This window comes from Thamnophis sirtalis, unplaced genomic scaffold (genome assembly GCF_051295495.1).
Source record: "Thamnophis sirtalis isolate CommonGarterSnake01/CBP01778 unplaced genomic scaffold, rThaSir2_p1.2 scaffold_11, whole genome shotgun sequence".
Taxonomy (NCBI): Eukaryota; Metazoa; Chordata; class Lepidosauria; order Squamata; family Natricidae; genus Thamnophis; species Thamnophis sirtalis.
The window spans coordinates 18,128,492-18,250,326 of NW_028261391.1; the positions used below are offsets into that span (position 1 = coordinate 18,128,492).

Genomic DNA, 121,835 nt, shown 5'->3' on the forward strand with positions numbered 1-121,835 from the left:
ACTAGTCCCAGTGTCCCAACAAGGAGGCCTCTTCTAATATGCCAGATGTATTCATTCATTACATCAACCCACCCCTCTCACCGAAGTGACTCTGGTGGGTTTTCAACACAACAAACATACCATAACATTTAAAACATAAAGAAGAACACAGTTAAAAACAGAATTTAAAAGATTTAGATTAAAAGTTGAAAAGGAAGAGAAAAAAAGCACCCTCACGACCCCAAACAATCTTGCGCTTTCCTAACCTAAGACTCTTCCACCCTATGCCAATTGGCAGAGCCAGGTCTTCACTCTCTCTCTCTGAAGAGTGGAAAAGAATCTAACTCACCTCTAGCGTAAAGGGTGCCCAAAGGGAAGAGAAGGCTCTCTCTATCTGGGTCCCACCAGGCGAAATTATTTAACCTAGGGGATGCACAACATACCCTGCCCAGATGTTTGTGTGGATACAGGTAATATTGGTTAGTCTTTTGACTTTTCTAACTAGGTGCTTCCCTAATAGCCAGATTACAATTCCCGTTTTCAAAAAAAAAAAAAAAAAAACCTTTTGATGTGGGGGAGTTTTCACACCAACAGACACAGAGAGAGGGGGGGAGAAGGAGGAGAAAGAGAGGGGGGTAAGAAAGAGAGAGGGGGGAAGAGAGGGGGAGAGTGAGAGAGAGAGAAGGAGGGGGAGAGAAAGAAAGAGGGGGTAAGAAAGAGAGGGGAGAGCATGTGAGAGAGGAGGGGAAGGAAAGAGAGAGGGAGCGAGAGAAAGAGAGGGAGGGGAGAAAAAGAGGGAGGGGGAGAGAAAGAGAGGGAGGGGAGAGAAAGAGAGAGGGAGGAAGGGAGGAGAGAGAGAAGTGGAGAGAAAGAGAGGGAGGGAGGGGGAGAGGAAGAAAGAGGAAGGAGGGGGGAGAGAAAGAGAGGGAGGGGGAGAGGGAGGGAAGGGGAGAGAAAGAAAGAGGGAGGGAGGGGAGAGAAAGAGAGGGGGAGAGAAAGAGAGGGAGGGAGGGGAGAGAAAGAGAGGGGGGAGAGAATGAGAAGGAGGGAGGGGGAGAGGAAGAGAGAGGGAGGAAGGGGGAGAGGAAGAGTGGGAGGGGAAGGAGGGAGGGGAGAGAAAGAGAGGAGAAGAGAGGGGAGAGAGGGGGAGAGAAAGAGAGGAAGGGGAGAGAAAGAGAGAGGGAGGAAGGGGGTGAGAAAGAGAGGGAAGGGGAGGGAGGGGGAGAGAAAGAAAGAGGGAGAAGGGGGAGTGGGAGGAAGCTACCCAGGGATGGAATGAGAATGCAAGACGCACATTTTTGCAAGCTTTCCAAAGAGGATTTCAGGCAAACTAGCTGAAATGTTTAAAAGATTCCCCGCGGAAGCGGCCGCCCCTTTTCCCCGACCTCCGTTCCCACAGTCTCTTTCTCCCCCACATCCCCGACATACTTACAGGTCGCGCCGAAGTTGCGCCGATTCTCTGGTAGCCCCACGACCACCAAAGGTACAGGCTGGGCTCGGGCTCGCCACCTCCGCGGAAGAGAAGAGCTGAAACTTGACAGGCGACCATGGCAGGCAGGCAGGTGTGGCGGGAGGACAGCCGGGCAGGAGCCGGCTGGCCTCGGAGAACCGCCGCCCATCCCAAGCGCTTGGACGGCAAAGGCTCACCGAGCGCTGCCGAGGGAGCAGCCCCTGGACAAAGCGACCGCTCGCGGCAGTTTTCGCCCGCTTTCTCTCGTCCGCCCGGCGGAGACTTAACGGGAGCAACAGGCTCCCGGCAAGCGCCACCTTCCCGCTTACCGCCGCCAGAGCCTTCCAAATCACTTAAGCTCCCGCAGAACCAATCAGAAGCTTCGGGATTTTCGAGCGCCCGCCCACCGCTTAGAACGGGGTGGCTGATCGGACTCCCCGATGGGCTCGGTAAAAGAAGTTGCTGGCCCGGTCGTTACGACGACGCCCGGCTGGCTCAACGTTGGACGTTGAATGTTATCGGTTCCAAAGGTGCCTTTGCAACTGGAGGCAACTGGACTTTCTTGGGTTTTTCTTTGTGTGTTTGTTTCGAAGGCTTTTCGCTTCTCACCCAAAAAGCTTCTTCAACTTCAAGATTGTGGGGCATGGAACCTATCCTGTCAGAGCTGAAGAAGCATATTGGATGAGAAACGAAACATCTTGAAAAGAAAAGAAAAAGCAAGAAAGTCCAGTTGCCTCCTGAAAAAGCACCTTTGGGACCACCATGACCTGGATGACTGAGAATCTCTCCAGACTTTTAGCTATACAATTTGAGATGAACCCCCCTTTGAATGGTGTGGGCAGTAGGGTTGGGTTTCCAGAGGAAAAATTGCAGACTACAGGAACCAGGAACACTACTCAGGTGATCCTGAGGACACAGATAAACCTCCAGGTGCTTCATTGACCCTCTAAAAGGATGCAGATTACCAGCTGTCTGCAAGGAATATAAATCCTTCCATTCCCAACTATCCTGTCAAGAGCTGAAGAAGTGAAATGTCTTCAAAAGAAAAAAGCAAGAAACCACAGTTGCCCCCTGAAAAAACACCTTTTTCCTGGATGCCTGAGAATCTCTACAGACTGTTAGTCCCTTCTGTTTTGAGAAGGTATCATGTAACCATCCTTTGCTGTAGGAAACAGTTGGCTGCATCCTCAAAACACTTACATACCCCAGTAAACAAAGCCCCTTTGAGCTTATAAAAGTTGGTGAACTCAACCCAACCGAGGTTTCCAAGGCTGTGTTGTTCCAGCAGAACCTGGGGGAGAGCATCTCAGAGGCTCTGCTCTATCAAAGTAACTCTTCCTTTAACTTCTAAGGACCAAGAGGGGAGTTGCATAAATGTTTCTCAGTATTTATAAATCCATCGTTGAGATATTAGGGGGCTGAAGACTAAATCATATGAGGACCCATTGCAGAAATTGAGTATGTCTACTTGAATGACTAGGGGTGACATGATAGCAGTGTTCTAATATCTAAGGGGCTGACAACAAATAAGATGTGGGTCAATATTGTCCAAAGCACTTAAAGAAGCAATGGATGGAAACAAATCAAGGAGAGAAGCAACTTAGAACTACGGAGAAAGTTCCTGGCAGTTAGAACAATTAATCAGTGGAACAACTTGCCTCTGGAAGTTGTGAACACTCCAACACTGGAGGTTTTTCAGAAGAGATTGGACAATCATTTTTCTGAAATGGTATAGGGTTTCCTACCTGAGCAAGGGTTGGACTAGAAGACCTCCAAGGTCCCCTCCAACTCTGTTATTGTGTTATGTGACTGACATCAAGATGGCCTTGGACTTGATAGCCTTTTGCCAGTTTTTGAAAAAAAAAAGAAAGAACCAACCCTCAGTGGTGTTGGTTGCCCTAGTTGCTATAAATTGTCTTTCCATTTTTTAAGTATTTAATGTAAGTTTGAAAAGCACCGATTTAGGCCAATATGGTTAGTGTTGGTTTCAACTCTGACTTCCAACTGAGTCTTTCTTAATCTTAGCTAGTGATATCACAGATGTCTGCAAAACAAGATATTTTGCAGTGAAAACGTAGGCACAATCACTGCATCTCTTCCAATCAATAGCAATTAGTCTAATTAGGTCTCCAATAGCTTTTGAGTTCCCTTTTTAAAGCAAACAACTAAGAAGACCAACACTCCTGTTATTCTGTTACTCATTGAAGATGATCAGGGGCTAAATATTAAGTTATGTAAAAAGATTTAATGAGTTGGATCTTGAAAAAAATGACCCAGATGTTGGAATAGATTATTATAATACTCTTCAAATATCCAAAATGGTGTTATATTAAAGAAGGTCAGGATTTATTGTCTCTCATTCCAGAGATCGGAAGACTGGATTTAAATTTCAGGAAGAAGATTCCATATGAATTATTATTTTTTTAAAGATACTTAACCATTAAAAGCAGTTTGACAGTAACACCAATTACTGTAGTAGGCTTCCTTCATTGGATTAGATACTGACATCTATGACATGTTTTAATTTGAATTTCTGCTCTGAGCTGGGAAGATGATGATGATGATGATGAATTATGCAGTACAGTGTGTGTGTGTGTGTGTGTGTGTATTTGTGTGTGTGTGTGTGTGTGTTTTCATAGATTTTCATGGATACAGGTATGCAGGTCTTGGCGTATTCGGGTCTTTTCCCGTGTAAGGTTGAGAGTATCTTGGCGACGTTTCGACAAGGTCCCACTCGCCATCTTAAGGCTGGTTCCTTCAGCTTCGTGGTTGTGCACAAAGACAGATGGCAGCTCCGATCACGCTTTGCTCACACAAGCACACACAAACACATACACACACACTTTATTGCCAAAAGTATTCATTCACCTGCCTTTACTTGCATATGAACTTACTGTAAGTGACCTCCCATTCCTAATCCATAGGGTTCAATATGACGTTGGTCTACCCTTTGCAGCTATAACAGCTTCAACTCTTCTGGGAAGGCTGTCTACAAGGTTCAGGAATTTTTGACCATTCTTCCAGAATGGCATTTGTGAGGTCACACTGATGTTGGACGAGTTTACATGGCCTACCACTTTATGGCTGAGTTGCTGTCATTCCCAAACACTTCCACGTTCTTATAATACAGCTGACAGTTGACTGTGGAATATTTAGGAGCGAGAAAATTTCACGACTGGATTTGTTGCACAGGTGTTGTCCTATCACAGTTCCATGCTGGAATTCACTGAGCTCCTGAGAACGACCCATTCTTTCACCAATGTTTGTAAAAACAGTCTGCATGCCTAGGTACTTGATTTTATACACCTGTGGCCATGGAAGTGATTGGAACACCTGATTCTGATTATTTGGATGAGTGAGCGAATACTTTTGGCAATATAGTGTGTCTGTGTGTGAGCATAACTCTGGAACACCTCAAGAAATTTCAACCAAACTTGATACACAGATGACTTACTCTCTGGAAACAAATACTGGGGGGTAAGACACCTCTAACACCCCTCAGCCTGTTGTGCCTTAAAATGGCTTCTACTGTACTACCATAAAATGACTTCTACTGTACAGCGCAGTGGAGTTGCCATGTTAACAGCTTCACAGTACTTGACAAGGGGGCTCCCTCTGGTAAGGGGGAAAATCCAACATTAGAAATTATATTTGGTCAGGACATTTTCCCCTATAAATAAATACTCAGGCAACACTAGGTTATCAGCTAGTTCGGAATAAAACAAAATGAACACAATTACAAATCAATGTAATATTAGCTCAGAATTCTTAATGCAAGAACAATACATTTAAAGCAGTGCCTGGGTTAAGATCAATTCTATTTATATCCATAATAATTTAAAACAGATGATAACAATAGAACTGCTAACGAAACAGGAATAGGGTAAAATACCAAAACTTTAGGGTAACCCATTTATCAAATAAAACAGTCTTTAAAACCCTATCACAGTATAGCAACTGCATTTTTGCTACAACTATATCACTTGATACTTTGCTGCAGAATAGCCATAGTAACTTTATGTAATCACAAGTAAATTCAAATGTAAATGAGATTCCAGGCAGTTAATTTTAGCAAGCCCAGGTCACGACTTTGGGGAATATGGCCTCTAGTAGATCAGTGAAAGTGTATTCTGTATTAACCTAATGTTTCCTTTTACTGGTTTGGTATTTACTTTTGAATAAACGGGTAGGGTTAGATTGTGCTAACCTGACATAGCCAAAAAGATGTTCAGTGAACATCATGATGGCTATCTATTTTTTTTTTACCAGCCAGCTATTGGTAAAGAATGAGTCACATAGTTACTTTCCAAAGGATATTTAAAAGAACATTCATAACATAATTTTCCGAAGTGCTTTTAACCTCACCATTTTTCAGGGTGACCATTTTTCACACTTACAACGGTTGCAGCCTTCCCATGGTCATGTGATCAAAATTCAGATACTTAGCAACTAACTCATATTTATGACGGTTGCCATGTCCCAGATCACCTTTTTGCAACTTTCTGACCAGCAAGGTCAAAGGCAAACCAGATTCACTTAACCCTACTGCTAATGAACGGCTGTAGCAAGAAAGGTCATAAAATGGGACAAGACTCAACTTAACAAATGTTTTGCTTAGCAATAGAAATTGTGGGCTCAATTGTGGTCATAAGTCGAGGACTACCTGTACTTTTTATGCTACATGTACCATTTTATTCTGTTCTGACCCCCCACTCCTCTTCATACACCAAAGCACGTCGAGACAAAGATACTTCAAGGATTTATTAACCCACAGACTAGACCTTGGCAGCAATCCAGCACAGACCAGTCCTTGGCAGCAATCCAGCACAGACTGACCTTGGCAGCAATCCAGCCTGCTTCTCCAGCTCTAGTAAATATGTTGATTCCTGTGACGAGCGTGTGGAAAGTCATTTCTTTTATAGTCTTGAGAGGACCCTAATTACCACCAGCTGAGTTCCATTATCTCCTGTAACTGCGTAACTGTTCTTTATGCCTATTAGCCCTCCGTTGCCGGGCATCCGGGACCAACTCCCTTGTCTCCTCCCCACTGCTCCGGTGCATGACGTCAGGATCACACTCCCTTGTCTCCTCCCCACTGCTCCAAGGCTTGACTTCGGGAGCAAGCTCCCTTTGGCTCTCTCTTTGGCTCTCCAGGCCTCAGGCGCCTCCTGGTGGCCAACCAGCCTCTCTGTGCCCTGCTCGGAGTCGGAACCCTGTCCAGGGTCTTCCACATCTTCCAGAGCTGACTCACAGGGCCCCTCGCTGTCAGAGTCTGGTGGCAGCTCCAATGGCTCCTGCTGGGCCACAACATTATGCTATATTCACATGTCAGATGTCATGTCTCTGACATGGAAGTAAGTTGCACTATTAATTGACTCTTAGTACAACAGTAGCTATTTGCAGCTAAATAAATCATGTTTTTAAAGCAACAAGAACCATTCATGGTAATAGATTTTTCTCAGAACGTAATACTAGGCTGATAGGAAAAGACCACATTATTTAGTTATGATAGTTATGACTTCTAGTTAGAAGTCCAAAACATTTTAAAGCTCCATATTTTTAAAAGAACAAACTGGTTGAACATTGCTGTGCCAGAAACAACTGCTTTCAGATTTCAGGGGAAGATTCTGCTGCTTTATTTCTGTTTCTCCTGTTCTTGCCCTATTCGGTGGTGCTGGAATCACCTTGTGATAAAAACCGAAGCAATATATATTAGGGAGTGAAACAGACAAACGTTGGCCACATCTTAGGGGATTTGTTTCAGGGAAGTAGGAATGTGTTCAAACCACTCTTGCCTCAAATCTTTCATACTTTTATTTGTTTATTAAATTTAGAACTCCATGACACTCTGGAGAGCCGACATTAAAAATAGTAAGAACAATAAAAATGAAAGCAGAGTCAGACCTGTCCAGTACAATTTCAGTATATAAAGACTGTATTCACACAGTAGTTTTAAGGTGGTCTTTAAACATCTAGCAATTGTATTCAGACAACCTGTTTAGCTTAGTATGAACTTTGATTTATTTTTCCTGTGACTTAGCATATTTGGTCCCCCAAATTTGGTCCTGTTGCATTTGTTGATAGAAATAGAAAAATATATCTTTAAAGCAAAGCAATGGAAATAGAAATGACTCTAAACAAGCTACTGCAAATATCCTGAGACAGCCTTGATTTCAGTCCAACTTTCAGTCCAAATTACCAACTATAAATTTGAAAGGGTGGAAGTTAGACATTCCACATAATATTATTTTTCTAATACCTTCTTTTTTGTGCAAGTACCATTCTACAAACCCAGAGAAATAAGTTGATTTAGTAGAAATAGTGTGTGAACTATAGTATTCCATCTATTTTCACTTTTCGAAAATTCTCTTCAACAACTAGACAAGATGCAGAATGTGAACAGTGATGGTGTCAAACATTGGTACAGTGGTGGTTTGCTAACCAGTTTACTAACTTTTGACTAAGATAATTGACTGGATCAATGAAACATTTTGCAAATTGTCAATGCTTCCGTTCAGTGGTGGGATTAAAAATATTTTGCTACCAGTTCTGGGGGTGTGGCTTGTTGGACATGGTGTGGCTTGTTGGGCATGGTGTGGCTTGGTGGGTGTGGCTTGATGGGCATGATGTGGCTTGGTGGGCGTGGTGTGGCTTGGTGGATGTGGCTTGATGGGCGTGGTGTGGCTTGGTGGGTATGGCTTGATGGGCATGGTGTGGCTTGATGGGTGTGGCTTGTTGGGCATGGTGTGGCTTGGTGGGCGTGGTGTGGCTTGGTGGATGTGGCTTGATGGGCATGGCAGGGGAAGGATATTGCAAAATCCCCATTTCCACCCCATTCCTGGGGAAGGTTGCTGCATTATCCCCATTACCTCCCCACCCTACTAACCAGCTTTCCAGCTCCATTCTCCTGTGCAGGGCAGACCCAGCTGGGACTTGGGAGGCAGCAAATAGATGGGGATAAAGCCAGCCAGAGGTGATATTTGCTGATTCTCTGAACTACTAAAAATTTCTGCTACCAGTTAGCTAGAACTGTTCAGAACTGACTGAATACCACATCTGCTTCCGTTCGAAAAAAGTTAACATGATGTAGAACCTCAGCTTGCTTGTGACAGTCCACTTGGAGAAGCTGGGGCTGGTCCCTTAAATCTCATATCTTGCTATTACATAACACTAAATAGCATAGAAAGAAGAGATACAGTATGAATAAGATTTGGTATTAGGACTGGGGGAACCCAGATTCAAATGTTCTCTCTATGGGTGACTTTGGCCCAGTCCCTTACTATTAGCCTAACCAACCTTACATGATTGCAGTTGTGATGAGATTCCCAGGAAACCTCGCTTGATCCTTTAGATAAAAAGCAGGATATACATTTATTTATTCACCCAGCTGGCTTTCATGGTTGAGGTGGGACTAGAACTCATGGTCTCCCAGTTTCTAGCCAGGTGCCTTAACCTCTAGACCGAACTGAACATATATTCAAAATTGCAATGTTTTTTTCTAGGATTTGTCCATATAGATTGACAACATCACTATCATTATGTTTCTTTCTTGGAATTTCCTTGTGCAAAAGGTTTAATACAAATTGCAAGAATTACCCTTTTTCAGAATGCAGCTCTCCTAAGTAATCCAGATAAGTAAATAGATGCACATCATAATTCCTGGTTCAAATGTTTATTATTGAATATTAATAAATATTTCTAATTCCTGAAATTTAATACAGATGCCCACTCTGGTGCATTCTCAGCAGCTTATAAAATATTAGACTAAAACAATTAAAAACAAAAGGAAAACAACCCAGAATAAAAACAAACATTAAAACAAAGCATAATCACCCCCCAAAAAACCAATTATGTTAATTCTAGAACTGAGAACAAAGCCAGGTTTTTATGGTTTTGGGGGATCCCAGGGAAGAGGACACCATGTGTATCTCTGGGATGCTGTTCTAAAATGTGGGGGGTTGTGACATAGAAGACACGCCCTAGGTCTTTTAAAATGACAGCTCTTGTTTAATAGACGAGAGCTGGAAAGTACTCCTCTACTTGAATGTACCGGGCTGGCAGAAACAATGAGAGAAAATGGTACTTTGGGTCTGACTAGGTCCTATGCCAATGATGGAATCAAGTGCCAAAAAGGGAGCATTTTGTCCTTGGGTTCATCTGGGCCGCGATCAGGAAGAGGAGTTGCCCAGGGGGCACCTGTGTGCTAAAAAATGAACTTCCAGCAAGTCTTCTGGTTATTGCCGTGCACACACACACACACACACACCAATTATCTGGCTGGCACGTATGCTGATGCCAGAAAACGGAAGACCGGCTTTCTTCCAGTTTCCGGCAATGCTGCACGTGCAAAGGCCATTGTCAAGTGTGCATACGTGTCAGATCATCGCATGCACATGTGTGCCAGAAACCCAGAAGAGGAACGGGCGATTCTGCATGTTCCAGGTGGCATGGCTCCGCGTGTCACTTCGGGCACACGTGCCAGAGGTTCGCCATCATGGTCCTAAGCCATGAATGATGTTAAACATCCAGCTTTTTAAATTGTACCTGGAAGCCAACTAGGAAAATAAAGACAGTATCATGCAAATACAGCGAAATCAGAAAATCCTGTTCCATATTTATTTTGTTATTTCACGGGGGGGGGGGGGGGAATACTAGCAAGTACTATAGCACATAGAGGAGAAAAACATATTGTTTTGCAGTTTTGCAAACAGTTTTATAGACAATGAGAGTGCTTCTTTTCACATGATATGTCATGAGTAACATAAAGCAGAGTCAGGACACCTTAATCTCCAAAACAGTGGTGGATTGCAGGTGGTACGCCCCAGTATGGGCATACCGGGGCCTGCCGGGAGCACCGGGTACTGTTCTGGTATGGTGCTGCAGAGGGCCCAGCTGCCTGCCCTCGTTCCTTACCTGTATTTGAAGGAAACGGGCCATCTGCGCAGGCACAAGCAGCGTATGGTTCCTGCGCGATGCTCCGCCGAGCAGCTGAAGCATCGTGGAGGAGTCACAAGAAGTAAGGACGCATGCAAGTGCTGCGCACATTCATGTGGGGGCTGCCGGGCCATGGTGCGCCAGGATACAGAACCCACCACTGCTCCAAAGAGAAGGAGAAAGAAAGAAAGAAAGAAAGAAAGAAAGAAAGAAAGAAAGATAGAGATAGATAGATAGATAGATAGATAGATAGATAGATAGATAGATAGATAGATAGATAGATAGATAGATAGATAGACCAGCCTTAATTCAATGGTCTCAAACAGGGGCAGATATTTTAATCTCCAGTCATTGCTGGAAAATGTAAATGAAGTAATTGGAAATTGGACAGGTTTGGTGATCATGCATCCTAACACCAGCAAATTGTTGGGGCAAGAAATGACAGCTATGTCATATTTATTTATCTGGAGGCTTAGAAGATCTAACAGTTACAGTGCCCAACAACAGCAAAAATGGTAATGCTACAGGTTAGAAACACTGCTGATTTTCAAGGCAATATGCATCCCTGTAGTTATGCAAATCACATTAATGTGCAAATGAGATTAACAGTTCAAGGCTACATATAAGCTCCAAGATAAGTCCAGTTATGTTAGAGGGTTCCAAAATTCAGAGCTGCACACATCTTTAAAGGATAACATTGGCAAAATTCCTAACCTATCTTTCCATTTTCTTTTCTTCCCTGGGAGCCCTCAGGAGAAGATAAGTTGCTAAAACTCGCAAAAGTTTAAGCTTTGCTCTGGATGCACACATACATTGCTTCAAAATTAAAAAGAGAAAGAAAAGTGCTCGGTGTTCATTCCTAGCCCCATGAATCAGAAATGATCAAGCGTTGTAACATCACGACAGAAACTCTAATCTTTTCTGTTACTCGCAAGTACACAAGGGGAAAAGTTGTTGTGGCCATATCACAATGCAAGTTTTATGGCGTGCCTCCCCCACTTTCACCTCCCTGCCCCACTGCAGATCCCTATGCCAGTGAAGAAAGTACAAGCCATGAAAGTACATGACATGATAGCAGTGTTCCAATATCTCAGGGGTTGCCACAAAGAAGGAGGAGTCAAACTATTCTCCAAGGCCCCTGAGTGTAGGACACGAAGCAATGCATGGAAACTAATGAAGGAGAGAAGCAACTTAGAACTGAGGAGAAATTTCCTGACAGAACAATTAATCAGTGGACCAACTTGCCTCCAGAAGTTGTGAATGCTCCAACACTGGAAGTTTTTAAGATGATGTTGGATAGCCATTTGTCTGAAGTGGTGTAGGGTTTTCTGCCTAAGCATGGGGTTTGACTAGAAGACCTTGAAGGACCCTTCAAAAGCTTTTATTCTATTCTATCTATTTTCCCTTTTGTGCCATACAAACTTTCACTTGTAAACTTTTTACATCTTATAGATTAATGAAGCTGGAACTTTGGAGGCTTCCCAATAGCATAGCTCAATAATTCTTCCCACTTTAAGGCATCCGGATATCACTATTCCAGAATATTGACCAAACAAAACCACATTATCAAATCAAAATCACGATCACATTATCAATGAGATACAACCCAGGCTCTTCCAATTATCTTATACCTGAAAAAGATGTTGTCAAGGTCAACTATAAAAATAGTCTCTCATTTGGAGATTTTAATACCGAATTACTTCCTTGGATCTGCTCTCTGCCCTTGTCAGTGTGAAGTGAAACTTTGCTGAGATGACATAGTAAAATAGATAATCTTTGTGCTTACAATTAGGTTATCTCTCTGAACAGGCTAGAGTTCCAGACCATGTTACCTCATTGTTTTTCACTTCGGGTTTCTTTCCTTAAGATAACCTAAGGATAGAGTCACCTGTGCATCAACACTTGACTTTTGTTTTTGCTCGGTTGAGAAGGTAAAGCTAATCTATATATTACCAGAAAAGTTCAATGCTTCTCTGGGTCAAAAGACTAACCTCTGGTTGGAAAAAAAAATAATTCCCTATTTAGATATCGTCACAGTCATTATGTTCCAGGCAATTTTCAGAGACTCACCTTTTCTACTTTAGTGCTTGCATCTGAAACATGAAGATAACAAACAAAAGTGTTGCATTTGCATATTTAAATGTTCCTGGTGCTGTAATTATTAGTCAGCTTTGGCAAATTGAAAGGTATTGTGATGATGGTCCAGCAGTAAGGAATTATAAAAAAAAATGCTTAAGACCTTAATCAGAGCTAAAACAAAACAGTTCAGGTAAATTCTCCACTTACAACAGTTCACTTAATAAGCATTCAAAGTTACACTGAAGGCACTGAAAAAAGTGATCATTTTTCACACTTACGACCGTTGTAGCATCTCCATGGTCACGTGCTTCATATTGACAACTGATTCACATTTATGATGGTTGCAGTGTCCTGGGCTCATGTGATCACATTTTATGGCCTTCTGACAAAGAAAGTCAAGGCAGATTCACTTAACAACCATGTTACTAACTTAAGAACTGCAATGATTTGCTTAACAAATGTGGCAAGAAAAATTGTAAAAAGGGGCAAAACTCACTGAACAAATCTCTCTATTAGAAACATACATTTTGGGCTCAATTTGGTTGTATGTTGAAGATTACCTGTATTAAACAATGGAATGCAATGCAATGTATTAAAGCAAGACAAAAGATCAAAGAAAACAATAGGTTATTAAAATAAACCAGCTAAGCTAAAACAACGTTCATAATCACATGATTTGAAAAGTTTTCTGTAACATTTTTAAATGATCATCAAAATAACATTTTAAGCAAGGCATTGAGCAGACATCTCTGGGGTGGTCAATTCATAGCTCGAATGGCACTGGACAAACCTTTAATTTGTACCCACCAGGGGTGGGTTCCGGGTGGCACTACTGGTGGTTTGTTCGTGGGCGCGCTGTGCACGCACATCCGCAGTGCAATAACAATTATTCTGTACATGCGCAGAAGCAAAAAACAAGATGGCGCCACCGTAGGTCCTGCCTGGATAACTGGTTCAGGGGTGTGGCCTGTTCCAGCGACCCAGGCTGCCAAACTACTACCGGGTCAGCTGAACCGATCTGAACCGATAGGAACTCACCACTGGTACCCACCCATTGTAGTCTGTCTTGGTGAAAAAAATATACTCCACATAGGTAGAATCAGCACTTCAAGTCCCAAGAAGTAAATGATTTTAGACCCAAGCTAGTTATTTGGACAGATACCTACAGCAAACTAGAATGAATGAAGATGACAAAGCACTAGTATAATTCATCCTGACATTTGGGGGGACTTCTTATCAGACAAGTCAATTGTTTACAGGCTGGATTACTGCAGTGCACACTATTTGGGCTACACTTGAAAGCCCTTGTCTTTGCTTTCTGCACATAGTGCAGAAATGTAACTGCAAGGCTGTTAAGTAAGACAGATAAATAAGATCAAGTAGCAGTAATCTTGAAAACACTTGGACTGATTGGAATTGGAATTGGAATTGATTTTATTTGTAGGCCGCCCTTTTCCCTGAGGGGACTCAGGGCGGCTCACAGAAACCAGGGAGAGGGGAATACAATACAATACAATACTAAGACAACAACACATAATAAAATAATACGCAACATGCATACAACATTCGGGCGGGGTAATGGTCCTTATCCCCAGGCCTGACGGGCGAGCCAGTTCTTCAAGGCTGTGCGGAAGGCCTGGACGGTGGTGAGGGTACGGATCTCTACGGGGAGCTCGTTCCAAAGGGTCGGGGCCGCTACTGAGAAGGCCCTCCTCCTTGTGGTTGCCAGCCGGCATTGGCTGGCCGATGGAATGCGGAGGAGGCCTAATCTATGAGATCTTATAGGCCGTAGGGAGGTAATTGGCAGAAGGCGGTCTCTCAAGTATCCAGATCCACTGCCATGTAGGGCTTTATGGGTGGTCAATAGCACCTTGAAGCGCATCCGGAGATCGACAGGTAGCCAGCGCAGCTCGCGGAGGATAGGTGTAATGCGGGTGAATCGGGGTGCACCCGCGATCACTCGCGCGGCTGCGTTCTGTACTAGCTGAAGTCGCCGGATGTTCCTCAAGGGCAGCCCCATGTAGAGCACATTGCAGTATTCCAGCCTAGAGATCACGAGGGCCCGAGTGACTGTTGTGAGAGCCTCCCGGTTCAGGTAGGGTCGCAACTGGCGCACCAGGCGTACCTGGGCGAATGCCCCCCTGGTCACAGCCGCTAGATTGCTTCTGAGCAGCCTGGATTAATCCTTGTACTTGTGCAGAATGCCTTACATGAATCTGAGCTCCTGAAAGACAGCCTCTCTGAAACCAGCCAATCTATGTTGAAACCAGTGAGGTATCAGAATTCCAAGAAACACCCCCAACGAAAGAAAACTCCAAGGCTTGTGTTTCCTCAAAGTTCCACTTTGTTAGAGATGTCATGTTGGAACATCAGGGAAAACTCGAATCTGAAAGCTTCCAGGTTTTCCCACCCAGTTGAAAGTTCAAGACCCTGCTCCAACTCCCACAAGTCTACCACATGGTCCAATCCTTCATTGCCATGGAGACAGATTTCGCCCGTCCACATCTGTTCAGGTGCAGGGACAAAAGTGACCTTGACTTTTTGAGAAAGAATGTTATTATGGCTACACATCACCCAACTCTGTATAATCCCTCCTCCCATTTTCCCACAGTAGAAAATGTGGCAGGCCTGAAATCCAAAAAGGAAAAGATGGCTTCCAGGTCTGACATGAGGGAGTTTCTGTTCTCCATCCTGTAGAAAGTTAGCACCCACCCCTCTATTAGAAAAATGAAATATTTTAGAAAATATTAAAAAGGCAGAATATTATACCTCCCTGGATGAGAAAGGGAGAAACATGCTCTTGGAAAGCAACCCCCACCTTTGTTAATAACCTCCAGAAAGACTGGTGCCAACCTAGCTACAAGACAAAAGGCTGGGCCAGTTTATCTACAAAGCAAAAGACCTTCACCTTCAGGACATGATAGGACTAGCCCTCTCTAATTTTGAGGACAAAGCCATTAAGCCATAATAGGAATTGCCCAAAGCCCCTTCATTACATCACCCAGCAAGACTCAACCAAGCCTGAGACTCAAGACAAAGTTACCACTGCATGGTCTGGTCTGACAACCAATCAGAATATATTTCTTTCACAGGAACAGGAAACAAGTTCAAAGCCCAAGGCAGGGTATCAATCAATCAATCAATCCCCCGTCTCTCTCTTGTGTTCGATTGCCCAGGACCTCAGACTATGTGGTCCTGTGCACCATTAAAACCATCCTTCCAAGCAATCTCCATGTTTTCAGTGTCTTTCTCCCCACTTGGAACTGAACCCAAATGGACATTTCTTCCAACAATCCCAAGCAATAGATTTTGTCAAACTTACTTTGTTCTTTTTTTTTGAACATATATTTATTATGTTTTATCAATGGAAATAAAATACAAAAAAAAAAAAAAACCCAGAAAAAAGCATACAACAGTAACAACAACAAAATGGTGGGGGGAAAAATGACCCAAACATTCAACATTCAACATTAAAAAAAAAAATTCACCCTGGCTGGATGCTGAAAATAAATAAATAAATAAAGCTGATAAATTCTCCTCCCCTTATATAAAAGCAAGTAGTAATCAACTTTCTCATCCTTATTTAACAAGAAAAATATATTGTCTAGACAAATTTTTCAGATGAAATATTCAATTTATTTAATAATCAAAATGACCCATAATCTAATACTGTGTATATAAAAAGTGAAAGAAAGAAAAAGAGAAAAGCAACAGTCAACAGTTAGTCCAAATATTACACTAGTCTTCAAAATCCTCTGTTAGCCTTCTATTATTGTATTTAACACATAATGTATCCCACTGGGTTCCAGTCTCTTATTAAGCTGCCTAGTCTATTATCTCTAATCATCATTGGCATCCTTCAGTCTCAAAGGACTATGGTATCATGCGCTGGAAAGAGGTCAAAGCTGGAGTGTCCTCTCCAGCACGAGGCCTGGGTAGATAATATGGAGGATAGATTGTTACCCAAGCAGCAGATCCCCCCTCTCCATGTAGTCCCCCTCTCCCAAATAGCCCAATGGAATGGCAAAGCCAATATGATTGGTTCCAGCTGCGTCGTGGGAGTTACCAGAAAGTGGTTGTAAACAGTCACAAACTGCTTCCGGGAGTCCGGCTCCGGATTTTGTCTTGAGGTTGACTCCTGAAGCCATTTCCAGTATGGATATAGCCACAAGGCAGTGGAGGTTTGCAATCAGAGTTTCTCTTCTCCTAGAAGACGGCTTTATCTGCCGTTGAGGCATAGAGCCCTCTTCCGCCTTCAAAACTGTTGATCTCTAATCAAGGCTGTTTTCACCATCTCTGAGGTGAAGTTAACTTTTCTTTTGTTCTTGAAATTGGCTTTTTCAAACCTCTTTACTAACTCAGGCCTCTTTTCTAACTCAGTACCCTCAGTTGCTTGTGGACTTCACTTGTATAAATGATTTTAACACACCTTTCAATCCCTTTATCTGGTTGAAAGAAGAAAAAGAGTTTTCTTTTATTCTGGTTTCTAGCTCTCATAATAACTTGTTATTTTCCTTTCTCCTTTCAATGTTAGGCAAGCTGCTTGAACTCTGCCTGATCTTGTTAAGCACCTGAGAAGAACATCTAAGCAGAAGGCAAAAAATCCAGTCGAGCAAGTAAACAAGGACAAAAATATAGTATTAGTTTCTTCCTTTCATTCTGGATAACAAGGCAGTGTTTGAAATTGCATTAAACCATAATATGAATAAATTTGGTTTTGGTTTCATATATCATCTAACTTGCCAATTGTAGTTTATCAGTAAGGCATGGTTTATTAAATCACGGCTTAGCAATATGTATAACTTTACACAAAATTCATGAGTTAATATACTAAGGAACAACGTAGTTTGTTTTATGCTTGAATAAGGACAACAGGGTTTTTCAACAAATGTTGTTTTATAAAGACCTGGTTTTAGCATAAGATATGCATACAACCTCAATGATACAACTTCAAGATGCTCTCAAGTCCCCAACATTTACATGGAAAATGTTTAGAGGAGGCATAACTGTAGTAAATGCATATAGTAAAATCTGGCAATTAATGAGAAACCAGGATCAAGACTTGCGAGCAAAGAAATTGTCAAGTGCTAGGAAAATCAGGAGATTCAAGCAGTTTAAATGAATATAAAGATTTATTGCAAGCTTAAACTCTCTACAAGAATCTGAAATACAAAAGGTCAAAGGAAACTAGCATGAGTTAAGAAAGGAATTCACAGACTTAGATCTCTTGTGGATATGCAGGGACTAATGACTGATGAAGTGTTTGATCCCTCCCTTGGGCTCAACCTGGTCATCTCCTACAGAAATATATAATGTTTCAGTCTAAATACCATCATCTCACTTCTTCCCATGTATTCAAGTTAAGACATTTGGATTTATATTCTGTTTGTTCCTAATCCCTGCCTTACTTCAGGACATCTATTATTTAAAATTTAAGCAAACTTGGAGTGTGTTTGTCTTATGAACACAATTGTTACACTGCTAGTTTTTGTTATCATCTATCCATCCATCCATCCATCCATCCATCCATCCATCCATCCATCCATCCATCCATCCATCCATCCATCCAAATTTACAATGAGATTGAAGAACTAGGCAGGTGAGAATTTACCAACTAGATTGCTTGGTATTTTCTTGCTGATCTTAATCTGTTGACATTTTAATAAGTTCAAAACTGAATCTTCAGGATAACCATAACTTTATTAATATTTAATTTAGAAATGCAGAGTCCCATACATCAAAGACAATACTGTTGACTATTCATGGCGATAAAAGGATTCCATTTCATTTCTCAAGAATCTGTCTTGCAGAAACAAACATATCAGAATACAATGAGCAATCCATCCGTAGACTGAAATCAGATATATAAAATGGATTTGGATTATTTTGTAATCTAAGGCAGCCTATTAAAAAATGAAATAAGTATTGGGATGTGCAAAGTGACTGCAATTTTTCTTGACAAGATATTTCATACCATGAAACAAACATTATTTATCATATTGTATATCATTACACGGAAGTCTTATCCCTCTGTTCCATAAACCAGAAGCTATTGCCTTTACCGATTCAACTGTTGGAAAAGATTTAAATATGATACAAAGCAGTGCTGTCACATCACTTTTCATCAAGAAGTTTTGGAGGGCTTTGTTGAAGGGATGGGCAGGTTAAGTACAGATTCAATCATTAGCTGGGTTCTCAGAAGGTATAGTGTGGCATATTGTACTCTAACTCAATACAATGTGTGAACTCAGACATTGCGCTTTGTAAACAATTTGAATTTGGCATAAGAGCCCAGGTGGTGCAGTGGTTGAAGTACAGTACTGCAGGCTACTTCAGCTGACTGCTAGCTGCAGTTCGGCAGTTCAAATCTCACCAGGCTCAAGGTTGACTCAGCCTTCCATCCTTCCGAGGTGGATAAAGTGAGGACCCAGATTGTTGGGGGCAATAGGCTGACTCTGTAAACTGCTTAGAGAGGGCTATAAAGCACTATGAAGCGGTATATAGAAGTCTAAGTGCTATTGCTATGATGAACGGATTAGAATAATAGATGAACTCTGCTAAGTAGACCATGACCTATTACTTATGTATCATTGCACCGAAAATTAGATGGAGGTGCCCATGGTTTTACTAGAAGTTGTCTCAGAGACTTGAGTTGTTTTTTATCCATACTTTAAAACAGAGGTCCCGAACCCCTGGGCTGTGGCCCATTATCGGGTCTTGATCCTTTCGGAACTGGGCCATGGAAATGGTGGGCAACTGCACATGCATGCATCCCCATTTGTGTGAGCAGAAAGCAACCACATGCTCACGAGCTCCATTTGTGTGAGGGGCCAGTGCGTATGTCCGTAGCTCACATAAATGGAGTTGCTTGCATTCACACTTCCTTGCTGCGCATGCAGGATGATCCCCTTTCCCCTCCGCCCCGCCAGTCTGCAAAGCCAAAAAGATTGGGGAAACCTGCATTAAGAAACCAGAAGCATTGAAATATTCTCTATGTCAGTGATGGTGAATCTTTTTCTTATGGAGTGCCAAAATTGCGCGCACATGCGCTATTGCACGCACATGTGGGCCCACTCACCTTGCCACGCCCAGCTGTGCATGCGTGTGCAACCCCCTCACACATGCACGCACAACACCTCCCAAGTTCCGGAGGCTTTCCTGAAGCCTGGGGAGGGTGAAAACCGCATCCCCTGCCCCCCCCCCCCGAGGCTCTCTGGAAGCCAGAAATGGATAGTTTCCAAACTTCCAGTTGGCCTGTTGGGGTCGTTTTTCACCCTCCCCAGCCTCTGGAGGTTTCCTGAAGCCTGGGAGGGTAAACATGATTTCCCCTGGCCCTCCGGAAGGGCAAAAAATCAGCTGGCCAGCGCACATTTGCACCGTGGAGTTGATGGCTGGCGTGCCATCAAATATGGCTCCGCCATCACGGCTCTATGTACTACCTTTGGTCAGCTCAAAAATGGTCAAAAAAAAGTCTTGAATCGTGTTTGCATTGAAAGCTTTGAAAGGTCTATGGGAATTCCATAAAGAATTATGAAGCCAAATGACATTGAACCAGTTTGAGGAGATTGCATCCAAAGATCATTTGCTCTCTCTGTGGAGGTTATTCAGATCTGTGTATTTTACAGATGCATTTCTCTCTCCTGTATCTTTCTTCTTTAAGCAGCAACATTGACAACTTAAAAGACAAAATCAATAGCAAGCTACTAAGAATTATTTATCTAGGGTTGTTTTGTTTTTTTACTATAATGCTTTGTACAGTATAAAAAGAACCTTAGACTCAAATTAATAGCATTCCAGTATTTTAGGCAGCACTAATCATTAGAATGAATTCATAATATGGCTATAACTGTGTTACGGTTTTATAACTAGTTATACCAATTTATTTGTACACAAGTCTTTCCCAAGAGTATACATTTTTTCTTTCAAAATCAGCTGCTGCCATCTGGTGTGCATAAGTTGGAGTTACACAATAACCTATTAAAGTCCTTTCAGTAATAAGTAAGAATGTCCTATGTGGAAGTTCTGGATATATACTTCTTTCACAAACAGCAAAAAAGTTTAGAGATAACAGAGCTATTGGATTCAAGACCATTGAATCTGGTGGATTATAACCCAGGGTTCTCTCTTGTGATCCTAATTATTAAACCACACTTGTAATATCTGAAAAGCCCTAGTAAAGTGGTTCCCAAACTTGGAAACTTTAAGACTTGTGGACTTCAACTTCCGCTGCTGGAGAATTCTGGGAGTTGAAGTCCACAAGTCTTAAAGTTGCCAAGCTTGGGAACCACTGCCCTAGTAGGATGGAGGAAAGAAGTTGAAAAGGGGATAGATTGGCCAATTTGTGGTTACTGTCTTATCCACATCCAGTCAGTACTACTTTAAAAATCATTTTAATTTGATAATTTGGGCAATAGAGTTAAGTAAGTCATAGCTATGCTATGAAATAAATGTTGTGCAAATGTTGTAAAGTTTCCTTTCTGTCTGGGTTCTCTCTTTCTCCACACACTTAACAAAGAATTTTGATACCTGCATGTAAATATGTACACAAATGGTTATTAAATCATTCTTTATCACCTGGGATTTCCAGGACAAGCCAATGATGTCTAGTGGTTAAAGCACTAGGCTAGAAAGTAGGAAACTTTGAGTTCAAGTCCCACTTTAGGCACGAAAGCCAGTGTGGGTGAGTTTGGGCCAGTCCCTCTCTCTCAGCGCAACTCACCTAACTGGGCTGCCGTTGTGGGGAAAATAGGAGGATGAAGATGTGTTGGATATGTTCGCCATCTTGAATTATTTATAAAAATAATAAAGGCGGAATATAAAGAAATAAAAATAAATAATTAGCTAGGGAAGATGGACACTACAATTACAGTCCACGCATATTGAGAAGACATCTATTTGAGGAATGGTGTTTTATAGTGTTATAGCCTGTCCCCACTCCCATTAAGGTACCTAAACAAATGGAAAACTTATGCCATGTATGTTGTGGCCCAGCAGGAGCCGTTGGAGCTGCCACCAGACTCCGACAGCGAGGGGCCCTATGAGTCAGCTCTGGAGGATGTGGAGGACCCTGGACAGGGTTCCGACTCCGAGCAGGGCGCAGAGAGGCTGGTTGGCCACCAGGAGACGTCTGAGCCTTGGACCAGTGGGGAGGAGACAAGGGAGAGTGAGCCTGAGATCAGCAGTGAGTTGTTCCTGGATACCCAGCACCAAAGAGCTAATAGGCGTCAGGAACAGTTGGGCAAGTACAGGAGGTAATTGCACTCAGCTGGTGGTCATTAGGCTCCTCTCCAGACTATAAAAAGACTACTTGTGCACACGCCCCTCTTGCAGAAGTCAACGCAGGAATTAATGTCGGAGAACATTATTGTGAGCCTGGCAGGCTGGATTGCTGCCAAGCCTTATCTGTGCTGGATTGCTGCCCAAGCTTGTCTGTGCCAGTTTGCTGCCAAGGACCTGTCTGTCTGTTAATAAATTGCCTAAAGTATCTTTGGCTCTGAGTGTGTGTTGGTGTGGGACGAGGGGGGTCAGAACACATGTATATGTGAAGAATGCAAACACATATCCAATATAAGAATGGTCAAAAGGGCCATCTCTTTTATGTCTTGTGAGTCACATCATTTATGTGAATGATGCTCACTGTTACTCAGGCTTTAGTTACTTCCTGACAGGATTAGTACAATATGCTTTATGTGAGATTGTGCTTGAAAAACACTCAGAAACTTCAACCGGTATAAAATGTATCAGCACAGGCAGTTTTGAACACACTAAGTTTTCCTTGCCTTACATCTCTGGCTACACAGACTCACATGTATTTTTATTTATTTATTAAATGTATATGCCATCCATCTCACTACCCAAAGCGACTCTTTGGCGTTTGTATGTTTTGGATGCAATTCAAGGTGCTGGTAATTACTCTGAAAGCCAGCATGGGACAGTTTACTAACTATTCTTGCACAAAAAAGAAAAATGTTCTCTCAGAGAATCATTAATTGTGCTGCAACCCATCATCTTTTCTCTGCATTTTATGATCTCCATGTTAGAATGAGAACTAAACCTCCCTCAATGCTTCCCTCAATACCTGTGACTGCTGGGCATCAGTTTTCCATGTCCAGTTAAAGTCCTCTCTCTCTCTCTCTCTCCCACCCTCCCTCCCTCTCTCCCTCCTTCTCTCCCTCTGCGGACCTCCAAGGTCCCTTCTATGATTCTAGTCTATTTTTGAATATTTCCATTAGGGGGCTTTTAAGTTTCCTTCTGGGATCATCTGATGGACTGATGCTCCTAGAACTGTCAGGAATTTAGATCTGCCCTTTGTTTATGAGAAGAGATTAAGTACATAGCAGAAGTGGGTTGCTGCCGGTTCGGACTGGATTGGCCGAACCGGTAGTAGCAGCATGCACAGAAGTGTCGTGCACACATGGGAGCGATCATGGGAGCGAACCTGAACCAGTAGTAAAATAATTAGCAACCCACCTCTGGTATATACATAGGTCTTAATTTTTTGCAGCTGCCTGCATTGGGTAATAGAGAAAGGAGTATTGAATGTCTTGATTGAATGTGAAATGCAATTGCAATAGGTTGGGTCATTTTCTGGAGCAAGGTGCCTTCTGTTCCCAATGGGGGCAGTAGGTAGAAATACAAGTAGTTCTCGACTTACCACAAGTGAGCCCACAATCTTTGTTGTTAAGCTAGTTTTGCCCCACTTTACAACCTTTCTTGCCACAGCTGTTAAGTGAATCACTACAGTTCTTAAGTGAATCTGGCTTCCCCACTGATTTTGTCGGAAAGTTGCAAAAGAGGACCACCTGACCTTGGCCCATGGTTCTAAGCAATGGTTCTACATATGACCTAGCTGCCAAGCATCTCAATTTTGATCACATGATCATGGGGAGACTAAAAAAAGTCGTAAACGTGAAAAATGATCAAAGTCAAGTTGTAAGTCAAGGATTACCTGTAGTGTGTGTGGTGAGGTGATTAGCAGCCGACAGTTGGGGTGGGATGTATGGTTGATTGTTGAATATTTGACTGGTGCTCAGATACAGAAAAGGGGTGGTGGTGGAATATGGGAATGAAGACTGACAGTGGATGGAAGTCATCCACTATTTTCAGTGCTGTTGTAACTTTGAACAGTCACTAAATGAATGGTCGTAAGACGAGGACTTCCTGCATTGGAAATCTGGCGATAGGCTGTTCTTGGGGAATGAAGAGCCAGTGCTTGAAACCGATGCCACATTCCAGGCCCAAGTGTTCAGTCCCTGGTGTCAAATGTCTGTACCCTTGCTGGAGGCTGTGAGATTGGTTAGTTAATTAATTCATGATGGGATTTCCATTCATTTTGAGATAAAACAGCAAAACCTTGCAGTTTAACACTGCTAAGAAAACTGCACTGAAGCACAGATATCGAGGTGGGGAGGGGAGTGACAAAATGTGTGACATGTCCAGAGATGGTATTCAGCCAGTTCTGTCCAGTTTGGGTGAATTGGTAGCGGCGGCTCCGCCCCGCCATAATGCACGAGCACTGTGCATGGGCAGAAGGTGGTGTGCATGCACAGATGAAGCACATGCGTTGTGAACCGGTAGGGAAGAAAAGTGAATCCCACTCTGGTCATGTCGTGTAAACTTTATTAACTTGTAAACTTACAGGTGGTTTTAAGATGCAAAAATGTATTTATTTATTTTTTAATTATTGTTTATTTATTAAATTTATTAAATTTATATGCTGGCCACCTCCCCCTATAAGGCAACGCTGGGAGGTGAATTTATGCCATTAGATTATCAAATGCGTGTAACGATTTTTTCACCATCATAGTTATTCGTGAATTTCTTCCTTGCAATCAAGCAAGGAATCGAACTTACAGACTTCTTTACTTTTCTAAGCCTACTCCCCCCCAAATCAATATTCCCCACTTCAGAGAAATTTCAACTTTTTCATTTTGTTTCACCATAGGACTAAGCATTAAAAAAAAGATGGCAGATGCACTGTTTGCCCTAAATAGTTATTTAATTCCTAAGCCATTGATTTAGGTTCCATTATGTCTAACTACCTCCACCCTGCTGCTCCCATTTTAACAAAAGGAGCCAAGGACATTAAAATTCTGCTCTCAACATTGCACGTATTCTGACTCTGGCTACCATTAATTATCTCCATGTAACTCTTATGTCCTAATTTAATCTTGCATTTCAAAAAAACCCAAGCCTATCCTTTTTCAAAATTCTCCAGGCATGTAGACATTTGCACAGATAGATATTTCAGATCTGAAAATAGGACACAAAAAATTCAGGGGCTGCAAATAAAACTGAAACTGTAGAGATGTTTGCATAGCTTTGTTTGCTCACAATAGCCTGCGGATCCACTGTAGCTCTGAAGCCAAGCCACGTGTGTACAGATTTTGACATGTATCTGTAAATCATTTCTTAAAATCCAGCGACTTCTCAAAAGGTGAATAGTTCAAGCCAAATGTGTAAGATGGGATATTTCAATTTGCCATTCATAAAAGGAGCCCTTCTCCTCCTGCTCTAGCATGTTTCTAGAGAATATTTCTTCTAGCATATTTACAACTGAAACATATCCAAGAATTCAACAAGCCTCTCTTGTTCTACATCTTAAATAAATGATATTTAGGAGTAAATTTTTAAACCTTGAGACATTATTTAGCAACTGTTATTACAAGATAGTTCAAGCCGCGATTTGTCATAATTGTGATGATTATGACTTGCAGCTCATGAAAACCCCAAATCCACAATCTCAGAAAATTAGAAAATTGTGAAAAAGTGCAATATTCTAGGCTCAAAGTGTCCCACTCTAATCAGCTAATTAAGCCATAACACCTGCAAAGGGTTCCTGAGCCTTTAAATGGTTCAGTAGGAATCACAATCATGGGAAAGACTGCTGACCTGATAGTTGTGCAGAAACCATCATTGACACCCTCTATAAGGAAAGAAAGCCTCAAAAGGTAATTGCAAAAGAAGTTGGATGTTCCCAAACTGCTGTATCAAACCACATTAATAGAAAGTTATGTATGCATGCATGCATGCTGGTCTTGTTGTATTTGGGTATTTTCCCATGTAAGATTGAGATTGTCTTGGCAACGTTTCGGCGAGGTCCCACTCACCATCTTCAGGCTGGTGTTTTCGGCTTCGTGCTTGTGCGAGTAAGGCTTGGTCGAAGCTGTCGTCTTTCTATAAATCTTGGTGTGTGGGGGTGGAGTGCTGGATTTGTTGCTGTAAGTGGGTTGATTAGCTGTGTAGTTGCATCCTGATTGGTATATGGAGTTGATGTTTTTAGATTGGTCGGCTGTTTCGTATCATCCTGTGTGGCTGAAGTGCTGGCTGTGTGTCCATTGTTCTTTTGTGTTGTAATGACCTGGGTGGTGGGTGTGGTTCGTTTGTTGACTAGGGCTGGTTTCCAGATGTCTGGTAGGCGGAAGGTATCATCATGTTTATTCATGTTATTGGATGTTTCTCTATTCGATAGTTTCCATAATTATTCTCTTGTTGAAATGTTCTGTTTTGGAGATTAAGTTGGTTCCTTCAAAATCAATTTCATGTCCTGTTGCTTTAAGGTGCTGGAAAAGGGAGGAAGTTTTTTCTTTTTTTCTGACTGCATTCTTGTGTTCTGGATGCGTGCATTTATTCACCTATTAGTTTGTCCTATGTATGTTGCAGGGCAGATTTTACATGGTATTTCTTAGACTCCTTGGTTTTCTAGCTGGATTTTGTCTTTGGGGTTTAAGATGTTGGCTATTTTTTGGGCAGTGCTGGAGGCTGTCTTGATATTGTGCTTGTGGAGAATTTTGCTGATTTTATCTGTGGTGCTTTTGATGTAAGGGAGGAGGGCGATATAATTATATATACAATTATATATATTATATTACCTTCCAGTATTTGTCCATTCCGTCTGCAGACACTTGGGAGGGCCATATTAACACTTTATCTTACCTAGCATCCTCCAGAAGTTCAGATCATCCATTTAAACTATCCAGAGAGTGTCAGATGAGTGTCATCTGTCTTACAATGGGGTACTCTATAAGCAGAGTCAGTATCATTGTAACTACATTTCCCTCCTTCCTTTCCTTCTTTCCTCCCTCTCTTCTCTATTGCCAGCCAGTTTTAAGAACCAGACTTATGACCAGTGAGTAAAACTCTCTTCACTTTCTCTAAACTGTTGGCTTAATTGTAGAATACGAATGCTTAATATGGAATATAAACAGAGCAAATCCTCCTCAAAAGAGAAATAATACTTCATTCTTTGAGAAAAATTAAAACAAGTTATGATTTCTTGCCCACAATTGACACATACTAGAAAAAAGGACATTGTGTATATACAGGTGAAACTCGAAAAATTAGAATATCGTGCAAAAGTTCATTTATTTCAGTAATGCAACTTAAAAGGTGAAACAAATATATGAAATAGACTCATTACATGCAAAGCAAGATAGTTCAAGGCGCGATTTGTCATAATTGTGATGATTATGACTTGCAGCTCATGAAAACCCCAAATCCACAATCTTAGAAAATTAGAAAATTGTGAAAAAGTGCAATATTCTAGGCTCAAAGTGTCCCACTCTAATCAGCTAATCAAGCCATAACACCTGCAAAGGGTTCCTGAGCCTTTAAATGGTTCAGTAGGAATCACAATCATGGGAAAGACTGCTGACCTGACAGTTGTGCAGAAACTATCATTGACACCCTCCATAAGGAGGGAAAGTCTCAAAAGGTAATTGCAAAAGAAGTTGGATGTTCCCAAACAGCTGTATCAAACCACATTATAGAAAGTTATGTGGAAGGGAAAAGTGTGGAAGAAAAAGGTGCACAAGCAGCAGGGATGACCACAGCCTGGAGTGGATTGTCAGGAAAAGGCCACTCAAAAGTATTGGGGACTTTCACAAGGAGTGGACTGAGGCTGGAGTCAGTGCATCAAGAGCCACCACACACAGACGGATCCTGGACATGGGCTTCAAATGTTGTATTCCTCTTGTCAAGCCACTCCTGAACAACAAACGTCAGAAGCGTTTTACCTGGGCTAAAGAAAAACAGACCTGATCTGTTGCTCAGTGGTCCAAAGTCCTCTTTTCTGATGAGAGCAACTTTTGCATCTCATTTGGAAACCAAGGACCAAGTATGGAGTATGGAGGAAGAATGGAGAGGCACACACTGCAAGATGCTTGAAGTCCAGTGTGAAGTTTCCAGAGTCTGTGTTGATTTGGGGAGCCATGTCATCTGCTGGTGTTGGTCCACTGTGTTTCATTAAGTCCAGGGTCAACACAGCCGTCTACCAGGAGATTTTGGAGCACTTCATGCTTCCTTCCCCAGACAAGCTTTATGGGGATGCTGACTTCATTTTCCAGCAGGACTTGACACCTGACCATACTGCCAAAAGCACCAAAACCTGGTTCAATGACCATGGGATTACTGTGCTTGATTGGCCAGCAAACTTGCCTGACCTGAACCCCATAGAGAATCTATGGAGCATTGCCAAGAGAAAGATGAGAGACATGAGACCGAACAATGCAGAAGAGCTGAAGGCTGCTATTGAAGCATGCATAACACCTCGGCAGTGCCACAGACTGATAGCTTCCATATCACGCCGCATTGAGGCAGTAATTCCTGCAAAAGGGGCCCAAACATATGTACTGAGTACATATGCAGAGGTCTGATATTGTTCTATGTACAATCCTTGTTTTATTGATTGCATGTAATATTCTAATTTTCTGAGATTCAGCCCCAAATTTATGTTGAGAAATTTATTAGGTGAATTTGTCCCATTTTACAACTTTTCTTTCCACAATTATTAAGCAAATAATTGCAGTTGTTAAATTAGTAACATGGTTGTTAAGTGAATCTGGGTTCTCCATTGACTTTGTCAGGTCGCAAAATGATTCCTGAATACTGCAACCATCATGTGTTAGTTGCCAAGAATCTGAATTTTGATCACCTGACCACGGAGAGGCTGCAATGGCCCTAAGTGGGAAAAATGTTCATAAATCATTATTTTCAATATTGTTGTAACTTTGAAAGGTCACTAAATGAACTGATGTAAGTCGAGGACTACCCATATGTGCAAAATTAGCCATTAATGGAGTTTATTTGCCGCTCATTTTGCCACACCTCTGGGAGGCTTACAACATTAAAAGCAATAAAACCATGAAAAGTAGGTATTTCTAATAACAATAAAAACAGAAATGATAATTAAAGATGGGGCAAGGAGGAGGAAGGTACATGGAGTGGCAGAGGGTTGGTTGTGTTATGATTATAGTTGTACCATTATGGTTGGTGTGCCACGGTTACAGTATAGTAGAATATATTTGAAGCAAGTCTGTGTCATTGACTGTTCATTATTAAGAGTTTAATCTTAATGAGACTGACATTTCACAGCCCAGCAGGTTTTAATAGATGCAGCAGAGAATGGATCAAGACTTAGTGATTAACGTTGTAGACTTAACTGGGGAGCAGAGTTGGGAGGAGTTGTAGTTAAGAGCACCTGGACTTTGAAATGTACTGCAACACCACTGAGCAGGAGTTCCTTCTGCAAATATTTTACTCAGGTTCAGCAGTGCATTTTAGATTTGTCCTATCGCACAGAAAGAGATGAAAAGCCACTAAAAATTATAGGTTGCTGTACGTTACTTTTTTTAAAAAAATTGTTTATAAAATACAAAAAATATGAAAACAAATAGTAGGAAAAATAGAGGAAAATGAAAGATTGCAGAAAAGAAGGGAAAAAGAAAGAAAAGGCATTGACTTCCGACATCCTTTGGTGCTGTAGGACAATAACACCCAACCTCAACTTTTTATTTTTACATAGTAGTATAAACCAGCCATTTCTATATCAACACATCTATTTAATCGGTAAAACCCAAAATCAGTTTCATTTTTTTTCCACCTCAAGCACAAAGTCCAGAAGTGGTTTCCAAGTAGAAACAAAAGTACTTATGTTTCTTTTATCAAAGCGGTCAATTTAGCCACTCTGCTAACTCCATCAACTTTTGCAGCCATTCTTCCATTGTGGGAATTGGAAAATGGTTGAATTGTGACTTCACCAAGTACAGATTGTGGATGATATGCTATTGATGTCTTCCCTCAGTACCTGGAGAATAGGCTTCAGCTAAACATTGGCAAGATTGAGCTGATTTGGGATTTGGAGCCTCCTCTATCTGGTGATTTATTATTTTTGAAAAGGATTGCACAGCTGGAAACAGATCCAGTACACAATCTAGGGGTTCTTCCGGACTCCTGCTCAGAACATATGGCATGGCCAGCAAAGGATAGACACAAATTACAGGTAGTTGGAAAGTTCTTCAACAAAAAGGAAACCAAGTGCTTTATGAAAACTTTCCATAAAAAGATTGGAACTATTTAGCCAGTTAAAATAAATCTGCAGAAGAATTAAAAGACCAACCAATCAGCAATTGTTTTATTTTAAATATGAGTATTGACAAAAGCAAGTTAGTGGTCCTCTCAAAGAAAGGATATTGTCACTGCAAATTTGCAAAAGGGAAGTGGAGTCATTGATTGCAATAGGTGGGCATAGGAATTGAGTAAATAAGTAAACTATGCTCACCATAATTTATATCCCATCTTCAAGCCAAAATAACCTAGAGATAAAGACTCCCTTGAATCAAATTTCACATTTCATAGCAATATACAATGCCACGGTCATTTTTAGTGGTTTTTTCAACTTTCTTATAGCTCTGGATGTTCAGATGCTTTTTTTTATCCCAATACTATTCAAACATGATGTCTATGGAGATTCTCAGTCATCCAGGTCATGGTTGTCCCAAAGGTATTTTTTCAAGAGGCATCTGCACTTTTTGGATTTTCTTTGGAGAGGACTGCTAATTTAAAAGAAGGGTCAAAGAGGCCAAAGTTGAACAGTCCTCTCTCAACAGATGGGAGTGATATGATATCATCTATCTCCAATCTACAACACAGTCCTTTCAACAGTTCCAAGAAGGCTCCACATCCATTTGCACCACATCATCTATCTCCAATCTACAACACAGTCCTTTCAACAGTTCCAAGAAGGCTCCACATCCATTTGCACCACTCAGGTGACCCTGAGGACACAGCTAAACCTCCAGGTGACCTTAATGACCTGCTAAAAGAATGCAAATGACCATCTGTCTGCAAGGAGTATACAACAGGGATGAATTTCAGCAGGTGCTCACAACTTCTGGAGAACCCGTAGCGGTAATTTTGAATAGTTCAGAGAACCAGCAAATACCACCCTTTGGCTGGCCCCAGAGTGGGGTGGGAATGGAGATTTTGTAGTATCCTTCCCCTGCCACGCTCACCAAGTGACACCCACAGAACCTGTAGTAAAAAAAAAATTGAATTTCACCATTGGTATAAATCCTTCAATTCCCCACTATCCAGACAGAGCTGCAGAAGCTTCTTGGATGAGAAGCAAAATATCTTCAAGAAAAAAACCAGAAAGTCCAGTTGTCTCTTGAAAAAGCATCTTTGGGACAAACATGATCTACTTATCTTTTTTAGATTGATGCTTTGAAGATAAATAGATTTATTACCTTATAAGGCATTAACTGAGGATGACAAGTATCATACAAAACTTCTCAGGGCAGAAAGTTAAACTTTTACTACACTAGTATATATATAAATTCTTAAACCCGTGACTTTTATGGCAATTACACAACGGTGCAGCAAAGCCAAGCTTCTGGAAACTATTCCAGTTCAAAGGCTATCTTTGCTCAATCGGTGAACTATGAACCGGCCACTTATATTTTTAACTCATCTCTTATTCCACTCTTAAGCAGTAGTAGCAGCCCACTACTAAAACGAGGCTTTGCTGCACTGTCACAATGCGTTACTCGAGAATGATTTACAATTACGGAGTAACGCATTGTGACCGTGCAGCAAAACCTCCTTTTTATTAAGGTTTTATATATATATATATATATATATATATATATATATATATATATATATATATATATATATATATATATATATATATATATATATATATATGTATGTAACTATTATATATATATATATGTATGTAACTATTATATATATATATATGTATGTAACTATTATATATATATATGTTTTTTTATTTGTGCTGATAAATAAATAAAGGGAGACTAGTATAGATCTATCTATAGATCTATCTATCTATCTATCTATCTATCTATCTATCTATCTATCTATCTATCTATCTATCTATATATATATATATATATAAAATACAAAGAAAAAAATTGGAAAATTAAGGGAAGGGAGTGGGGGAGAAAGAGGCTGTGGAATAAAAGGGGGAATAGAAAAAGAAAGAAAAGGGGGCGTTGACGTCCAACTCTTCTGAGCACAAGATAAACGCACTCCAATCTCAACTTTTTGCGTTTACCCATTAATATAGAACAACAAACCCTCCCTTTTAATCCATGCGCTTATGTACGTCTGCCGGTTCAATCCGAAGCTGCCTAAATAATATTTTAAATCCATGGTATGTTAAAAAAAAAAAAAAAGAGTCCAAGACTATTGGGAGATCGTCATCTATAAATGCTGGAAAGCACGCATTTGGGTTCCCTCCCAAGTCGGCAACCCAGAGATTGCCAAAAAAAAAAAGAGAGAGAGAGCCAACACTTGGCTGCAATAATATCGGCCGTCCTCCTTAGTTCGCAATACCCGTACAAAAGTACACCGCCCTCCGCCCAACCGGCAGCCGCTCTCGTTATTCTGCTTGCAACCAGAGAAGAGACCCACCAACCGCCGAACCCGATCGCGCTCCCTCGCCCCGCCCCTGCATACATTATCCTCCGGGCGCGCGACGGCTCCGCTCTTCCCACCAAGCAGCCCCACCCACCCGCACTTCCCCATCTCTCTCCTTCCCTCCTCTCCCCAAAGCCGGGTGGGAGGGTTCGGGAGGAGGAGGGAAGGAGGGAGGGAGGGGTTGGACTCTCCGCGAGAGCGAGACAGACGCGCCGAGCGCCCAATGCGCGCGCGCGCTGCCTTCTCCGAGAGGAGGGGAGTATCCAGAGGCTGCGCCCAATGAGGCGGCGGCCGGAGCGGGACTTCCTTCAGGGATCCCGCTAGAAGGGGGAGAAAAAAAAGGGGGAGGCAGCCCGGCAGCGGAGGTGACACGTAAGTACGGGGTTTGAATGGTGTCCGAAAAAAATATAAAGCGAAGGCGGAGAACCGGCGGAGAAAAGCTACCTTTGGGGTAGTTTGGCACCAACACACACAGAGAAAAGTAACTTTAACGGGGGAAAGGCGCTATTCGAAGATCCCCTCGCCTTCCACCCATCCCTGCCAAAAGCGAGAACCTCTCCAGTCCCGAAGGGGGGGAACCGTCTCCAGCAGAAACGCTGGTTGATGGTTCACCTTGAAACCCCGCAGAGGAATTGATGAAGCAAGGACGAGCCTGCCTGGAGACGTCCCGCTCCTTCTGAACTTGCATCTCCAGTCCGAGCCCTGCTGGGGACGTCTCCCTTTCGGATGCCCGGTTGAACCTGCCCCCCCCCCCCCCACTTCGCCTGATCTCCTGGGGAACCCGCAGCCCTCTTTGCAAAGCTGGCTTGCTATGACCTTGAATTCCTGGCAGGGGTTGTAATAAGCTGGTCAAAGTTTGCACCAGGGCCTATGGCAGCAGCCGTGCTGGAACCAACTAGTCCCTGAGGTTATTTCCCTGGTTCATGTTGTGTCCTGATGCTGCTGAAGTCCTAGGTGGACATCGACTTGGGTCCCCACCTCCAAGGTAGGGACTATGGGAAACGGGATGTGTTCCCGAAAACAGAAGCGGATCCTGCAGTCCCTCTTGCTCCTCATCGTGGTGTTTGGCTTCATCTACGGGGCGATGCTCTACTACGAGTTGCAGAACCAGCTGAGGAAGGCGGAAGCTGTGGCCCTCAAGTACCAGCAGCATCAAGAGTCCCTCTCGGCACAGTTGCAAGGTAAAGTTTGCTCCTACCTTGGAGAGCTCCTTCAGAAGCTCCACCTGCTTCCCACCTGGTTGACTTGGGCTGTGTGCTCCCCATTGCACCAAGCAGAGGCTTCGCCATAGTTTGCTGACGTGCCTCAATTGGTTTAACCCAAAGCCAAATGACTTAGTGTGCTGTGAGAACTTACTCCTTTGAGTTTTTGGGGTCCCGGCAGGTGGGTTAGTCTTGTGAGGTTGCTGACGCCAGTGTTGAAATTAACAAACAAACAAAAAACATGTGGACAAGCAACTCTTTGTTGGTGTGCACAAAGCCTGTTGTTTTACAAATTAGTTCTTTTCTGTCAAGTTCTAATTTGTTGCTCTTTTACATTAGTAGAGTTGAGGGCGTAGTGAAATTCCATGTAGCAAATTGTATCTCATAGCCTTTGATAGACATAATTCAGAAGTCAGGTCAATCTTTTGAAGTGTTCACCTTGTTCTTAGTTCCACTTGAAAATGGCAATGGAATCAGTAGCATCTAGAAATTTAGATTCTCTTTTAGAATCATCTTGAGATCTGTCATATCTTACAATAGACAAGTCCTTAAATTATCTCTGTATTGTGTAAGAATTGCTATTGTTTAGCACTAATTAGCTAACGTAGTTTCTTTAATAGGTATAAGACACTTTCAAGTTGAGTTTGACTTCTTGAGACTGTATTCATGCTCTGGACACATAATAGGAATAATTTGCAACTGCTTTCTTATTTTTACTTTTTAGTCTAGCTATCTCCTATTCAAGTGCCTGGTAGCGCCAAGCAGAGTTGAAAAAGCATATTTTCTGATCAGCCAAGGCAGACTAGGTGCTGCCATCTGCTGAAGAATTGTTAGAATTAAATGATGCCAAAATGCCTAATTGACAGAGGACAATGGCTGAATATTCCCTTCTTATGAAATGTTCATCTATGTATTGCAGTCTCTGGTGCTCTCTGAGCTTGGTTGTTTGCTTGCAAGTGTTTCATTATCCAAGTAGATACCATTACCAGTGTTCAGGTAGTCCTCGAGTTATGACCACAACTTAGCCCAACATTTATGTTACTAAGTGAAAAATGTGTAAAATGAGTTGGCCCCATTTTATGACTTTTATTGCCACAGTTGTTGAGTGAATCATTGCATTTGTTAAGTTACTAACAAGGTTGTTAAGTGAATCTGGATTCCCCATTGACTTTTCTTGTTGGAAGGTCCCAAAAGCTGATCACATGACCCCAGGACACTGCAGCCACCATAAATATGAACCAATTGCCAAGCATCTGAATTTTGATGATTTGACCATAGGGATGCTGCAACAGTTGTAAGTGTGAAAAATGGTCATAAGTCACTTTTTTCAGAGCTGTTGTAACTTTGAACATGAACTGTTTTAAGTCAAAGACTACCTATATTCTCTCTCTCTCTCTCTCTCCCTCCTTCTGCTCTCCCTGTACTTTCTGGATAATACAGATTTCTCAGGAACACAAAAATTAGTGATCTTGAAAGTAGCCTGCCGTAAAAAAAATGTAGAAGCTAAAATTTGCAGAAAAATGTTTAAGAGGATCCTCAGCAAAATTGAATATATCAGATTTTATTTGGCCAAAATCAACAGTCAAATAATGTGGGAAACAGATCAGTTTGTTTCTCAAGTCGTCTATTCTGTTAAATGTAACTTTATTTTTTTAACTTTATTTGATCTTTACTATTGTGGTTTCTGAATAATGAATTGTGATTTGATATGTTGTAGAAATCTACCAGTTGTAATCCATTCAATAAAAAGGTAAAATAGGGCCTGTGGATTTTACTCCGCTAGTCATTGTTGACTATAGGGGGCTGTACTCATTTCAAGGCCATTTAGCCAGTGCTATCCGAACACATTTCCGTGGTCATGTGGTCAGCATGACATCACGGAGCGCTGTTACCTTCCCACTGAAGTGGTATCTATTTATCTACTCGCATTTAAGTGCTTTTAAACTGCTAGGTTGGCAAATTCATTCAATAAGTGCATTTAAAACCCAAACCTGGGTTTATCATGTTTTCTGAATTCAGTCTGTGTAAATGCCCTAGAGGCTGCCTTCCAAATATTGAAGAGAAGTAGTATTTTGATAAGAATTGGATTGTTTCAAACTAAAGAATCTCGTTTCTTTGTAACCAGATGTGCCAAAATTAGGGGCTTTTAAATACCTTCAGAGATGGGGGGTGGTGTTAATAACCATCCCTTTCTCCTTTGTTTTATTGTTATGATGATCCTGGATATGCATTAGATATGGGAGTTTAGCAACTAGCTGCTGAATGGCTTTATGAACAATCTTAGTATCTATCTATCATCTATCTATCTATCTATCTATCTATCTATCTATCTATCTATCTATCTATCTATCTATCTATCTATCTATCATCTAATCTATTTAGTTTGGAGGCTGGCAACTTCAGAATTACATAGAGTAGCCTGTAATTCAAATTTACAGCTCTATTTCTTGATAGTACTTGTAATCTGCCCCAACTGCAAGAAATTCTGGGTACCATACCATAGCAAAAAGGAATTAAAAAATAAAACCTTAACAATAATACTCCAATCAAAAACATAAGGAAATGTTTTTAATCAGCTAGGGCTCATTGAAATAAATTGATTAAATTGTTTTGTACAGTCAACATGGAGGTGACACATACTTTTGGGGGCTACAATGGAAAAAGCATGTCATATTGTTTACACTCTATGCACCTCACGAGGAGAAGAGACTCCCTATAGGCCTTCCCTAGATGATTGAACCAGACCAGTAATCTTAACAAGAGTATACCTGATACTTCCCAGTGCTGCACTACAAAAGACTTTAAAAATAGTGAGCCATTGATTTGGTCCTGGAAATGTACAAGCAACTAATGAAGCAACTTCAATATAAGTGTTATTTTACCCTCACAAGGATTAGTCTAGCAATAATCTGTTACATTTTGTATCAACTGCAGCTTCCAGGTAATCTCCAAAGGTAGGTCCAAGTAGAATCTATTGCAGTAGAGTTGTAAATTACTGACATTCGTATAATATTTTGCACTCAGGATTAGTAATATGTTCAGATTTTGCCAGTCTCCAATTTCCCTCTATCCTGGCTCACGTGTTTAAAAGCAAGGGTTATTGGGGGTTGCTCCAAATATTTGCAGACTCGGATCCATTATACATAGCTGCCTGAAAATAAGGCTTGTTAAACTGAATCAGATAACTGAATAAACATGCATATATTTTTAGATGTGTAATACATCATTGTATCATTACTTTAGAATTTATGAGATTACGAGTTCAAATTAATGGAATAAATACATATTTGATAATTGTGAATCATCAGATATTTGGCCATTTAAAAAGAGGCATATTGAAATAAGATTTCATCCAGATTTCCTGAAGTATTTAAGCCAAGTCAATCTGCTGGGAAAAATATGGTTCTAGTGATCAATTTTGCTTGCTGGCTAATGACATGATGTTATAATGAAAGATTGTTAATCTCTAATGCGTTTGTGAAAATTAATGTTCCATAAAGCAATGTTGAGAAGTGGAATCTAAAAGCATAATTACATTGGAATTTTGGAATTGGGATATTGGAATTTCCATTTAGTACTGACATAAAGCATATAAACATTGATATCGCATCTTGTGAAAATCAATTGTGTTGGAGATGAATATTGGAAATGCATTTTTGGAGGTCATAACATACAGTAATTAATATAGTTAAAGCATTAATTATTAGAGCCATACTAGTAATTATAGTAATTTTCAGCCTTTATATATATATGGCATAGAGCTGTTTTTCCAAAAACATTGCATACAGAATCTCAATTAATTTAGTTACGGTACTAGTAGATCTGACAATTATTGCATCAGGTTCTATTGCAATCCAGTTAGAAAGTCAATCCCATGAGTTTTCAATTTTTTAATGTAACCATCCATAGACATACATGCTTGATAAGAATGATGTTTTCTGTCTTAGTTCTGACAACCTGAGTGTGTAGATTGGCAGTAGGGCAAGGGTAACATTCCTATGTCACATCAGCAAGAATTAAATAAACATAATTTAAAAATTACTAGAATTCCATGAGATAATCACGTGAGAATATTTTGGCTTTCTTAGACAAGCTCTTGTTTAAAACAAGTATGGTAAAATAATTTTGTATGCTACTGCAGATGATCAACATCTTAAAGATTTTGGGTGAATTATTTTGGAGAGTCGACGTTATCATAAAAAGGACACAAGTAAAGTCCACAGAGTAGGAGCACGCTCACAGGACGCCGTCCAGGTCTTCCAAGTCTGGTCTATCCGGCTAAGCGAGTCCACAAAGCAGAGTCCAGGCACACAACAAATGGCAGTCCTCAGGGCACAGACAGAGCAAAGAGAAGAGGAAGTTCTAAGGGCAAAGCAGTCAAGGCTAGGCAAAGCAAAAGGCGAAAAACAGTCTTCAAAGCAGTGGTGGGTTTCAAAAATTGCTCAAACCTACTTTGTGGGTGTGGCCTCCTTTGTGGGAGTGGCTTGCCACCCATGTGACCGGATGGGAGTGGCTTGCCACCCATGTGACCGGATATGAAGATGCCGACGACACTTGTCAGAACCACCTTAAATTACCTCACACACAGCGCTGGCATGCATAAGAATATGATGTAAACTTGTTTTTTAAAAGGCATCTTTGGTTTGTGTTAAAACAACTTCAACACACCCAATGTTCTGATTGCACCACAAACGCAGTAGTCATCCTTATCTTTCACAGAGGCACTGAGTTTTATAAATATGAGCATGATAGTGTAGAATAATCATATCCAAGGACCAGTGGTGGGTTTCATAAATTTTTGGAACCTCTTCTGTAGGTGTGGCCTGCTTTCCGGGTCCACTGGTGGAACCTCTTCTAACCGGTTCGGTAGATTTGACGAACCGGTTCTACCGAATAGGTACAAACTGGTAGGAACTCACCTCTGCTTCAAAACAAGGAAAGGCAAAAAAGCACGAGTCAAAAGCTGGGGTTGTGTAAGTCAAAACAAACAATTGTTCCCGGCAAAGACTAACTCTCCATGGCTTTTCCTTAAGTCACTCCCCTCCAGGTGTTCCTTGTGAGGAGGAATGGGGCAAATAGACTTGCAGCCATTCTCTGAGCTTGCCTACACTCCGCTCTCTGTACCCTTGGATGGAGTGGATGAGGCAGCTGTTCCTCATTAGAGGAGATCTGTTTTCTATTAGCGCTTCCTGTCATCAGACGATCCTCCCCTGGGTCTGCAGGCAGACAACTCTTCCTCAGGTCAACTACCTCCCCCACAAAGCCTGAGTGGCCTGGGACAGCATTGTCCTCAGCCATTGGCCTCTCCAAACATGCCAAGGGAGACGTACCATGCCTGTTGGATGGTCCCATTTCCAACCCTTCCTCTGAACCAGGCTCTGATGGGGCCATTAGAAAAGATGCTGAAATTATATCTGGGAGTGTAGAAGATACATGCCCATTCTTTGAGCTGTTGTTCTTTGTTCAAGCATATGTCTAAGAATGTGTGCAAGATATTATTAATAAATAATTACTATATAATTTATATAGGTGTGCACCATATTCTAGAATAGAATATACCGTATTCAACACCCCAGGTTGAAACATGCTGGTATTATTGAAAACGGACAGACCTGTACAATCCAACTACTGCGCCCCAAGTGATAAAACAGATATTTTGGCTAGAAACCGACAATGTGGCAGATGGACCACTCTGGCAGCTTGGCATGTTTGTTGAACGTATTTGGAGAGCAGTTGCTGAGTACGAACGTCCTGTCCCCATACAAGGTTAAAATTCAACGTGTCAGCTTGCTTCTACCAATTTGTTCTCGGCAGTCTGGAAAACTACCAGTCCTTTGTCCGGATTTTTTTTTTCCTAGTTACAGGAAACTTTGGCAAGTTGCTATTTTTTGGAGTCAACGGTGGTATTTTCATAGCAAAATAAGCTCACAGGGCCATTGTACCATAGTGGTTGGTCAAGAGAGAAAAAGATCATAGATCACAGAGCAGTTTATTTGACTAGGCATTCATGAAATAATCTGTTAATACATTAGGTAAAGTCTCATCGAAGCTCTGTTGAACCTTCTGTTTAGACAAATACGAGGCAAAAATTCTGGAAAGGGAGGTGGGGGATGGTCCCTTTTCCAACTATGTTTCAATGTGTTTATGGTAGTGAAAAGACAAGAGCCGAGGTGGCGCAGTGGGTAGAGTGCAGTACTGCAGGCCACTTCAGCTGATTGCTAGTTCTGCAGTTCAGCGGTTCTAATCTCACCGGCTCAAGGTTGACTCAGCCTTCCATCCTTCCGAGGTGGGTAAAATGAGGACCCGGATTGTTGTTGGGGGCAATATGCTGACTCTGTAAACCGCTTAGAGAGGGCTGAAAGCCCTATGAAGCGGTATATAAGTCTAACTGCTATTGCTATTGCTATACACATTTATATTTTTTGTTACATTTCTTCTTTGGAATGGGTGAAGTTTTGATTCACCCACCAACACCCACCATTTCAGATTATTCAATGACTTGTGCTCCAATTCAGGAATTTTGTCTTTGGCTTTCTGTTGACCAAACAGTCGTACAAATGTCTTTCATTTGCAAATTATCAAAGAATGTCGCAGTCATCAGGTGATGAATAATGAGTTTTGTACAGTCCTCTTGCAATTTTCTGTGTTTCCTCCTGGGTTGGTTATTGCTCTTTGTCTCTTTTGTTCACATTAATAATTTGAGGATAATGAGGATTGTGGAGCAGGCAGAGAAGGCAGCAGGAATGTTTTAAGCACAAACATCTGTTCTGGATGACAGCACAAAAACCAAGGGTATATTCTGCTATGCCCGTGGAAAGCTCAGTAGGAGAGGAATGCTATCTACCATTGAGAAAACTTGGGTTACAATGAATTAGATCCTTTTTTTTTCAGTTTGGCATCAAACTAAAATAATAACCGGTTGTGTGTGTACCAACATGTAGGTTTATTTTTAGAAGCATCGGGGATGATTGTTAATGGTTGGCTGATGTGTATTTGTACAGCTGCTTCCTAGTTAACATTTCTGGGGCTTAGTTCATTCATAGTGCTAAATCATGAATGGTTTTGACCCTGGCTTGTTAAAATGACCACACCATTCAGTTCACAATACAGCTAGTTTTCAACTTACAGACACAATTGGACACAGATTTTCCATTGCTAGGCAAGAAAGTTGTTTAGTGAATCATTTCCAGTTTTCCCTACTGACTTTGCTTTTTAAAAGTCACCTGGGAAGGTTACCAATGGTGATCACATCACCCCAGGACACTGCAAACATTGTAAATACATGCCAGGTGCCCAGGACCCCAAATTTTAATTACATGACTGTGATGTGTGTGTGTGTGTGTGTGTGTGTGTGTGTTGCATTTGTGCTGATAAATAAATAAAGGGAGACTAGTATAGATCTATTTCAAGCTATTTAGCTCTCATCAGCTAGCCATACCCTTACTGGGATTCGAACCTGGGCTGTATTACATATTAGGCAGTTGTATTAGCCACTAGGCCACAGGCTCTCCTCCTTTATCAGCTAGATATAGATATAGATATAGATATAGATATAGATATAGATATAGATATAGATATAGATATACATATACATATACATATACATATACATATACATATACATATACATATACATATACATCATATATATACATATATACATACATACATACATACATACGCATATGCATATACATATACATATACATATATACATATATACATATATACATATATACATATATACATATATACATATATACATATATACATATATACATATATACATATATACATATATACATATATACATATATACATATATACATATATACATATATACATATATACATATATACATATATACATATATACATATATACATATATACATATATACATATATACATATATACATATATACATATATACATATATACATATATACATATATACATATATACATATATACATATATACATATATACATATATACATATATACATATATACATATATACATATATATATATATATATATATATATATATATATATATATATATATGCTGGTCTTGTTGTATTCGGGTCTTTTCCCATGTAAGATTGAGATTGTTGGCAACGTTTCAGCGAGGTCTCACTTGCCATCTTCAGGCTGGGGAGTGAGACCTCTCTGAAACGTCGCCAAGACAATCTCAATCTTACATGGGAAAAGTCCCAAATACAACAAGACCAGCATACCTACACCCGTGAAAATCTACGAAAACACACACACAAAAACACACACACACACTAATTAACATGGCTCTGGAAGTAGAGACAGGAGGCATATTTGTTATTCCCATAATCACTGGCCAATGTGTTTTGTATACATAGACATCTTCCATTCCACAGTTTCTAAAGTATGTATAGCTATTCATAAGAGCTTGACTCGGGATTGTTTTTAATGGCATTCTCGCCTCTCAAAAATGTATATACTTTGTCTAACTATAGAGCATGTCTTGCCTGCAGAAGTGTAAATAGTATTTCTTCTTGTTTATGTTTTACTAAGACATGAGTACATTATTAGAGAAGAACTGAAAAGGTATGATGCCATGCCATATTTTTGCAGACTTCAGTGGAATTAAAATAACAGTTGTTAAGCATATATATAATTCCATGCAAGATTGTGATTAAAAAAGGTCCCTCTATAAATAGTTACCTATGTTTCCCCCCCCCCCCAGTCTGGCTTTACCACTTGTTCTTTTGTGAAATGGATACTGATGTAATTTTGGAGCACTGGAATGAGCATGCTACACAGCTTTAAATAGGAAACACTCCTATTTAAGTCCTTGGTCTTGAGGAAGAATTTAAAAAATGCCTGCCCAGACTAGCTAAAATAAATATGATAGCATATAAGGTCTAGACAATTACCACACCATGTTTCTAATAAAATCAGTCAGCTAGTATTAGACTGGAGTTAACGTCTACCTAAAAACAAGTCTGAAGGAAAGTTGGAGGTTGTGTTTAAGTCTCAATCTCTGTAAACAGAAACATTTATAAATAAAGTTTTTGTTTTGTAAATCAGCATCCTAAAATTATACTTTGATAGCACTTAGACTTAGCACTTAGACTTATATACTGCTTCATAGTGTTTAACAGCACCTTTTAAGCAGTTTACACAGTCAGCATATATTGCCCCCCAAAATCTGGGTCCTCATTTTACCCACCTTGGAAGGATGGAAGGCTGAATCAACTTTGAGCCTGGTAAGATTCAAACTGCCAAATTGCAGGCAGCCAGCAGTCAGCAGAAGTGGCCTGCACTCTAACCACTGAGCCACCGTGGCTCATGTTCCTTAATGTTTTTCAATTTCTGTTTGTTACATCTGAAAGTCTCCAACACTAAAATAATATTTTGCATTGTATTAGACAAATTCTTTAGTCTAATGTATTTGTGCAACTAATGTATAAATAGTCTATTTGCAGTAGACTTGATCGTGGAAGGCTGACTTAAAGTTTGAAATGTACAGTGCCAACAGTACATCCAAAAAATAGTTTAGCATCATAAATAAATTTTAAAAAGCTACGTGTACTTAACAATACACAAACTTAACAGGAGTAACTTGTTTATTTTATTCAATTTACATCTTATGTTTTTGATTAAGCAAGTACTAGTTGAGTTAAGAAGAGTTAAAACATATATTAACATTAATCCAGTCTGGCTGTATAATCATCTCTATGATTCTATCTGAGCAGGATGGAATGAAACTGCTGACAAGGCCTGACATGAAGAGATGTACAATGCAGAGAAGGTTGTGCAGTTGATATGGAAAGTCCAACTCCCACTGTTTCTTGCCTTTGGGATCAAGACACCCTGCAGAAAAGAACATATTTTGGAATTAGGACTAGAAGTAACAGGCATAAGATCAACTGATACCTGGCAACATAAATATAATGAGAAAGCTCTTGGCAGCCAGAACTGTACAACAGTGGAACAGTCTACTTAGCAATAGCAGTTAGACTTATATACCGCTTCATAGGGCTTTCAGCCCTCTCTAAGCAGTTTACAGAGTCAGCATATTGCCCCCAACAACAATCCGGGTCCTCATTTTACCCACCTCGGAAGGATGGAAGGCTGAGTCAACCCTGAGCCGGTGAGATTTCAACAGCCGAACTGCAGAACTGCAGTCAGCTGAAGTAGCTTGCAGTGCTGCATTTAACCACTGCACCACCTCGGCACATGGAAAGTGTACTCTAAAAATGTTTAAGAAGATGCTGGACGAGGTTGCTGCTGGCATTACTGCTGGTTTGGCGGGCAAAATGTTTTGCGTGCATGTACTCACTCCGCTTGTGCACATTTGCACCTAAAAGGGTCTGAGCACGTGCACAATGTTAGAAAAGGGAAAAAAATACATTTTGTAATGAAGATTGTTCTGCGCATGTGTGGAACCAAAAATCAAGATGACGCCGCCAAGGATAGAACTGGTTTGGGGGCATAGCAGGACGAGTTACTACCTACTCGGCCAAACCGGTCCGAACCGGTAGGAATCCAACTCTGTATTGGACTAAGGTGATCTTTTTTTTTTTTTCTGATTCTACAATCAGTGGGAAGTTATCACTCACAGAAGACACAAACCCTACAGAAGAGACAAGTAGTTATTTATTGACTGTGTAATAAGCACTAACTGCCACCACAAGCATGACTAATTACAAAACATTCAATTCCAACAGAGCAAATTGTTGAGATTACTCCCTGATGTGTCTTATAGCGCAGGAATGACATTTTCATTTGCTTTATTGTTTACAAGAATATGTGAAGTCAGACATCAAAAGCAATGTGCCTGCTCTATGGACTATGGAATAAAGAAAGGCAGATGCTATACACTTGAATTGGTTTCAAATGATTTCACAGAAAATTGGGAAAATAGAGAAGAAGCGGAGGGATACCAATACTTTTTTTGGATGCATCTCTATATTGTGCAGATGTAGAAAGATGGCAGAAATAACCCATCTTTTAAAGCCAGGGAATTTCCATTTTTTTCCCATTTTCCCTTTATTTGTATGCCGCCCTTTTCCCTGGGGGGACTCAGGGCGGCTCACAGTTCAAAAAAAGGGGGGGGGGACAAACAATGTTCCAACATGAAGACAATACAACATATTAAAAGAAAACACAACAGTCACACAATTCGAGTGGGGTTAGAATCTTAACCCCAGGCCAGCCGGGACAGCCAGATCTTTAAAGCGGCGCGGAAGGATTGGAGGGTGGTGAGGGTCCGAATCTCCACGGGGAGTTCGTTCCAGAGGGTCGGAGCAGCCACCGAGAAGGCTCTCCTCCGGGTAGTTGCCAGTGATGATGGAATTCGGAGGAGGCCTAATCTATGCGATCGTATTGGTCTAGTGGAGGTAATTGGCAGTAGGCGGTCTGTAATGAGTATTGCTACCAGATTTGGGGTGCAACAATCTACACCACTATGAAGTGGCAGCACAAGATTTCAGAGAAATCTGAATCTATAGTTGCCTGGATATTTGCAGCTCATGTTTAGTAACCCTGATCTTGGAAGTTGACATGAAACAGCTGCTATAAATAGGATTTTCCTGTTTCCGGATGACTGCTAAAAGGAATGCAACTAGGAGTAAAACTTCAACAACATGTTGGAAGAAATGTCCATCTGGGTTCAGTTGCAAGTGGGTAGAAACATGGTGGCTGTTTGGAAAGATGGTTTAATGATGAACAGCATCACATGGCTGGGGATGCTGGGCAAAAAGGGAAGTGATGCTGAGAATGCCTAGGTTTCATGCCCTCTCTGGGCTTTTGAATTTGAGCTTGTATTCTGATTGGTTGCCAGACTCCCATGGGGTCATGCAGGGGTAACCTTGTAGGTTGTGTTTGTGTCCCAGGCTTGGTTGAACCTTGCTGGGTGATATAATGAAGGGGCTTTCGGCAATTCCTCCTATGGCTGTGTCTGAAGGAGGTAGATCTTTGTTATGTAGAATAGACCTGCTCAGGCCTTAATGGCTCATTGACAGAAGCTAGGTGGGCTGAGTTTCTGCCTCCCTTTTAGGGGAAATATTCTGGCCTTTTAAAATTTCCTAAAATATTTCATTTTTCTAAGAGAGGGGTGGATGCTAACTTCCTACAGACACGAACTGAAGAGTTGATTCTTGTAGCCCTAACCTCTGTTAGTGATTCTTATAAAAGATCCTGGGAATACCAGAGGACTGGAAAAGTGTTGTAGTGGTTCCAATTTTCCAAAAATCAGGAAAAAAAGGAAACCAGGAACTACAGACAAATCAGCTTGACATCAATACATGGGAAAATCCTAGAAAAGATAATTTCTTGAAATCTCCTGATGTGCAGGTAACTAAAATGAACACAATTACATAGAATGTTCTCCCAAGAGAAGATGAAATTTGACCATATACCTCCCAACGGCCGATAAGAACTCACAGGCTGGGCCTCCTCCGGGTACTGTCGTCCGGACAATGCCGGCTGGCGACCCCTCGGGGGAGAGCCTTTTCTGTAGCTGCTCCGGCCCTGTGGAACGATCTACCCGCAGAGATCCAGACCCTTCCCACTCTCTCAGCCTTCCAAAAAGCCACCAAAACCTGGCTGTTCCGGCAGGCCTGGGGCTGTTGACCCATGAATGAGGTCCAGCCCCCAGCTAAGTCGAGTGTATGGTGTGTTCTTTTTAAATTCGTTCTCGTCTTTCCCCTATTTTTTTTATTTTTGTTTTATCATTGTATTTGTAAGCCGCCTGGAGTCCTACGGGATTGGGCGGCATATAAATTTATTAAATTACGAATTACAATAGTTTTTAAGATGAGGCTTATACTGATAGTCTTTTCATAGTCTAATCCCACATATCTCCATTGAAATGAACTGGGAAGTTATAGTTATCTTTGGCGTTTTTGCTTTATTCTTTTCTTCACAGGAGATCAGAGCAAAGTGGGAATAAATATGTGGTAATGTCTTGAGCTTACTGTGCTGCTTATTTTTAAAAGCCAGAAATGTAATGAACTTAGGCAGTCAGAACTGACATTTAAGCCTTCAGTAGGATTCTATTTTAATAGTGCTCCTTTAAAAAAAAAGAATCTATGAGTTTTCTTAATTAAAGAGAATCTCTTTTTGACATTTGTTTTAAAGAGAAAAAAACTTTGCTAAAATTCTTCTAGAAGGAATGTGGTGTTCTTATGTTTGGTTTAATGAAAAAGTAGCCATGGTGCCAAATATGAATCCCCTATCTATCTCTTCAGAAACATATAGCCACACTAACTTTCCATGCTTCGGTTAAATGTGGGGAAGTAGTGGTGAACAATTCTTGTTCTTTGGGAAGTGCAGGTTGTTAGTGTAACGCTTTGGAGTAATGGCAAACAGAAAAATAACAAACAAGTCTTTAAGTATCTTCCCATTTCCGTTAAAAAAACAACCACTAATATAATTTTATATAAACTCTCAGTTGTGTGGGACAAAAAACTTTTTCCATTTGAGAAGACTTTTGAACAATTCTCCACAATCTACCCTGTAATGGGAAAAGTACCGCACTCCAGGGCGTTTTAAACTTGCATTCAGGGCCTTAGAAGACCAAGTAAATGTGTGCTTTTCAGCTCTTTATAATTTTAAACATTTAACTTAAATTGAAAAATGGATGTTTTAACATGCCTTTTGTATTGTGATTAATTTTGCAGAAGCACTTAAGATGAGGATTTGAATCGTAGACGACAGAGAGAGAGGGAGAGAGACAGAGGTAAATAGAAAGAGGGCTAGGTAGGTAGATAGATAGGTGGATAGGAGATTAGATAGATAGATAGATAGATAGATAGATAGATAGATAGATAGATAGATAGATAGATAGATAGATAGAGATAGATAGATAGATAGATAGATAGATGATAGATAGATGATAGATTTATTTATTTATTTTGTGGAGAGAAGTATTTGGTCTGCCAATCAAGCTGCTTGATTTTCTTCGCTTTTATCTGTTCCAAAATAGGAACAGATGGGAACCAATGTTTGTCCTGAATGTCATTAACTTTCATCACCAAGGGAACAAATTGATAGCTCTAACCAGTTGTGGTCTTAAGGACTGGGTTTGGGTTGTTGTTGTTTTTTGCCTCCCCCTTTATCTTGCAATAGGACCTGCATTAAGGAAGTGGCTGTAACCGTTTTTAGATAGCAAGAACCACATCTTTCTTGAGGTTTTGTCTTTGTCACCAATCCTTTGCAAAGAAGGCCTGAGCCAAGAAACAATAGCAGCAGTAGAGGTTAGTTCATTATTATATCATACGAGAAAGTAGCTTATCAACATTTTGGTGCTTCTAGTAGTCTGACCCATCAGATCTTGCAGAGATCTTGCTACAGGAACCATTGGTCAGCGATCTACATTTGGTGAGGTCTACTTTATGGAACATCCTTCCCCCTGAAATTAGATTGGCCACAATCCCTTTTGACATTTGGTAAGATCCTCAAGACCAGGCTAGGTGACCAGGCTAAGGAATTGGAGACACTGTTAAGGAGGGCATTTCTTATTCTTCCTCCATTTTCATTGGATTTTGTTTTTATTTATATATAAATATAATTAATATAATATAATATAATATATTACCAGGGTTTTTATATATATTTGTATTCACTGTTCTTATATTTTTCAGCTATTGTACGCTCTTCAGAGTCACGATGGTAAATAAATAAAACATTAAAAAAAGTTTTGTGCCTCACCAGAAAAGATGTATTTCAGAACTGACTGTCAACCTACCATATATACCATTTTCCTGAAAATAAGACCTCCCCGGATAATCTAATATTGCAACGAATCAGGCTTTTGAGCGCATGCGGTAAAATAAGCCCTCCCTGAAAATATTGCAACACAGCAGCAGCCATGAGGTGACCACGCTCACTGCCTCCTGCAACTCAAAAATAATAAGACCTCCCCGAAAATAAGGCCAAGTGTTTGTTTTGGGGATCAAAAGAAAATAAGACCTTGTCTTACTTTTGGGGAAACTTGGTTTGATCTAGACATACTCCTAAAATACACTTGCTAAGGTACAGTCAACCAATCAATCCTACTTTATTGGTCTAAAGATGTTCTTTCAATGCTACAAACTCCTAAAAACCTTGTACTTTGGAATAAGTCAACAAAATCTACTTGAACTCCATTTTCTAGAAAGCAGTGGTTGAGGGCTTAATCAGAGCTAAATTAAAACCTGTTCACTTCAGGGTTATTTATAATGATAAATGTAAGTGATAAAGTGATATAAGTGATAAATCTTATTACATCATATTTGTGTCCAGTGTTTGCCAGACTGTTTTCAACCTGTTCACTTCAGGGTCAGTAGGTAATGGTAAATCTTATTAGATCATATTTATGTTCTATGTTTGCCAGCTTGTTTTCCTTGGAAAGGTGACAAACAGGGTAAGAGTTTTTACACAAACACACACGCACAAAACCCACCCATACTTCATACATTGAATTATTAAGCTGTGAATTTCATTAGCACAAGACATGCTGATGGTCAGTAAGTAGGATTGTTTTAAAGAGAGATTAACTAATTTCATGGAGGACAGACTTTAGTCTTAAAAGTTTATGTATCTCTAAACTATATGACTCAAAATTCCAGTTGTCGGGAGCAATGATGAAAAGGAGATATATATCTATGTCTCCGTCTTCAGGTATAACAGAAAGGGAAAAAAATGCTGTGTTGAGATGGTCATTGCTCTAATCCTACTCTAGCAGGACTGCTCTTATGAGGCAGATAATTGGTTCAGTATTAGGTCTGCTTTCAGAAAAGAGTTTTCGATCACTATCTGGAGATGTTGTGGACTTAGTCTGAGATTTTCTGTCTCTAAGACATGTGCTTCACTAAAAAGCATATTGCCTCCTTTTAAAGACACCCTCTTGTTTGTTACCCCATAGGATCTCAATCAGGCCTTCCTAGCCAATAGACCCGTGAAGGCAAACCTATGGCACGCAGAGCCATCTCTCCGGGCACGCAAGCCGTTGCCCGTTGCTCTTCCAGGTTCCGACACACTGGCCAGCTGGTCTTCATGTGTGCGGGAGTGCTGGGAACTGGAAGAGCGGCCACCTGGTGTGCATGCACCCACTGGGAAGCTGATCTTCTGGTTTCTGGCACGTGCACGTTCTTCTGGTTTCTGGCGGGCATGCACCTGCGAAGACCAATTGGCTGGTGCGTATGCACATGCCGGAAACTGGAAGACCATTTTCCCAACGTGTGCATGCGCACTGGGCGGCTGCTCTTCCAGTTTCCGGCACGCCTGCGCGCTTCTGTTTCGGCTCAAAAAGGTTCGGCAACACTGCAATAGACCTAGCCTTCTTGCATTTTCCTTATTTTTATTTATTTTCTTCTAAAACCCATATCATTTTGAATGAATGTCATTTCATGAAATTTATATGAAATAGTAAATTAAATCTTATCTGTTCTGTGAATTTGATATCTGACTTTCAGATGGCAATATAATTATAGAAATCTATAATTATAGAATTGTATATAATTATATAATCTGTAATTATAGAAAATCCCTACGGCTGAAGAACTTGGCCATGCCTTGTAGCAGAGAGAAAGGAGAATGTGAAAGGGATGAATAAGCTCTTGGTTTTCAGGAGATCCTTTTGCCAAGTGGAAAATTTTGGGGAAACAGAGATCCTGCTTTTATAGATGGCCTGTTTGTTTCTGTTTTTGTGTGGGGATTGAAGCGTATACACAGTAGATACATCTATCTAATACTGATTTTAGAAGTGTTTATTCTCAAGCAAAATTCATAAGCATTTCAGGATTTATCCTAAAAAAAATATTTAAAAGATTTGATAATTATTAGGTTCAATCTACAGCACTCTTTTAAGTCTGCAGTGATCTAATGAGCTGTACATGCGAAGAGGTTAATGCAGCAATATTGTATTTTGTGTTGTACTCAGAATAAATATTCTTTTTGAATAAATTATTAGTTTGTTAGGTGGGAGGGAAAATTATTAGGGTCTTTCTATAGATGAAGGCTAAGAAAAAAAGCTTTTCATACTCCAGTAAAACTTGTCTATTGAAATCTCCATTAAAATGAAAATAAAAAATATAACAATAAAGTACAATATATGTCAAACTTTAGAAACATTCCAAGAAGCAGATTTTGTAGTATTTCATAAACTGTACAAAGGTAGAATCTGCATACCAGTATCTTCCTTGGTGCAGTACAACTTTCTGCTCCTACAAAGTTGCGTGGAATATAAACATGAAATCAACAGAAAAGGGGATTTTAAGATTTGTTAATTATTATTATTTTTTGCTCCCTTCTGAATTTCTCACCAAATGTTATTAGAGCTTCACGTTAGTTCATCTATAAATCGGATCTAAGTGAGCAAATGACACCAAAGTTGAAACAAACCTTTGTCCAACATGTAATGTGCCGGTTTGAAAGCTTAAGGAATTATAGTTGCACCATATTCGGCTGCAATAACTTTGACTGAAGATTTCCTGTAACTGACAAACAGTTATTTCAGAACACTATGTAGAAATGTCGTCCCCCTTTTCAGTGGCAAATAGCTTCAAACCAGTAATATTTTTAAGATTTTCTAAAATGAACTATTCATTTCAGATCCTATTCAACATTTCAAGGGCATTTAGGTCTGGATTTGGATTTGATTATTCTAAAACATTTACTTTTAATTTACTTTGTTTAGATTTGCTTGTACATCTGGGATATATCACCCATTTGCTGATAGGTAGAAATCCTAATATTCTCCTGTGAAATTCTTTAATACAGAGCAAAGTTTATGCTTGCTTCTATAATAAGAATTTATTTTGGTAAAGTCAACAGATTTTGCTGAAATGAATAAATTCATTGATTGCATAGAAAATGTACTATCTACATTTATTGATGAGTAGTAACCTCTTAAAAACTATTTGTGTAAAAATGAAAAAAATCCATTTATGATTCATGGTTTTGGTGATTAGATATGGTATATTATAAGAAGAAGAGTAATAGGATGGCATTTTAGAAAGAGAAGTTAAATATATATATTTGTACTTATAACTGCTATGAAGTATATTGGAAGCCACTTCATTATATCTTTTTTGTATCTAATTTTCTTACTTTTTGCTTTTACTTTGATTTCTTTCTTTCCCCCTACTTTATATTCGGTTCTGTTAGTTTATATCTTCTTATTTGAAAGTTTTTTATAAAAATTATATTAAAAAAATAATAACAGTTTTTTTCTGTTCCAAAAAAGCTTGGCATGCCTAAACCATGATATGACCATCCCCACAACTGACAGTTTATTATAAAGTTCTTATTGTCCAATTTAATGCTTGGGTTCTAATATACATTACATTAATGGAGTCCATTTTTTTTTAACTTTGGGCTCATCTATATATAGAATATTCCTTTAGAAGTATGGAAGATAATCCAGTAGCCTTTTGAAAAAGTTAAGATGAACAACAGTGTTCTTCTAAGTGAACTGTGGCTTCTACCTTCTTACTCTTTATGAATCATTACTTAGTGCTATTCTGATGATGGAGTTGTAAACATTCAGCCAAGATAAGAGAGCCCTGCAGATCCTAGACGTTCTTTGTGAATTCCTGTGTGGGTTTATGCTGTGCTTTTGGAATGATTTTATCAAGACAGTAACTCCTAGGAGATTCACTGTTGTTCCAGATCACCTCCATTGTTCTTTAATTGGATTGTTGAATGCTCAGAGTTCTAGAAATGGCATTGTATGATTTTTGGACTGATAGCCATCAATGACTTGCTTGTAGAGGCTTTCAAATATTTTGTTTGAGCAGAATATGGTGTGACTTTAAAAATATGCATGGTCAGAACTTCACTGATAAGTCAATGTCTTGAGATTTATGTAGGATGGGGATAGCCAAAATCAGCTCTGATCATTTAATGAAATACTAAAGACCCTGACCTTTAATTGAATTGAATTGAACTAGATAATTATATGGCATATTCCAGTAGCAAAAAGTATATAACTAACAAATGAAAAAAGACATCAAGCTTTGATATTATTTGTTCATTCAGAGTCCCTTTATGAGTACCCCATGATGTTCTGATAACCTTGGTCCTTTTGAATTACATATCTAGCCGTATGCTACTGATATTTTTATCAATATGATATTTTCATCATATAGTTGAAACTTCCATGTTGCATTGAGAACTCTGAACTGAGTGAATTGTTTTGATTCTAAAGTGGTGCAGGATTATATTAATTTACATACAGAAATAGAGTTGTAGAAGCATGACACACTCCATTCCTTTCAGCCTTTATCTCTTTAGTAAGAATGATTTACAGATTTAGACCTCTGCAAGGGAAATTAGTAGTTTTCATAAAACTAGTAGTGATATCCTGTTTCTCCAGTTCATCTGCACTTACACAATTTCGTTGGAGTCATATGGAAAATTTGAACGAAGCACAGTTATCTACAACTGATAATTTGCAAGAGAACAAAGCAACACAGCAGAAACCATTGATAAGTCTGCATCTTAAGTGGATAGTCTAGAGAACACACTGTTTTCTCTAGTAATGTAGAGAATGTTTCAAATTAAGACATTTTCAAATTTCTAACTCTCTGTTTTGAGCGCAGTACATCTTCTTTTAAGCTCTAAACCGCTGGACTGATGCAGGATGGTGTTTCAAATGCAAAACGGACCATTTCAAGCATTTGGAGACTGTTCTGAACTCCAGAAATTTCTACTTCAAATTTCAAAAGTCTCAAGGACAGCTCATTTCAGAACTGAAGCAAAAGTTCAGAAACAGGAAGTTTCAAATTCAAAATCTCCTTTTCCCAGCCTAGGATTCTTGAACTGGGCTCAGTGTTCAATGCTCATGAACCATATACATCACAGGAATCCAGGAACTCAAAAGCTAGGTTCAAAAATGCTTGTGAGAAGTCATTGTTGGGTATGTGGGGGGTGCCAAATAGACTTCCCTGTTTAGCTTCCTACATCTGAAACCTTCTCCCTTGCAAACATCCACTTGACTTCATTTACAGTGGGAGAACAATAGGGTGATGCATTCATCCAAATATTTGGCTATTTGGGACTTCAAAGGCCTGTATAAAGCCTTTGGAAATGAATTGGCAGCCAGACCTGTCAATAATCTTGAATGTAAAGCTATGATCCTGTTTTGGATCGGTTCACACATTGTGCTGAGCTGGTTTGTTTTAAGTACAATTTATAGAACCATCTATTGTGACGTGATTTCCAGATAATAATGGGCCATGAACCATGATTTATAATCTATATATGGACCTATAGGGTTTTTTAGTATGATATATGGACCTATAGGGTCCATATATCATACTAACTTGAAATTGAATAACATGCAATACATTTTGAAGGGATTTGTCTATCACTGTGGTACTCCCATCCCAGGAGCAATAGCATTGCATAACTGAGACACCCCCCTTTTTAACATATAACAAATTAACAGAGTTGGAAGGGACCTTATAAGTTATCTGGTCCACCCCCACTCAAGCAGGAGACCATTTCTGACAAATGGCAGTCCAATCTTTTCTTGAAAGTCTCAAGTGATGAAGCTCCCACAACTTCCGAAGGCAAGCTGTTCCATTGGATGATTGTTCTCACTGTCAGAAAGTTCCTCCTTATTTCTAGGTTGAGTCTTTCCTTTGTCAGTTTCCATCCATCCATCATTCCTTGTCTGGCCTTTATGTGCTTTGGAAACTAGCTTGACCCCCTCCTCTCTTTGGCAGCCCCTCAAATATTGGAACACTGCTATCAGGTGTCCCCTGATCCTTCTCTTCACTAGACTAGCCATGCTCAGTTCCTGCAACTGTTCGTCATATGTTTTAATCTCCAGTCCCCTAATCATTTCAGTTGCTCTTCTCTGCACCTTTTCTAGAATCTTGACATCTTTTTTATAGTGTGGTGACCAAAACTGGATGCAGTACTCCAGGTGTGCTCATATGTTATGACATTACATACATGGTGCAATACCTCTGCCAATAGTGATGAAGGTACTGTTACAAACATTTGATACATTATACCATAACCTGCACTCAAAATATATCTAGTAGGTTTAATGCAAAACTAAGAAGTATGCAAAATGTTCTGAGTTCAAAGCCTTATCCAGGATTTCAAGATGCACTTAGCAATTCTAAACCTAACTGTATGTTCTTTACAGGGAAATCTGGAAGTTGAGAGATCTGAGAAATAGGTAAAACAAAGCTTATTGCTTCACACACACTCCCAGCTTTCCTAGCTCCCCACCCTCACCCCTTTGGTACTTGCCAAACTTTTCTGAAACGAGCTTTTGAACTAAGGCTGTGAGCTCAGACACTGTTCTGACCCTCAGCAGCATGAAGCTGAGTCCTCGTCCCGATAAACCCCTTTTATTTAATATAGAGTGGATTCCTCTCCAGCAAAGTCTTTCCTCTCCCACAGTCTTTCAAGATAGTTCCCAATTACCGACCTTTATCAGGCTTGGAGAGTGGCCAGGCTGGTATCTTTCAGACGCCACAATACTTGGCAAGAATGCAGGAATGAACTAATTGTCTCCTGCAAACACACCTTCCCTTTTGTTCCTCTTTTATTCCCTATGGGAGGGGCCATTCACCACCCAAGTCAACCCTTGTTCCTTAGCTGTTCCCTTCGTCTGGCAACTCTGCGCATGCGCACACTGGAAACAGGCTCCAGCTGTTCGTCTGCCTCACTGACGTCTGACTCCAAAGGCAGCTGATAACAGTCAGATGGCCCTGGCCCCATCTCTGCCTCCGACACAGAGCCCTCGTCAGAGCCTTCCCCAGACTCCAGGACTGGCCCATGTTCCTCCCCAACCTCTTCACTGTCTGAATCTGCTGCCAACTCCGCTGGCCATTGGCAGGCAACAACAGACTCTTGGATACAAAGGATAATCTTAGTTCTTTTCCATTATGGTGAGACATTTCTTCTGTATGTGCATGTACGCACACACATATATATCCGAGGAACAGGGGTATGAAAATATTGGAATTTGAAATGATTGAAGTCCAACTCAGTTGTTTGGAGAGTGTGTTTCATTTCACATTTGAAATGTTCTCCGTACACCAAACAAGCAAATACAATTGGTGCAGCATTGGGACAAATGCTGGAGAATTGAATTTCATTATGTAGTCACTATCTGTAAATTTGAATGTCAAGCTGAAGCAATTTAACTTAGTGGGTATAATCCACCATTGTCTGTTCAAGTATCAACTTGAATGTGTAGGATATTTTGCTTGGTGCATGCATTTTTATTGATACCTCCATGTTCTCTCACACACCCATTTTCAAAACATTTTAAAGTATTTTTCTCTTGACAGTTTATATTCATTGCTCTTAAAGGTAAAAATGCCTTTGAGTCAAGCACAATTGTCAACAACCACAGGGGTGTAGGGCTATCTAAATTACCTTAAAAGATTAACCAAAAGTTAATCTTTTTAAACTTTTGTCATATATGTTTTTATGTTGTACGCCACCCTGAGTCCTTTGGGAGAAGGGCAGCATATAAGTCCAATAAAACCAAACCAAAACTTCCTGATCTTTGATAACGTTGGCTAAGTGCTTGCTACTTGATGGGAATCTTCATTCTTATTATCCCTAAAATATATATTTCTTTTTTAGCTGAACAGCTACTTATTTCCCTGAAACTTTTCTCTCTTTTTCAGTGGTGTATGAACATCGATCAAGACTAGAAAAATCTTTACAAAAAGAAAGGCTCGAACATAAGAAAGCAAAAGAAGGTAAAACATTTCAGATAAATTTTAAAGGATTTTATCAGCTGAGCAATGATGTTTTGTAGTGTAAGAATTCAGATAGGCAATTTAGGGTGGTATGGATTGAAATTGTGTTTTTTTTCAAAAAATGACAGGCTTTTGAATGCTGTTGGTGGTGATGGTTGAGTGAGATTTCCACAGCTATGCAAATAAGAGCTGGTTGTTTTATGGTTTCTTACCACCATCTAGTGGATAAAACTCTGCAACAATTTCTCTGCCAACAGAGACATATTTCATTCAGCAGGTTGGAGCCAAGCACTCAGTCTGGCTGAATTTCTGGTGATTCTATTCTGTCAAAAATGACAATAGGCATGGTTGTAATGCAATTAACAATGAACATTCTGTTGTCTGAAGACTGGATACATATTGAAAAGTCAGGTGCAGACTGAACTACAGGCCTGGCATAGGGATGAGTTAGTCATTTGTGCCCTTTTCTTTGAAACCAAGGAATTTTATCTCTCAGTAAAGCTAAACTGAAAAGAGCTGAAGAAGTTTCTTGGATGAAAATCCAAACGTCTTCAAAAGAAAAAAAAAACAGAAAGTCCAGTTGCCTCCTGAAAAAGCACCTTTGGGACAACCATGACCTGGATGACTGAGAATCTTCATAGACTGAAAACTAGTTTCTTTACACACAAGGATAACTAGATACATATTTGTGTGAATGAACTGCAGTGCTGCATTGTACAACACAATACTATCTGTACCTGGATACCTGGATGCACTCACTTCAAATCTCATGCATTTGTATGAGTTGAATTTAAACCTAGTTCTTATCTATTTTAATGATGACTGAAGTGCTATTGATTTTAACTGGCGCCAAGTGTCCTAATTTGGGTGTGTGTGGGGGGACACTGAGCCACAGGCAGAATCAGTTTCCATATTTATCAGTTCTCAGGTACTGCTAAAGGGTATATGGTAATTGATTGCAGAGAAATTGTGTAAGGCTGAATTACTGTGTGAAATCTTGCCAGTGAAAGGAGTTTGAGATGGAGTTGCCTCCAGAGAGAATAGCTGTGGTTCTGGGGTTTTATTTATGTATATGTTCCTGAAGTTCATTCATTTCTCCCCTTTTTATTTTTGTATTTTAGATTTTCTTGTTTATAAATTAGAAGCACAAGAAACATTAAATAAAGGAAGGGTAAGTCAGCAGAAGTAATTGATAAGTTTTTTTTTTCACGTAAGGATTTTATCAAAGCCTCTACCCTTTGAAAATTCCAAGTATAATGAATAAGATCTAATTGTCTGAATTCTGAATAACTTGAAATATATCTTCACTTCCTGAAAAGGAAAGATTTTAAGCCATGGTGTTCTCCAGGGCTGTAGTACTGGGATTGATGCTTTTAAATATCATAAATGATCTAGAGCGTGCCACCAAATCAACTGTAATTTGGAATTCTGAAAATGTTTTTGGTGGTTTTGCAAAATAGCTGCTTGGAGGGAATGATTTTACCTATTCATAAAAAGTCCCATGGATAACGGAATCAAATGCATAATACTCCTTTTCCAGAATGCTTCCTGTCAGATCCTCAGTCCCTTCTATCCTAAAGTTAATCTTATTTAACCGTTTACTGTTGTGGTGGGTGGGCAGGTGAAGACAATATTGGTCTTCAGCTGTCCAACATTTTGATTTTCTGAAAAAGCATGTAGGAGCCATTGGGAGCCCAGATATATTTTCAGCAATAAGGATTATGCTCAAAGCTTGTATTTTGATTTTGTACAATGTGACAGCTTTACATTTTTAAAAAAATGTAGAAGGTGGGGTGTGGAGCTTGGCAGATGACAAATGAAGTTTCCTCAGAGGCATTGATGCCTCACTAAGAATGCTTGAACTGGAGGAACAATGTCGTTCAAGGTGATAACACATTACTTTCAAAAGTATCATCTGAAATAGAAAAAAAATGTTGTTAAAATGGAAAATTTAGGAGCCCTGGTGGCACAGTGGCTAGAATGCAGAATTGCAGGCTAACTCTGCCCACTGCCTGCAGTTCGACTCTTATCAGCTTAAGATTAACTCAGTCTTCCATCCTGCCAAAGTCAGTAAAATGAGGAGCCAGATTGTTGAGGGCAATATGCTGACGCTGTAAGTCTCTCAGAGGTGCTGTAGAACACTAGGCGCAGTATAATAATCTAAGTGCTATTGCTATTGCTAAAATAATTTTCAAAATGAGCATAAATCCTGCGATGGGGGAGTTTTTAATTGTATGCCTTGAGATCTGAGATGCTAATGATTTCCCAAGAAAATGATCTGGTAATGGAAAAATAAATAAATAACTTCCATGTTGGGGATAATTAGGAATAGAATTGATACTAATTATGTCGATAACAGTTCTCAAAAAGATGCCAACAATAGCAAATGCAAGGAAATTGCTTGTCCTTTTGTAACAATTCTAAACAGGATTTGGGGGGGGGGGCGGTTTGTACTTGTGCCATTCTACAATATGACCCACATTCTTTTTTTACCCTGAAGCATGTTAATCAGTTGTGAGTAGGATCCCTGGATAATTCATGGCATTCATATGAGGGAACAGAGAAATGTGGCAGACAAGCATATGGGCAAGCTTTACAATAAGTCTTCGATGCTGTGGCGTCTTTTTAAATTATTGGATTTCAGCACCAGCATATTCAGTCAGTCTGCAATCCAGATTTGTTTCAGTGTTGTCTTGAAATGCTGGATTTCTACATCCCTGAACCTCCCCAAGTTGGAGACCTCTAGCAATTGAATTCAACACTTCAACACAGCAACTGAGACAAGAAAGTAAAATTTGTTCCCTGTGCACCTCTTGAATTTTCTTGGGAACATTCAAGAACAAGTTTGCAATTTCCATAGCATTCAGAGAAGTGCCATTGCTATGCCAAAAGCAGTTGAGGTCTTATCTAACTATGTGTTTCTTTTTGTTTGTTTGTTTTGCAGCAAGATTCCAATAGCAGATATAGTGCACTGAACGTACAACATCAGATGCTGAAGGTAGATACTTGAGTTGTTGTTAGTTTCCTGGCAAACAAAGGAAATTTTATGTAGAAGCTGTAAAAACGGCCTTGATAAATTTGGCAAAGGCGTTTTACAATCAATGTGGGCATTCCTGCTGGCCCTAAAAACTTTTCCTGAACCATGTGGCTACCCTATGGGTTCAGCAAGGGTGCCCATGCTACATTTGGAGAATCTTTGTCTGCTTAATTTTAGAATATCCATGCCATTAAATGTTAGATTTAACTTGAAAACTGTAGAAGATCTGAAAAACTTGAAATCTCTCAGAAGATCATTCTACCATTGAGCTACCTTCTATTCCCTTATTCAGCTACATAAAATAAGACCACCTCTGTTTTTATCCAGTCTTTAAATAAGAGATGATGGGTGTGTGATGATGAAATTAGGCTTCTATTCCTATTAAGCATTTGTCAAAATCCCCAGTTAAAAAAATCTTTTTTGACTTCAACGCGTCTTCTAGATTTTATGAGAAGGCGGGCTTTCTGATGGCAAAATGTTTTCCATCCAATCATCCCCTCGGATTTCTTTGTACTTTGAAGAAAATTAGATATATTTTTCACATATGAAATCCCCACAAACATTTCATAGGATTGACGTGTGAGTACAGAAAGCAATTGGGTGTAAAGGTTTATGGTTTGAGCTTGACCTTGAGCCAGTCGCTTTCTCTCAGCCCTGGGAAAAGAAGCAATGGCAAATCATTTCTGGGGGGGAAATCCCACCAAAAAAACCTGCAGATGCTTCTGCAGATATTCTCTGAGAATCGGACATGATGGAACAAAAAAAGAAAAAATCAAAATAAAGAAGTAGGCCAGAAATGGTATACTGGGAGCATCTTCATCAACACTGCACACACACACACACACACACACACACACACACACACACACACCGCAACAATCATTGGAGTGATGCTGCATTTGAAAAATAAAAAACAAAATTTGGCAGCTGCATAGATCAAGAAATCCTTGTGCTCTTTTCTTGTTTTGGTTTTGTGCTATGCAGAGCCAGCATGAAGAACTAAAGAAACAGCACTCAGATCTGGAAGATGAACACAAGAGACAGGGAGATGATTTCAACCGAGCAGTTGATGACCACAAGCAGAAATATGTGCAGTTACAGCAAGAAAAGGAGCAGGCGATGTCCAAGTTAAAAGGTATAGAGGGATGCTGCTTAAGTAATTTTGGAATTGGGGAACATAGGCCATCCTGTAGAGCCAGCTCTCATTTGCTAGTTGGTACAAATGAATGAATGAATTAAGTTGGTAGGGATGAATAGGGGACACAGTGGCTCAGTGGCTAAGACACTGACACTGAACTTGTCGATCAGAAGGTTGGCAGTTCGGCAGTTCGAATCCCTAGTGTCGCGCAATGGAGTGAGTTCCCTACTTGTCCCAGCTTCTGCCAACCTAGCAGTTCGAAAGCATGTAAAAATACAAGTAGAAAAATAGGAACCACCTTTGATGGGAAAGTAACAGCGTTCCATGCGCCTTTGGCGTTTAGTCATGCCATCCACATGACCACGGAGACGTCTTCAGACAGCGCTAGCTCTTCAGCTTTGAAACAGATGAGCATCTCCCCCTAGAGTTGGGAACGACTAGCACATATGTGCGAGCGGAACCTTTACCTTTAGAAATGAATTATGGGTTTTTGTAGTTTGATACAGCGGTGGGAGGCATATATTTAGGCAAGACAGGTCTATTCAGATTAGCATTTAGTTAATATTTGAAAACATAAATCAATTAGAATTCCTCCTACGAAGATATGTCTGTTTGAACACTTCTTTACACCGAATTTTAAACAGAATCCATGTACAATCTGCAAGAAGAAAACAGACAATTGAGGAGATCCCACCAGGATATACATACTCAGCTGCAAGATGTGAAGGTAAGATCTTTATCTCCTAAAAAGACATGAGAAAGAGAGAAATACCTCTCTTTTTTTTGCAAAGAGGAATACAAATGTTGCAATGTAACACAATGGGAAAAATGTTTCACCTTTGTGACTTAAGGGAATATAGTAGATTTTTTTTTAAGTACACATTGTAGCATTTTGGAATTGTTCACACAGATCACCCATGCACAGTTTAACATATCATCACTCTACTTCCTGCCCTCTTAATAATTAAAAGGAGAAGGAAACATGTTTCTTGCACATAAACCGTTGCATTTTTGATTTTTTTTTAAAAAAATCAGTAAATTACTAAATAAACCAATATATGCCCTGGTTTTTCCATGTTAAGAAACCATAGTATCCTTTAAGTCACATTTTTGGCTTCCATATATTGCTAGTAGAAATGTGAATTAAATTCTGACTTCCATATGGTTTGCTACACACATACCCATTGCACTTTTCCCTTTTTGAAGTTGGCAGGGTAATGCAGAGTGCAGCACTGCAGTAAGAAAATAATAAGCTAAAGACATTAAAGAGATGAGATAATAAAAGAAGAGGAGATCTACTTAATTCTACTTTATACTAATGCTATTCACTACAGATACTTCTATCCTTTCAAATCCTCTTTGCTTCTACTATATCTGTACGGTATTTCATACTGTGTTCATCATCCATTTCATTCAATTTCTTGGGTGTCTTCTCAACCCATTCATTCTTCCTTCCTGTATGTTTTCTGCTCCATCCACATTCATTTTTTCTTCTCTTATGACTGAGCAACCTCAAGATTTTTCACACAAGTAGTCCTCAACTTATGACAGCAATTGGGAGGAGAATTCCCTTTGCTAGGGATTGCAGTACTAAAACATGACTATATCACTTAGCAGCAGCAATCCCTGCAGTCCTGAATACCATGGTTATTAGGCCAGGTAACTTCCAGCCCGGCTTCCCACAAGCAAAGTCAGTGGGTGTTGTGTCCTGTTGGCCCGGCCCCTCCAGGTGCCGAATCAGAGGAGGAGATGGCGTGGGAGTCAGGGTCAGCATCAAGGCAACCTGAGAGCTCCTGGGGGAAAGGGAATGGAGCTGTTGGAGATAGAGACAGAGATGGAGCCTGGATGGCCCATTAGCCCCCAGATGGAGAGTCAAGAGCCCCCAGGTCTTGAGGTGGCTGATGAGGAAGAGGAGGAACATCTAGGTCCTGTGTCTGACGTGCGGATTTACAGAAGGCAGAGGAGAGGAGAGCAGTGGAAGTCTTATGGGCTGATCTTGGGAAAGGAAGAGCCATCGCTGCTAGCAAAGCTCCACCCTAGCTCTGGGGATAAAAGGCAAGGGGAAGAGGTGAATAGATGTGGCAGACAACTATTTACGTATCTTCTGGATGGATGGACTTGTTAGCCTGCTGTGAGAGAGAGACTTTTTGCCAGGGCTGCTGGCGCTCCTAACAAAGAAATCTTTTGAATTAACTTCAGAGGATTTGTCGTGTTTGGGGAGCTGGGTCAGAAGAGTGGGGAAGCTGAGGTGAAGTTGCAAGTCCCAAATCTTCAGGCAGGTAAAGTGGCTGCTGCAATGTGGAAGACGGAGTAAAGATGCACATGAGGTGTGGCATGGGGAAGATACATGAGGGTGTGAGGGAAGGTCTGAGAGGATGCACAAGGGCAGGAGGGGGTGAGGGAGACTCAGTGGAGGTCAGGTAGGATGCACAAAGATGCAAAGGGAAGTGTGGGTTGGAAGGCTGCCTGGGGTTTTAAGAGACACTGCATAGGTTGGGGACAGTAGGGTTGGAGTGGATGCACAAAGATGTGAGGGGTGACAGAAGAGGCCCTGCATGGGTTGAGGGGGGTGCTGAAGGTACCACACAGGTCAGGGAGCATATGAGAAGATGTGTGGAGACATCAGTCAGGGAGTATGAGAATCTTCTCCTAAGCTGATCATGCTAAACATTCACGATACTTACTTAGTCTTGAGTCTCTGAAGGTTGGAATCTGAAAGTTTTTCTCCACTTGCTTGACTCATTCCCATCCTTGCATTCATACCACCTGTATAATTCACACACACCCCTCCCCTCCCCAGCATTCACTCAGAATGTTGAACAGTTTTTCTCTGAATTCATTCCTCATTTTTTCATTATCACAGTTCACTGGAGCGTAACATGCAGCACTTGCCTATAAATTTCTATTTTCATGTACCCTTAAAACAGTCCACGTAATACTAGCTAGTAGTTTTTGGCATTCAGTTTAATTCTTCTATTCCTAATTGAACTCACACCTTCATGCTCATGCATGTATTCATCAACAGCATTGCACAAGATCAAACTACCTTCGTTCATATCTCTTACAATCCGCTTAGATTCTCAGGCATACAATGTACCTATCTTTCTTTCTTTCATTCATTCCTTTCATTTATTCATTCATCCTCTTCCCTTTTACTCCATTAACATTCCAAGTCTCCAATCTTCCATAAACCATTCTTGTTGCCAAATAGATCATAGATAGTTCACAGATTAATTATCTTAGCTTGTAATTCTCTAAGAATTATGAGCTGCAGAATCAGTTTAAGGCTAGAGTAAAAAGGCAGTATCGTCAGAACACTTGTATGTGTTCAATTTATAAATGCATGGATAAATAAAACATATAAATGTTGCTTATGGAATATTGAAATCAATACAATAATTACACCTGATAGGTTTTTTTAGCAGATGAAGTTCATAGAAATGCCCAATGCATTATTAGATGGTGGAAAGAAACTTCCTTATTTGTTCAGAACCATTTTTCTCCTGAAATGTATGAGGAAATAATTTTTATTGATGGGAAATGAGGAACAATAATTTTCTGTAGAAATTCATGCACAAAACCATTCGTCCTGGGAACAAGCTAGCTGGTATGTTCGATAGGAGAGGATAGGATGTAATAGAAAAATGAATAGAATAGAATAGAATATGTGTGTATGTGTGTGGACAGTATAAAACTAAGATTTCCTCCATGGGATTCATTTTAATTAGGAAATATAACCTATTTAACTTTAGAGGCTGTTTGGGTTCTGATGTATAACGCTAATTAAGAACAGAAAAATCAATTTTAGCATTTTTTCTTGTTAAATCATTTTTTAAAATGATGGCGTATTAAATCGCCCACACTTGACTATAGTCAAGCAGCAAACCTGTTCACTAAAGTTTGTCATTCCTGGTTTATGTCTGTTCTCAATCTATGTTTTCTAGTTGTGACTGCACAAACCCACCCCTCATTTATTAAAGTTTGATAAAATGCAAATTCTGTACACTGTAACCTCATATTAATGAACTTAAATGGCATGAATGAAAACACTGTGTATAATTACATCATTTGTCATAAATGGCATAATCTATGTCACGCATAACAATGGTGCCGGAGATAACATACCCTTTGATTTAATAGTGAGAAGCAAGAAAGAGCCACTCCTTTTAATTTACCTGTTAAACCGAGGCTTTGCTGTATATTTAATAAAAGCAAGGTTAAAAAGCAAGTGAGAAGTCAACGCTTGACAGCCTCCTTAAGAAATATCTTCTAAGCTTTGAAGAAACACCTGGGCTCACATTTAATGTGGTATTTTCTTTTGTGTAGTTTCAGCATAAGAATTTAATCTCCCAACACAACCAGCTTGTAATGACACTGGAAGAACACAAGAGCGCACTAAAAGCTGCGCAGGTCAGCCACCAGATCGGCATTGCGTTAGCAGTGGTGGTTTTCTTTTTGCTTCTAATATTTCTTGCTTCTTTTTTTCCTGCTGTCTGTAACTTTTATGCATGCAAACCTGGGTTCTCTCATTAATAACCAGCTGCCCTCTGGGGCAAGATCTGCATGCCTAGAAGGATTTCTGCTATACCAGAATTGCGGAGTTAAGAAATCAGTGCCAAACTATTTATTATTATTATTATTACAGCTCCAGTAATGTTCAGGTAGTCTTCGACCTACGACCCCAATTGAGCCCACCATTTCTGTTGCTAAGTGAGGCAGTTGTTACGTGACTTTTGCCCCATTTTACGACCTTTCTTGCCATATTTGTTAAGTGAATCACTACAGCTGTATGATCTTGAGACTGTAGAGACTTTAGAAATCATTTTGCAAGACTGAATACCTTCTCCCAATCTTCTCGTTTTATTGTGAATCTGGTGGGGCGGGCTGTTGAGATGTTTCCAGAACCCATAGCTAATGTTATGCCCGGTTCAAAGAACCTCCAAATCCCAACCCTGGTTGGCCTCTCCCCGCCCTCCCCTCCCAGGAGTCTCCACACGGCCTGTTTTGGATGCGAGATAAATGCAGGGCTCGCACAGAGGCTCATGGAGTGGCGGGGGGGGGAGGAGAAATGGACCTCCCAGAAGTTCTGGAAGGCCGGAAATGGACCCTCCGGAGCCCGGGGGGAAATAGTGTTCGTCCTCCCGGAGGCTCGAGGAAAGCCTCTGGAGCCTGAGGAGGGTGAAAATGTCCCCCGTCACCGTGGTGCAGGAGGCCGAGTAGGCCACACCCAACATGGCCACGCCCACCTAGTAACCGAGCAGGGAACCTGTTGCTGAAATTTTTAAAGCCCACCCCTGGATGTTTCCTGATATTAGTCTCTTGGAATAGATTCAGCCCTCCCTGTATCCAGCTGTTGCTTGGGTAGTGATTCTTCCTCTGTCCTTCAAGGTCATTCCCTATTCAATCTCCTCTGAGAGTTAGATTCTGCCTCATTTCTGCCAGAGCTGTAGCTAGGTAATTTACACCTGAATATTTCTTACCTAAGAGTAACTATGCTGTTACCCTGAGGCAAGATGGGCTGTTACAATAGGTTTTACAAATAAATAAATGTGGTTGAAGGGAAGAAAAAATAAAAGGAGCAGCATACCTAATCTACTGACCCAAAGTATTAAATATGAGCAAAACTAAAGCCAAGGGAGCTTTAATAAGTCCTTGGATCAGGCTGGGGAGCCAGACAGTGTCCTCGCCTGCTCTTGTGGCCTCCCATCTCCCATTGTATCTTCCTCAACCCATTGTAACCATAGTGAAAGCTGTTTTGATGAACAGATTGTAGTTTGTTTTGTGTGTCTATATATGATTTGAATTTCAAAAAAGGGGACAAAATATAAACAGAAAGCCACAGGAAAGAAAATCCTTATCTGTTTTGCTTTGCTTTGTCCATATCATCTCTTCTTAGGTATAACATCTTTTTTCCCCTCCCTTGAGGGAGAACCGACATGGCAGGTCTGCGTATCTTTGTACCCTGAAACAAGTCTCAGGGCTCAGAAGTGTCCCTTGAACAGAGCATATCTCCTTGGCTTCCCAGTTGATGCCAATTCCATTGCCTCTGCTTTAGCAGCAAAGGCTGGTCCTGGTACTTTTCCTGCGTTTGGATTAAAAGTCTTCTATTTGGCATTAAGCTAAAAACTGTCATCACCAACATCATCAGAGCCTTTTCAAAAGCCTTTAAGGTTTAATTTCCTATCAGCTGCTGACTGGAGATGAGTGCTTTTCATGCCAGGAAGTGGATGAGGAGAGGGAAACTTGCTGGTGTGGTGGACTATATGGAGAAGCATCACGGCTCTCTGGTTTAGGAACTCTATTGCAGTTGCTTCCTCAACATCTAGTTTTGGTCACCATGATATAAAAAGCAGCTGAGACTCTAGAAAGAGTGCAGAGAAGAGCAACGAAGATGATTAAGGGACTGGAGGCTAAAACCTATGAAGAACAACTTCAGGAATTGGGTAGATCTAGTTTAATGAAAATAAGAACTAGGGGCACTTGCAGTGTTCCAGTATTTGAGGGGTACCACAAAGAAGACGGGGTTAACTTATTTTCAAAAGTACCTGAAGTAGTGGATTAATCAAGGAGAAATTTCATGACATAACAATTCACCAGTAGAACACGTTGCCTCCAGAAGTTGTGGTTGTTCTAACACTGGACATTTTTAAGAACAGATTAGACAACCATTTGTCTAAAACTGTGTAGGGTTTTCTTTCTATCAAGGTAGTGATGCAGTTGTTGTTGTTTTGTTTTTAAAAAATTATTTAAATGACTATCTACTTGGCAATTAAGTTAGTGAAAATTATTTTATTTTTATCTATGTAGTTTTAGAATTCCTTCCCATGCTCTCTGACAGTGATAATTTCAATGGATATTTTACAGTGAAAGATAGGCCCAATTTAATGTTTGCTAGATAGATGGTGATTGTGGACCCTCATATTTTGTATAGCAATGGCAATAGCTATTTAGATTTATATACAGTGATTTACAGCCCTGTCTAAGCGGTTTACAGAGTCAGCACATTGCCCCCCCCCCCCCGCTCAACAGTCTGGCTTCTCATTTTACCGACCTTGGAAGTATGGAGGGCTGAGTAGTCTTGAGCCAGTGAGAATTGAACTCTTGGCAGTGAGCTGAATTAGCCTGCAATTTTACATTCTAAGTACTGCGTCATCACGTCTCTTAGCCACAGGTATAACACAGACATATTGCAGAAAGCCAATAATCACTCTATTCCATTCACTCAGTCATGTCTTCCTTTCTGTGAGGCTATTAAAATTAACTCCACATGCAGCCTTCGTCACATGGATTTACAGGGAGTTTTGAACTAGATGGTGTCTATTGGTGTGGCTCCATCACCAGGTCTTGCTCTTGTGACCTAGTAATTGTGCTGGAGAATGATGAGTAGTTTGTTTCAAGGAGCTATTCTGTCATTTCTCTCTCTCTCTCTCTCTCTCTCTCTCTTTCTCTTTCTCTCTTTCTCTCTTTCTCTCTCTTCCCCCTCTCTTTCTTTCTCTCTTTGTCTCTCTTTCTTTCTCTCTTTGTCTCTCTCTCTTTGTCTCTCTCTCTTTCTCTCTCTCTTTTTCTTTCTCTCTCTTTGTCTCTCTCTCTTTCTTCCTCTCTCTTTCCCTCTCTCTCTCTCTTTCTCTCTCGCTTTGTCTCTGTCTCTGTCTCTCTGTCTGTCTCTCTCTCTCTCCATATTTTATCAAGAGTCACTCTTTTTAAACACTATAGACAGCAGCAAGCTGAATTTAGCAGGGTAATATTTCCCAATCTCCTACTCTGCAGATTCTTTCCAAGAGTCCCCAAGACATCCTAGGGTTGATCCATTCTTAAACAAACACTTTTGTTAAAAAAAAGGGAAGCCTATCCTTACGGGCAACTGAACAAGACAATCCTTCCTTCCTCCCTCCCTCCCTCCCTTCCCCTTCCCCTTCCTTCTTTCCTTCCTTCCTCCCTCCATCCCTTCCCCTCCCTCCCTCCATCCCTCCTCCCTTCTTTCCTTCTCTTCTTCTTTCCTTCCTTCCTTCCCTTCCTCCCTCCTTTTTATTTTATTCCATGATGCTTTCTATTTGTGGGTGGGTTTTTTTTCCTTCCCAAAGATTGAAGGAAGATGTAATAATTCACTACTGACAGTTTCTTCTTCTGCGTGGCATGAAAAACTAATCCCCTTTCTGAGCTATGGGGATTTTCTGCTAGACTTTGCATGTCTGCTGTAATGTATTAAACTGATGCACTCTGCCGCATAGAAAGATGTAGCACATGGACATTTTTGATCAAATGTGCATGTTTAGTTAAAATACCTGCATCAGCTCGGAGCCTCTTGCTTCCCTGCATTTATTACTGAGACCAGCTTCTCTGTCAGTGAAATCTAATGGTTACATTTGATTTCTAGTCTCAGGTGGAAGAATACAGGCAGTTGAAGGACACCTTAAAAAAGATGCCCAGTTTCCAGAAACCTGAAAAATTTGAGTCGCCACATGGTTTGCCTGCGACACCTGTGCCTTCTCCTCTGAGTGATTCCAAAACACAGGGCACAGATGCCGCTAAAGAGCAAAAAGAGGTAATATGAAATGACTGTATTAAGGCAAAGCAATCGTATTTAATCATCATCATGGTTATTAGCATTGATACAGTGCTCTGAACATTACTGCAGCAGTAGTCCATGTAACAATCCTATTAAAAAGGTCGCTGTTATCATTTCAAAGGGCAGGAGAAGAGAAGCTGAGCAGGACAAATGATTTAATCTAGATATCACATTAAAACACAGTTTAAAAAAAAAAACCTCGAATAGTGCTTTCCTAAGTAGTTTCCTAAGATATCCTCAGCCAGGATATGAAAATTGGAATTCCTTCTGACAAGGAATTATGATCATTATGGCAATGGCAGCCTCCTACTATGATAAAGGACACTTACTTTATTCTAGCAGTTATTTAATAAACATCAGAACATTGGCCATAATAAGGATCTGATTTACAGCCAAGGCTAATATTGGAATCTGTTCTTGCTTCCAGAGCTCCCTGTTGAGATAGTTGAAGAATTGCTTAAAAATGAAACTCCTCCACATCTGAGGAGGGGAAGGAATAATACAAATTAAGAAAAGTACTTTCAGTTGCAGGATCTGATGTATTTCTTCATTTTCTGTGGCTGTGTCCTCCCTCTTCAGATGTAGGCAGGCCACAAACCGCTTCTGGATTAGAGGAAATTTTGGAGAAGAATAGAAGCTTCTGGCAAATTCTTGAACCAGATTCCAACTTCATCAATGTCCCCGATCCCTATTCCTTTGTTCCAGGCATATAAATTAGAAGTAAACCAGATTTCCAAATTGCAGAACACATGTATAACAAGGACAGTCTCCGATGGTTTGGCGGAAGCCTGTGATTACAGGAGAAAAATATACACACTATATTGCCAAAAGTATTTGCTCACCTGCCTTTACTCGCATATGAATTTACTGTAAGTGACCTCCCATTCCTAATCCATAAGGTTCAATATGACATTGGTCTACCCTTTGCAGCTATAACAGCTTCAGCTCTTCTGGGAAGCCTGTCCACAAGGTTCAGGAGTGTGTTTATGGGAATTTTTGACCATTCTTCCAGAAGCGCATTTGTGAGGTCACACACTGATGTTGGACGAGTTTACGTGGCCTACCACTTCGTGGCTGAGTTGCTGTCGTTCTCAAACACTTCCATGTTCTTATAATACAGCTGACAGTTGACTGCAATATTTAGGAGTGAGGAAATTTCACGACTGGATTTGTTGCACAGGTGGCATCCTATCACAGTTCCATGCTGGAATTCACTGAGCTCCTGAGAGCGACCCATTCTTTCACCAATGTTTGTAAAAACAGTCTGCATGCCTAGATACTTTATTTTATACACTTGTGGCCATGGAAGTGATTGGAACACCTGATTCTGATTATTTGGATGGGTGAGAGAATACTTTTGGCAATATAGTGTATTTTGGAGTGAGGGTAGAAAAATCTTGAAAATGAACAGCAGGATAAAACATATCAGAAACTGCCACTTGGCAGCTGAGTACAATCTTTGACAACAGAAAATGACAATTAGGACTATCTTAAGTAAAGGTTGTCTGTCTGACTAGAATTTCGACATCGTCTATCCTAAAGTGTGTTCCAAGACCAATTTGCCAGTTTTACATTGGTCATTTTGAGTAATTTGACCTGACTCCATTTTTATACAAATGGCTTGAATTAAACATTGTACATTTTTCACATCATAGTGCATTTCACACCAGTAGGTCTATCGGCATGTACAGTATCCTAATCATCCTGACTAGGGTTAGTCAGACTCAATGCACCCCAAATGTAGTTGTATTCCTTTTTTATACTTGCGAATAATTTTTATTAAGGGTTTTAATTACAATAGTAAAATCTAATACAAAAGAAAGAAGACTAGAAAGAATGAATGAAAAGTGCAAGGAAGAAGAAAAAAATAGAAAGGAAATTAAATGCCTATGGAGATTCTCAGTCATCCAGGTCAGAGTTGTCCCAGAGGTGCTTTTTCAAGAGGCAACTGGACTTTCTGGGGTTTTTTTTTTTTTGAAGATGTTTCAGAGTTGAAGTAGCTTCTTGGATGAGAAGTGAAATGTCTTCAAAGAAAAACCAGAAAGTTTAGTTGCCTCTTGAACAAGCATCTTTGAGAGAAAGAAAAGTAGAAATATAATCGAGAGAGAGAGAGAGAGAAAGAAATATGTAAAGTGACTTCCAATCTTCATCACAAGTACTGTTTAAACCAATTTTGAAACTCTGTACCCCCTCTTATTTTACAACCAAAGTTCTCTTTATCCCATATCCCATCTCTTATAGACAAATCCATAAAGCATTGACCTTTTCAGGCCTTGGATCGGCAAAAAATGTCCATTAAGACAGTGTTTTTCAACCTTGGCAACTTGAAGTCCGGACATCTTCAAGTTGCCAAGGTTGAAAAACACTGCATTAAGGATACCAGTTCCAGACAAAGTGATAGGGCAGTTGTAGTAGAGAACACGTAGACGACATCCATTTTTACTCTAACCGGGTTAGGTAGGACAAATTCAACTTTATAAGTATAGCAATAAGAATTGAAGAATTTAACTACAGTGGTACCTTGGTTTCACCTTGGTACTCAAGTGCCTTGGAACTCATCAAATTTGGTACTCAATGAATTTTTATGCAAAATCTTCATCCCGATACTCATCTGACAAGCTAGAATTTGTCAGGGTTTCCTTATGACTCACTCTATTATTCCTTATGGGCGGGGGGGGGGAATTGCTTGGTACTCAATGTTTGTGGTAATCATTGCGCCTCCTGGAACCAATTAACAGTAAGTACCGAGGTACCACTGTACAGTGGAATTGTTAGATCGACATAGGGTGAAAGGACAGTGGTGCAATATGATTTCTAGATGTTCAGATTTTCAGTTATGGAAAAACATTGGTGTCATCTGGGGACGGCTGCTTGCATTTCCAGCATTACGATGTAGGACACATTTTGTGATGTGTCTCCAAAGTATAAAAAAATCCAGCAGAAAGCTGTCAGAAATGGCCAGTCTTTATTTCAAATGAAATAAAACATAAATATTCATTAAAAAAAGCTTTCTGTGGGGATTTTCATGTTTACTGAGCTTGATTTCCTTTTTGCAAATGTCACAATTAATGAAATGTTTGCAAGAAAAAAAGCACCAGCTTTGTGAATATAAGGATTCCAACTTTTTAACCCTAAAATACACATAATCACTTTGTACCTTGTTTAGACAAACCAGGGGGTCTTCTACAGTACGTGTTTCATGTCAGAATAGTAAGTCAGCATGGGCTGTGTTAAGTCATAGCCCAGAATAACTTACAAGGTAATAGATATTTCAAGAACAAAGCAGCATGGTATACCAATACACATAGAAGTAGCCCACACTTACCAACCACAGTTGGAACTAGCAACTCAACTGCTAAGCGGCACAGTCGTTAAATGAAGCATCACACAATGATACTGACTTGTAACGTCAATTTTGGATGTAGTGAATTACCTCAGTTCATTAAGTGCGACATCACATGTGCTTGCCATTGCATAATTCATGCAATGGCAAGCACATGTGCCATTGAAACTACTTGAAGCAGTAGTTTGCCTTCCATCCTAGCCAAGTGACAGAATCTGGATACGTTATCTGAGATGTCTATTTCCCAGATCAGCTACTAGATAGTTATCCTCCAGCCTGCCTAGATATGTTATAGATGGGGAAGTACAGAAAGTCCAAATGTATGTATAAAAGAGACAACAGGGCAATACACGACTGACAGTTTGGAGTTCTTCTCACCACATAAGCAGAGGTGGAGGTTTAAGATTGCAAAATCTGCCCTCCCAAAGGAAGAAAAGTGAGATGGTATTACCACGAGACAGTGTAGAAGAATTTCTGATCTAGGGGGATGTGATGTTAAATAAACAATGGCGGGACTTCTCCCTGAAGTGAAATTAGTGAAGCTTGGCTGAAATACAAGTAGTCCTTGACTTATGACCACAATTGAGTCTGGAATTTTGATTGTCCATTGTCATGACCATTAAGCAAGACACCCACATGGCTGTCTCACTCAATGACCACGATCCTAGCACTCCCCATGCCTCAAGAGGTGGGGGAGGCCTTGGCAGTCTTGATAGCCACAGGATATGGAAATCTGCCAGTAGTATGCTGGCCTCCCCAACACCACTTCTGAAAAGCCTGGCCTTCTCCCTCCCCTCTGGCCTTCTCTCTGTCCCACCACACCCAAGTTCACTTACCTTTCCTTGCTGCTGCTGACAGATGCACCCAGCCAATGCAAAGCTCAATTAGAAAGTTAATAAATACAGTTTTCATCAAGACTAGAGAAGCAATCTTTTTCAAGGCTGGCTAGGAAGGTTCCACCACAAATGCGCGAACGACAAAAGCGCGTCTGACTAAACCGCGGTGACCGCACCGTCAAAACCGCGGCGACGAATGAGCGCTGAAGCGCGCCGACAACAGCGCGCCGACAGAAGCACGCTGTAACATAACCCTAAAAATAACCCTAAACCTAACCCTAAACCTAACCCTAAACCTTACCTTAGCTTAAATCGCGCTTCTGTCGGCGCACTTCTGTCGGCGCGCTTCTGTCGGCGCGCTGTTGTCGGCGCGCTTTTGACATCGCGGTTTTAGCGCCGCAGTTTTGTCAGCGCGCTTTTGACGTTCGCGCTTATGTCGTGCCACGGGCTAGGAAAGGGAACTTTACTAGCTTTCCACAGCACTGCAGCAGAATACTTAACATTATTAAATATTAGTATTATGAATTGATACTAGGCAGAAATATTAATACAAGGCAGAAGGTAGGCAGAAAATTGGATGGATGATGGAAAACAGGAGTGTCCTACCTTACAGAGTAAACATTATGATGCGCACAGAGTCCCATTTGACATCTTTAAAGTAATTGGCAAGTGCACTCACAATTGGCTTCTGTATTGGATATGGTGAGTCTCAATATACCAATTTATCAGAAAGCTTTCCACTAGACTGGTGCAAATCTTTCACAGGGTACTTCATGTCAGCAATGCTTCCAAATTATCCCTTGAAGATGTTTTGCTTGGGCTTGCAGATACAATATCTAGAATCAGTTTCTATGCTTTCTAAGCCTTGGGGCAGGATGGTCTTCTAGTCAGTGACTTTTGTACAAGTTGCAGCTGAACAAGTCACTTCCGGATGTCGGCCTGAAGCCATTTGAGGCTTCAGAGTGATACAGAGCACCATATTGAGGAGACTCACATGGCTTCTTTATCCTGAGAGGGAAAATTCCATCATTTCTGCCATGTAAAATGGGTTAAATGAGAAAAGTGAAGCTGGTTGGTTTACCTTCTGCTCTGGTATCCTCTTGGGACCTTTGTGGAGCTCAAAGCCATTCTGTAAATAAATACGATATCATATTTTTTTTCCCTTTGTTTTTATTTTTGTCTTGTTTTGTTGTTATTTTTCTGTATTTTACTTTGTGAACCTCGCAGAGTTATTGGGATTTAATCTGCACATTTAATCAACATATGCATAAGTAAATGACTAGTGCTTTACTTTGCCTGCCTGCTTTCCATCCATCCATCCATCCATCCATCCATCCATCCATCCATCCATCCATCCATCCATAAGGCAACTAGGAAAGAATGTGTCCAGGAATACCTTAGCAGTGGTAGGTGCGTTACTGCCTACCCACCCACTAGAGCAGGGGTGTCAAACTCGTGGCGCACGGCGGCATCACATGACGTATCGCGACTTTTTCCCCCTTTGCTAAACCGGGCGTGGGCGTGGCCAGCATGTGATGCATCAGACCCGCAGGCCGCACGTTTGACACCCCTGCACTAGAGTGTAAACATGTTTGTTATCTGTTTCAAAGAATTACTAATCTTGACTTCCTAAGTAATTTGTCTTACAGCACCATAAATGGTGGAAGTTGTATCAGCCACCCTTCCCTTGGTGTCTGTGCTTCTGCTCTTGAGATATGAGTTTCTTCAGATACAGAGAATTTTTCCTCAACCTTTTTTTTTTTTTTTTTTTTTTGGCAAGGGAAAGGAGATTTCCTTTTCCCCTCACCCTAGCTTTTACTTTTCAATTTTCTTTTGCACCTGAGAAGGAGACTGACGCTCCTTTCAGAAGACACACAAATAGCTAAGGGGGCCAAAAGAGGCAGTCTATCTTTTCTTATTTTTTCCTTTCTCTCTCTCTGCCACTTTCAAGGTCACCGTATGTCATGATGCAAAGCATCTTGAACATGGACGAGGCTGGGATTTTCTAGTTGGGCTGTTTCAGGCCTTTGTTGCTGGTTTAAGACAGGTTTTCAGTGTTTTCTACCATAAAATGATTTTTTTAAAAGTGCCATTGATTTTCAGCAACTATCAACCTTTTATCCTATTTAACAGGAACAGGTTGTTACCTAGCATTTTGCTTTCCTACCCATGGTTTTCCTCCCCCCCCCCCGTTCCATTTGTATCCGTTCTGGAGGAGATGTTTTAATTGGGGGACTGGTTGCTTGCATCAGGAAAATGCAGCCCTTGGCACAAGAACAAGCAAGCTAGTGGTCTGCAATATAAAAGTATGAATCATAGCATTGATTTAGCTTAGGCTGCGCAGGCTGGAAGTAATCCGAAAAGAGACCTTTGTGTCCTTTTTACTCCCACAGCATATGGACAACCATGCATAATCAGATATGGTCCCTCTGTGAATGTTTGTGTTTAATAAAACATTGATAGAGATCTTTGCTCTTTCCAAATGTCACATTATTATAATTTAAGCAAGGTAAAGGAGTCTAAATTCCAGATATCATCTTGTTTGGATACAAAAAGCTTCAGTTTTATTTCTTAATGAAAATCTGTAAGTCTGCCTTTTTTTTTTCCTCTTAAGAGTCGGATGAAAAAAAATAAAATCAAGAAAGAATAAGCGGCAGGAATGGGTGCTTCAGATCAGGAAAATATAGCTCTTGGAAGTAATTGTGGATTGTGGGATTGAGAAAAATAGGTCCCAAGAATATGGCTGATGTGAGACATTAGCTGTAAAGCAAAAATACAGATTTACATAGGCAAATTGAGTTTTTTAAGGGCTAATTTAACACACGAATGTCTACCTGTTGATGTCCCAAGCTTTAATATCTTAGTAGTCTGATACCCAACTATGGAAAGGAATTCAGTGCTGAAATTGCCACCAGATTATGCTTAATATGGCCTTAATTCTCAAGTCATAGTAAATGATCAAAAACATCTGTTTCTATCTCTGATGAAATATATACATGTGAATTTATCCTTAAATATCTATTCACCTTGTGATGGATTAAAATTAAAGTCTAGCTTTATGATACAGCAATTTCTAGCCAAATAGTTTTAGAGAGTAATACAGGTGAAAGCTGAAAGCTAAAATTGGGTTCTGTAAAGATGCCACTTAATTTGTGTATAATAGGTCCAATAATTATTTCAGTGCTCACTTTGTCTCGGCATAAAGCTATTTCCATTAATAAAACATGGCAACATAATTCCCTGGACCTTACAGATTGTCCCCTGTATATTGTATTTACCTTCCTTTTTCCATTCTTGATCCTTAGGCTATTCATCTTTAGAATGTGAGTTGACTGAGGGGTAGCTTTTGAATTATTTAAGATGTGTACCGAGGCACACAAATACTTTCTTTAAAAGTGCTTAAATCTTTACAGCAAGACTATATGGACAAAAATTGCAGTAAAATGTTTAAAAATGATCCTTCGCCCTAGTTACATATTTTTTAAAAAAAAGTAAAAATAGTGTAAACTACATCATCAGTTTAGCCAACAATCTGGATTTATTCCAAACAAGATAAAAAGTTTTTTTTTTAAAAGGACAGCAATTTTCTCAGCATTTTGTGGTGAGTGCCTCTTCCCTAAAAGGATAGAATAGAAATGTCAGGAGGCTTAAGACAAATAAAAGTGGAATTACAATTGAAATAATTCAAATGCAGTTCTTCATAATTTATTCCCATATGGTTATTATAATATTAATGACAACTGATGTGTTTTTTATTCATTTCTTTCATATTAAACATCATTCAGTAGCAACTATTTGGAGGATCTCTGGAGTCATGTTCAAAGATCCATTTCAAGGCCCTAGACCAAGAGTCTTCAAACTTGGCAACTTTAAGACTTGTGGACTTCAACTCTCAGAATTAGCTGGCTGGAGAATTCTAAGAGTTGAAGTCCACAAGTCTTAAAGTTGCCAAGTTTTGGGATCCCTGCCCTAGACTGTGAGTTTCTAAGTTCAACAAAGCTCACAACAAAGATGAATATTTCCATGGCCTTTGTAAAGAAAAGAAAAAATAGAACATCTGTTTTAGGAAGACAGGTGCTTGAACTGAAAAACAAACCAGCAGAAAACCTCTGTCCTTCACCATTCTCACCTTGAATGGACCTGTTATCAGTGAACTATGCACTCTCATAGGGAAGTAAGCAGTTCATAGACGACCTAATTCTAAGCTATTTTAGCGCTTTAGCACTAAAAAAGTAGCACTTTGAATTGTGTATTTTTCGCAGGCAAAGCTTCCAAAACTACTTTCAAAAGCTGTTCTATTTTTCCCCTCTCTGCATCACTGTAGGAAAATATATATATATATATAGATGTATATTCTAACTTTTCCAACGTATCATGATTTATGTGCTGATTACCGTAGATTGATTTTCCTCCAGGGAATCTGGGTACCATATAAGAACTTCTTCCTCCATTTTTTTCCCCTATAATAGCAAATCACGTAAAGAAAGAAAGGCAATCTTGCAAAGTAGATTGGACAGAACAATCATATTTGACCTGAAGTCATCTAAGTGAGCTTCCATGGTTGAATGGTCTCCCAATCCTAGCCCAATTTTATATATTTTAACTGCCACATCAGACTATTGAAAGCTTGACAGGAAGTAAATCCTTTGAAATTCAATGTATAGTCCAGAAGCATATTATTTGGAACTAACCTCTCAGATTTAATGATTTATATTATTGTAGATTATGCAAAATGGTGAGCAGTCACAAGAGGGAGAAGAGGCTATTAAAGTAAACCCCAGGGAAGGAAGAGAACAGACAGCAGAACTTTTTCACCCTGACAGAAAAGTGATGGAAGGTCACGGGCCACGGGAATTAAATATTCAGGAAAAGCAAGAAGCAGGAGAAGACGAGGAACAACATGCAGAGCAAGATGAAGAAGAGCAGAAAAAAGAATTAGAAGAAGAAGAAATGGAGCAAGCTGGGCAACCGGAACACTTAACAGATGATCTCGATCAAGTCCCAGAAGAGCATGAATGGAAGGACAAAGAACAGACTGACGAGGAAACCAACATGGTTGGAGAACACAACCATTCACAGGTGGGCCCACTTTTCCTCCCGAGAATATATGCATGTCTTCCTCAAGTCAAGTTTGACTCTTGGTGGACCTCTTCGTATTGTTCATGGACACCTTCATTATTGTTTCTGTGGCAATAATGGAAAATGGTTTGCCGTCTTTTTTTTTTTAACTTTCCAGTCTAGCTTATGACCTTACGACTTCTTGTGCTTTTCCATCTGAGTACTAACCAGGTCTGATTCTGTTTAGCAATTTTGAGATTGGCCAAGGCTGTGAATCAGGTTAGACAACCTGATCTGAAAACCTGAATCTGAGAACCATTTTCAGGTTTATTTGGAAGTCAATCCCGTTGTATTTAATTGGAATCAATCGGCTACCTTTGATATATTAAGACACACTTGTTGAGAATTTTAGGTTATCATTGCTTGGCAGCAACCTCTGGGTGCCTCCTGCCATTGAATTCATTTGTAATTAATGGGGAAGAAAAGGCTGTTGGGTTATAGACTAACTTGGGCTTCATTGCATTCCTAACAAAAAGGCAGGTGTAATGGTGTGAGGGAATGACCTTGGGAGGCAGGAGAAGATCTGCAGCCAGGGAACATTCAGATAAGAGGCAGCTTAGCTCACAGCAGGAATGTGAGTATGGCAAATATCTCAGAAAGGACTTTTCCATGTTTCTTGGGTTGAAAAGGCGATGTGGAAGAAATGTATTTTCAGACTGGCAAGATTAATGCTTGCCCTAACCCAGAAAAAAGCATGCCCAGTTCAATTAATTCTTCTTTATTGCAAGGCTACATTAACAGAGTCTTGTTAGTCTGAAAGCTAGATTTTTCTACTTGCAGATTTATCTTTATGAATCCAGAATGCTCTTTCCTCCACCTTGGTGTAACTTAATATTTTGGCAAATCCTTTCACTTTAAATATGATATGCATCCAGCAGGCAGAATCCCAGAGGTACAGTTTATGCAGGTCACATTTTGTACAGAACTATAAATAGAAGTGTCAAGAAATGCTTCTACTTTCTAGGTCATATCTTGGGGCACCAAAATATACTTTTTCGTTTGTTTCAACTAATTTTCAAATTGAAGCATACACAATGTGCCAAGCCCTCCTGATGTTTCAGACTTTTTCTATTATCCCAATGCCAACATTAGATGTTGGCTTTCTATTCATTCTAAGTATAAAATTATAGAAATGTAGACATTTAACCTATTTCACAAACATTTAAAATGGTCATTTCTCCCTAGTCATCCTTGATTACTCCTGCCAAAGGATGTAGTCAAACTTTCCATTCAAATTTTGTCCTACACCCACTTCAAACTGTTGTCTCATTTAGCTTAATATTGTCTTTTCTGGCTCAAGAATGGGAGCTTTTTTAATATATGCCATAAAGTACCTTGTTTTGCGAAAAATTAGTGGTGGGTGGGCTTTATAAATGTAAACCTGGCACTGGGAATGAGGAAGGGTTGAAGTTTAAGTAATTAATAGTGGAGCCATATCCAAATGTGAGTTAGACAATGTAGGTTTTCTGGTATTTAATATGGCACACCCTCTTTTCTTGAGAATGAAGCAGTAATAATTTTTTCTTACCAAAAGCTGGAAAAGAGGGCTTTGGAAATGAGGCTATGAGTTGGCAACTCTTGTTTAAAGTCGCATGCATGTCAGAGTTTGTTGCAAAAATCACATCCAGAAAGCTCACACAGATAACTGATTCATTTAAATAAGAAACTTCTTTATATATAAGAATATATATACAATATCAACAGCAGAGAAGTTTCATTTCAGTTCAGATCAGCAGACAAGTCCAGACTAGTTTCATTCTCTTGCACAGACTCAGAGCTACATAGGTAAGCCACGCCCAGGCTCCGAGCAGTCTGGCATGGCTCTCAGTCACTAAATTGTTCCCATTGGCTGATCCAGTTACCATGCCTATACATTGGCTGACCTTGTTACCATGTCCTATTCCAGCCAGTCCCCAATAGCTGACCTGTTGCTTTGCCCTATTCCAGTTCATGAATGTTCTGACAATGCATACATTTTTCTATGACTTCTGGGGTGCCAAAGTAGAACTTGGGGGGGTCTTCTGCGGGCAAAACAAAATGTTACATTACTTGAGTGATCTTGTGTGTGTGTTCAACCAGGAGCCACCCACAGCGAAGATTGTAACCAGGCACAAATCACCTTATGAGCAGCAGTTGGAGCAACAGAAGTTGGCTGCTCAGAGAGAAGAAGAAGCCACCCGCCTAAGAGAGCATCAGGAGGCTCTGCACCATGAGAGGCTTCAGGAGCAGTTGCACCGGCATCAGCAACTTCAAGAGAGAGAGCTGATGCTGCGGAGACAGGCCGAACAGGATGAAGAACAATTTAAGCAACAACTCAGGTTGTCTTTGCAACAAAGGGCCAGTTCTCTCTGCCCCACCCTCCCTTACTTGAGAAAGGAAGAAATTTCTCAGAAAATTCTAGAATTGCAAAACTCTTAGAATGCTGTCCCCCCCCCCTTTTTTTATAAATATTTTCTATTTCAGGGTAGGTATATAAACAAGGCCTGAGAGGAAAATAGGCAATTTTCTAATGAATTGCCTATCTGAGAAGTACCATATTTTTCGGAGTATAAGATGTACCTTTTTCCTTCAAAAAAGAGGCTGAAAATCTGGGTGCATCTTATATCCTGAATACAGCCTGTTTTTGGCTCCCGAAATCCCGCCTCCTTCACCAAAATGGCCCTGCAGATTCTGTAGAAGGCTTTCAGAGAGCTCCTGGGGGCTGGGGAGGGCAGAAATGAGTGAAAAGGGGCCATTTTTTGCTCAGTCCCCCCCCCCCCCGCAGCCCCCAGGAGTACTCTATAAGCCTCCTAAAGGCTATGCATGGAATTTGGTTTTGACAAAAATGGGCCTGTCTATTGTGGAAAATTGGCTGTTTTTTGCTCATTTGCCCCCCCTCCCCCAGGAGCACTCTGCAAGCCCCCTGAAGGCTATTCATGCCCTTTTTTTGGAGAAAAAAAAACAGGCCCGTTTTCACGAAAAACAGGCTGTTTTTGGGAGGCTTGTAGAGTGCCAAAACTTTTTTTAAAAATTTGCCTCTTCAAAACTTTGGTGCGTCTTATACTCCGGTGCATCTTATATTCCGAAAAATATGGTAACTGTTTACAAGATGGCATTTGTAATGGCTGCCCTCAAAAAGTGACTTTTAAAGTTTTCAGTATTACGGCTGTGTGTCTCTAATGGTCAGCAAAAGAATGGCTGCTGGGTGGGTTCCGGTTTCTTTTACTGCTGGTTCGCTCAGGGACGCGCTTTGGATACGGGTGCCAATAGAACCGGTTCGGGTGCATGTTCAGCAGAGTTACTATCTACTTGGCCAAACCGGTAGGAACCCACCTCTACTGTGTATCCTTTAGGAATCCTTTAAGTCAGGGGTGTCAAACTGGATTTTTTCAAGGGATGGATCAGCATTGTAGTTTTCCTCTGCGGGCTGGCCAGGTGGGGTGGGTGGGATGAGAGGAGATGGGACCCTGCTGATCAGAGGCACCATAGGCTGGTCCTTTGCTATTTCCCCCGTTCCCCGTTTTGGCTGGCATGGTGTTGCAGGAGGTTGTCCAGGCCGAAAACTTGACATGGGGAGGGGGTGCACATCCCCACCCATGTCCCATTTTGGCTGCCAGAGGCACCACAGCCTGGTCCTTTGCTATTTCCAGGCTGGTCCCATGGGCCAGATTTAAGCATCCTGTGAGCAGCATCCCACCCGTGGGCCTTGAGTTTGACACTTCTGCTTTAAGTGATTCATATGCTGCTGGTCAAGCTTTACCATTGTTTGTGCAAACTGTGCAGATAAGGACAGGCAGACAAGAGACAGAATTCATATATCTTTGTATGTACAGTACACTGAGATATATTACTGTCTCTTTTTTGTGCTGATTTTTCCCCCCTGAAGAAGGCAATCCTATTATTAGCATTGTTTAAACCAGTGGTAGCACCTTTTTGATAGCAATAGTCATGTTTGGAATTTTGAGAACATTTCCTAGTTCGTTCAAACAAGATTTAGGTTTTCCTAGATACAGAATGGATGCAGATGAGAAAACATTTGTTCATGAGAAAGCAAAATCAAATAATTGTTTTCCCCTCAAGCCTCTGCTCATCACTACCCCGAATACTTTCTATTGTCCCAACGCACTTTTCTATTATTTAAGGTAAATGTAGAAAATGCTTCCACGTAAAGCACTAGGCTGCAGTCACCGACCAATTGGGCCTACACAGTGTTGAACATGATTATAGCCCTAAAGGCTGAAGCTTCCCACCTATTTGCATACATTTGTTTCTTCAATTTGGTTAAGTTTTAAGGGGAGAAGTTATTTTACGTAAAGCCAAATGGCAAACACCCAGGCAGCATGTGTGCTCTTAGGCATAAAGAGATACTGAGAAAGATTCTACTGTTTTTCTGCTGTCATCCATTGTGGCTCCTGCCCAATCCATCTTAGATTTGTTTGGAACTATTTTATTACTTGGCAAATTGTATAGAAAGATTGGAAGTAGTGGGAAAATTTAACATCATTGCTATCCTTTGAAACTCCCCCAACTGGTGAGCTGGATGGACTGGCATTCTAATTTCAAGTAAGACATATTCCTATGTTTCTCTATCAATAGGTGTTGTGGCCCTCCGGCAGCCAGCAGAGCTGGCAGTAGAGTCAGACAGGGAGGAGGTTGTGGAGGAACATGGGTCAGTCCTGAGGGCTGAGGAAAGCTCAGAGGAGGGCTCTGCGTCAGAGGCAGAGAGGGAGCTAGACAGCAGCACGGCAGAGGAACAGCTGGAGCTTGTTCCCAATATGCGCATGCGCAGAGCTGCCAGAAGACAAGAACAACTAAGAAAGCAGGGTCGATTTGGGAGTAAAGCCACACCTTAGAGGTGATTGGCCCCTCCCATAGGAAACAGAAGAGGAACGAACTGGGAGTGAGCTTTTGCAGGAAACAATTTGCTCATTTGGTCCAAAGAGTTCTGTTTCTGATTATAAGAGACTCTGTGCCAAGTTTTGCTTTGCCCTGTGTTTGGAAACTAGTTATCTGGCAGCGCTCTAATTGAGATAAGGTGCATGTGGATAAACATTCCTCTGAAAGACTGTTTGCTAAAGCCTTGCTGACTGTGAATCAAAGGAATTCACAGTCGTGTAAATAAAAGAGGTTTTGCAGGAACCAAGACTTTGCTTCTTGCTTTCTAAGGAAGCCTGCGTCAGAACAATAGCATGGGTTTTAGTTCAGAGGGAGAGATCATGTTTTCCTAACAGAATAGGAATTGGTGAGATGGAACATCTCAAGTTCAATTGCTGACCTCTCCAAGTAGGGTTGGGAATAATTTTTTTTCTTAGACCCTAGACAACTACAGACTATTATACTGACCTAAATAAACCAAGAATTTGACTATATTTTTTGTACTCATTCGTCCACCCCCTGGGTAATGTTAAATTAGCCTGGAGCAAAAAAGAAACATAGCATTAATCAGCTCAGATGTTGTATATCAGTAAAGGTTCCTTCCATATGAATCTGAATTAATAGACCTTCCAATCATTTCAGCCAGCAATCCCACTATGACAATGTAGATCAGGATATCGTCCAAGGAGGAGAAGGAGGTGTACACGAAGATGAAAGTAAGTAATAATTCTCTTCCCTGTCAACAGTTTGTCTTATTTCTCAGATTTCTTTTTTCTTGACAATTATATTCCACTTAACACAGGTAATGATAGTATACTGTTCTGACCCCCCTCGTTCCACACCAAAGTACACTCCGAGCCAAAGATAAGTTACGGCATTTAATTAACAGACAAACAGGTCTTTGGCAGCAAACCGGTACAGACAAGCTTGGGCACCTTACAGATAAGGCTTGGCAGCAATCCAGCCTGCCAAGCTCACAGTAATGTCCTCCGACATTCAATCCTGTGTTGACTTCTGCAAAGAGGGGCGTGTGCACAAGGAGTCTTTTTATAGTCTGGAGAGGAGCCTAATGACCACCAGCTGAGTGCAATTACCTCCTGTAACTGCGCAACTATTCCTTACACCTATTAGCTCGTCGATGCCGGGCATCCAGGAACAACTCACTGCTGGACTCAGGCTCACTCTCCCTTGTCTCCTCCCCATTGGTCCAAGGCTCAGGCACCTCCTGATGGCCAACCAGCCTCTCTGCGCCCTGCTCGGAGTTGGAACCCTGTCCAGGGCACAGTATACAATAGAGCTTAACTGTTAATTTAAAGAAAAAAACCCACCATATTTTAAACAGATAAAATCACCATTAATCTGACTTCCATTTGAAAAGACCTGGCTTGTGGGGGGGGGGGACTCCTTCAAACAGCAATTATGGAATATAATTTTAAAATATAAACATTAACACAACCATTTTTATTGGTTGATCATATTCCAATATAGGCAAAAGACAATTGGCTTATCAATAGAATATGTCATCATTTTGTGGTGATTTTCACAGTGAATCTAGAGCTGAGATGCTGTTTTTATGGTGCTTCCAACTGTGGAATTAAGCTTGCGTTGATGCTTCCTGCCTGTGGGAAGAAGGAATGAGATGGATTTTTCTTTTCAATTAGATTATGAGAGACATAACCATCATCCAAGAAGAGCCGAAGATGATGATCAGAATAATGCAAATGATCAACAGGACCCAGAGCTGGAGCACCAGTCAGAGAATGAGCAAAATGAAGAGCCAGTAAGTGGCGGAAACTTCTCAGCAACTTTTTAAGAGAAACAGATTCTTTTCTAGCTAATGTGTTCATTCATTCAATCTATTTTCTCTCCCTCCCCCTCCCTCCCTCCCTTTCTCTCATCATCAATAAATATATTTAATACAATAATACAATAGTAGAGTTGGAAGGGACCTTGGAGGTCTTCTAGTCCAACCCCCTGCCTAGGCAGGAAACCCTATACTGTTTCAGACAAATGGCTATCCCACATCTTCTTAAAGACTTCCAGTGTTGGGACATTCACAACTTCTGGAAGCAAGCTGTTCCACTCACTAATTGTTCTAACTGTCAGGAAATTTCTCCTCAGTTCTAAGTTGCTTCTCTTCTTAATTAGTTTCCACCCATTGCTTCTTGTTCTACCCTCAGGTGCCTTGGAAAATAGTTGGACTCCCTCTTCCTTGTGGAAGCCCCTGAGATATCGGAACACTGCTATCATGTCTCCCCTAGTCCTTCTTTTCATTAAGCTAGACATACCCAGTTCCAATTTAACCCCATTCTGTACCCCAAAACAGTTTGATAAACTGAAATAAGAAAGCTATTATATTTTTCGCTCCATAGGACTCACCTAGGTTTAGAGGAGGAAAACAAGCAAAAAATGTGGAGCAGCAGTGTAGTGTGGGCAGGAGGGAGAGCCTGTGAGGACCACAGATAGGTGTCCTCTCATGTGCCAGCTCTGCCTATTGACTCCTGCACTGCGGAAAAGAGACAGAAGAGGCGGGCAATGACAAAGACAGAAGAGGTGGGATTCAGCACTGTGAAAGGACCCCACCACCAGGGCCCATCTGATATTCGCCAAAGGACTGCAAAGGACTTTTTTGGGGGGAGGGAAGTGTGCCTTATGGAGCAAAAAGTACAGTAAGTTGAGTAGCAATAGCACTTAGACTTATATACTGCTTTACAGTGCTTTATAGCACTCTCTGGGAGGAATAGTGTCAGCATATCTCTCCCAACAAACCAGTCTCCTCATTTTACTGATCTCAGAAGGATGGAAGGCTGAGTCAACTTTGAGTCCTTTCAGGATTGAACTGCAGGCTGTGGTCAGAGTTTGCTTGCAGTTCTGCATTCTGACCACTGTGCCTGAATGTAGTTGGAATAGAGTATTTAAGACGTGTGTGTGTGCTAAAGCAACAAGGAATAAGTCAATAATGAATGGGTGATGAAGGAGCATGAATTGAGTACAAAAGTGAATGATGTGGAGCTGCCTTGATCATAGAGAGAAGATGTATGAGGATCAGTTGCAAAAGAAATGTATTCTTTTTTTTTACTTCTGATAGTCCTTGACTTATGTCCATAATTCAAACCGTTGCAATTGTTAAGCATATCACCATGTGACTCAACACAATTTTATGTCATTTTTGCAGCAGTCATTAAGCAAACACTATGGTTGATAAGTGAATCAGTTTTATCCAATTTGCATTTTTACTATAAACTGGGAGAAAATGCTGGAAACTGGCAAAAAAAAAACCATTGAAAATCACTGTCGCATAACTATGAGGATGTGGTGGCTCAGTGGCTAAGCCGCTAAGGTTGTCAATCAGAAAGGTCAGCAATTTGGTGGTTCGAATTCCTAGCGCCGCATAACAGACTGAGCTCTCATTAATTGTTCCAGCTTCTGCCAACCTAGCAGTTTGAAAGCATGTAAAAATGCAAGTAAAAAAATAGGGGCCACCTTTGGTGGGAAGGTAACAGTGCTCTGTGCACCTTTGGTGTTTAGTCATGCTGGCCACATGACCATGGAGATATCTTTGGACAGCGCTGGCTCTTCGGCTTTGAAACCGAGATGAGCACCGCCCCCTAGAGTCGGGAATGACTAGCACATATGCGCGAGGGGAACATTAATCTTTAACTGTGAGATGCTGCAATAGTCATAAATATAAGCCGATTGCCAAGCACCCAAAATATGATAGTGAGAGTTGTAACTTCAAAATCGGGTCATAAGTAACTATTGGGGGATCCTCTATAGCTTCAAACAGTCACTAATCAAAATCAACCTGTACTTCTTTACCCTCCTGTGCGTTACATAATGCTATTTATCCCAAGAGAGAATATGTATTTGTGTTTGTATGTTTGCACACACAATAGCTCTGTAGTGGTTTGTCTAAGAGAAATATGTTATGAAAAAAGAAAACAACCAAGCTCAGACAGCACTTATTTCAACCCTGAGCTACAAATATTCTCCTTTATCGGTAGACAGATGTTAATTCTTTTCCAAAAAGAGGTAAACATCAAGCTGGTCAGGCCTGAAGTAGTAATTTTAAGCACTTTGGGGAAAACAAAAATTAGAGCAACGATTGCCAGTTACCCATACAGTAGCCTACTACTGAGCTTGACGGTCTTGTTATGGAAAAAAAAGAAGGAATGGTGTGTCTAGAGGTGAAGAATCTTTAGATGGATTATGAAAAGAAAACAGTATCTTTAGACTCTCTTCTCCAGAGACTGTTTTTGGGAGAAAGTAAAGAAGAGCTGTGTATGAGTGTAGAATAATAGTGCTTAGTGTTTAAATGATACCAAGCGAGAACCATCAGAGTGCCTTTCAATTTCAGCAAAGATGTACATCACATTTTTCTAAATAAATGCCAATTCCAGGGAAAAGAATATAAAAAGGGTTTAATAGAGTCTTCAGAATGCCATCTAGGATCATATAGCAACAGCACTTAGACTTATAAACTGCTTCACAGTGCTTTTACAGCCCTCTCTAAGTGGTTTACAGAGTCAGCCTATTGCCCCCAACAATCTGGGTCCTCATTTTACCCACCTCGGAATGATGGAAGGCTGAGTCAACCTTGAGCCTGATGAGATTTGAACTGCCAAACTGCAGCTAGCAGTCAACTGAAGTAGCCTGCAGTACTGCACTCTAACCACTGTGCCACCTTGGCTCTTGGGTATAAAACCAGTAGCAGAGGCATTGAGGGCAAGAGATAGTTACTTTCCTTAGGAACCCAATCATATCCTTGATAAGAACAAATTGGACAGTTTGTCTGAAGTGGTATATAGGGTTTCCTGCTTGAGCAGTGTGTTGGACTAGAAGACCTCCAAGGTCTCTTCTAACTCTGTTATTGTGTTAAGCACAAGATTTTATATGGGGTTGCATCTTTATAGTTCAGTAATAACTTCCGAGATCAAGCTTACACTATATTAACTTACAGGATGAAATTCTATATTGAGATGAGATGAATCCAAATGACTCTAATGCATTATGGACTTACCCATCTTCTATTGTTATAGTTATAGTGCTCATGAAGACCAATTTGCAAGATGACAAGACAGAATCAAACTGGCAGAAAGAGTTGCTCTAATGACAAAATAAAATACGCATCGAGTGAACTTGACCTTCAAGTCTATGGATGAAATTTACACAGCAAACAAAGCCACAGTTTTATTCACATGACATAATTACTGAGTTCAAACAGCAAACTAAGCCTATATCAAACAGACCATTTTCTGGTTTTCCATGATGATTGAATCAACCTATGTTTGGTCATAAAGCCCATTGAATGATTTTGGGACAGTCTTTCAAACATCATGCCTATAAACTAGAAATCATAGTTTAGAATCATAATGGTCAGGTTCTTACATTCTGCAAAATCAAACATTAAACACATGGTTTAATCCAATGTGTAAGCCCCATCATTATTTTAGTATAACCTGCTTTCATAGGATGTTGTGGGTTTTTTACAGTGGTGAAATTCAAATTTTTGTTCTACCGGTTCTGTGGGCGTGGCTTGGTGGGCATGGCAGGGGAAGGATACTGCAAAATCCCCATTCCTTCCCCATTCTGGGGGGAAATTACTGCAAAATCCCCATTCCCACCCCACTCTGGGGCCAGCCAGAGGTGGTATTTGCCAGTTCTCTGGACTACTCAAAATTTCCACTACCGGTTCTCCATAACCTGTCAGAACTGGCTGAATTTCACCCCTGTCTTTTTAAAAAACAAGTTAGCTATTGTATATGCATACCACAACATACCAACTGGGTGAGAGGTTTGTGGCTGCCATACTATATACTATACTATACCATCCATCATTCTAAATGTTGCTTGTGGTCATGCACAGGATTCCTGAGTAGAATGTGGCTATATTATTCACTATCTCTAAACAGCAATTTTATCCAAAATATTTGGAGGGCGCCCCTATTTTAATGTTTAAAGCACTTAAAGCAATCCAGAGAATAAGATGGATAACATACCTTATTTCTAAAAAGGAATTTGTACCTGAATTTACTTTCTGTTCTGCTTGCTTTACTTGTTTTTTTTTTAAAAAAGAATTTATCAACATATTTCATACTGCTTTCATCTGTGCCTTTATGCTGCTGACATGTTGTATTTTTCTTCTAATGGAAGAAAAAGCAGAATAGAAATTTCTGCATTAAACATATGCTTAAAGGATATAATTATAGAATGTATTTCGGTATTGCTAGGGTATATCCAGAAGTTGCTAGTTAGTTCATAATACGTTAAATCTAAGTGACGGTGGTGGTACTGTAGTGAAATATATATAGCTGTTGAGTTTTTTTTTTTTCACTTGATCTTGTAAATGCAGAAGACAGTCATGGATGATATCAACCCAGCTGATGATCCCAACAACCAGGGAGAAGATGAATTTGAAGAAGCAGAGCAAGAGAGAGAAGAGAATATCCCTGAAGAGAATAAGGAGCTAAAACCAAATAACCAGAAACAAGCAAATTCTGAAATGGAAGACCATTTGGTGGTGAGTCAGTGAAACCCAATGGCTCTCTTCATGAAACAAGTGTTTTCCATGCACGGGTGAAAGAACCCTTGCAAACATAAGGTGCAATACATTCATTATAACATCTTAAGGCTTGTCTGCTGGTCATTCTGGATGGATACTGGAGAAATTTAGGTTTCCTATTGCGATAGCATTTTATGGGTTTCTTTTGCCCCGTCTACCTCTCATATTTCTTTCGGATGAATATGGAAAATTTCTAAAATCAAGCTCGGGAGTCTTCCATCTTCCATTCCTTGACATCTCTCCCTCTTCTGCTCCACTCAATGTTACCCTTGTGCATCTCTGATGAAGTGCAGGACACCGAAGGAATCCAGATGCAGTGATATGCATCATTGCATTAGATCTACTTGATGAGTTATGCTTCGTGCACATGAGCATGTGTGAGCATCTGTAGCTTGAACGGAGAGAAGGGGAAAGGCGGTAGGGGGACGCGGGGGAATCAATAAAGGAGAATAGAAATTGGAAGGAAGCTGTATCTGCAAATGATTTATGAGAACTTCAGAAATCCAAAAGGGAAGAATTGCAAAGCATCAGCACTCTGTGGCCAAACTCTGCCAGGGATTAGAATCACAAAACAAAGGGGGAAATGTGGAAATCTGTTTCCTTGTGTTAGACATGAATATCAATACAGTACCCAGCAGTGAACTGCATGAATGAAAGCAATGTTCTCGGGTGATTCTGTTCATGCATCAATCTGCCAACCAACAAGTACACAAAAAACATGTTAGATGGTCTTGCCTAATGTAGTATCGTCAAGATATATTGAATGATAGTTTTCAGAATTCTCGGCTGGCATGATGAACAATATATGGGGAAGTTTGGTGTGTGCAAAACTTAGTTTAGTTTTATCTATATAGAACTTATTTCTTTTCCTAAGCAAGTTTCTGCTTATGGTTTTATGTAGTACAATAGGATATATTTTCTGTACCTAAAATGAAAATTAAGCTTGTTTCACAAATCACACAAAGGCATTTTGAATTTTGATTAGTTTGGTTAACAGTTTGTCTAAACTGTTCTGGTTTGTAAGTTTTGATTTGTTTGACTCTAGTCAAATTGTGATATATTCAAAAAAACATGGCTTATAGCACAATGTGTAAAACATGTTCCTATGGCCCATTCCTGACTAAATAACAAAAGTATTTTAATAAAAAGTGGTGCTTTGATGATGTAATTAAAGCTATAGCTAAAGATAAATATCAGTATATATATATATCCATTTTTATGTGCAACTTACATAAAAGGGGGAGCTTCAGTTACACTGTTGTATTGATGGATTTTGTTATAGCTTATTTTTATTTATCAAATCCATCAAATTTTCAAACAGAAGCTCTGGATGATGTACAAAATAAAGTATTAAAACATAAAAACAATATACAACATTTAAAAAGAGGCACAGAAGAATGTCAAAAGTTAATTAAAAGGGATTTCTGGATGCTAACCAATCCCATGGCTGTGTGCATCACTATGAGCCCCAAGGAAGGTTGCAGAGCCATGTTTTCATGCCTTTCCAGAAAGGCAGGAAAATGGAGCCCATCTCACCTCTTGAGAGGGCGGGGGTATGTTCCACAGGGCGGGGGCAATGGCAGAAAAAGCTCAGTTCTTGGACCCCACCAGTCAGAATTGTTTGGCTGATGGACTCCACAAATTACCTCCCCAGTCTGACTGGGTAGGAGAGACCGATGTGATGAGATGAAGACAGTACCAAAGGTAACCTGGCCCCATGCCATGTAGGGCATAATCATAACCAACATGTTGAAGTGGACCTTAGAACAAACTACACCCAATGCAATTTGTGCAGTAAAGGTGTTAACATGCACCATTTTTGGACTCCTAATATTATCTGTGCATCTGCATTCTGTGCCAGCTAAAATTTCTGCATACTGTACAAGGGTAGCCTCATGTAGAGTATATTTACTATAACCTCCAGACATTCCAGGGACGTGGTGGCTCAGTGGCTAAGATGCTGAGCTTATCGATCAGAAAGGTCTGTGTTCGGCAGTTTGAATCCCTAGCACCACGTAACGGAGTGAGCTCCCGTTACTTGTCCCAGCTTCTGCCAACCTAGCAGTTTGAAAGCATGTAAAAAATGCAAGTAGAAAAATAGGAACCACCTTTGGTGCAAAGCTAACATTATTCCGTGAGCCTTTGGCATTTAGTCATGCTGGCCACATGACCACAGAGACTTCTTTGGACAGCGCTGGCTCTTTGGCTTTGAAACGGAGATGAGCACCGCCCCCTAGAGTCAGGAATGACTAGCACACACATATATATAAGGGGAACTTTTACCTTTACCAGATACCCCAAGGGAGAAAACATGAACCCCAGCCTTGTTCCTGTAGTAGTTATCTATGACACAATTAATTTTTAACTGTTTAACCAGTGCACTAAAAGGGAGTCCACAAGCATTTCCGGGTTACCAAATAACTAAAATCCTTGTGAACTCCCTTTCTGAAACCACTATATCCCTATTATTAATATTTGAATGTGCTACTTTTGGTGTGATGAAATTCGTTATACTTCTTTAGAATATTTTATCTCACCTTCCTTGGCAAACTCAAAAGCCACGTAAAAACAAACAGAAATCAAAACAGCCCCAAGACATCATAAAATTATGTTTTTATTTTTAGAAAAGCAGCAACATATAATAGAGCTCAATTTAATAAATCACCAGAAACCTGCTTGAATAATATAAAGGTGAACACACCAATTAAATTCCAATACAAGAGAATACATATGTAGCTCAGGGTTGAACCGTGGAGTCCTTTGGTGCTCTCCGAGCTTTTGATCGACTGATGATGTTACCTAGGAAATGTCTGCAAGTAAACAGCCACGTTCATAAAACACTAAGGACTCCACATCAACTGAATGAATAGTTTTAATGTTTTAGCAGAATACCTTGGAGAAAGAGGTTTCATAATAGAGCTTTGAACATCAGAAAATATATTCTTCGTGTCAGGCTTCTGACATTTTTCTTTTCAATGAAAACCAAAATATATTAACCAAGCCATCATTGAAATAAAACAACCTTTGATCCCATTCCTTTCTTAATTAACCTACACTGCATCTACACTGTAATCTACACTGTTTCCCCCCAAAATAAGACTTCCCCGAATAATAAGCCCAATAGGGCTTTGGAGCGCATGAGCTAAAATAAGCCCTCCCCCAAAAATAAGCTGTCCCCTAAAATATTTAAACGCATGTGCAGCTGGTCCCTGCCATTTCCTGGGGGGTGGGGAGAAGATGCTCCACACACCCCACATGCATCTGCTATCCATGCGGAGGCTGCTACCACAAACTCTAGCTATCGCATCCCTTCTCTTAGTGGCGTCCGCAAAAAGCACAAAATGGATGGAAACGAATCAGAAGAAAACCAATGTAGAACTAAGGAGAAATTTTCTGACAGAACAATTAATCAGTAGAACGACTTGCCTCCAGAAGTTGTGGGTGCTCCAAGGCTGGAGGTTTTAAAGAAGATATTGGACAACCATTTGTCTGAAATGGTGTAGGTGTTAGAGTTCCAAATAGCATCCAAAAGTAAATCAGAGTCGAAGGCAAAGTATTGCTCAAAGTTCCAATTTATTAAGAGAGCCATGTTGGCCCAAATCTGAAAGCTTCCTGGTTTTCCCTACTCAGCTGAAAGTTGAACATCCTGTCCCCACACCCACAAGTCCAATCTGCCATTGTCTTGCTGGCAGTTCCACCCATCCAGTTCCGGTTAGGTGCAGAGATGCAAGGACAAAGGATGACCTTGGCTTTCTAGGAAGAATTTTGTTATGGCTACATAGCATCTAACTCCGTACAATCCCCCCTCCCATTTTCCCACAATAGAAAATGCATTGTAGAATAATAGAAAGTGTGGCAGGCCAAAGATCCAAAAGAAAAGATCGCTGCAGGCCTGATCGTAGAGTTTCCTGCCTGAGCAGACGGTTGCACTAGAAGAACTACCAAGGTCCATTCAAACTCTGCTATTCATAAGTCATGCTTAAGTCACTCAATCCTGTTTTTTAGGAGAGGTGGCTCAAAAATGTCCCTCTCTCTATCATGATCTTTATTTTACATCCTACAAAGAAGCAGAAAGGTATTGTAAGCATTTCTAAGCTTTGTTTGAAGCATTTATATAATGTGCTACCTCTCTGCAGGGGTCTGCAGTCCTAGATCACTGGTGCAGTGGTTAGAGTGCAGTAGTGCAGACTACTTCTGCTGACTGTCGGCTGCCTGCAATTTGGCAGTTCAAATCTCACCATGCTCATGGTTGACTCAGCCTTCCATCCTTCCATGGTGGGTAGAATGAGGACCCAGATTGTTGGGGGCAGTATGTTGACTCTGTAAACTGCTTAGAGAGGGCTGTAAAACCACTGTGAAGCGGTATATAAGTCTAAGTGCTATTGCTATTGCTAGAGCCCTCTGGTAAATCAGTCCTTTTCTGTCTTTGGATGGTTGGAAAGAGATTTTATTAGGAAAATTGGGGGGCAGGGGGGGGGGTTAAAGCCTTCATGGGTTAAAGTTTTAAAGTATTATTTTCTCCCGTTAAACACTTGAGAGGAGAGCTGCCCTGTACCCACTTTTGCAGAGTGGCCCTCTTTATGCCGTTTTATGGCCCTTGAACTAAGAGGACTGGTTTATTCCTGGTCTAGATACTCAAAACTACCGTATTTTTCGGAGTATAAGATGCATCCCCCCCCCAAGAATGTGGAAATGTTGGTGCGTCTTATACACCGAATACAGCCATTTTTGGCCTCCCAAAGCCCCGTTCCCGCATCCCAAGGAAAAGCGGAGGCGTTTTTCCCTTCCTCCAGCCCCCAGAAGCACTATACAGGCTTCAGCAGGGCTGGGGGAAGGGGACAATGCCCCCATTTTTGCAACCAAATAACAAAAGGGGCATTTTTGCCTTCCCCCAGCCCTTCTGAAGCCTGCAGAGTGCTCCTGGAGGCCAGGGAGGAGAAAAGCTTTTTTTTTCTTATTTACCTCTTCAAAATCTTGGTGAGTCTTATACCCCGGAGCATCTTATATTCTGAAATATATGGTACTTTTTGAATATTTTTTGTTGTTGAAATACAGTACAAACACTGTGTAAAGGCATTAGCAGATATTGATGATAGCTTAAAATCTGCTTGTTACAAGGAGCTTTCGAAAGAATAAATGCTTAATCCAGCGTCTGGCTTTCTGATGTTTAAAAAAATATATATTAAGAAGAGCATTGATCCTCTTTCTTCTGCTTCACATTGATTCTCCTAATACATACAAACTAGCATTATAAGGTCTAGACAATAAACGTTAATTTATTCTTGTCCTCTGGATAAATTCATTATAAAGATCAAGAGAAAGAGAGAAGCTTTTAAGAATAAATATTGAATTAAGTAATCTTGTTTCTAAACGCTGTGTCCACCTTTCACATCACTGAAAAGAGTTTTGAAGTGGAAATTATATTAGAATGTATTGTTTACAAAAAAAATATCCATATCATTTGCTGAAGCATGAATATAATATTTATATAATTTTAATTGCTGTGTTCCATATTCTTAAGCATTGGCCAGAAAAAAATGTGTTTTATACTATCCATATTCAATGGTGACTTGCAGTACATTTCTAAAGAATAATAGATTAAATGCTTATATTATATACCTGACACCCAGTGACTCTGGGCAATCTAATTGCCTCCAAATTATTATTTAAAAAAAAAAATAAATACAAAAGGTTCAACACATTTTGGTCACAGTTGTGATTTGGAAGGCTTCTCCATAGTTTCATTTTTTGCTCCAATTACAAGCTTCATGGTGTGTGTGTGTGTGTGTGTGTGTGTGTGTGTGTGTGTGTGTGTGTAAAGGCAATGTAGCTCTGCATGGAATCAAACTATACTTGGGGAGGGATCTACACGTGTGCGTGTGTGTGTGTGCGTGCGCGCGCGCTTGCTCATAGTCACTCATGCCTTGGCCAACTTTCATTTGGACTACTATTAAAGGAGAATACTTGTAGCTTAGGATTGAAATGAAGGGTTTTGTTAACACTGATGGTGTTATTTTATTTAGCTAATGAAACATCTGCAAGAAAATATCCAAGCTCAGAGAGCACCAGTGACCCCTCCTCATTTGGACTCATTTTACATGGGGCTGTCTTTGAACATCAGTGATGTTCAAAGACAACCCCATGTAAAATGGGACACGGTGAGTCAGTGGTTAAGACGCTAAAATGGGACATGGTGGTTTCAGTAGCTAAGACACTGAACTTGTCGATCAGAAAGGTTGGCAGTTCAGGGGTTTGAATCCCTAGTGCCGGGTAACGGAGTGAGCTCCCATTACCTGTCCGAGCTTCTGCTAACCTAGCAGTTTGAAAACATGTAAAAATGCAAGTAGAAAAATAGGGACCACCTTGGTGGGCAGGTAACAGCATTCCATGCACCTTTGGCATTTAGTCATGCCCGACACATGACCACGGAGACGTTTTCGGATAGCGCTGGCTCTTCGGCTTTGAAACAGAGATGACCATTGTTCCCTAAAGTCGGGAATAACTATCACATATGTGCGAGGGGAACATTTACCTTTACCTGAGTCCATAAGCTAGTCCAGAACATAGAACTCAGATTGTTAAGAGCAATTTATTTATTCAATAATAAATAACTTTTCTCTGAGAACTTCTCAGGTTCCCTTTTAGGTTTCCAGGTATGACTAAATGTGTTCATAGTCCATGTAAATCTCTTCATAGCTTTGGCCTTGTATATCTTCTGGAATGTCTTCTCCCAGTGGCCTTTGTCACCTGAAGCGATCTAAGAGGAAGGATTCCCTCTGGATCCCTGCTTTGGGCACCTATATATGCAGGGATCCTGGAGACCTGTCCTGCCTTTGTGGCCCCACTTTTCTGCAATAACATCTCTGCAGAGAACCTAATATTTTCCCCATTCTTGAGTTTCTATAAAACCATTGAGATCTGGCTGTTTAAGCTTTTTTCATACATAAAATACAATATGATACAATAGCAGAGTTGGAAGGGACCTTGGAGGTCTTCTAGACCAACCCCCTGCTTAGGCAGGAAACCCTATACCATCTCAGACAAATGGTTATCCAACTTCTTAAAAATTTCCAGTGTTGGAACATTCACAACTTCTGGAGGCAAGTTGTTCCACTGATTAATTGTTCTAACTGTCAGGAAATTTATCCTCAGTTCCAAGTTGCTTCTCTCCTTGATTAGTTTCTACCCATTGCTTCTTGTTCTACCCTTAGGTGCCTTGGAGAACAGTTTGACTCCCTCTTCTTTATGGCAATGCCTGAGATATTGGAACACTGCTATCATGTCTCCCCTAGTCCTTCTTTTCATTAAACTAGACATACCCAGTTCCTGCCACCGTTCTTCATATGTTTTAGCCTCCAGTCCCCTAATCATCTTTGTTGCTCTTCTCTGCATTCTTTCTGGAGTCGTGAAATCTTTTCTACCTCGTGGCAACCAAAATTGAATGCAGTATTCCAAGTGTGGCCTTACCAAGACATTATAAAATGGTATTAACACTTCACGTAATCTTGATTCTATCCCTCTGTTTAAGCAGCCTAGAACTGTGTTGGCTTTTTTGGCAGCTGCCTCACACTGCTGCCTCATATTTAAATGGCTGTCCACTAGGACTCCAAGATCCCTTTCACAGTTACTACTGTTGAGCAAGGTACCACCTATACTGTACCTGTGCATTACGTTTTTCTTGCCTAAATGTAGAACCTTACTCTTTTCACCATTGAATTTCAATTTATTAGATAGTGCCCAATGTTCAAGTTTGTCAAGATCCTTCTGTATCTTAAGCCTGTCTTCTGGAATGTTGGCTATTCTTTCCAGCTTGGTGTCATCTGTAAATTTGATGAGTTCCCCATTTATTCCCTCATCCAAATCATTGATGAAGATGTTGAAGAGTACTGGGCCTAAAACAGAGCCTTGGGGTACTCCACCTCATACACTGCATACACTCCACTGCATTTCAATTCTGACGGATGAAATGAATTATTTCTTTAAGTGAATGTTAGTTGGCTAACTGATATTCTCAGTTCACAAGTTTCTTTTTCTTTGTTTATTAGTTTGATCAGTAGCTAGTGTTGTTTCATGAATATTATTATGGTTGTCCTATTTTTTTTTTTAACTGAGTGGACTACGTAATCACTGTTGTTGATTGGAGAAGCGTTATCAACCTTATAAATGTAAATAATTTGTTTAAAATGATGGGAAGAGAACATCCAGTTTGTTTAGTGTTGATTAATAATGTATTTGCTTTCATCTCACTCTCAGAATATATGGAAGCAATTAGTGGATAATCCAATTGATGTATCGTATGTCTTGAGTGATTCGTTCCATCAAAATTCTGGGTGGTTCTGCATTTTTTTAAAAACAGGGTCTTATTCTGGAGGAATGACACAAAAACCTGCATTTATTTTTGCATACATCTTTGCCAAACCTACGAGCTTAATGTGAATCTAAAATTAAAATTTAGTGCAAATTTTAATGCAACGTGATAAGCACTTAGCACCTAGTGTATTTTTAGCTGAGAAATATTTCAAAGGGTAGGCGAAAGAACTTGGTGAATTATGGCCTCATTTGTACCGCAACAGACTCCGTTTTGGCAGACAAAGACTCTGTGCTTGAACAGATATCCATGATAGATATTTCCAGCACTCCTACATTAGACCATGTATCAGTTTCATTTTTATGGCCCTGTGTATCAAACTATTCCAGATCTTTCAACCACAGTTAATAGACTGGCCAAACTTATGCCCGTACAGTTCTCAGTGATATGTGAGCTTTCAGATTTAAACCTTTGCAATAGCCCAGCCTGTCTGTAGTTTTTGCCTGTCCTTTATTTTTATTTTATTTTTAAAGTTAATGCTTATTTTCTGAATTCTGGAGCCTGCAGGAATAAGAGCAGCAGAATCTGTTTGATTTATCTGCAGGTGGTGGGCAATCCAGATCAGAAGGAAGACAATCTGGATGAGCAGTACCAGGAAGAGGGAGAAGAAGAGGTAAGTAAGGTGAAATTATGAACCTCCACTTCGCAGGTTTATGGTGAGGATAATATATGGCGGTGGGTTGAATTTATGTGTCCTGTTGTTCTTGGAGGAAGGGCAAGCTGAATGATGGAAAACATTACAGAAAAAAAGCTGTGATAATATATCTGAGTGGAACCCTAAGCCCATATTTTTCAAGTCCAACAATGTAATGTATAGTCCACAGGTAGTCTCTGCAAGCAAGGACAAGCTCAAGCAGTACATAGCAATAGCAATAGCAGTTAGACTTATATATCGCTTCATAGGGCTTTCAGCCCTCTCTAAGCGGTTTACAGAGTCAGCATATTGCCCCCAACAACAATCCGGGTCCTCATTTTACCCACCTCGGAAGGATGGAAGGCTGAGTCAACCCTGAGCTGGTGAGATTTGAACAGCCGAACTGCAGAACTGCAGTCAGCTGAAGTAGCCTGCAGTGCTGCATTTAACCACTGCGCCACCTCGGCTCTTGTTACATAGCCCAAAGAAGTACTTCACGTACAGGTAGTCCTCAATTTAACGACCATAATTGAGCCCCAAATTTTTGTGGCTAAGTGAGAAATTTGTTAAGTGAGTTTTGCCCCATTTTGCGACTTTTCTTGCCACATTTGTTAAATGAAGCACTGCAGTTGTTAAATTAGTAACAAGGTTGTTAAAGTGAATCTGGTTTCCCCATTGACTTTGCTTGTCAGGAGGTCCCAAAAGGGGATCACATGACTTTCGGGACACTGAAACCGTCATAAATGTGAGTTAGTTGTCAAGCATCCAGATGCAACTCACATGACCATGGGGATGCTGCAATGGTCATAAGTGTGAAAAATGGTCATAAATCTCTTTTTTTCAGTGGTGTTGTAACTTTGAACAGTCACTAAATGTTGTAAGTTGAGGACTACCTGTACTTCATAATCCTATTGGGTTAGAGGAGGAACAGGATTATAACTGCCAGAAATTTTACGACGGGTAATTCTTAGAACTTTATTCCAAGCCATTAAAAAGAAAATTGGTCTTTCTTTCTTTCTTTCTTTCTTTCTTTCTTTCTTTCTTTCTTTCTTTCTTTCTTTCTTTCTTTCTTTCTTTCTCTATAGCTTCCCAACTCAACCAAGGGACTTACAATTCTAAAACAATAAAACAGTTAAAAGCAATAAAGCAGTAAATACATCCACAAAATAAATACATACAGTAGCCAAGATAAATGTTTTATACCCGATAGGCACAGTATAGCCCAAATGTATACTTTATCTTCCACTAGCTGATAACCCGGCGTTGCCTGGGTATTTATTTATAGGAGGAAAAATGGCCGGAGCATGGGAGGAGATCGCAATGGATTTCATCGTAGAACTTCCAGACATGTAATTTCTAATGTTGGATTTCCCCCTTAACAGATGGAGTGCCCTTGTGGAGTCCTGTGAAGCAATTACCATGGCAAATCCACTGCGCTGTACATTAGAAGCCATTTTACGGCAGTACAGTAGAAGCCATTTTAAGGCACAACAGGCTGTAGCTTAACAGAACACACACCCCAAGGGGTGTTAGGGGTGTCTTACCCCCACAGTATTTTCTTCCAGAGAGTAAATCATCTGTGTACCAAGTTTGGTTGAAATTGCTCGAGGCATTTCAGAGTTATGCTAGAACATACACACACAGAGCCATTTTTATATATATAGAATATCACTTTGTTCTTAGATATGTATGTTTTTATTAGGCCCAAGGAGATCTACCCGAAGAGAAGAAAAGGGAGCTGGAACACAATGGTGAAGATCCATATGGGGAAAATGATGAAAATGTAAGTACTGCACAATTAAATAATGAAGCGAAGAAGATGCTACAGTGGGAAATGGACTCGGATCTAAAATGTTGTTACTTTATCCATTGAATCGCTTAACTATTACTCTTTCTGCTTTGATAAAAGCAAATGTATTCCTTATTAAAGCAAATAAGTCTTAATCAGCATTTGGACTGGCAAACAGTTTGGATCCTCTTACCAGTTTTTCAGAATTTTTACAAACATAACAGATGCCAAATTCAATAGAATCAATGATATAGCCCTTGTGGGGGGAGGGAGGGAGTGACTGCTAATTAGATTGTAGTGAAACCAGAATGAATACCAGGGATGTATGGATTTACCTGTGAAGCACTATCACAAATCTGCACAGCATTAATAAAATGCTAACAAAAGGTCCATGTGGGTGAAGGGATGCAAGCTTTTTCCAACCTGGATTGCACTTGGCTTTTTATCCGGGACGTGCAGTCAGGGGAGGCAGGGGAGGCAGAACCTCACCACTGTCATCATGAAAAGAAAAAAAAATGTAAAAGGAAAAAGGCTGAGCTAGTTGTTGCCAGAGTCACCATGGATGACTCTGCTTAGTGCTTAACTGTTTAAAAAAGCCTCTAAAAAGTGCCCTCTACAGGAGGAGGTGGGAGAATGATGTGCCTCATCTAGTCTGGTGTTTTATGATCACTCGAGTAGAGTTAAGCAAGGGTTAAAAGCTGAAAAATTCCTGACGTAGGTGAGGCACATCGTTCTCCTGCCTCCTCTTGTATAGGGCACTTTTTTAAGAGGCTTTTTTAAACAGTTAAGCACTAAGCAGAGTCATCCATGGTGACTCTGGCAACAACTAGCCCAGCCTGACCTCAGCTCTTGCCTTTTTCCTTTTACATTTTTTTTCTTTTCATGATGGCAAGCAAGAGCAGAGTTGAAATCCTCTCTGAAACAGCTGGAAAAGGTATGTGTGTAGGTCGGAGGGAGGGGGGGGGAATTCAAATGTCATCCTCAAGTGTAGATCCCTTCCCAAGTGTAGTTTGATTGCATGCAGAGCTACATTGCCTTTACACACACACACACAAACAAAAGTATATAAGCCCAGCTTCACTAATTACAAATTTGAAAAGACAATATGGCTCCACCTGCAATCAAAGGCTTGGATCAGAAGGCAACAGGGGAATCGGGGGGGGGGGGGGTTATGGCAGAGGAACTGCTTTCAAGCCATTGGAAAATATATCCAATCCAACTTCTGTGTTTGTGTTTGTTTGAGAGTGAATGAGTGAGTGATACAGGGATCCAACTTCTCTGTGTGCATGTGTCTGTTTGAGAGAGGGGGGAGGGAGGGAGGGAGGAGGGGGAGGGAGAAGAAAAAGAATGATGGAAAACTTTTTCACAAAGGAGAAAAACAAATGCTGTCGCTTTAAATTGGAACTGATCATGCCTGGCTATGGAATTCTGGGAGTTGAAGTCCACAAGTCTAAAAAAAATTGAAACCCCTGTGCCAGTGCCTCACCAGCCATAAACCTCACCGCATGTCACTGCTTTTTATCACCATCTTTTCCAAATAGGCAACTCAGGAGAGACCAATAGAACATTACTTTATTTTTAAACAAAATTGACAATAATATTCATTAAAAATAGATAACAGGATTGCATTTAATCATTTTGCTGCTGGATGGGTTCAATGACTCCAAATGCTTATTTTATTTTATTTTATTGTTTATTTATTTGTTTGTTTGTTTGTCAGATGAAAAATACAAATCCGAGTGAGCAAAATAAAAAAATTAAAATGTGACAAGAGCAATAGGAAACATTAGTGCACTTACATACTTCCCTTGGGGGGACCTCTTAAATATGGGGTGAGTTCCATGAATGTTAAGCTAAAGCTGTGAAAGTTGGCGTCTGAGACAATTCAATCGGGTAAGATTATGTTGTTTAGAAGCTGCACACTTCATTTATGACTGTGTCATCTTTAAAGAGCGAAAGGTATAGGACACTAATATCATTACACATACTCCTTTGAATTTTCTGCCATTTCCAGAAAATTATCTGGAAGGGAGGGAGGGAAGCAATTCCATCTATTTTGGTGTAACAATTAGAATACTATAGAATTTAATCTAAATTTAAATCAGAATAGAGCTGGAAGGGACCTTGGAAGTCTTCTAGTCCAGGCCTATCAAACTGGCTGCCGGCAGGCCAGATGCATCACATGCAGGCCACGCCCACCCCGGCTCCGCAAAGCCAAAAAAGTCACGAGACGTCATGTGACACAGTCAAGTTTGACAGCCATGCTCTAGTCCAATCTGCTCAAGAAGGAAGCCCTATACCATTTCAGACAAGTGGCTATCTAGTCTCTTCTTAAAAAACCTATAGTAATGAAGCACCCACAACCTCTAAAGCAAGGGCTTGCACTGGTTAATTGTCCTCACTGTTAGGAAGTTTCACCTTAATTCCAGGTTGCTTCTCTCCTTGATTAGTTTCCATCCTTTATATTTCCAGTTATAAAATGTATTAGTTTTACTTCCCAAAAATGTATCCTTCTCCCTATTTTGCTTGTTGTTTTTTTTTCCAATTTGTGTTCTGAAATCATCTCTCTCTCTTACCAATTTTGGATATCCAGGCTGAAGAAAAGGTGAGCGAAGGAGTTGATCAAGAGGAAGACATTCAGGAAGGGAAGCAACAGAAAGAAGGACACGATGAAAACTATGAGGAAGAGGAAGAGGAAGAAGAGGAAGATGGTGCTCCTGTTGCAGATAAAAGCCGCCGCCGAGGGGAAATGTAATTCTGGGATTGTTTCCTGACATTACGTGGAAGAAAAAGGAACGAGGGCAAGAACAAAATTGTGTAGATTCTAGAGAGAGAGAAAGAGAGAGACAATGAGCCTTTTAACAAAAATGAATATATTATATTTTTTTTATTGGAGGTTTTTGTGCATTTATATGAATACAGTATTTTTAGGTTGCATTCTTAATATAAGTTTTATGGAACAAAAATAGAATAGGAAAAGTATTCTTTTTTCTTAATTTTTTATGGTGCTTTTTTTTTTTAAGGGTGCATGTGTTTTGTTTGGCATTGCCCAAATGGTGAGAAGCCAAGGTATTCTTTAAGCCAACGATAAAACTAGTGCCTGAGTTTGAAGCTTGAGGAAGGGCTGACTGCTTCCCTATATCTCAATTCATTCACTTCTGTGAGCTTGCCGGTTGCTGACTTGCTCTGTGATCGTTTTGGTTAGAATCAGTTTTCCCCGGTGTCATAGATGCAGATGTTGTTAGCACAGATTTATAACAGCTTATGTTGGCATGTTCCAAAAGGCACAGCGACAGGTGAATGAATGCCTGACCTTGTGTCAGATCAGAGTGTTCATTTCACTTCTATGTTTGTAGGTCGACTGTTATCCTTCTGTCCATCCTTATGAACTTCCCAGTGGTTGCCCATCATATGACACAGAATGCTAGTCTAGATGGTTGTTTGTTCTGATCAACAGGGTAGCCTTTATGTTTGGTTCTGCCTTACATGACCTAGTTCTTTCTTCAGGGGTGTTAGGATTGCAACTGGGTAGAAATTTTGGGACTTACAGCCATAACTCAACTAGATGGTATGAAGCTGAAAAACCCGCCTTAACCCAAGATTGGTTGTCATCCATTGATCAAGATAGAATGTTCTTAGTCTCTCATTGACTTGTTTTCATTTTCTATGAAAGCTCACATTTGAAAACTATGGAAATTGCTTCTGAGTGGACCTGTGTACATTTTTGCTATTAGAAACTCCCATTTTGTCTAGTTTAAAAGGTGATATGTATATGTGTGTCTCTTCTTCCTCTGGTTTATTTGCAGTCAATCATACTTTGTTTTCACCATAGCCTAATTCAGTGTTTTTCAACCTTGGCAACTTGAAGATGTCTGGACTTCAACTCCCAGAATTCCCCAGCCAGCGAATGCTGGCTGGGGAATTCTGGGAGTTGAAGTCCAGACATCTTCAAGTTGCCAAGGTTGAAAAACACTGGCCTAATTTATAAAAAGTCACACTGGACTAACTTTTTAAGTTTTTTAAAAAATAGCTTTCCCTAAAGGCTTTTTCTTTTATCACAATGATCTTGGTTATATCAATTCAGAGTACAGGAAGTATTTTATACATACAAAAAGCTAGTGTGTTGGGATTAATCAAATAGTACAGGATTGGAAGTATATTTATATTTTTTTTCTTGTTGAGTATCTTGGTCCAAAAGTCCAGATGGCTGTTCTTTATTGCACTGGATTTTAGCCCAGATTTGTTAGCCCTGTCACCCCTCTAGCATCTGAAACAGTACAGCATAGACACAAGTTAATCACTTAAGTTTAGTCATGGAAAACTTTACCCTGGTGTCTAATATACCATATGTTCTCTATTCTACTCTACAAAGTTCCCTTTGCACACCCCTTCCATTATCCATGCTCCCTATTTTTAAGGCACTCTTTCTTGTTTTGTTTAAATTTTAAGGGATGTTTCTAGTAGTCATACTCACAAGAGAATTAGATATTGTTTTCTCAGATATTCTGGTCTTAAATGGACTTTTTCCATATACTTGTTTTGGGCCAACTGTGAAACATTAAAAAAAAGGAAGATGTGGATAGCTAGAGGGAGCCTTTGGCCAACTCTCTTGCTTTATTCATGCTTGTATTTCTGACGTCAAGTTCTTAATAACTTCCAAAATGATCTTGGAGCATCTTTATTGTTCCTTAGGGTGCTAGGAAACAGAGGCAATTTCTTTTGAATCTGCTCATCTTTGGAACTAAAGTATGAGAACTGTATGTCAACTGACCAATCTGTGTCAAAATCGGTAACCGAATGTTTTCAAATACTCATAGTGTTTGAAGTTTTCAAATACTTGTAGCCATTCCTGTCTTCTTCAGATATTAGACTTGTTTTGATTAACCAATAGTGCTTGCCTCATGCACTTGCTGATGGACTAATCAATATACATTAATATGCGCATGCACAGAAGGTAACAGTGCCTCCACCACCTGATGCTATAAGGATCACAAATGCTGTACAACTACCTGGGAAGTAAAAGCTTGTTCCCAAACACAATAGACTATGACCTCCAACACATATTCTATGCAGATCCTGGAAAGAAGCCTCTCACCTCCTGTGCCACAGAGCCCTGATGAAGATCCCACCCCAAAAGTCATTTTCCTCACTATAATTCTCCCCCTTATCTTTTGCACAAGAGGGGGAATTTCACATATACACACATTGGGGGGAAATCCCAAGTTCAAGGTTTATTCAATGTTTCTGCTTGCATCCAATAATGTCAGGTATGTGAACCATATATGTGGATTTCATTATGTTTATACTGGTCTTTAGCCTGTATTGGTCTCTGGTGCTACTCCCCCCCCCATCCCGCCCGCCCCCCTTATTACAGTGCACTGGGAATAGGGGATATTTGTGAAGTTTGTCAAATGTTTGTAACTTGCAGTATATGCACATATACACATATGCATACCTACCAATATCCTTGCACATTTCAATTATTTATGGCAGTCTTCCCCAACTCGAGCATGGACTTCACTTCCCAGAATTCCGCATCTTAGCATGGTGATTACTGAGAAGAGTTTGAAGGTTTGGAAGATTCCTTCATGCACAGGCCAATTGTACATCTTCTGGGACAATGGTTTTTCAAATGTGGCAGCTTGAAAATGTGTGCACTTCAACTCCCAGAATTCCCCAGGCAGTTGAAGAATTGAACTCCACGCTTCTTCAAGTTGCCAAGGTTAGGACACAACATTCTAGAGCGTTTTTCAGAAGCACAAAACCTTCTTCAGATCATGTGTGAAATTCCATTTTATTTGCATCACAGGAAAAAAATAATAATTCAATGCTGGAGAATCTTTTCCCTTTTTTTTTTCTTTTAAGATACACCACAACCACCATAATGGAAAATTTCATTTAATCTTTTTATATGAATGTAATATAATTCATTTTGTACTAACCTGACGGTTATTTACTTTTGTAAATGTTTTGAACCATATCTTTATACATTTTTTAAAAAATGATTTTGTGTTAAACATGGCATCCAATTGTATATGTATAACAATACAAATCTGAGTTTACTAATTGAACAAAATTATCTTACAGGTGGTGAAAGAACTTCCCTGTTTACAGTTATGTAAAGTGTATGATATGTACATACCCTTTGGAATACAAATATTTTGATAAAATTTTGTGTATTTTTCATGCCTTGGGGCAGTATTTAATTTTTCTGAGGCTTTAACTGAAGACCATCAATAAATGGTAGAATTTGAAATAATGCTGATTTTAAGGTGTGTGCTTTTTTATTTATTTCTACTATTGTGCTGGCTGTAAATTCAAGCAATGTGCACCATCCAAGTAGATGAGTAACATTGCTTTTCATAATCAAGTTCAAATAATCTGGGTTTTGATTCATAAATCATTTTTCTGATCATTGCAAACAAATACAAGTAGGTGATCAAGAAAAGAATGTATAGAATCAAGATCTAGCAATGACCCTGTTAAAATATAATGCTTATCATAAGTACATAAACATAAGTTTAGATTTGAATATCATTATACTTTATAACACAAATAGATATGTCAGAAACAATAATTATTGATGCAAAAAAATGTTTTTTTTTTATAAATTAGCAGTCAGATGCAATCTCCACACTGAGACTTCAGATCATAGATACTACCTGTAGAATGTTCATAGAAAGTCTTTGCTTTGTGTTTGATTTTTACTACTTATATTCTCCCTTTGTCATTGTTTTTCTTCTATACCTATGTCTATCCCCTATTTCAACTATTGTTTCGCCGGCCTGGAATAAAACATTCTCCATAATTGGTTGCTATTGATTAATTTGGTTCATAAATAACTTAACCAAATTAGTTTTTAATCTAGATGACTACTGAGCCAATACCACACAAACCACACAGTTTTTAATTATGCTTGTGTCGTCAAGCGGAATATAACACTAACAGTAAAAGTAACTTACTTCATGGAGTTGGGGGAAAATATATTGTTTCTTATCCAATTCCATCTTGTTAATAGATTTGAGCTTAACCTTTGGCAGTGATCTATTGTGCTTCTGTATTCCAATCTAGGGAACTCACCATGCTGATACAAGCTACTCAATGCAAATCACAACCTCTAATGAGAGATGCTGTTATCTACCTTTATATTCCAATTTAACCATGGAAATGTATATGTTGATACAAACTATCACCTACGTGATTGATACTCAATTAGTAGACATAGCTGTTTTCATGAGACACCGGAATCAATAACCCTAATTAAAAAAAGCATTTAGCACAGTGAAGCAAAATGCACCTACTGTTTTTATTGGAATTCAAATACCACTATAGTCCACTCAAACCCTGGAATATAAAAGAGGTAACTCGTATGCTACACATGATTTCTATGGGGAAGAGAGAGCTAAGCTTGTATGCATTTTATTGCTTTTAAGAGAATCTAGCTGTAGGAAGTACATTGATCTGTTTTAAATCCCAGCTTTAATAGGTTTCATTCAATTTACCGAGAAACAGAAAATGCATTTAAACCATTATGATGGTGGTAAGGCATAAACTGTAACTTGGGCTCCAGGGCCATATCTGCCCCCTCCAGTTTTTGGATATTTACTCCAGAATCCTCCAAAGCTTGCTATCAAATTGTAATGTATACGTGTGAAAGAAGAGGAAGGAGAATACTATGTATTAATAATGTTGGAATTATAGAATCTTGCAATGTAATGACTAGAAGGAATTAGATGGGAAACATAAGGTTGAACCACTTGCCAGTGCAGGTAACAGGATCCCTAACCATCCAGGGTTCATTTAAATAACAATGCACTTCAGTTCCCAATTGTTCGTTGTGTCAATTATTATCTAGAGGTCCAATTGTACAGCATTCAAGAGAAGACTGAAGCAAAACAGTTGAGGTGATCTTCTTTCTCCTCATCAAGTATAATTATCCTCTCCAGGCATCAATCTCATCACCCCTTCCTTTTTCTTCTTTCAACTTCTGATGTAAATAAAAATTGCTTGTATTGCTTTTAACTTTCCTTGTGCAGTTCAAATCCCTTTGTGCTTCCAGTAGATATTAGCTACTTGCTGACAATTCAAATAACATTAATTACATTTGTCATTACCTTAAATGCTATTTTTGTCCTGTTCTGAAAAATGTTGCATGCTGCATATTATCTCAGGATGATACTTTTATTGCCACCACTATGCCTATTTATTTTTCTCTTTCACTCACATCATACGAATATTCTTCTTTGATAGGGGTATAAACAAAATAAAACATAGTTCAGTGGTTCTCTTTGTTTTGTGAAGAACTAATGGCATCTGTAGTTTCCCTTAATCCTTAAGAAAATTAATAGAACAAAGTGTTTAGAATATTTCCTCAAATCTTCTGTCTCTAGAAAACACAGTTTTTGTATATATCTTGCAAAAGAAGATAATCAACTGGGAGAACATAATTATTCAGTTCATGCTAAGAAGATGGGAAGCCATATTACTTTTCTTTCAGAGGGAGATGAAAATCAAGGAAATTACAAGAGATACAATATAATTACTGAAAATTCACCAAACGTTTCTACCAAAACATCAGCTAATCCTCAAAGCATACAGCTTCCCCGCATCTTTCCATGAAGTGCTAACAATTCAGTGTTATCAACTAATAACGATGTAAAAAGGATGTGGAGACACTAGAAACAGTGCAGAGAAGAGCAACAAAGATGATTAAAGGAGTGGAGGCTAAAACATATGAAGAATGGTTGCAGGAACTGGATATGTCTAGTTTAATGAAAAGAAGGACTAAGGGAGACATGATAGCAGTGTTCCAGTATCTTGGGTTGCCACAAAGAAGAGAGAGCAAAGCTATTCTCCAAAGCACCTGAGGGCAGGACAAGAAATAATGGGTGAAAACTAATAAAGGAGAAAAGCAAGCAACTTAGAACTAGGGAGAAATTTCCTGATGGAATAATTAATCAGTGGAACAACTTGCCTCTAGAAGTGGTGAATTCTTCAACACTGGAAGTTTTAAAGATGTTGGATAACCATTTACCTAAGTGGTGTTGGGTTTCCTGCCTAAGCAGGGGGTTGGGCTAGAAGAACTTCAAGGTCCCTTCCAACTCTTATTATATTATTATAACAAAAAAGAGGTTAAAACACACTATGGTTTTAGAGTGCTGTGCAAACCTATGGGACATACAGTGGTGAAATTCTTTTTTTTTTTTTTTTTTACTACTGGTTCTTTGGCCGTGGCTTTGTGGGTGTGGCAAGGGAAGGATACTGCAAAATCTCCTTTTCTACCCCACTCTGGAACCAGCTAGAAGTAGTATTTGCCAGTTCTCCAAACTACTCAAAATTTCCACTAGTGGTTCTCTAGAACCTGTCAGAACCTGCTGAATTTCACCCCTGGACGTACAGTCAGCGTTCCAAATACCATGTAGAATCAAATCAGAATCGAAGGCAAAACTATCCTTAAAGTTCCAATTTAATAAAGCAGGCATGTTGGCACATAGCTGTGGGATCCCAACTCTGGAAGTTACATCAGAATCCCACCCAGTTAAAAGTTCATGATCTTGTCCCCACACCCACAATCCATCACATGGTCCAATCTCCTTCCACGCTGGTGCCCATGCCCAGCTTCTTCCGGTCAGGTGTACTGGTGTGGAGACAAAGGATGACCTTGGCTTCTAGCAAAGAATGAAAAACAATACATTCCAAAATCCTACTCCTTCTAATCCCCCCTCCCACTGACTATACTTAAAGAAACAGCATAATGAAATAAGAGAAAGTGTGGCAGGCCAAAATTATAAAAGGAATATAAATGCAGGCCTGACATCTTGCTCCTGAAGGATAAATCACAAAACCCATGTGGTAATATCTGTTAAAAATAAATGTATGTATGTAAAACAAAGACATTCTTCCATGCAAATTCTGAAGAAGTATGCACTATGCATCAGATTTCTCTCAAGGAATTTGTTCTTCAGCTTATCTTGTGAAATATACAGCTTTCCCCACACTTTTTTCAGCTGCTGAGGAAGAGATTCTGTGACTGTAAATGTAGAGCCATGTGGTTTTAATCTAGCAAGTCATTTCATTAATGCTGTTGTGGAGCAAAGTGTATCTCAGGATCACAAAATAAAGTGGGATGTGCTGAAGCCTCCAGAGTCCTTCATCAGCAGAATAGCTCAAATGGCAGAGAAGTGGCTCAGGTTCAAACCATCTTTACTTACATTCTTTAAATGGATTGTAGGAGTTAGCTGTAAAATACTTCATTTTGGCTTTGCAAGGTGCAAAGGTGACTTCTCTCAGAGAATTCCTGAGGTAAAGAAACAAACTATAGTTCATCCCCTCCCCACCCTTTCTGATAATATGAAAATGGGTTACTTTTTATATTTTGACCCATTTGTATTTCTTTGGCTGCAGGATGAAGGCATCTTGATAATTGGAAAGCAGAGCTAGAAAAAAGTATACGGACAGCAGGAGAAGATATTAAATGGTGTGCTCATTAAAAAAAAAAATCACAAGGCCAAGTTGGATAGTCTTATTTAGTCAATGGCAAGAATGTAAGTGAATAATAGCTGAGTTCTAGCTGGTATCATTGAAACCTCTTTTTCTAGTATAGAATCTACTTTAAATAATTAAATTTGGGGTTCCCAAAGTATTCCCCCCAAAAGCAAAAATGTCCATTTGGAGCCAAAAAAAAAAAAAAAAGAGCAACACTATTCGGGCAATTTTCATTACTAGAGCGACAGCAGTTAGACTTATATACCGCTTCATAGGGCTTTCAGCCCTCTCTAAGCAGTTTACAGAGTCAGCATATCGCCCCCACAGTCTGGGTCCTCATTTCACCTACCTCGGAAGGATGGAAGGCTGAGTCAACCTTGAGCCGGTGAGATTAGAACCGCTGAACTGCAGATAACAGTCAGCTGAAGTGGCCTGCAGTACTGCACCCTAACCACTGCGCCACCTCGGCTCATAGGCCAACACAAGCTCAATTTGAACATTGATTCAGAGTTGAGATATTAGAATTTTTAAAATTATTAATATTAGCTTTTGCCAAATGTCATCAAGTAACCACATTTACATAAATTCAAGTTACACATAGAAAAAAAATAGAAAAACAAAGGGGATTTGATGCAATGCGAATAAAGAGATAGGTAATATGAAATTTTCTCACATACTATAATGTACAGGTAGTCCTCAAATTACAACCATTTGTTTATCAATCATTCAAAGTTACAATGGCCTGTCCTCACACTTATGACTGTTGTAACATCCCTATTGCCATGTGATCAAAATTCAGGTGCTTGGCAACCAGTATGTATTTCAAACAGTTGCAGAATCCTAACATTAGGCAATCACAATTTCCGTCCCTTGCAGCTAGCTTCCAGCAAGCAAAAATGGGGAGAGCTGTTTTTGCTTAACAACCATATGATTTTCTTAATTGCAATGTTTGCTTGATAACCATGGCTAAAAATGTTGTAAAATCGGGCACGACTCACTTAACAACCACTTTGCTTAGCAACAGAAATTCTTTTAAATTAATTCTGTTAACCGCCATGACGATGTGAGTTTGACACCCCTGAGCTAGATCGACAAGATTCCTGTTATTGTAACCCTATGATAAAAATAGTATTAGGAGTCATAACGTTGGTTTCCTACTGTGGTCTAAGGACTGACTTCATTCTTCTAAGTGTGAATGTGTCTCCCTGCCTTTATTTTTAGGTAAACAAGGGAAAGTCAAGTCTGACATGTTTTCTCAAATTATATTTCTGCTTTGGATTCAAATTGCTTTCATGTGCTGTCTTGTGTATGGCTTTTCCTCCAGTTCCTCAAAGTTATTCTTACAGCCCCTTACTATTGCTTATAACTCAACTAGTTACCTTGGTTCTAGGAATTCCAAAATTATACAATTCTTACGCAGAAGACCAAAGGGCAGCTCCACCATCTCTGTTCCTAGATTATAATGTTTTTCCTGGACCTTTGGACTGTGGTTTCCACCCGGAACAAATTCTATTTGTATAAACACCAGTCAAGTGGGCTTTTTCATCGCTCACTTGTTCTGCCCAACTGACAAACTGATGGCCACTTCATCTGTGGTCCAGTGGCAGAAATCCCAAGCCAATATATGCATCACTGGCAAACTATCCAAAACGATGTGATCCCAACAGCAACATATTCAAGTCCAAATATCTCCCATGATTTCCTCTGAAGCAGTCGCAAGCACAGCTCTGGATTTATAGGGTACAGGATATAAGGAAAAGGGAAAGGAAGGAAAAGAAAGGGGGGAAATGTGATGTCACATCTTACCATCCTAATTCTTTTGGAATATGATCAATGGAAAGTGTAGCTGTAAATATTTCTGTGGAAAGTTTCCATACATTTGAAGTATTTTGTGGAAGGTTGGGCAAAAGGATGATGTAACTTTGGTTGTATGTAAAAATTTGGTTAAATATAATGCTTTAAGGTGTCATGCCCCTGTCAGGGTCTGAATCTGCAGAGTACGACAAGCTGGAGCTGGCTTCGTTGGGGTGGGGTGTGGCTTTGTTGGCTTCAGAGGAATGTGGGGAGGAGCAGGCCAAGGCAGCCCAGGGTCCCCCAGGATTGGGGCAACTTGTTAGCAGGGAGGAACGGGGGCAAGATGACTGAGAGAGGGCAAGCAGTGTGTCAGGCCTGCAATTATATTCCTTTTAGGATTTTGGCCTGCCACACTTTCTCTTATTTCATTATGCTGTTTCTTTAGTATAATTGATAGGAGGGGGGAATAGACAGGAGTGAGATTGTGTAATGTATTGTTTTCATTCTTTACTAGAAGCAAAGGTCATCCTTTGTCTCCGCACCAGTATACCTGACCAGAAGCAGCTGGGTGTGGATGCCAGCGTGGAACAAGATGATTGGACCATGTGATGGATTGTGGGTGTGGGGACAAGATCGTGAACTTTTAACTGGGTGGATTTCTGGTGTCATTTCCAGTATTGGGATCCATAGCAATGTGCCAACATGTCTGTCTTATTAAATTGGAACCTTAAGGATACCTCTGCCTTGGACTCTGATTTAATTCTGCATGATATTTGGAACACTGACATAGTGGACATGAGGAGCAACATTGCTCAGGCGATCAGCAAGGACTGCCCCCTCCTAATCCACGAGCACGGAGAGTGGAAAGAAGACGGGAACAGCGCAGGCTGACCTGATGACTCGGAAGGAGAGCGCCCCTCCCTTCTTCACAGGGCACACTTGGGACTGAGATTTAAGGAGACGTGGTGGGGAGGAGAATTTGTTGGGGAACAAATGCTGAATTGGTCGAGTTTGGTATGCCAGTACAAACAGTTGGAGTTTGCAGAACTGCTTGCTTCTTCCTGATTTTGTGGACTTGGTGCTTTGTTTCTGACTACATGGACTCAGTACCTTGATCCCTACTTTGTGGACTTATTGCTTGTTCCTTGTTTCATGGATTCATTGTTTGATCCTTCTCTTTGTGGACTCATTCCCCTGTTCCCTTGTTTTTCTTGATTGGGCACAGCCAGAGGCTGCTGTATGTGTGTGTGCATGTTTTGCTCTGGGAGTTGCCAAGAACGTGGGAGCGTTTGGGGAAATTTGGAGCATTAAAAGGGAGTTTGAACTCTCAGCTGGCTGTGTGACTTTCGTGCCTTGTCCCGGATCATCAGATAAGGCTGTGATCCTAAATGATGGAAAAGAGAAATAAATTATATTTAAACCTTACCATTAATTAGAGGAAAGGCTAGTGATCATTCCTCTGGTTTTGGTAATTAGGCACAATGCTTCCATGTTTGAGGCATTTATTCTCTGGCTTTTCAGCATAATGCAACAGCTGTAGAAGGAGCAGATGTTTTTAACCAGAACCTTTAAGGCAAAGGCATGGCTTCAAATTTACTGAACAATCCACAATTATCTGGGATCACAATTCATCTAAGACATAAATCTAAATGTAAAACTTTAGGAGTCTCCTAAAAATATTGGATGTTTCCCCAAACACCTCCAAAAATTGCAACAAATTACAATGTGAACAAAAGAGAAACTCAAGCGTGACTAGAAGGAAATAGTATTTCCAAATTTAACTCTAATTACATATAAATGAAATTAACTGCAGTTTTGCCTAGCCCTGCTCACTGCTTTTTGAAATGCCAGTCAGCAATAAACTTTCTGAACATCAATGATGGGCATTATGCAACCATTAGACAAATATTCATCATTTTGGCAAGGATGTCACTTGCCCTCTATAAAGAAGGATTGTTACTCCACTCTTTTTATACAATACCTCTATATCTATCTATCTATCATCTATCTATTTATTTATTTATCTATCTATAGAAATTTTATTGAGGCTAACAAAATATAAATTACAAATGGAAATATAGATAGTAAGGAAGTGAGAAAGGGAAAGAAAGGGGAAGGAGAAATGTGGGATTAAAAAAAAGAGCACTGGTGCCACAGTGGTTAGAATGTAATATTTCAGTCAAACTCTGCCCACGGACTGGAGTTTGATCCTGATGGGACTCAAGGTTGACTTAGCCTTCCATCCTGCCAAGGTTGGTAAAATGAGGACCCAGATTGGCTGTATGCTGATTCTCTAAACTACCCAGAGAGTGCTATAAAACATTATGGGATGAGCCGAGGTGGTGCAGTGGGTAGAGTGCAGTACTGCAGGCCACTTCAGCTGACTGCTATCTGCAGTTCAGCGGTTCAAATCTCACCGGCTCAGGGTTGACTCAGCCTTCCATCCTTCCGAGGTGGGTAAAATGAGGACCCAGACTGTGGGGGCGATATGCTGACTCTGTAAACCACTTAGAGAGGGCTGAAAGCCCTATGAAGCGGTATATAAGTCTAACTGCTATTGCTATATAAATCTAAGTGCTATTGCCATGATGTGTTGCTATGTGGTGGCTTTTGTTACCACTTCTGCGTACCAGGGAAACTCTGTATTATGAAAGGATTTTCACTGTCTGTTATTATTTGTGCAGGTTAATCAATTTAGTCTGGTCATTAATTACCAAAGGAGGAAGTGGATTAGTGATCTTTGCAAAATAGTTTTCTAGTTGTAGTTACTTGTGGATCATGTTAATGATTGAAAGGAAAGTCAGAGACTAAATGACTAAATCCAACTTTGAATTAGAATTCTTTCTAAAATTACTTAAATTCTTCTCATGTTAAGAAATTAGAGTTTATTGTATTCATAAGCGCAGATTAACTTTCCAGCCTTTTATAAATACAGCTGATGACTGAATCCAAAGATGAAGAACATTTGAGAAAAGCCACTAGAACACTGTTTCCTCTCCTTTTTCTTCTTTATGGAAATTTATCATGCAAGGATTTATCAGGTAAGGATATATTTTGATCAAGGATGAAGGTGGAGTATTGCTTGTATTTATTAAAAAAGGTTTGAATATATCTGGAACATTTATCTAGTCAACCCTTCAGCGCTTTCCATTGATATATTCATTCAAAGTCTCTCCAGAGAGCCTGCAGAAATTTCAGTGCAATAAAATCATGCACATCACAATACCATAAATGATGACTAGAAATAATTTGCTCCTAGGGAGATTTTGACTTACAACCATAATTGAGCCTGGAATTATGGTTATAAATCATGACAGTAATTAGGTAGAATAGAATAGAATTCTTTATTGGCCAAGTATGATTGGACACACAAGGATTTGTCTTTGGTGCATATCAGTGGTGGGTTCCGGATTCCCTGGAGTTACCCACATGCACGCGCCAGGTGTTTGACAGTGGTGAGGGAATTATTTGTTTAGCAGAGTGATGGCATTCAGGAAAAAACTGTTCTTGTGTCTAGTTGTCTTGGTATGCAGTACTCTATAGCACTGTTCCCTCTAAGGTGCGCGGCTGCACGGCCGCGCACGTGGCAAGAAACCCCCGCGCAGAGGTTTCTAACTGCCGTGCAGAGATTTCTATCAAAGCAAACGTGGGGAAGTCCTTTGCAGGCGGCTAGAACTGGCCGCCTGCAAAGGACTTCCCCAGACTGGGAGAGATATTTAAAAAAACGGCGGTCCTTCTAGCTCGCTTTGTTGCTTGGTTTGCTGCAGCCCTGGGGAGCCATGGAGAGGGCGAGTCAGAGGCAGCCCAGCACCTGGCGTCCCCCCCCCGCCTCGGCGGCACCGAGATGGCTCTCCTGAACGCCTGACCTGCCGGTATCTCCCCCCTCCCGCTTTCCGCCTTCCGGAAGCCCATCGCTTCGGGCGCTTCAGGCTCTTTCCTTTCCTCCCATCCCTTGCCCTGCTTTCTGCTCGAACGGAATATCTGCTGCTGCCTCCTCCTCCCCCAACAGCACTGCCGGATTTGCCGACCAATGCTGCGGCTGAGGTGAAGCCGCCAAAGCTCCCGCCAGCACCCCTGCTTAGGTGAGGTGTTCCGAGCGGAGGGGGAGGCAGGCACTGCCGCCGCTGCCATGGGCGGGGGCGCCTGCGGGAGCTTTGGCGGCTTCACCTTGGCTGCAGCGCTGGGCAGCAAATGTGGTGGTCCTCTTGGAGGAGGAGGGGGAGGCGGCAGGAGTTATTCTGGTGGGGGGGAGGCTCGTCGGCATCTTCAGCGGCAGCCCTGCCCCTTGTGAAAAAACCCGAAGATGGAGCAGATCCACGCAGATGATGTCGCCGCCACATGACTGGAGGAGGAATTCTGGGAGTTGAAGTCCACAGTCTTAAGCTGTCAGGTTTGAAGATCCCTGTGTTTTTTCCCTTAAAGGGTTATGGGTGCAAGGATCTTGTAACTTGACAGCTTTAAGACTTGCATGCTTCACTGCCAGAGTTTCTGAGCCAATATGACTGGAGGAGGAATTCTGGGAGTTGAAGTCCATAAGTCTTAAAGCTGTCAGGTTTGAAGACCCCTGAGGTTTTTTTTCTAAAGGGTTAGGGGTGCAAGGGTCTTGTAACTTGACAGCTTTAAGACTTGCATGCTTCACTGCCAGAGTTTCTGAGCCAACATGACTGGAGGAGGAATTCTGGGAGTTGAAGTCCACAAGTCTTAAAGCTGTCAGGTTTGAAGACCCCAGAGGTTTTTTTTCTAAAGGGTTAGGGGTGCGAGGGTGTTGTAACAATAGCTTTAAGATTTGCGTGCTTCAAAAGCTAGACTTTCTGAGCCAACATTTTGGTTGCTAAGCAGGACCGTTGTTAAGTGATACTGATATTATATAACACTTTTAATTAAGCGGGTACCTTGAATAAACATAACTTTGAGTTTCAAATAATATTGATTTTGTTGTTGTCTTAGGTGACATCTGTTAAAAAAATTCAGGTGCTCAGGCATGAAAATGTACCGCTCAAACACTATACTTTTCCGCTCACACTGAAAAAAAATTAGAGGGAACATTGCTCTATAGCGTAATTTTGAGGGTAGGAGTTGAAACAATTTATGTCCATGATGTGAGGGGTCTGTAAATATTTTCATAGCCCTCTTTTTGACTCGTGCAGTGTACAGGTTCTCAATGGAAGGCAGATTGGTAGTAATGGTTTTTTCCTGCAGTTCTGATTATCATCTGAAGTCTGTGTCTGTCTTGCTGGGTTGCAGAATCAAACCAGAGGTGCAGATGAAAGACTCAATAATTCATCTGTAGAACGTGACCATACCAAAGTGATCATACCCAATTTTGCAAACCTTTTGGGGTAGTCTTAAAGTGAATGCTGCAGTCATTAAACAAACATCATGATAGTTGAGTGAATCCATTATCCACAATGGCCAGTTTTCGTCAGAAACCAGGACTAAACACCAGTCAGCAAAAAGTTGACAGGTAAATGACCACAGGACACTTCAAACCACCATAAATACATGGCAACTGTTGAGCACCCAAAAGGCAATTGTGTGATAATACGAGTGGCTTGGCTGGAGGAACTTTGAATCCATTCTTAGCGACAAGGTCCATTGTCAAGGACTAGCTACTGTATATATAGGAATCTTTTCAAACCTGATAATCTGCAGATACTTCAGGATAATATTTCCAGCATGGAAGACATGACTTGCAAGCTCACAGATTTATGAGCACCCAGTTGTAATAGACCAAGGTACAGAATCATTTATATTTCACATGCAAATATTTCACATGCAAAGATGTTTGACAATGACAATGATGATGATATTATACTTTCAGTTGTGTCTGATTCATGGTGATTCCAATGGCCAGGCCTCTCCATGTCTTCTGAGCTTGTAGTACTTCTTTGAATTGTCCTTCCTTATGAGGTCAGATCAAAAGGTTCTAAAGATTGTTCTCCACTCTCAAAACCACCAACCCTGATGAAGAGTGGCTTCACACTTTACATTTATTTACAACCCTAGGCTCTTCTGTTAGTAGTCTTTCCAATAAAAAAACATAGGATGGTGCCTAGCATGATAAAAGGCAGCTTAACATGTAAGTATCCTAAATGTGTCACAAGCCCATTTTTATCTTATATGACACAATGTAGTGGCTTTTGATTTTCTTTAGCATCCCGTGTGTCACCTTAGCCATTGTAGACTGTAAACCATTATTGATGGCTTAGAATAATATGCAGACATGATATGCTGTGGTTTATTTATCAAATTACAATTAAGCAAAACATGAATTAGTACAATGTGCAAATTCAGCCCAGTTATTTGCTCCTCATTGAGTTGACTTTTGCACTACTTTACTATCAATGAGGTGATGAGCTGTGGTGGTGCAGTGGTTAGAGTGCAGTATTGCAAGCTATTTCTGCTGCCTGCTGTCTGCCTGCAATTTGGCAGTTCAAATCTCATCAAGCTCAGGGTTTACTCAGCCTTCCATCCTTCTGAGGTCGGTAAAATGTGGACCCAAACTGTTGTGGGCAATATGCTGACTCTGTAAACCTCTTAGAGAGGGCTGTAGAGCACTTAGCACTTAGACTTTTAATGATTATTTCAATCATAATTTTAATTATTACTAATAGTTTTGGTGATATATATATATAGAGAGCAATCAGCCTTTTGTCATTTAAAATACTGGTGGATAATATCCAGCAAGTATATAATTTAGGAGATAGAGGGCTTGTAATGGTAAATAAGAAATTCCAGATTGGACTTTGACATTAAGTTGGCATTTAGTAAGAAAGTATTCTGTTAATTTAATTTTTCCCCTCTCCAAAAAGCTTATCCATCTTCAAGTGCCCCTGGGGAATTACTTAATAACACATCTATTTCACTGAGGATAATCTAGTTCACTTTAATTTCCCAGACAGTAATACTCTGGGCCATCAATTGTGATTTGGGAACTGTTCTTTCTCCTTGTAACTGCTTTGCGGAGAGAGGACAGAAGTAGTGCAAATCACCTCTTCTGTGCCAAAATATGAAATGCCAAGGTAGCTTTCAAGAACGATACAGAAGGAAAAATTAAATATTTTGGATTTTGTCCATCCCACAATCCTTTTCTGATCAACGACTTTGTTCCAATAGGCGATGTTGCTTGCAGGACTACAAGTATGATAAATTTAGAAGTAATCTTATAACAAAAAGTAGCATTTATCCAGAGATCCATTTTACAGGAAGCCCAATGCAAACATGGGAAGTGACATGGGAATAGTGTCTTGGATGACTTCAAGAGAGACAATATGTCATGATTTCTTCAGGATCTATGAGTTCATTTCCCCTGTGCAGGAAAAGGGTATGTTTATCCGTGAAGGCACCGTGCCAGACACGGTGCCATGCATGGCGGAAAGACCTAGTTGTTGCTCAAGTTTATGCACATAGGCTTCTGCAAGAATGGAGCAAGGAAAAATGAAGACAAAATGTCTACAGGTAGCCCTCGACTTAAAAACCTGCCCATCACAGTCATAAATTGTGACGGTCATAAAATTATAACCTTTTCCCTTATGCTGAATAAATAAATACAACCTTTTTCTGAAAAGGCCATTAAGCAAACCAATTGTTTGCTATGGGCATGGTGTTCACTCATGCCCGCGCCACACACGTCCATGCTTGATCTGCACTGCATGCGCATGCACAGCGCAATAAAAATTGCCCTGCGCATCCACAGAGCAATAAAAATTGCCCTGCGCATCCACAGAAGCAAAAATCAAGCTGGGAGAACCAGTTCGGGGGCGTGGCAAGCTTAGATCACTACTAGTTCCAGTGACCCAGACCGCCAAACCACTACCGGTTCGGCCAAACCAGTCCGAACCAGTAGGAACCCACCACTGGTGTCAACCCTGAATTTGATTTGGATGTGGGGTTGTTGGCATCTTTGGTTATTCTAACATGAATTCAGCTTGACACAGTTTGGAGCTGACTGAGGGCGGATAGAGCCTTCAATCATAACTTCATAGCTAGCCAATGAGTCAAGCACATTCCAATGGCTGGATGACTGGAGGAGGATAGAAGTCACCAAGCAACCAATTCCCATCTTGTTTAGACCATGTGATCAACTTTGTTTTGGAAACTTGAGAATCTGAAACTTATATTGTTTCCTGGACCCGCAGCTGACCTTGGAACATCACTTGTCGGCTGTGACCAGGGGGGGCTTTGCCCAGGTTCGCCTGGTGCACCAATTGCAGCCCTATGTGGACCAGGAGGCACTTCAGACAGTCACTCGTGCCCTCGTCATCTCAAGACTGGATTACTGTAACGCGCTCTACTTGGGGCTGCCCCTGAAAAGTGTTCGGACACTGCAGCTGGTCAAGTTCTTTCTCTGCTTTTATTTTTTTCCTCACCACAGAACTCTCAGCATCAGCCTTTGCCATGTTTCTACTAGAGCAGGGAGTAAGTAGAAATGACAAACAATAATCCTTGCCATGGGGACCTTTTTCTAAAGAGGAGCCTGAAAGAATATCCTCTTCAGATTAGAATGGAACTTCTCTGGAGCACATATTGCTAAGAGCCTCCCATAACTCAAAATCCACTAGAATGGGTGAATTTATTTCAACTCTGCAAGTCTGGAAAAAAAAAAATCCAGTCTGCACAAAGATAAAGTTTTCAGCCTCCAGCAATGCAATGCATACATTTGAAGATAGTCAAATTATTTCATTTGTTCTAAACTTTTTATTTGCATTACGCACTAGAAACCACTTTCTTTTTAAGGATAGGCTGAGGATAAGAAAGGCTGAGTGCCAAAGAATTGAGGCCTTTGAACTATGGTGTTGTGAGTCCCTTGGACTGCAAGATGATCAAACCAGTCAGTCCTAGAGGAGATCAACCCTGACTGCTCTTTAGAAGGCAAGATCTTGAAGATGAAACTCAAATACTTTGGCCACCTAATGAGAAGGACGGACTCACTGGAGAAGAGCCTAATGCTGGGAAGGATTGAAGGCGAAAGAAGAAAGGGACTACAGAACGGGGTGGCTGGATGGAGTCACCAAAGCAGTAGGCGTGAGTTTAAATGGATTCCAGAGGATGGTAGAGGACAGGAAGGCCTGGAGGAACATTGTCCATGGGGTCGCAGTGGGTTGGACATGACTTTGCAACTAACAACAACAACGACAATAAGGGAAAAAACTGCACCTTGCTTTAAAAAAAATCACTATTTTAGGTGGATTTCAGAGAAGAGTAGAAATAAGATCAAACAATAAAAAAGTAGTTCAGTATA

General features: G+C 40.3%; 1 protein-coding gene across 1 annotated transcript; it reads left to right on the plus strand.

Moving 5' to 3' along the window:
- The first annotated feature begins 32,471 nt into the window (after positions 1-32,471).
- GOLIM4 (golgi integral membrane protein 4) lies at positions 32,472-106,574 on the plus strand. The gene is made up of 16 exons (XM_087725292.1): positions 32,472-33,348; positions 55,996-56,070; positions 57,192-57,241; positions 59,015-59,068; positions 60,092-60,242; positions 60,890-60,972; positions 64,572-64,655; positions 68,620-68,787; positions 77,713-78,069; positions 80,188-80,426; positions 83,605-83,678; positions 84,624-84,742; positions 89,315-89,482; positions 98,437-98,505; positions 100,229-100,309; positions 102,909-106,574. Exons 1-16 carry the CDS (start codon positions 33,162-33,164, stop codon positions 103,068-103,070), a joined length of 2,121 nt encoding a protein of 706 aa, XP_087581418.1. The 5' UTR covers positions 32,472-33,161; the 3' UTR covers positions 103,071-106,574.
- Positions 106,575-121,835: the final 15,261 nt, after the last annotated feature.

Excerpts from the sequence above, each read along its gene's own strand:
- GOLIM4 (XM_087725292.1), top strand. The coding sequence starts at position 33,162 with ATGGGAAACGGGATGTGTTCCCGAAAACAGAAGCGGATCCTGCAGTCC. Across the intron at positions 84,743-89,314 it reads ATGAGCAAAATGAAGAGCCA|AAGACAGTCATGGATGATAT; the intron begins GTAAGTGGCGGA and ends TTGTAAATGCAG. Across the intron at positions 89,483-98,436 it reads AAATGGAAGACCATTTGGTG|GTGGTGGGCAATCCAGATCA; the intron begins GTGAGTCAGTGA and ends ATTTATCTGCAG.